Here is a 144,179-nt window from a genome sequence, read left to right as displayed (position 1 = left end):
TAACGAAGTACAAGTAGAAAAGTACTTAAAGCACTTAAGTATTTCATTTACTTAAGGACATTTTCCAGTGTATACTTTTTACTTTTACTTCACTACATTTGAGAGCAGTATCTGTACTTTCTGCTCCACTACATTTTTGAAGAGGACTGAAAAATAAAAAGTACTTTCCATTTGATTTGAGGAGTTATTTTTACTATGTTCATGGTAACATCCTGACTAAAGTTTTTTAGTTCAAGCTTTGGCTTTGAGGAAACAAAAATAAACATACAAAACTCAGAAGAAAAATTAAGAAATTGACTGATAGAGTTACTATTATCAAAATTTGAATCAATATCACCACATTTACACTTGACAAATGAGTAACACTTGTCTGAAATACTTTATATAATATATATTTTTTACCCTTAAAGTGCTTAAATACTTTTACTTGAGTTACTTTTTACCTCTGTATCAGTACTTTTACTTAAGTAACAAAATTGAGTACTTCTTCCGCCACTGGTTGTATAATCGGGTGTGTAAACCATTGAAAAAGCACTGCATAAACCACTAAGGGACATTTTCACAGTAGAAATTGTATGAAATTAAATGATTAAATTGAATTTATGGGAAAAATGGTTGTTAATTAAAAAAAATATATTATTGAGCAAATATTGTAGTACCAACAGACAACAATCAGGCCTTACTATGTTTATTTTTATATTGTTCAGTGAGTTCGGGGCACTGCTGTGGACAGCTCTAGACAAAGCATTTGACATCTCCATGGAGACAAGGAAGTAGCAGACCCTTCATCAGAAAAGTTACGTATTGTGCAGGTATCGATACTAAAAAAAATGAAATGAATCTTTCCTGAATATCTTTAGAATGATGTTGAGCTGTATCTTTCACAAGTATAAGACACATAGACTAGTATACACCCATGGACCACTATGAACCTACCTGGATAACTTTCTTTCCTCCCCCTCTCCTCATCTTCCCTCATTTCCTCTTTTTTCCTGTCCTCCTCCTCCCTCCTTTCTCTTTTTCCCCATTCTTTTACCTCCTTCCTCTCCCACTCCCTCCTACTTCTGCCACTCCTCCTCCCTTCTCTCTCTCATTTCCTCTTTCCGCTCATCTTTTCTCCTCTCTCTGCCTTTCTCCGTTCTTTTACCCTCTGTCCTCCTTGCTCTCTCTCCTCTTCCTCTTTTTCTGAGAACAAGTATAAGACACATAGACTAGTACACACCCATGGACCACTATGAACCTACTGGACACTGAGGGATTACACAGATATAAGGCCTGTTGTCAAAAGAAAGAGTGTTTTTTAATATCATTGTGGTATCAGTATCAGTATCAAATATCGAGTCTATTCCTTAGTATCAAAATGAAGTTGTATTTTCTGTTCTGATTTAAAAACAACATGTGGAGAGTCTGGTTCGGGGATTGTCGTTGTTTCAGACATATAATCTGTAATCCTGAAATCTGTGAAAAAGTCTGGAGAAAAGGAGGGAACGACACGAGACGGGGGCAGACTCGGCTCATTTCAAACTAATTAGGATAAGGTGATTAAAGAGGTGGGACCGGCTCCCATCATCTGCTAATCTGCCTGTCGGGCCCATGACCTGTTTAATTGTACTTACCTGTCTCCAACGGCACCAGGGTCAACAGTTAGGGTCATTAGAGTGAGTCTAATTAACCTTTCAAAACATTCAGGGTTTACATAACAAGGGTTTATTTTCAAATTTTATCTTTTTTATTACATTAAATACCAGAAGAGTTATCAGAACTGAACCAGAACTAAAATAGAACTGAACCAGGACTAAAATAGGACTGAAGCTGGACTAAAATAGAACTGAACCAGGACTAAAATAGGACTGAAGCTGGACTAAAATAGGACTAAAATAGGACTGATCCAGGACTAAAATGGGACTGAACCAGGACTAAAATAGGACTGAAGCTGGACTAAAATAGGACTGAAGCTGGACTAAAATAGAACTGAACCAGGACTAAAATAGGACTGAAGCTGGACTAAAATAGGACTAAAATAGGACTGATCCAGGACTAAAATGGGACTGAACCAGGACTAAAATGGGACTGAACCAGGACTAAAATAGAACTGAACCAGGACTAAAATAGGACTGAACCAGGACTAAAACAGAACTGAACCAGGACTAAAATAGGACTAAAATAGGACTGATCCAGGACTAAAATGGGACTGAACCAGGACTAAAACAGAACTGAACCAGGACTAAAATAGGACTGATCCAGGACTAAAATAGGACTGAACCAGGACTAAAATAGGACTAAAATAGGACTAAAATAGGACTAAAATAGGACTGAACCAGGAGTAAAATAGAACTGAACCAGGACTAAAACAGAACTGAACCAGGACTAAAATAGGACTAAAATAGGACTGAACCAGGACTAAAATAGGACTGAACCAGGACTAAAATAGGACTAAAATAGGACTGAACCAGGACTAAAATAGGACTGAACCAGGACTAAAATAGGACTAAAATAGGACTGAACCAGGACTAAAATAGAACTGAACCAGGACTAAAATAGGACTAAAATAGGACTGAACCAGGACTAAAATAGGACTGAACCAGGACTAAAATAGGACTGAACCAGGACTAAAATAGGACAAAAACAAATTTGATCACAACTGAACCAAGACTAAAATAGGACTGAATCAGGATTAACAAATAACTGAACTAATTTATGAAAAAAACATTGCGTGATGCAGCTTTAATTAGGCCATGGAGGACTCAACATGAATCTTGTAATAGACCTTTTGTACTTGTAAAAACGTTTGGGCAAAAGCTCCACTACCGCACATTTTTCAGATATCGATAACAGCAAGTACTCAGACCAAATCACTCTGTATTTTCTTACTCTGACACTCTCAAAATCTCATTTATTATATAGATACTTTTTACAGAGAGAGACGTTTACTACAGTTATGTTTGCTCTTGTACTGTAACAAAACTGAGTAGCCTTAGGAATGTGGTCCTTAGACATAATCTATCTCCAATCTATTGCTCCATCCTCAGACCAGGCCAGGATGATAAAACAAGTATCGGTATCAGATTAAATAAAAAATATACATAAAAATGGTATCACTACTTGTAAATCACGGTTACATATTTCATACAATAAAACAAAACCACAAAAACTCTTTTCAAAAAGCACAACCAGAGCAGTTGCCAGTTCATTCCCAGTTGTTGTGACTCAGTGTCTTAGCCAGTATTACCTAATGACTCCAGAGCTAATTGGCCAGAGAGAGGAGGGAGGTGAAGCCCTAATCTGTGGGGATGAAAGTGGACCAGGCCAGGGGCAGATGGCTGTTATGTAGGCTGAAATCGGAGTCCCTCAGACGGGTTGAGCTCCTCCGCTGTGCCCCTTAAAGCTCTGGGACTCTGGATTTAGCCACGTTTGAAGGTGCAGCCGCTGCGTGCTGGGCAGATGGGACTCTAATTGGCTGCGCTCAGAAACAGGTAGAAGAGACACAGAGATTAGGTTAGTCAGATTACCGCCCAGACTCACCCACTGTGAACACGGGGACAAAAAACAACAACAAGTTCTCCTGGAGATGTCAAGAGAGTCTGGCCTTTCCAGGATCAAGTCAATCTAGTCTCAAATTAGGGATTATGAACAGAACATTTTAATACCTACATAAAGAAGAAGACACTGCATATTTCACTTTATTTGCTAAAACTTTTTTCTCTCATTTTTCATATTATAAAAAATGAAAAAATGTAAAACAGATTCACGGACTAAAACTAGAAGCAAAACTCTAGATCTTGGGATTGTGATCTCATACCTCATTTAATTTTCAGCTTAATTTTTTAGTTTAATGTTAGACTAACAGAAATTTTAAATGAGACCTATTCTGCAAAATGGACTTTTCAGAGGTTTTAACCACATTACAGTTTTTTCCCCTCAACATTTACTCACATGAAGTTGTATTTAGAGTGATTCATGTTTGAGTAATGTTTAATTGTTTAGTTTCAAGACGACATTTTGCCGATCTACCACTGATTTCACTTCCGCCGGTACACGCCCACTGTGACGTACACACTTCATTCTCTAGTTTTAGTTTCTTAATCGGTGATACTTGTAGTAATTTTGATACAAATTAAAAAAAAAAAAAAAAAAAGGGCTGCTCACTAGTGTGATGTACAGCTATCCATAGGGAGCGCCGACAGCAAGCAGCGCTATGTTGTGACATTTTTTTGTTTTTTAGATGAGTATTATGTTTTCGAATATGCAAATTATAACATAATGATCCACGGGTGTAACTGATTATAACTATAGAGAGACACAAGCACAATAGGGCTGATATAAGATGCTAAATGCTAACTTTAATGTTGGTTCTAATGTTTTCTGACTTCATAGACTGAGAAATGTATTTACCAGCAGTGACCCAGCAGTTTATCATGTTGTTTTACTTTGCTTTTTGTTTTTACTTTTTTATTATAGTTTTGGCTACTGCTTGTACTACTGCCACAAACATAGGAGCTTTCCATGGTCACTGCAGTTTTTTGATGTTCCATCCTGAGCTCTGTAGAATTTTTGAGTATTATTACCAAAAAACCTGTCCTGCATGTTTTTGAACAGAACCCGCAGAGAAAACCTCGGGAAGAACATGCAAACTCCACATAGAAAACAGTCCAGTCCAGCCCAGGACCTTCTGCTCCATCACATCGCACTGCATGGCCAGCAGCACATGGACTGAACTTCAGGTTAGAGGACAGAAGTTTTAACCTACAATGGCACTGGCATGTACTTCACTCCTGTTTGCCTTAAAGATTAAATGTGTTATTATGCAAATGCTGATTTTAAGAACCCTAAAAAAAATCCTATATTACACAAAACTGACTCTAGCTTTAAGTCATATTATAATGTTATTAGTCTGTCTACATCTCCAAAGCTCGAAAAGCTCTGTTCCACCTTGTGATGTCATGAAGTGGTAGTTTTCAAGTTCACAGCTCCGTTTAGTTCAGTAGAGACTGAAAACTCCAGGGCTAAAAATATCCAAATGATTCTAGTGAAGTTATATGGAGTTTAAAAACACAGTGGAGCACTTCCTGTATTACCATTTGATGACATCACAAGGTGCAGGTGGAGTGTTTTCTGTTTGAGAGAAGAACTCAGCCTAAACATGCAGGGTTTGTGTGTTAAACATGTGTGAATGAAACAAAACACAAGTCCAAGTATATTTGTGATGCGAAAACAACATTATAACATAGGTCAGAAAACAACGTAATATGGGCCCATTTAAGATCTAGAAAAAACATACTGTCCCCTTTCTCTTCAGTCCTTGATTTAAATCCATAAACTGTGTGTGGTAAATATCTGTCCACAAACATATGAAGTATTACTGACCTCCTCTGCCTTTTGTGACAGATGGCTCGTGCTGCTCTATCCCATAATCCCTCATTGTTCTGAATTCTTGTATTATTTTGCTGCTCGTCATTTCAAAATCTTCCCCAAATCGGCCTCTAACCTCGGCGTGATCCTGGGCTTAGCTGTGGTCTGAGCTAATAAAAGTGGATCAGAGCGCGCGGACGTATTGTTTTTGAACCATAATCTCCTCCTTCTATTGTTCTGCATGAGCGCACAAGACGCAACTTAAACTGGGATTTAAAGCGGACCTGTTATGCAGAATTGACTTTGTAGAGCTTTTAATCATATTAGAGTCGTTTCCCTTATCATTTAAAAAGGTAAATGGTCATTTTTTATGCAGTTTTCCACTTTCAAGGCTCAAAGTGCTTTACATCAAGGAACCACTCCACTTATACATTCATGCACCAGTGTACGCACACACTCAATCGCAGCACCAACCTGTGAGTGAGTGGACCAGACCGCTTAACCAGTGATATTTATGTTGAGAGTAGGATTCAAACTGCCAAACAAAAATATACCAACTGAGCTACTTTCACCCCAGTACCTTCTCGAAGTTGTGTTTGGAGTGATTCATGTTTGAGTAATCTATAATTTCTTACTTTCAAGATTCCATTTTGCGAACTACCCCCATTTTCACCTGCACCTGTACACGCCCAATGTGACATACGCACTTTCTTCTCCAGTTTTATTTTTTAAATCAGTGATACTTGTAGGATTCGACAGCTTTGTGTCGTAATTTTGGTACAAATGAAAAATACGGGCTGCTCGCTAGTGTGGACACACATAAAAAATACACATGACGTTTATGGCGTCAGCTCCCATTGGACACTGCAGTTTTGTAACGCGGAAGTCAGCAGATTTGTTTCTTTTGTCATTTTAGATGAAAATTGTGATTTAAAATGTCGCAAAATGTGTATGTTTTGCAAATGAGAAAAACTTGTATGATGTCTTTGAGGCTGTGTTTCTGGTTTGGTTCCGGTTTGAGCTCAGTTTAGTCCTGGTGTAGACTTGGTATTGGTTCTGTTCTAGTCCTGGTCTAGTCCAGGTTTAGTTTCTGTTTAGTGAGATGTTTGTGCAAGTGTGGATGTAAACTTAGAGGTCGAGGCTAAGGCCAAATTATATTATCACACTCTACCTCTCAACAAGAAAGATCCTGGTTCAACTCATGAGCCTTTCTGTGTAGAGTTTGCATGTTCTCCCTGTGTCTTCTTTCTTTATCTTTATTTATACAGGGCAGCCATGAACAAGAGCGTCTGGGTGTCCTGTTTAAAATACAATACACACACATGAAAAGTGAGAGTCTGACTGAAGTTTGCATGTTCCCCCTGTGTCTGTGTGGAGTTTGCATGTTCTCCCTGTGTCTGTGTTAGCTTCCTCCTGTTTCCGACATCAAGCCAAAGCATGCACAACAGGTCAAGTTAAACGTAGCTCTGACCAAGACTAGCTCAAGTTCTGATGGGTCCCACTCTTCATTACAGATTTCACCCATAAACATTGAAGGATGGGTCAAATGCAGAGAATGAACTTCTGTATGAGGACAATAGAGTGTACCATAACCTTATAGCTATAAACGGGCCAGACTCATGTGTTTTAGCCGTTAACAGAAGCCTTTAGTCACACAGAGCAGCCATGTCGATTTCAAATTCACTTTAACTGATTTTGTTAACGAAGACACTCGCTTCATGACTCTATCTGAACCCCCCTCCAACACTGTTACTCTCCAGTTTGCTTCTAATCGCGATCTCAAACAAAGCACGTTTTCTCGTTGACAAGTTACGCCTCTTTTTAATTAAACTCTATGCTCCCAAATGTCATTAGAAATAATCGATAATGTCCACGGGTCTGTTAGCATGCAGCGTGAGGCTAACATCGATCGGCGCGCGCGTGTTTTTGTCCCTTTACCATGCATGACGCCACCAACACAATAAAAGACCAGTGAGATTAAGACAATTACGAGGAGGAGGAGGGAGGAGGGGGGGAGGAAGGAGGAGGGGATGGGGCTGTGGTCACCAGAAGTCCAGGAGAAAGAGGGAATGAAGAGGAGAGGAGGGAGGGGGCTGTGGTCACCAGAAGTCCAGGAGAAGGAGAGGATTAGATCAACGAGATCTGGGTCAAAGAGGTGCTGCAGCAGTTAAAGGAGGAGGGAGAAGAGAGAGAGAGAGGGGGGAGGGAGGGGGGAGAGTAGAGAAGTGGAGAGAGAGAGAGGGGAGGGAGAGAGAGAAGACAGAGAGAGGAGGGGGAAGAGAGAAGGTGGGGGAATGGAGGAGTAGAGAGAGAGAAAGGGGAGGGTGGGTAGGGAGAGGGAGTGGAGAGGGAGAAAGGAGGGAGGAGAGAGCAGGGGGGGAGTAGAGGAGTGGAAAGGTAAAAAAGGAGGGAGAGAGGGAGGAGAAACAGAGGGGAACACAGGAGAGAGAGGGAGGGGGAGTGGAGGAGTGGAAAGAGAGAAAGGGGAGAGAGGAGGAAAGAGCAGGAGAGGAGTGGAAAGGTGAAAGAGGAGAGAGAGAGGGAGGACAGAGAGAGGAACACAGGAGAAAGAGAGGGAGGGGGAGTGGAGGAGTAGAGAGAGAGAAAGAGGAGGTAGAGAGGGATGACAGAGAGGATCAAGGCGAGAGAGGAAAACAGAGGAAAGAGAGAAGGAGAGGGAGTGGAGAGGGAGAAAAGGGGGGAGAGTGGGATGACAGAGAGAGGGAAGAGAGAAGAGAGAGAGGGAGGGGGAGTGGAGAGAGAGAGAGAAAGGGGAGGAGAGAGAGGTGAGAGTTGAGAAGGGGGAGTGGAGAAGGGTAAGGGGAGGGAGAGAGGGCTGAGATGAGAAAGAGAAGAACAGAGAGGGGGTGGAGAGAAACAGGGAGGAGGAGGGGAGTGGGAGTAAGGAGAGGGAGAGAGGGATGAGAGAGAGGAGGGAGAGTGGGAGAGAGGGAGGGGAGTAGAGGAGTGGAGAGGGAGAAAGAGGAGGGAGAGAGGGATGACAGAGGAGAAAGACCTAGTTGAACATATACTTTGTTGACCGGGTAATAGATGAGACTGGTAAACATTGACTGAATTTAGAGCCAGGTGATCCACTTTAACGTCTTCTTCTGGAGTTCGCCTTTGTTTAGATCTGATATGTTCATTGTTCTGTTTTAAACCTGGGTCAGCCCGTGTTTAGACTTAGAATAGTTCGGTTATAGACCCAGTTTGGATCTGGTTTATTGCGTTGTTTATTTCTGTATTTAAATCTAGTTATCTCTCCCTTTTACCTGTGCGCTCTTTACCTGACCTGAGCAAAAGGAGGTCACAGGTCAAAGCGTGAGTCGACATGTGCCTCTGGTCTAATCCTGGATGGGTTTTCAGTGGATTGACCCAGTGTAGGAGGATCCGATTTTGGAAATCGTCTAGACCTGGCTTGGACCTGGAACAAGGCGTGAGCGAGTGGGAGATCCTGGTCTAGACTCCTTTACTCCTTTTGGTTGTGTCATGTTTTCCATTGGGACTAATAAAGACCACGTAAGAGTCTGTGGGTGATGACAAATCAGGATTGTTGCCAGAATAACTGAAATCAAAATAGCTTCATTGAGAGATTATGTTGTCATGGTACTACTGTATTTCAACCTCCATATTGATAATAAGGATAAAAACACAATTTCTTTAGACAACAGAATGTGATTTTCAACATTAAATGGCAGTACTTTGTGTTCTACTCCCATGTGGCCTTATATCTGTGTGATCCCTCAGCGCCCAGTAGGTTCCATAGTGGTCCATGGAGTATACTAGTCTATGTGGTAGTAGCAGTAGTAGCAGTAGCAGTAGTAGCAGTAGCAGTAGTCTATGTGTCTGATACTTGTTCTGATACAGTTCATGATCATTCTAAAGATATTCAGGAAAGGTTCATTTCCAATTGAAAGCTGCTCAAATGAGTATGTAGTTTTGATACTAGTTTTAGTACCGGTTAGTATCTGACTTTTGATATTTTTGGCCCCTGTCTAACTATAAATCGTATCTCTTTAAATCACAATGCATAAATCAGACTGAATGGGAAAAGCGTTTCTTGAGCAGTTATGAGTTCCAGTTAAAAATACCATGTCTCTGCCCGTTCTCTCTGTGTAATATTCTGCCCTAGGAAGTATGTTGGACCCGCCCTGTTACGGAGAAGTGCTCTGACAAACATTGATTGCGATAAAGAGAGCCCCTGTACGTGGGGCTTGGAGGGGGAGGTAGTATGTTGGATATCTGATCCTTTTTGTCTTTCAGAATGATTCTTAATCACTTCTCACCATCTCTCTCCTCTCTCTCTCCTCCTTTTCCCTGCTCTCTCTCCCACTCTCCACTCCCCCCCTCTCTCCACTCTCACCCCTCCCTCTCCCCTCTCCTCTTTTCTTTCTCTCTCCCCCCTCCTCTCACTCCTCCTCCTCTCTCTACTCTCACCCCCTCTCTCCTCTCCTCTCTGTCCCCCTCTTTCACTCACCCCTTACTCTTCCCCATCCTCTTTCCTTTCTCCCTCCCCCTTTCCTTTCTCTCCTGTCTGCCCCCTCTCTTCTCTCTCCTTTCTTCTCCCACCCCTCTCTCTGCCTTCTTTCCTCTCTCCTCTCTCTTCCCTCATCTCTACCCTTCTTTTCTCTCTCTCCTCTCTTCCCCTCTCTCTCCTCTTTCCTTTCTCCTCTCTCTTCCCCCTCTCTTTCCTCCTCTCTTCTGTCTCTTCCCCCCGTCTCTCCTCTTTCCTCTCTCTTCCCCCCTCTCTTCTCTCCTCTCTCTTCCTCCTCTCTGTCCTCTTTTCTCTCTCTCCCCCCTCTCTGTCCTCTTTCCTCTCTCCTCTCTCTTCCCCCCTCTCTTCTCTCCTCTCTCTTCCTCCTCTCTGTCCTCTTTTCTCTCTCTTCCCCCTCTCTGTCCTCTTTCCCCTCTCCTCTCTCTTCCCCCCTCTCTTCTCTCTCTTCCCTCCTCTCTCCTCTTTCTTCTCCCTCTCTGTCCTCTTTCCTCTCTCCTCTCTCTTCCCCCTCTCTTCTCTCTCTTCCCCCCTCTCTTCTCTCTCTTCCCTCCTCTCTCTTCCCCACTCTCTCTCCTCTTTCCTCTCCCTTCCCCCTTCTCTTCTCTCTCTTCCTCCCTAGCTCCTCTCTCTTCCCCACTCTCTCTCCTCTTTCCTCTCTCTTCCCTCTCTTCCCCACTGTCTCCTCTCCCTTCCCCCCTATCTCTCCTCTTTCTTCCCCCCCTCTGTTCTCTCTCTCTCTCTTCTCTCTCTTCCCCCATCTCCTCTCTCTTCCTCTCTCTCTCTCCTCTTTCCTCTCTCTTCCCCCCTCTCTTCTCTCTCTTCCCCCCTGGCTCCTCTCTCTCCCCCTCTCTCTCTCCTCTTTCCTCTCTCCTCTCTCTTCCCCCCCTCTCTCTCCTCTTTCCTCTGTCCTCTCTCTTCCCCTCTCTCTCTCCTCTTTCCTCTCTCCTCTCTCTTCCCCCCCTCTCTCTCCTCTTTCCTCTGTCCTCTCTCTTCCCCTCTCTCTCTCCTCTTTCCTCTCTCCTCTCTCTTCCCCCTCTCTCTGCCCTCATGGTCTCGTCTTCCTAATTAGCAGACATTTTTATTGATCGCCTTAAATCCTCTTGGTCTGGCAGACAGATCTTTTGGATAAACTTCTCTACCCGCTGGTGGGATCGTGCTGGGGTGTGGAGGGGGGAGAAGGGGAGGGGTGAGGAGGGGGTGAGGAGGAGGTCAGGCCCACCTGTTGACCACCACACTGCCCCCATAGACAGAATAGTCTGTGCACAGTAGCGCCCGGCAGCCTCACTGTTACAGACATTACCTCCTGCCCAGTTTTATGTCTATCAGGTTTTTGCCGAGTCACACTAAAATGATTAAATATTTAAAGATCAGTAGTAGTAGTAGTAATAATATCAGTAGTAGTAGTAGTAATATCAGTAGTAGTAGTAGTAGTAGTAGTAGTAGTAGTAGTAGTAATATCAGTAGTAGTAGTAGTAGTAGTAATATCAGTAGTAGTAGTAGTAGTAGTAGTAATATCAGTAGTAGTAGTAGTAGTAGTAGTAATATCAGTAGTAGTAGTAGTAGTAGTAGTAATATCAGTAGTAGTAGCAGCTCCATACTCTATGCTGAGAGTTTTTTGTTTAAACAGAAGGGGAAATGTGGTAACTTCTTTGACATTTAGATTTCATATGCTGTTGTCTTTGTTTTGAAATGACCTTTGTTTCATGTTTTAGAGTCTGTAGAGTGTAACTATTTTGAAACAAGCAGGTCATGTCTTCAGGCCAAGTTACAGGTTAGATCTGTGGTGAGGCAAGCCCTCTCACAGTATGTATGCATGTTTTTCAAGGTTTTTTGATCAGTAATTGCTCTTATAATTTAATAAATGTGAGACAGACAAGACATTCATACTGTGGAACATCTCCATGGAGACAAGCTCTTAGCAGACCAGAAAAGTTACTTAGTGCTCTTCTCTCTCTTCCTTTCTCCCCTATCTCTCCCCTTTCCTTTCACCTCCTCTCTTTCAGACTCATCTCCTTCCTCTCCCCTCTCCCTCCGCTCTCTCAAGCTCTCTTGTTTCTCTCTTGTTTCTCTCCTCTTTCTTCTCTTTCCCTCCTATCCTCTCCAGTCTTTTCCCCCTCTCCTCCCTCTCTCCCTTCTCCCCTTCCCTTTTCACCTCCTTCTTCACTCTCCTCTCTTCTCTTGTATCTCTCCCCTTCTCTTCTGTTTCCCCCCCAACACTCTCTCCCCTCTCCTCCCTCTTGTCCCTCTCCTCTCTCTTTCCCTCTCTCCTCTCCAGTGTCTTCCCCTCTCTCCTCCCTCTCTTTCCTATCCCCTCTCATCTCTCTCCCCCTCCCCTTTCTTCCCCTCTTCTCTCTCTCCTCCACTCTCTTTCCTTCTTCTCTCTGCCCACTTGACTTTCTCCTCCTCTTCTTTCTCTCTTCCCCTCTTCCCTCTCCTCCCTCTCACCCCTTTCCTCTCTCTTTCGCCCTTTCCTTTCCTCTGTCTTCCCCTTCTCCTCTCTCTCCCTCTCTCCCCTATCTCTCCTCCCTCTCCACTCTCCCTCAACACCCTCTCCTCCCTATTTTCTCTCCCCTTTCCTTTCTTTTCCCCCTCTCTTTTCCATTATCTTCCCTCTCACCTCTTTCTCCCTCCCTCTCCTCCCCATTCCTTCTCTCTCCTCTTTCCTCTCTCTTTCCCCCTCTCCTCTCCTTATTCTTCTCTTCTCTCTTTCTCTCTCAGAAAAGTTACACATTACACCTTTACTATACGGCCCACCCCTCCCCCTCCATTATCCCAAACTGTGCAGATGACCCCTCTTACATCACTGGTTTATCCTCTACCCTGCATGCCCCGCTCCCTCTGTACTTATGGGGGTCTGGTTTAAATCCTGGGGGTCTATAAGCTTCATAAACTGCGGAGGATGACAAATGCTAATTGGGTATTTAAGATACCACTGCACGCTAATTTTCTGCACAGATTAGCACACTCCTGAGATTAGCGTGCCCGGGGAATATTGCGTTAGCGCTAGAAATCACAAATGAGCCAAAAACAAGATGAGATTTGCAAAGTTAGCATATGTTTTGGACTAAAGCGCTCGCATGTTATTAGCTGACTTTGGTAATTACACAGGTTTAAATTAGCATATTAATAATGTGTTAAGATATTCATGACCAAAAAACATATTGTTAAAAGGATAATCTCTCAAAAAGTCAGTGTTACATTTGTCATAAGATTAGAATCATAGCCGTAACGTAATGTGCCAGATTTAAAGGGGAGCAAAAGGGTTCACGGATTTCATAATGCAAACAATATGATGTTTATTCAGACAGCTGCTCGTACTTTTCAAACTTTAATAATAATACCGTTTAAAGTTTAGTAAAGCAAGTAAAGCTGGTCCTTTCACTTCTGTGTGCAACAATTGTTTCCAGTCTCACTCGGCTTTACATAAGTGTCAGTAGTGTAAAGTGCTTTTTGCAGTTCATCTTAAATCACACATAGAGGGGATTTTTAACTTGCTGAGCAGGATCTGACAGTTCCTGTGTGAACAACATTTATGAAAATGACATAAGATAACAGCCTACTAAGAAGTGGACTAAGTGAGTGTGACATCACCCATAGCTTTCAGCTCCAGTCAAATGAAGCTCATCGAGACGAGAGCAGTTATAGGAGAACAGAGTTCCGATGACGAGTATCATAGCAACCAAAGAGCCAATCCGAAGCGGGGCTGTTGAAGGTAATGCCCCTTCCTGTACGTACCACTGGTTTAGAAGGGAGTGGGCTCTTAGCAATGTTGTCAATCAAACCTGCTGCTAACACCAGTGGGAGCGACGTTGGGGAAAGATGGTGCCTGATTTGTCTGTTATTAATTTTCATCTTTATTTAATGACACTGTTGTTAAAAATTACAGTTCTAGATGAAAAGTAATCCATTTGCAAAGCTCGGTGAGTTTTGAAATCCAGAAAAAAAAGGTTTATTGTTTGTTACAGCAGATACAGACAGGACAGGGCCCAGGCCTGCCTTGGCCACAGACTTATAGCCTCCCGGCCTCTCCCCCAGTTCCTCTCTCAGTCTAAGTCCAAGTCTCAACCACCCTGAGCATCTGAGCTCTGACTATTTTATACCAGAATGGCAATGCTAAATACATTTCAAAGCAGAGTGACTTTTTTTTCACACCCATAAGATAATGAACTTTTACACTTAGACAGGTAGAACAACTGCGAGTTTCCTGTGGGATGGAGACAGAGCTTCACACATGTTGATGTCTAGTCTGGGTCTGACACAGATCAAATGCTTTTAAAGACACAACATGAATATACTTAAATTTCTATCACAACACAATAGCGAAATAAAACCCCCAGTATCATGCAGAGTGGGTTAATACAGACAATTTAAGAACAAAATGACAAGCCTGACAACAGCAGTTACAGAGAGAGGGGCCACAGTCTTCTAATGTGAATGTGAATTGGAGCGCAGTAGCTAGCAGGTTAGCTATGCTCATTTATACACTGCCTGGCCAAAAAAAGAAGTTGCAACCAAAAAAAAAAAACACTCACACTCTAATATTTTGTTGGACTGCCTTTAAATTTGATTACTGCATGCATTCGCTGTGGCATTGTTTTGATAAACTTCTGCAATGTTTATAAAATTTATTTCCATCCAGTGTTGCATTAATTTTTCACCCAGATGTTGCATTGATGATGGTCGAGTCTGACGCTGCACAAAGCCTTCTCCAGCACATCCCAAAGATTCTCAGTGGGGTTAAGGTCTGGACTCTGTGTGTCTCTCTGTCTCTCTGTGTGTGGGACAATCCATGTGTGAAAATGATGTCTCATGCTCCTGAACCACTCTGTCACTATTTGAGCCCGATGAATCCTGGCATTGTCATCTTGGAATATGCCCGTGCCATCAGGGAAGAAAAAAATCCATTGATGGAATATCCTGGTCATTCAGTATATTCAGGTAGTTTGGGCACAGAATGTTCCTGAACTTAGACCTGACCAACTGCAGCAACCCCAGATCATAGCACTGCCCCACAGGCTTGTACAGTAGACACTAGACATGATGGGTGCATCACTTCATCTGCATCTCTACTTATCCTGATATGCCCATCACTCTGGGACAGGGTAAATCTGGACTCATCAGACCACATGACCTTCTTCCATTGCTCCACAGTCTAATCTTTATGCTCCCAAGCAAATTGACGCCTTTTTTCCAGTCAGGCTCACTGATTAGTGGTTTTCTTAAGGCTACACAGCTGTTCAGTCCCAATCCCTTGCGTTCCCTTCACCTTGTGTGTGTGGAAATGCTCTTACTTTCACTATTAAACATAGCCCTGAGTTCTAGTATTGTTTTTCTTCGATTTGATTTCACCAAACGTTTAAGTGATCACCGATCACGATCATTCAGATTTTTTTCCGGCCACATTTCTTCCTTGAAGACGATGAGTCCCCACTATCCTTCCAGTTTTTAATAATGCGTTGGACAGTTCTTAACCTAATTTTAGTAGTTTCTAAAATCTTCTCTGTTTGATACATGATTTGACCCTTCTCAAACAGACTAACATCTTTTCCATGACCACGGGATGTGTCTTTCAACATGGTTGTTTAAGAAATGAGAAGCAACTCATTGCACCAGTTGGGGTTAAATAACTTGTTGCCAGCTGAAAGATAATCACAGTAATTGCAGTAATTATCCAATAGGAGGCTTGTACCTATTTACTTTTTTTTAAAGTTAAATCCAGGTGGCGACTTTTTTTGTCCAGGCACTGTATGTGTAGTCTATGCTTCACACATACAGGGTATCTTTAACTTGAGCTGAGACTTCACACATACAGGGTATCTTTAACTTGAGCTGAGACTTCACACATACAGGGTATCTTTAACTTGAGCTGAGACTTCACACATACAGGGTATCTTTAACGTGCTGAGAAGATTCTATCAGTCTGAAAGTGACATTAGACTATATACTTCTACTTCTCAGCTTCTAAATAAAGAAGCGAATGCACCAACAAGCTCCACATTTTAGGAGCTTGTTGGTGCATTCACTTCTTTATTTAGAAGCTGATGCTTATGCCTCAATATAAAGTCATAGTAAAAGCCAAAGTTAAATCAGATAATATAAAGTCATTAAACAGATCATAAGAAAAAAAAACATACACAAAATAGACTCATGTCTGTGTGAAAGGAGTACTTTGTGGTTTGTTTTTACTTTAGAAAATTGTGACAAATGTAGTTCTTATTACGAGGTGTTTAGGCCTTGTCCTGTACTTTAGTCCTGGTTTAGACCCAAGTTAGTCTTGGTTTAGACCTGGTTCAGTCCTGGTTTAGACCTGGTTTTGACCTGGGTTAGACCTGGTGGTGCAGATTGGCAGCGTTGCTTCTGTCAGTCGGCCCCAGGACAGCTGTGGCTATAGTATTGTCTTACCACTGCAAAAAATGGAGAAAATTGACAATGCACAAAAGAAGGAAGAAAGAAAAAAGGAAAAAAAAAAACAAAAAACACCTGACTAAAGCATTGTTATTATTATCATCACCATGAGAGCAAAACTGACAGTGGTGCAAAGGTGACTTTAGTGGTTGAAGGAGGCGAGTGTGTGACAGGGAAGTGTGTGAAGGAGCACTTCAAATCAGAGGAGATGTTGAGGAGGAGCTTGTTGTTGTTCCTCTTTTGTTTGGACGTGTGAAGATTTTATTCTGGTTTCTCACTGTCCCGCTCTGAGAAGCATGACTCTGAGAAAGTGTCGAGCAAACTGTGAGGCGGCCTTATAAGGAAGAACTCAAAACACACCAATATGCTAATGATGCTAATAATGCTAATGGTGCTAATCAAGGTGATAAATGACTATGGCATTTGTGTGTGCACAATTTTACTTTCAAGCCGTGGAAAGTTTTCATTTCCTTGGTCTGGATTGTTCCACAGTATGGCATTAAGCATATCTTTTTACATGGAGATAATTCACTAAATACAATAGGCTATGAATAGGCTTAAAGCCATACTGTGGAACATTCCAGGAAAAGTATCAATATCCTCATGGGAATTAGCAGGTACAACTTTAAAGGTGGTCTACGGCAGCGTTGCATAGTCATTTTGGTACAAATTTTTTTTAAAAGGGGCTTCTCGTTAGTGTGATGTGCAGTTATCCATAGGGGGCGCTGACAGCATGCAGCGCTTTGTTGTGATGATTTTTACGGTGACCTCAGCTCCCATTGGGCACCGCAGTTTTCAACAGAAGTCAACAGACTTGTTTCTTTTATTAAGCTGTTTTAGATGAATACCATAACATAATGATCCACGTGTGTCAGAGATTATAACTATAGAGACACAAGCACAATAGATCTTATTTAAAGTTAAGATACATTTGTCCTCTGCATTTGACCCATCCTTCAGGGGTTATCTCCTTGGGAGCAGTGAGTACCACAACGCAGTCCTCTGGGACCATCTCCAGATCTTGAGCTCGTCTTGGTCAGGACTAAACCTTAGCTGGAGGGTTTTTACCTTTGGTGCATGTTTCCAGTTGATCGGGTAAACGAGAGAGTACCCAGAGGTCTTCTGCAGACGGCTGATGGCGCTGTGACAAAGGGTTGAAGAATAGGATAAATGAGGAAATACAACTTTCCCAACCTTGAAGGTAAAATTAATAAAAGGACAAAGTTGCCATATGACTGTTATGAAACAATCACTTCTGTTTAACAAAAGGGAAGAATACAGTTTACCATAACAACATCCTGGAAACACGCACTTTACCTCCAGCTCTGAGCCTCAAAGGTCATCCTGCTCTTACTGTAATAATGACGCCATAAAGTGATTGACAGCATCTTATTTGACTAAGAAATTAAAATGGCAGCTTATAGTAATGCATTTGAATATTTGAGATAATCTATAGAACAAGACCCAAGGATAAAATGTAATCCTACATCACGGTCAAACCACAGACTGTATGAAGAAGTGGACTAAGTGAGTCTGACATCACCCATAGTGTTCGGCTCCAGTCAAAAAACGCTCGTCATTATAGAGCGAATTTACAGCTGAGTTCCATATTTGGAGTTTTGACTGTGAGTGTCATAGCAACCAAAGAGCCAATCCAGAACAAGGCTGTTGAAGATAACGCCCACACCTCTGGTTCAGCTTGCAGCGAGCGCTTAACATGTTGCTAAAGCTAACGGGAGCGGCCTCGGGGAAAGAAGGTGTCTGTAATGTCCATATTTTGATTTATGGACACAATGATGAAATAAAAAAACGCAGTATCACGTAGAGCGGGTTAATACGAAAATGTTAAGACCAAAATGACGAGTCTGACAGCAGCAGTTACAGAGAGGGGGTGACGGATTTTCAATAGAATAGAGCAGGCAACGCGCCCAGGCTCACCTCTTATTAAACGCGGCGGCTAGCACATTAGCTATGTCCATTTATATTTACAGTCTATTTTTCAGACCTATGCGGTCCTTTGTCCTGCATGTTGACCGGGACAGTGTCTAACAGATTTTGGAGCAAAGATGATCCAAATTCAGTCCGATTTCCTTGTGCATGTAAACGCAGAGATGTGGTGGTGGTGGTGGTGGAGAGGCTGAGGAGGTTGATACTTCTACTGCTGCGGTGGAGATGGGACACATTAGGACAGCCTTTAAAGCAATATGCAGAAGAGAGAGTGTATTTTGAATAACTTGAGTGGGGATTAGATAAGCACTAGTATATAGGAGCAGAATGTTATGTATAGAGTCATAACATAAAGTGACCAACCAAGACCTATATAAATCCATTCATAGATTAAGATTAACTGTTTCAAATGTTTACCTGGATTAAACGCTTTGAACTTTTCACCTCTGTCACATAAACCGGTTTGATTGTTTGATACAAAAGAAGTAACACGACGAGCGTTCTCACATAAAGTGCTTTTGCCATTGTGTCATATGGCAGCACATTTCACCCACATTTCCCACTAACAGGAAGGGCATTAATTATAGTACATGCTCGTGTGCGTCTGTCTACGTTTGACCTCAGATAATTAAAAACTATTTCCAGGAAGTACTACTGTTTCTTCTTGTTTGTGCAGTGTCTGAGTGTCCAAAATTGGATAAATAAATAAACTGCAGACAGAACAATAACATCTCCATGGAGGCGAGCAGGATGCAAACCCCCCATCAGAGAATTTACATAGTGTACCTTTAAAGAATGCACATTATTTATTATTATTTATGTTATTAAAGGCCCTGTATCTGATTTATTTGAGCAAAATTTCAAAATGAGATCAAAACAAGTCCACCGTGAGCTGTCTGCATCTAATAATAATGCGTTTTAAGTCAGGAAGTGTGCGTTACCATGGTAGTTCTTGTTAGCTTTACAGTCACAGCAAACCTTTAAAAGTTGTGAAAAACACCTGTAAACTCATCATGGTGAATAATTATGCCCTGAATGTGTAAGGTAAGTGAGGAATAACATTGCAAATTGTTTAAAATGAACTAATTCTGTTCCTGTTACAGTTTTTAAGGCAGTAAAAATCAAGGACAGCGTCTTTAAAGGGCCCATATTCTCTGATCTCTGTTCTAATGTTGTTTCCTCATCACAAACAGACCTGGAGTTGTGTTTTGTTTCATTCACACATGTTTAACACACATACTATGCATATTTAGGCTGAGTTCTTCTGTCAAGCTGAAAACACTGTGTTCCACCTTGTGATGTCATCATGTTGTAATACAGGAAGTGCTCCACTGTGTTTTTAAACTCCACACACCTTCACTAGAATCATTTGGATAATTTCAAACCTGGAAATGCCAATCTCTACTGAACTAAAGGTAAAAGTTAATGACATCACAAGGTGGAACAGAGCATTTTGAGCTTTGTAGATGTAGACAGACTAATAATAAAGTGCTACAAACATGTGTGAATGAGACAAAACACAACTCCAGGTCTGTTTCTGAGGAGGGAACAACATAACACAACATATCATGGATTAAAGCTCACAAGAGTCAGTTTTACATAATATAGGACCTTTTAAATACACAGCTATACTTGCCCAGCTGATACTGAAGTCACCATGACAACAGTGTGTGTGTCATATCAGTGTTGGCTGCAACAAAACGCTCATTATCTTCAGTGATAATGAAAGTGGAAACAGTGAGATCACTGAGTGTCCCAGAGAAATGCCCCTCCCAGAGACCAGAGGACAAAGGCCACAGGGACTTTCCATCATATTCACACATCAGTGACCCCATGGGATTGAGTAGTAATAATAAAAAACATTATGGATGGTCCAATGTGGATATTTTATACATGTAGATATCTGATATTTATTGTGTTGTTGTGGCGATTAGACCTGTCACAATAACACATGCTGAAGTTTGATATATCACTGAAGTAAATATAAATGATAAACGATAATACTGAAACTCATTTATGCCACTGACACGAAACATATTTAAACAACAAAAACTATTTTAATTCTGAATGAAACACTTAAGTCATGAGTATGAATCTGTAATGAGTCATAGTCATAGTCAAGTTATTAATTCAAATTTTTACAGCAAAAAATATAATTCCATTCAACATAAACTGAATCATAAGTTGATATAATGATTAAACTCCTCCCCCTTTCACATTCTAGATTTATGTAAAGTCATTGTGAAGTTTACAAATGAACCTTTAGCTTTTGTAAAAATCATTTAAAAATGTGTTTATCTAGGATCTACAGTCAGATTGTCAACCATTTATGTAGTTCATCTAGTTCAAGAGCCATCTGGAGGAAAACCTCTGTCTGTTCGGCTTCAGTGAGCTCTGGCCCTACAGACCTGAACTCTATCTGCACATGGGCATGATTTAGTCCTGGCAGAGTCCCAGTATAGTCCTGGTTGAGTTCTGGTTTAGTCCTGGTTTAGTCCTAATTTAATCCTGGGTTTAGTCTTGGTTTAGTTCTGCTTTAGTCCTGGTTGAGTCCTGGCTGAGTGCTGGTTGAACCCTGGTCTAGTCCTGGTTCGGTCCTAGTTGAGTCCTAGTTTAGTTCTGGTTTAGTCCTACTTTAGTCATGGTTTATTCCATGGGAGGGGATCTCTCATTCACTATGGTTCTCCTCTCATTCTCTTTTTCCCACTTGGTTTTTGTGAGTTGTTCCTGCACGAGGAGGGTCTGAGGACAGGGGGCGCTCTGGGCCAGTTCTCCAGTTCTAAGAATTTTAGTTAATCTGCCTGTTTCACTGTTGATTTTCTAACTTCCTTTTGGTTAAATTGATGATCTTGTTCAGCCCGAGGAAATGCTGCTGTGACTTTGGGCTTTACAAAAACTCAGCCCTCCTACCTGTTAAGATTCTACTGTTAATAAATATGTGTGAGTTGGTTTGTGCAATTAATAAATTTTTTACCAAATCAAGATAGTTTTAAATCAGTTTGGAGCTTTTTAATGGAGAGCTCCACAGCCAGTCAGCAACAGCATGTGGTTTGGAGCAAAGTTCAGACTCAGAGGAAGCATTTTTTACATGGTTATCAACGCCATTTTGAGGGCTTTTGCTCATCCCATTAATTAAATGACAGTGGGTCATAGTATGTATGAGTAATACATATTTGCAGTCAAAATAACTTCTCTCTCAGTTCCATTGGGTAATTTTTACAGCAACGCACAGATCTTCCTGATGAAGCTGTTTTTCCAGTTCAACAACTTTAAACAAAAAATACGGCTCAATATGAGAAGAAAGAGGATTAATTTTTAATATGTGGAATTAACTGTCACTGCTCTGTTACCAGGAAGAGAACGGTGAGAACATGCAAATGAGCATGGGAAAATACCATCATCACTGACAGGGCTACCACCTCGGCCAGTGCAAATGTGCTGTGTGTGAGAGAGACGGGTGGACTAAGGGGACGATGGTGCAGATCGGCAGCTACGCTTCTGCCAGTTTGTCCCAGGGCAGCTATGGCTAAAATAGTAGTTTACCAGAGTTTAGACTTTAATGTGGAGTCAATGAATAATGACGACATTGAAAAATACAAACTCAAATATGAGTTGGCCTGGATGTGATGTGTGGGTGGTGTGTTGAGGGGAAAGCCTGACCTGCTTGGGTTTGTCAATAAAAAAAACAAAAAAAAGTGTTATTATAGAACAATGTTAAATTCAGTAGCACAAGTGAAAAGCATTATTATTATCATTGTTATTATTATTATTATTATTATTGTTGTTGTTGTTGTTGTTGTTGTTGTTGTTGTTGTTCATTCATCATTCATCATTGTTAATTCTGCTGCTACTCCTAGTGCTGCTACCCCACAGTGTCTGAGTGTCTGGTCCTCTTGCCTCTTACCTCATGGCTGCCGGGACCCCTGTTTGAAATACATGAATACATTTTCTGCTTAAATGATTTTCCTTTTTATTTTTAAATTCTTGCTTTGGACTCGGACCTAAACATCAGACTTATTATTATCATGTGTACACTGGTGTATAAATGTATAAATGTGTGAGTGGTTCGTTCATGTAAAGCACTTTGAGCCTTGAAGGTGGAAAAGCTCTGTATAAAAATGTGTCCGTTTACCTCTGACCAGCACAAATCTATGAAAACACTGTAAAAAATGCTTTGAGTTGTTTATCACGTGTGTGTCCAAATCCCATCAGATCTTTATCAGAGATAATCCAGGGCCTTAAATATGTAAAGATTACTCCTGTATTATTGTTGTCAGGGTTTAACACTGGAGCTGTTTTTGTCAGTGCTGTTTTTTTCAGAGTGGATCAGAAAATGAAACCACCTCTTTGTTTTGTTGACAAATATTTTCACTTCAAAATCAGTAAAAGTAAACAAGCTCATTGCGTAGACTAGAGGTTGAGTAAATACTGGGTCTAGTTATTATTATGTTATTATTAAAGTTGTCTATGTAGACAAAAAAAGAGAGTGACGACTAACCAGGCCAAGATATAGCTCAGATCTGTGAAGAGGCAAACCCACTCAGAAGAAGACATGCCTTAGCAATAACAACACCTGCAGTTAAATAAATGGTGAATTAATACTGTGGAAAATTTGAGGCACAGTAATATCATCTCAGAACGTAAATATGCAGGGTTTGTGTGTTAAACAAAATACAACTCCAGGTCTGTTTGGAATGAGGAAACTACATTAGAATAGATTAATATGGGCCCTTTAAAGTTGTTATTATTTTCGCTGAGTCATGATTCCAGAGAAACAGGCGTTGAACAGTTGTAGTAAAAGTCCACGTGCTCAACAAACTTTGTCTCATTTCCACGTGACTGCCTTTTTTTGAAACTCTCACAAGACATGATTTCACTTTTTGTGCAAGCTCCTGTTGTACTGCAAAGGTTTTAATCTGTGGTGAAACAAGTACTTAAATATGTTCCTTAAGTAAAAGTACAGATACAGAGGTAAAAAGTTACTTAAGTAAAAGTATCACATGAAAAAAAAGTGAAAGTATTTAAGTGCCCGTTTAAAAATTAACTTAAAAGTAAAAGTAAAAATGTGTTAAAGTCTTAAATGTAGAGATATTAATTTAAAATTATGTGTGTTTTGCTCAACAAAAACAATGTGAATCCATTTGTTTATTTTTCTTCTGAGTGTTGTGTATTTATTTTTGTTTTACTCAAAGCCGAAGCTTGAACTCGTAAAACACAGTCAGGATGTTACCACGAACATGGTAAAAATAACCCCTCAAATCAAATGAAAAGTAGTTTTTACTTTTCAGTCCTGTTCAAAAATGTAGTGGAGCAGAAAGCACAGATACTGCCCTCAAATGTAGTGAAGTAAAAGTAAAAGTAATCTCTGTAAAATTATGGCCAAACGTTGACCTTTACTTAAGTGACGTACAGATACCTAAAACTTACGTACTTTACTACTTGTACTTTTTTACCTTCCACCACTGATTTTAACCAAGCCCCGGTGTCTAAACAAACTATTGAAGCTAATGGGCTGTGCTCAATGGCTAATGCACCACTGGTACATCCGGTCCTGCTCATCGCCCATGTGCAGTTGCGCTACCCCCATCAGACTTTCAGTGACGAGAGCGAGTGGAGGGGCCATGAAGGAGTCAGGGGAATAAAACACAAATTATAAATGATAATGTTTATTCTTCCAGGAGCTTCTGAACCATGTTCTAAACCTGCGGCTCGTTCAGGACAGTTGGGCTCGTTCACATCGCTCACAGGCTCGCTCATGTCGTACCATGTGACCGCTCTAACCAATCAGAGCTTGAGTTTAGCTAGAGCGCACGTAGAGAGTAGCCGACGCTAATGATTGAAAAGAGTTTTTTAAGACAACAGACAGATTCTGAGCTGAGAAAAAGTTTATGATCTGAAAATAGATAAAAATCACCACAAAATTTGACCTTTGTGAAAGTTGTAGATGCCCTGTCTGTCACTTTCTGTCCCTGTCTGTCCCCATCAGCCCTGTTAGCTGAACACGAGCAGTTTGTGATTACATTTCACAAATCCTTTCTGGACAGGAGAGATTTTTTTCATTGTAGTACCAATGAGTGGCTTCCAACTCCAGCCTAAGCAGCAGTACCCTCTCCAGTTATTAGATCCATGGTTTTAACCTCATCTCAGTCCGGTTGTTGTGGTGAAACTTGACCTCACCATTTGCCCTGCTGGACTGGAGGAGCGTTATCAGTTAATTACTTTAGAGTTGCAGTGAACTGCATGGGCCCAGTGGCACGCACAGTTCTGTGACTCAGTCTGGAGTCACACTGAATCAGACTCGTTCTGTTTACTGAACGGGTTGGGCTTTAATTACACCATAAAACTGAGCGTACCCAAGTCAAAAGTTTCTATTGTTGTGTTTGGTAATTACATGTATCAGTATTTCACATTTTCTTTATCACATAGAACAGTTCATGACCTTTCTGATTCTCACTTTCCGTAACGGCATCTCTCTGAATGCCTTGCAGCCAGAAGGTTTTGGGTTTGGTTTACATCAGCAACAATTCATTAACTAATCGTGACTAGTTCATCTAGTTTTTCATGAGCTTAATGTCTCTGTACCATAGACTGTATATATAATGGATAGTTAAACTGCTAGCCACCATGTTCCAAATAGGAAGTGATCATGGGCACACTTCCAGCTCCATCGGCTCCAATTCAATTTCTATTAAAAATCTGTCACCCCTCTCTTGATAATCCTAATCATTATCTGGACTTTACAGACTCTAAAATACATGAAAAGAGCTTTTTAGAGCAAAGACAGAGGTATTATTAAATTAAAATGCCCCAAAAGAATGAACTATTTCTGATCAGCAGGGTGGATTCTGGCAAACTCACAAACTCACGAGAGTCCATCTTGAGAGACTCTCGCTGTAAGGTTCAGAGGGCGGGTCAGTCGCAGAGCAGTGCTGAGGTTTGGGTGGAGCCAAAGGTGAAGCACCCAAATGAACCAAAACAAACATGGCTCCAGTCAAATGAAGCTCATCGAGGCTAGAGCAGTTATAGGGGCGTATTTGGAGGCAAGTTGCATATTACACATTCCAACTGCAAGTATCATAGCAACCAAAGAGCTAATCCGGAGCGAGGCTGCTGAAAGTAAACGCTGCTACTCAAACCTGATGCTAATGCTAGTGAGAGTGACCTCGGGGAAAGAAGTCACTTGATTTGTCTGTTATTAATGTTCATATTCTGATTTACAGACACAATAGTGAAATAAAAACCTCAGGATCATGTAGAGGGGGTTGATATGAACATTTTAAGACCAAATGATGAGTCTGACAGCAGCAGTTACAGAGAGAGGGGCCACAGTTTTTCAATGTAAAGTCAACTGGAGCCAGAGTTGATGGAGCTGGAAGTGCGCACATGATCACTTACTATTTGGAACGTGGTGGCTAGCAGGTTAGCTATGTCCATTATATATACAGTCTATGGTACAAAGACAAACGCTCATAAAAAAACTTAGATGAACTAGTCACGGTTAGTTAATGAATTGTTGCTGTTGTAAACCAAACCCAAAACCTGATTTAAGTCGATGGAGTTGAAAGTGCAGCCCATGCTCACTAGACAGTCTCTGGTCAATAAGGACTATTTAGTTTGTGAAAATTGTGCAGAAGGTCAGAGCTTTGTGTATTTGTGGACTGCGGAAGAGCTTTTCCCTCAAGTGGATCTAACAAAAGTAAAATGTTTTTGTCTTGTTCAGCTGTTTGTCACTTTCAGGTTGAACCCATTGACACTGAACAATCCAGGTCAAATGCAGAGGACAACTAAAAGGTAAGTTATGTGAGAGGAGGCGGAAGCAGGCAGCAGTTGTGTATAATTACACGTAAAGAGTCTGACTCAAACATAAAACAGAAACAATTTTACTCATCAAACATTCCCATGTTGCTCAACCTGTTTTGACTCTGGGCCCCAGAGAGACGTACACTTTATATTGCTCAAGGCGTCTAGAGTCTGTTCGATCTGGCACGCCTTCAGTAAACACGGTGAAGTTTAGGTAGACTCTATGGCCCCTGCAGGTGAAGATAAAGGAGGAAAGAAGCAGAACATGCAAACTATATGTGACTTTCTTCTTGTGAGGTGAATGAGATTACCACTGTAAACCACCCCCTGCTCCCGAGACGATGTCCCAGAACATACATTTTTGTGCGAGCATGTAAAAGTTCCACTGTGCAGCTTTTTGAGTGCTTATGTCTATTGTGTGAGATGTTATTGCGATGTTCCACAGTATGGCATTAAGCTCATCTATATGATTTGTGACATTTGTGACAGTGACTGGTGTTTTAGTGTATAAATATCTACAAAAAAAAAACAAAAACAAAAAACAAACATATATGTAACATGTATTCCTACAGCTTGCCTCTCCTCAGATCTCGCATGTAACTCGGCCAGGTCCTCCTATAGAAGAATCAAAGGCGTTGCAACTTTCCAGGTAAAGCATGTCATCTCTATGGAGACAAGCAGCTGAAAAGTTACATAGGGTACCTTTAAGTTACAGAACAGAATTCCATGTATTTCAGAACAGATTTGTAGAGGCCTAAACTACAGAGTTCACATTTGTTGTTGTTGTTTTAGACCATTCAAATTGCAATGGTTTTGATTGTGATGAATCTTGCAAACATGCTCCAGTGAGTTAGTTAGAAACATGGAAGTATATTAAGATCTGAAAAGGAGCTAAAGATAAACTAAAGATGAGCTAAAGATAAACTAAAGATGGACTAAAGATGGACTAAAGTTGGACTAAAGATGGACTAAAGATGAGCTAAAGATGGACTAAAGACGGACTAAAGACGGACTAAAGCTGGACTAAAGACAGACTAAAGACGGACTAAAGATTGACTAAAGATGAGCTAAAGATGGACTAAAGACGGACTAAAGCTGGACTAAAGACAGACTAAAGACGGACTAAAGATTGACTAAAGATGAGCTAAAGATGGACTAAAGATAAACTAAAGATGGACTAAAGACGGACTAAAGATGGACTAAAGATAAACTAAAGATGGACTAAAGACGGACTAAAGATGGACTAAAGATGAGCTAAAGATGGACTAAAGACGGACTAAAGACGGACTAAAGCTGGACTAAAGACAGACTAAAGACGGACTAAAGATTGACTAAAGATGAGCTAAAGATGGACTAAAGATGGACTAAAGACGGACTAAAGATTGACTAAAGATGAGCTAAAGATGGACTAAAGATGGACTAAAGACGGACTAAAGATGGTATCACCGTGTTGTCACCTGAGCTCATTGGTGCAAAATTCCCCCTGAACAAATTTCTTCCACATTACTTCCTGGATACTGTCCTCACACCGCCCAGAGCATAGCGACAGAAATGTGCACCATGTGATCATTTCTGACCAATCAGAGTGATAGCTGGTAGAGCAGAGCTAGCATGGGCTCAGAGTGGGGCGAGGTTAAATCTTACAAAGTTAATTTTTAGGTGGTTTGAAGATTTAACATATTTAAATGTTCATGTTGTGAAAATTCAAAGAATTCTACAAAATTTTGTTAAACTCTGACTCTGTGAAAGCTGGATGCCCTGTCAGGACACGGGATAATTCTTTCTGGGACCTAGCGCCTGGGAGTTGCAGTACCTGGAGTGGCCACTAGGACAAAGGGGGAGTGTCTTATCCAGTTCTTATTATAAATCCAGGGTTAGCAGGTTGTTAATTATTTTTATATGTTTATTTAAACGGACAGAATAGAAGGAGTATTGTTCCACTTGAAATAGTAGCCAGGGAAGGAGGGAGGGCAGAAGAGAGAGAGAGGTGAGATAGACAGACAGAGACAAAGAAAAGAGAAGAAGGGAGGACTGTAGAAAGATAAAGGTAGATAGACGAAAGAGACGAGCAGATAGAAGGAGACAGAAGAGAGGTAGGGGGTAGAGAGAAAGAGTGAACAATAGAGAAGATAAACAGCAGAGAGACAAAGCGATTGATGGGAAGAGAGAAGAAGACAGAAGAGAGGAAGGAAAAAAGAGGGGAGAGAGGGAGATGCAGAGGTGACAAAGGGACGGGGATAGAGAGATAGTGAGCGAGGAAGAGAGAGATTGGAGAGAGATAGAGAGAGAAGGAAGGTAGAAAGGTAAAGTTAGATTAAAGAATAAGAGAAAGAGTCAGAAAGAGACAGAAGAGATGGAGAAAGAAAGAAGAGAGAGGATATAGATAGAAGGTAGAGAGAGACAAAAGAGAGAAGGGGAAGAGAGAAAGAGCTAGACAGAAAAAGTTGTTGAATGAGAAGAGAAAGTGACAGGAAGAGTGGACAAGAGAGATAAAAGGATAGCTAGAGAGAAAGAGAAGGGTGGATGAGAGAAAGAAAATCGTCGGGGAGGCAGAGGTAGAAAAGGAGAAGAAATAGAAGAGAGACTAGGATTGAAAGATATTGAGAGAGAAGGTAGAGAGAGAAGAGAAAGGAGAAAGAAAGAGGGAGAGAGAGAGAAAGGAAGGTGGAAGGAAAAGAGGGAAAACGAAAGAAGAGAGGTAGAGCAGGAAGGATAGATAGATAGAGAAGGTAGAGAGAGACAAAATAAGAGAAACAGAAGAAGAGAAATTAGTTACTGAATAAGGAGCAAATGAGAAGAATAGAGGATGAGAAAAATAAAAGGATAGTGACCTCAAGAAAATGGTGTAGGAGGGAAAGAAATTGGTCAGGGAGACAGAGAGAGGTAAAGAAAGAGAATGAGGGGAGGAAGAAAGAAATAGAAGAGAGAGAGAGACTAGGATTGAGAGATAATGAGAGAGAAGGTAGAGAGAGACAGAAGAGAGAGAGGGAGAGAAGAGCGAGAGGAGAGCGATGAGAGAAAGAGGCTTAGAGCTCACAGGGTCAGGAGAGCAGACAGAGCGGCTAAACTGTGTGTAAGTGTGACCTGCTCCCATTGAAAAGTATCACCTGTTTAAACTGCCCCGATCCAACACTGTAATCTAATGGAGCAGAGGAACGCTACCCTCGATACTCGATACCGATCCCGAATAATAAAAAAACACTCTTTCTTTGGACAATAGAATATGTCTTATATCTGTGTAATCCCTCAGTGTCCAGTAGGTTCACAGTGGTCCATGGGTGTATACTAGTCTATGTGTCTTATACTTGTGAAAGATACAGCTCAACATCATTCTAAAGATATTCAGGAAAGGTTCATTTCTGTCCTGTCAATGGAACTTAGTATCGATACCTGCAAAAATGAGTATCAGGTTTCGATACTATAGTGTCGATTAGTATCTGATTTTAGCCCTGGTATAAACACATTGTTAAGAAAAAAAGATGATGAAATATAGAAATTCACGATGATGATTGTGAATAACGGAGCCCTTCAGTGATGCTCCTTTTATCCCCAATCATGACACTCACCTGTTTCCAATGAACCTGTTCACCTGTGGAATGTTCCAAACAGGTGGATTTTAAGCATTCCTCAGTGTTCCCATTCTTTTGTTGCCCCTGTCCCAGCTTCATTGGAACGTGTTGCAGGCATCAAATTGAAAATGAGTGAATATTTGCATAAAAACAATAAAGTTTATCAGTTTGAACATGAAATATCATGTATTTGTAGTTTATTCCATTCAATATAGGTTGAAAAGTATTTGCAAATCATTGTACTCTGTATTTTTTTTACGTTTTACACAGTGTCCCAACTTCATTGGGTTGTATGATATGAAATAGACTTTCATTTACAAATACAAAATGTACAGTATGGACAGAATAACAGTGCAAACACATCAGTGCCAATGGTAAATGGTCATAAATTTCCTGAATCTTACTTAAGCTTAAACTCACTCAGCTCCTAAAATATCCCATAGTGCGTCTGTCTATACACCTGCCCCAGTCTGTGTGATTATGTAAACGTGTCTGGTTCATGGGACACCCCTTTAAAACCAGTCCAACCCAAAGTCCAGACTCTAAACCCTCTGACCCAGAGCCTGGACTGTCTGAAGTACACCAATTAGCCGTGTCCAGAGTATGGCAGTCCAACTCTCTCTCTCCTCTCTTTCCTTCCCTCTTTCCCCCTCTCTGTTGCTCATTCTTCCCTTCTCTCTCCCTCTCTCTTTTCGCTCTCTTCCTCTGTGTGAGTGATTGGTGGTGGTCTGGCATAGATTGGCAACCTTACTTCAATCCCCCAGGGCAGCTGTGGCACTTTTCCACCTTCAAGGCTTAAAACACTTTACACCAAGAAACCACACACACATTCACACACACATTCATACACCAGTGCACACAGACACTGGGGGCGAGGTGGGTTAAGTGTCTTGCCCAAGGACACAATGACAGTATTCATTCATCTGTGGGAGCTGGGATTGCACCGCCAACTTGTGGCTCAGTGGATCTGACCGCTCAACCTGTGATGTTTTTTTAAATTAAGCGCAGGATTCGCATCGTCCAGATCAGTGGACAAAACGCTCTACCAACTGAGCCACTGTCGTATAGAGTGAGTGAATAATGCATAAAATTGTATAGCAACTTTGTGTTTAGAAAATCTCTAGAAAACTATTGGACTTTTTTCTTGTTTTTCTTAAGTACACAAACTTCTTCAATTTTTTATTTTACGACAATTTCCATTTTTTCTCAGTGTATTTTTAATAATCATGTGTTAAGTGATCAATAATATCTTAATAAAACAAAAAAAATCCATGTATATCACATGAATGCTGCGTTGTTGCCATTTACTCCAATTGTGAACCTCACAGCCCGTCGCTGGTTGTGTTGTTGAGCAATACACTCGACCCACATTTCTTGTTATGTTGGTGCTTCAGCTTGTCCGTCTTGACCCTGTTTTGCCCCACAGGTGAGCTGACCTCTGCAGTGTCTGGATGTGTGACCGAAAGTAAATAGGTTAGTGCAGACTCAGACAGGTGTCGCAGGCCTTTCCTTCTTTTTGCCTTAACCTACATCCCTCTCTCCCTCCAGCTCTCTCCCTCCCTCTCCTTTTTCTCTCCCTCCCTCCATCCAGCCAGCTATCCAATGATGTACACTGAGAGTCAAAAGTTTGCACACCCTTTTTTCATCTGTTTCGTCTTTATTTCCACGGTTATTCACACTGTAGATTCTCACTGAAGCATCAAAACTGTGAATGACACGTGTGGACACATTTCTTGACCCTGATGCGACACAGCTGTGAAGTTAAAACCATTTCATTATGAAGCTCATTGAGAGAAGGACAAGGGTTTGAGCCCCACAAAGCAAAGAGAGGACTCTCTGAGGATCTGAAAATAAAATATGAAAAATATTTAGTTGAGTTATTTAACTTTTTGCCACATAATTCCACATACACTACCAGTCAAATTCTATATAGTCAAATATACAAAGTAAGATATATGGAATTATGTAGAAAAAAAAAAAAAAGGTAAATTCTATTAAATATTTTTCAACAAAGCAAAGGAAGGACACTTTGAGGATATGAATATAATATATATTTATAAAATATATATTTAGTTGAGTTATTTAACTTTTTGCTACATAATTCCATATACCTGTCAGTCAAACGTTTGGACACACCCTCTCATTCAATATTTTTTTTCTTTTTACATTTTTTTTACACACAGAAGACACCAAATATATGAAGCAAGATATATGGAATTACGTAGCAAAGAAAAAATATCTTAAAATAACTCTACTAAATATTTTTTGACAAAGCTAAGGGTGGTCATTTTGTGGATTTGAATCTAAAATATTAGAGTTGGGGTTTTTTTTTGTTTTTGTTTTTTTTTACTTTTTGCTACTTAATTACTTAATTCCACATTTCTTGCTTCATATATGTGATATTTGATGTCTTCTGTGAATACAAGTAATAATAAACGGGAAAAAAGTATTGAATGAGTGTGTGTCCAAACTTGACTGGTGATATAAGTATCTCCAAGAAAGAAAAAAAAAAACACAACAGTGTCGTTGTGTGTTATGTCCATGCTGGAGGATGGGGGGGGGGGGGGGGGGGGTCTTAAGGGGTTTTATGGGTAAAGATGTAGGTCAAGAAGATAGAAGCACCAGATTGCTCGTTAAGTGCCCAACCAAGCAAAAGTGTATTGGAGTGTATGTTTTCTATGTGGCATCAGGCCGGCCATCTGCCCACCCTTTATTCATTCATTTAAACACACACAAAACAGATATTAGGGTCTCAAGTGCACATCAGTGTGTTGTTGTCCTAGAAGAAGCGCTAGCCAGATAGGTTAGCGCCACGTGAGTGAAAACGAGGCCTGCGATTGGTTGAGTCGGTAAGCTATAAACGCCACGCGCTTTCGAGATAGTTCAGAAGCAAAGTGGGAGCATAGGAAGGAAAAACAAAACAGAAGAAAACTGGATGTATTTTTATGAAGGAGGAAGACAAAAGGATGAACGAGACAAACATGGAGCCTACAGCTGAATGAATGTGAACAGTAAGTAAGTGATGTTTTATCATTTTATTTGATGAAGTTTCTGGTATTTTGTTTTAAATGTAAACAAACAAATGAACACTTCTGCAGAAAATTGATTTCAAGTGAATGAGGAAGGAAGCCCAAAAGTGATAAAGATCTGTACCAGTGACTGCAAGGAGTTTAAAAATGACTGCAATATTCTTGTGTGTGTGTGTGTGTGTATATATATGTGTATATGTATGTGTATGTATATATATATATATATATATATATATATATATATATATATATATATATATATATATATATATATATATATATATTATTTATTGTGTAGGAAAAGGAGCAGGAGAGTCTGTGGATCACTGTAAAGGCAGGTGTGTTGAATGACTGGGAGAACCCCAACAAACCTTTAATGAGAAAGTCTGAGAAACACTGCACAAAAATACAACAGCAGACAATCTCAATGTACATGGTCTTCCTTCTCATTTTCAGATTTTGAGCTTTAATCAGCAAAAACCTAAGACTTGAGGGACCTAACCCTTTTCAACCAAAGTGTCTCTACCAAAGTGTCTACAAACCAAACCGAGACCCAAACACAACCAAAGTCCAGACTTCTTGATTTATCTCCTGAAATATTCCTGCAAAGATGAAGATGGAGAGCGGTGCCACAGACATCAGCAGCTGGAGCGAGATGGATTTCGCTCAGAACTGCACCTACATTGTCCCAGACCAAAACTCAGAGCCGAATTTCAGCCTCCCCAAAGCCATGACGTCCATACCCAGAAACCTCACCTTTCAGTACGGAGACGACAACGAGGTAAGAGGCAGTTTACACGTTCAAATCAAACTCAAGTTGGTAAAATTCATGTTTTTGTAATGGCATGGCTGACTTTTTCCTTACTACTACAACGCATTGGAGACGTATTGATTTTGATACTCGTTACTTAAAAAACTAAAGATAAACGCATTGAAATTTATACAAAATAATCTAAATTCAGTGAAATTTTCTATAGTAAACGTTTGCAAATCTTTGAAAGGAAAAATCGTTTACTGTTCTCCCATAATTCACATTGTTACTGCAGTCTCAGGACTTCTAGGGCAAATTTATTTAAGTAAGGAGACACTGTTGTTTTAGATCATATTGTTGACATAAAAAATGAATATGCATATGTTTGTAAATGTTCATTCAATAAAAACGTCAATAAAAAGTGGAGGTTCTACCAAATTTACAAGAAAATATGATTACCGTAATACATAGCATATGAAGTTTTTGAGAACTTTTTGGCTTAGTCTGGCTTAAAATCAATACATCAAAGTTGTATTAACCCCCAAAATTGTCTCTGCTATGATGTTTAATTGTTCAGTTGAAACCCCCACTGGCTTCTGTTTTATAAAGCTGTGACTACGATTTGTGCTTTGTGCTTTTCTTGCTAAAACTGTCTCACTAAAGTTGTATTCAGATCAGTGTGTTGGCAGTATGTTGGCAGTGAGTCACATTGCTATGCTTACTCACACATGTTTTACTCACTGTAATTCAAGTGAATATTTAAATTGCATAAGTTGCATAACTTTCTGTTGGACCATCTGCATCACTGGGGGGTGCCTCAAACAAAGGAATAGCTGACTGTTGGATTTCAGCTGCTTTGGCCCTCCTCCATTTAAGTACATTAATACAGACACACATCTGAAGGTCATTAGGGGCTGTTTTAAATCTAATAACAACTTTACGATGGCAGTTTAGTCCATTAAAATCCTTTTTGGCTACTGCAGATCAAACTAGGACATTGGTTAAAATTCCATACACAATCACAATTTCACAATCCCTATCTATAAATAATACGTATAAACAATATTTATCCCTGAATATCCAAAATCAGTTTAATTCTTTGTACATGGGGCGACAGTAGCGCTATGTAAAAATGTGACTATTTACCATTTTACCAATTATATTACTGATTTCCATATACAGTGTTCCCTGTTTAAATCATACACACACATATCACTCACATCAAGTTGTATTACTCCAAAATGATGAAAAATTGTTGCTTTAATCATATTTGAGTTAGATGCAGTTAGCTGAATTATTTTGCACACTTTTCTCTGTCTAAATCTTTGGATAAATGATATTTGTTTTTTAAATAACGTCCAAAATCAGTATATTTCTTAAGCTGATAGGAACTTGGGTAGTTGTAGTAACAAACATAGGCTTTGTTAATTTAATTCCCAGTAAGTTCCATCAGTTCTTGGAAAAAAAACATGTGTCAGTCTCAAATGAATATTTACTGGAATGATAAAAAAAATTAATTAAAATAAAATACCTCAATGACTCAATGAGCATCAATAAAAAAAGGCTTTTATATGTATTTAAGTTGCATAATCTGCGTCTTAATTTGGGTCTATGTTTAATCACTTGAATTCATTTGAAGAATCATTAGAAAAATCATTCTGCTGCTGTGTGTAACTGGATGCACGGTTAGTCATGTTAGTCATTCTCACACTGGAAGAACAATACATTTCCTCCATGTCTAAACCGAAACTGTATTGGGTTTAAATGATAGTGAAATTGAAAAGGTTTGCATTGTTTGAGAATACCTATGTAATGAGATAAAACTATAATGTACTGATATTTACAACAAGCAGGGCGGTAAATTTAAAGGACAAAAATTAAAAGACTTGATTGATGTATTAAGTAGTACTGTGTGTAAGAGCAGTTAGTGTAAAGCAATGACATTTGTTCCTTAAGCAGATATTCATATAAAACTCTACCTCCACAATATAATAGTAAAGGCTGTAGGTATTTGTTTTACATAAGAAAAAGTCTAATTGAAAATGTAGACCGATTACAACAGAGAAAATACATTTTATTTTATTACATTTTATTATATTACATGATTTATTTATTTATTTATTTTCAGCCGGATAGCAACAAGTAATGTTTCGTGCACATATTGAGCAGTTTTTAAAATGAGGAACCAGGAACGATGTCACACTCACTTGTTGTCGTCTTTGATGCTTGTGCGGTTCACTTCAGTTAAATCTTCCTCTTTTCTTTTGACGGATGACACTTTCAACTGCACTTCCTCATTTTTAGTTTGGTCGTAGTCCCTCTTTCTCTGCATCACTGACGGCAACTTGGCTTTCCTTTCTCTATTTTGTGTTTGCGATTGCAAAATGAAAATGACATCCGAAAAAAGTACTGGTTTGAATGCACAGGGCTCATTAGAGCAGCGTTGTGTTACTGTAATCTGCCGTGCATGACCACAATTTGCTTTGCTTTGTTTTCCAGTAATTTGGTTTGAATAGTTTCAATCTAAAAATGTCAATCTCTGTGAACAGAAACTGGGAATTCACTGATATATAAAGTATTACCAAGATGTCTCTCATTATTTATATGTAGGTGTGCAACAAGGTTCAATGTTAGGCCTGTTACCATTTCATATTTTCACTGAATTAAAGAGTGATTTGTTGCATTTTCTAGCATGTCCCCAAACTTGAGACTAAAGTAGATTTGGCTACATACCACATACTGCATCAAAACCAGAACTAGACCTGGACCAAAGCAGGACAAGAAGAGAACTAAACCAGGTCTACAACACAACTAAACTGGGACCAAACCAAGACAAGTGAATTTAAGTGCAAATTGTTGGCATTCTCTAGGCTAGTCAAGTCACCAAATTTAAGGTTAAGTTAGGTCAAAGTCAGGACTAAACCAAGACTAGGCCAGGATTTTTGGCTGCCCACCCCATCAAAACCAGAACTAAACTTGAATAACTAGTTCAAAAAAACACTGGGCAGGAGAAGTAGAGTACCTAGCTGGAGGATTAAAATTGAATTGTACATTACTTTAACATAATTTTCATGGCATTTCTACCTTAAAGCATGGCAAGTAAGGCAAGGGTATAGCGGGGGCAGAAGGGGCAGAAGGGGCAGAGGGGGCGTCAGGGGCACGTGGCAGATGGGGCATTAGTAACGGGTGCCAGAAGAGGGGGCCACATGGCTAGATAGGAGCATTGGGGTGGAGTTAATATGGTAAGCAAAGAGGGACATATTGTGTAAGGAGTGTGTGGGAGGATTTAGGCTTGTACCCTCAGATTAACTTTCGTCAAAGAGGCAAACAGAAGGCATCAGGTTTCAGGCAAATGATACAGTATTAGTACAGAATCTACTAGTACTACTACAAATACTGCTACAAACACTACTTCTTTCTGATTACTGATGCCATGCCAGGATAGTTTTTTTATTTCTTGTTGTGAGATACAGTACCAGTGCTAATACTTTTACTTCAATTACTATTCAGTTATGGCTTCACATACATTGAGTTTGACTTGATCGAAATGCAAAAATTGAATGGAAAGAATGAGACATCATTCTTCATTAAGATGCTTTTCTGAGATTTATAACAAATATTGTCAGTACTACGGTTAATACTACTGCAACCACTACTATTGCTACTACTATTAATACTACTAGTTGTAGTTTCATACTTTAACTTACATATTCAAATTCAAATGTGCAAAGTACTTCATTGCACTTCATTTAAAAGAGTTAACTATTACAAAAAAATGTTAAAGCTTACTATTACTACTACTACTACTACTACTGCTACTCTGTGTCATACTTCTACTTATATTTCAGTTTGATTAAGTTTGACTAGCATGTGCAGTGGGGCAGCTCCACAAAGGAACGCTCATTTACCTAGTTTTTCCTTATGCCCCCACCCGTTTACCCATTTACCCCTTTACCCCACCCTTGTACCCCCCTCCTCTCTATTAACCCCTATAATAAACCGTTTAAGCAGCATTTATTATTTACGCTCTGTCGATGAAACATAAAAAAATCTCAGGGCCCACGGCTGCTGCGCACAACGCTTCAGTTACACATAGCTTTGGTATATTTGACCCAACCTCTGTTTTTGCCCCAGCGCAGACCACATTCACTTTCACAGTCTATTGTTTCCATTCAGGTGCTGCACTTGGCTAAACACATAGTTATTACTGTTTTTATATTCTAGATTGAAATGATGACATACTCCCAGGTGGGGGGCGCGATACATTGTAGTGGATTACATTGTACTTTAAGACATTTCCAAAATGGTAAATTCACAAATGTTGAAGTTGATTATTTCAGTTAGTGACTGGACCAGTGACTCACTTTATATCAACAGAAATCCACATCTGAAACAATATACGTTTTAGCTACTCCCCATAAGTGTTGTACTGTACAGCAGGGTTTGTACACAGAGTTATTCAAAGTGCTTTACAGAATAAAAAAGACATTTAAACCACAATACAAGCAAATAAAAACATAAATAGTCATATAAATATAAAATACAGTTGAATGAAAATTACTACAATTTTAATTTCAACTCTCCCAAATGTACGGTTAGTATATTTAAATGGCAACAGCACAGTAAGAGTATTACTACTACTACTACTACTACTACTACTACTACTACTACTACTACTACTACTACTACTACTACTACTACTATTACTGCTACTAGTACTTTTACTAATGATTATATTGGAACAGAAGTAGCCTACAGAGTTATACAGATGAAAAAATAATAAAATATAAGTAGTAGTCATAGCAGTAGTATCAGCTGTATAGTAGTAGTAGTAGTAGTAGTAGTAGCAGCAGCAGTAGGAGTAGTAGTAGTAGTAGTAGTAGTAGTAACCATAATTATTGTGATATACATTGAATCCTGTCTTTTCTTGCATCTTTAAGAAACAATGTAATTTTCAGTGTATATTTCCTCAGGTTTGACTCAGACTTGTCTCACATCCTGTACATTTACGCTCAGGTGCAGTGGGCGAGTGAGTGTGACATTCAAACGGCATGACTACACTTGTATTTGAAAATTTCGTTGTACAAAAAAACAGGAAGTTTTGGGCTGTCTGTTCCTCGGAATTGTGCAGGTAGTCATTTTAAATATGAGGCAGCTGTCAGTATATCCATCCAGGCTTTATGTCACAAGATTTCATAAATACATGCTACTATCAGGTATGACTTTATTTCAACATCACGCCTCTGTCCTGTCATTCTGTGATGTGTTTATTTATTTTTTTAACTTTCATTTTTTTCCCCAAGAACTTGTCTGCCAGTGGCGTAACAGGCGTAGGTTGTGAAATGTTCCTACTTTCCATCGAAACTGCCAAACTACTACACTTGATTAATGGACCTTATCCAACCCACTATAATCTATATACTGAGACTGTAACTTACTTATATAAAATGTAGATAAACATATAAATAAAATAAAATATATAAATTACATTAAAATGAAAAAAAAAAAGTGTGTATATTATAATTGTGTATAGTTTAGCCATAGGAATGTTTTTAAAGTTGATTTTAAAATGTTAATGTTTCTCCAAGAGGCAGTTTACATTTATTTGCAGTTTGTGCACGTTTTAGGTTTTCCCGGAAGAATTTTTGCCATTCTAAACATGTTAATTGCTATGAAAACGGGCCGAACTTTTGATCATTCTAACACCCATGGATATTGGTTGCGTTTAGTTCAAATAAAGGTTCTCTTGTCTTGTCTAACCTTATATTTTTACAATCACGCTCAGTTTCACGTAGAATTATTTATATTTCCTTGTTTTTGTCGGCTCAGGTGTGCGATGGGGATAGTCTGGGAGGTCAGATGTCAGTGGAGTAGGGCAGAGAAAGTATAGATTTGGATTAGCTGTTTTTAGAAACTGGGTCAACCGCATCCTGAGTTCGTCTGGGTCAGTGGGACGATGCCAAGGAGCAAAACGTAAACATCAGATTACGCTCAGCTCCTTCATAGCTGCTTTAAATAGATGCTAGAGATACAGCAAGGGTCTGAACAGGAGGTAACTTAGATAGTACTGTGACATTTTATGAAACTACTTCTACTACCGATGATGTAGATTAGCAGTCTCGCTTCTGTCAGTCTGTCCCAGGGCAGCTATGGCTTCAGTAGTAATATATGAGTGAATGGGCGAGTTGTTCCTTGATCTAAAGTGCTCTGAGTGTCTTGATATAAAAACGTGACCACATACTCCCCTCCTCTTGTGTGTTACAGGTGACAGGTGTGTTCAGTAAAGAGTACATTCCTATGGGCACACGGTTCGGACCTCTGCAGGGGCAAATCTACACCAAAGACACTGTCCCAAAGCACGCCAACCGCAAGTACTTCTGGAGGGTACGTACAGATCACACATATTAACTCAACTTCAATCCAACATGAAAATTAGACTTACATTTACTTTTAATTAAATAAAGTACAGACATATTGCCAAAGTAGATCTTAGGGTCATTTAATTATAAAGCGTTTTTACCATCCACAAACCAGGAAGTAATGCTGGTGCACTGTTAGCATGCTAGTTGTTGTTGTTGTTGTTGTTAGCATTACCCTGAAGACAAAACTCTGAACTCTGAAAGATGTGCAAAGTTTTTGAGATGATAAAAATCAGGTCTTTTCTTTTCTGATGGAGGTAGTGAGGGGGGCATATAACCTGTTTCCATGGAGATATTATAGCTGTGCCCCGAAATGTTCCACAGTATGGCATTATGCTTCCTATAGATTTTTATCCATTATGTCAGTTTTTATTACTGAACGATACATTGAAAATCATACATTCTTACTATGAGCTGGGTCACCTCTGCACAGATCTGATTTGTAATTTGGCTTGGTAGCGTAATCTGCTTGTTTTATGTAGATAGGTTTAATGCCATACTGTGGGACATTCCTAGCAAATCAATAACCTTTCCACGGGAACAAACAGATGGTTAGTTAACTCAAACAAAAGAAAAGTTCCACAATGCCCCTTTAAAGAGTGGATTTGCATTCTGAGAGATGAGTCTACTTGGAGTTTCCTGTAGTTCCACATGATGCCAGTAAGGCTTTGCAGAAGTTTCATAACAATAAGAGCCAGTTTTTTTCCCCTCTGATTTGTATTTAAAAACCTCCATATGTTGACCTTATAACTGCATTGGCTCATGGGAAGTGGCATGCGTACACGACTTCCTTTATTGAAAAACTACAAACACGTCTGCAGTGCGTCACTGAAGAAATGGGCTGGTTCACACTGAGAAGAGGGCTTTTGCTCAAATGTTTTATTTTTTTTATTTTTGGGGAAGTGCAGATTCACTCTCACACAATCGTCACAACTTCAACAGACGGAAGCCGACGCAAACGCAACCAGGAAACATCCATTGTTCAACTGTAATATGCAGACGAGGATGTGTGACACAGATACTACTAATGCTAATTCTACTACTGCTACAGATGGTCGTCTCTGTGGTAACTGGCAGACCATCCACCAGAAAAATTCCATAGTGCACCTTTAATACTGTGTCATATTGTACAGCATAACTTGAAGTAAGATAAAAGAAAATTGTAGATCAGCTACTACTATTACTACTACTATTACTACTATTATTAATATTACTTACACTACAGTTGCAACTACTATAAGTAGTGCTATTACTACTACTTCTACAACTACTGCTATTTCTACTTCTACAACTACTACTATTGCTACTGCCACTAATACTACTATTGGTACTTGACTGACCTCCATGTTATTTACTACTACTATTAATATTACTTACCCTACAGCTGTAACTACTATAACTAGTGCTGTTACTACTACTACTATTACTAATACTAATACTAGTACTTGACTGACCTTCACATTTTTTCTGTAGCCACACGCACAAAGGAAAACTCCATTGTTTCCATGTCATTCATCTCAAGGAGAACCTGTATGACTCTAAACTGCAGTATTAATCCCACTGGAGACGAACACAATAGTTTTACTTGGAGTTTTCAGTCTGGTATGTGCTGGCCTGTGCCTATGAGGTCACTCCTGTCTGTGCCATTTTAATTACATGTGTTTCCCACTCAAGTACGTGGCAACTTTCTTCCCAATAGTTTAAAAACATGTTCCAAAGTTCCAAAGAATGGCATTAAAGGGATCTTCCGAGTCTTTCTCATGTACTAAAGTAATATTTGGTTTGCCCCAGTACAGTTGTATTGCAAAAGCAGCTGTTATGGTATCTGAAAGTTGTGAAAAGTGCCTGTAAACTCATCATGGTGAGTAATTAGGATGTTCAGAATGCATAAGGTAAGTGAGGGAAAACTATGGACCACATCAAACTGTTTAAAATGAACTAGTTCTGTTTTAACTAAAAATCAGGTACAGCGCTTTTAAATGTACGTATTTTTATTATTCAAAAGTACACTTATAAATATGCATTCTTACACTGAGCGGTCTTGCCTCTGCGCAGATCTGACCTGTCATTTGCTTTTCTTCTTGGAGTTTGAGAAGTTTAATGAACATTCTAGTCCAAGCATTAACATCTCCATGGAAACGAGCAGGTGGTGGACCCTCAAAATGATCAATATACAAAAATATACTTACAGCTGCTTCTCAAAATGTGACAGTGGTACAGTCTGTAAGCGACGCCTTCTGTGTAGAGGGTCACCAGTTCAATCCTCAGAGACTCTTAAACCCCTATTACCCAGCGATAGTAACGTGCGACATGGAAGGGCATCCTGTTTAAGTCCATATTACGTTGCGACTGGTTTGCTGTGTCAAGGATTGTAAGCAAATCTTTGGTTTCATGTGACTAAAATGTGACTAAAATGTAAAAAGCCTGTTCCCGGATTTGAAGTGTGGTGATGTAAAGGTCATTCTCTGAACTGTGTATTGTGAAGACCTCCGGGAAATACACCTCCTACAATCAAGTCTAATGCAAAATAGTAGTTTCAACTGGTCAATTGTCAAGAATTCGAAGTCAGGAGGTCTTTATATAGATATTTATGCCTTATTTTAATGTTATTTTCATGTATTAAATGCTCTGTACATGGTTTTTATCATTTTAAAAACAGAAGTAGTTTTCAAACGCAGTGGTCCAGAGTTATTCCTCACTTACCTTATGTGTTCTGGGAATCGCACTTTCTGATCTTTAGACAATTAAATGCTTAATAATTATATTCAAACAGCACACAGTAGACTTATTTTTCAAGAGCTGCTTGATACGATAGACGGAGACAACATCTGCTCAAATACGACAGTGTCATAAGGTGTCTGCTTTTATATGAAAGCTAAAATGCCACTTTAAATGTTATTCTTGTCAGATAATATCCCTCAAAATAAGAAGAAAATACATTTAAACAAATTATATAACTAAGGTCTATAAGTAAATGCATTTAAACCAAAATACTACTACTACTACTGCAACTACTACTACTACTACAGAGAGACATTGTTAATTATGCCACATAAATAATGTGTCTAAAGTGGGACTAAACCAGGACTAAGCCAGGACTAAACCAGGACTAAACTAGGACTAAACCAGGACTAAACCAGGACTAAACTAGGACTAAACCAGGACTAAACCAGAACATGTATGAACCCATTTTATAAGATTAGGATAAAGATAATCGTCCATAGTTTGTGAAAGTTAAACTGCCATGTAAAGATCATGGCTCATTAACACAGTAATATTCCTGGAAGAGGTCTAAACCTGGACTATACAAGGATTAAACCAGGACCAAACCAGGTCTGAACCAGGATGCATGTGAAAGCTGATCAGTTTCCATAGTTTATTGTTAAAATTCAACTGCCGTACACAAATGTGACGATGACTCAGTTTGGAACGTGTCCATGCTCACACACCTTTGAAATTGGACATGAGCCAAAAGCACGTCACTGCTCTACTGCCATGTAATCCAAGTGTAGTCGCACTTTCACTATTACGCCAATCACACGGTCGCTTTGAACCACAGATTACAGGAAATTCAAAGGAACCGGAAGGAAGGGAAAAATCCCACTTTGGGAATTCACTGGGTGCCCACAGAACCGCTCCAGGCTGAACTGAGCAGAACTGAAACAAAAGAGGGTTATGGGGTATTACTGTAGGTGTGAGGCTATTCAAGTTCATGGGAAAATACATGTATAAAATCACTCTTAGGGCTGTGAAGTAAATAAAAAATCAAAATGAAATCAATATGGTATAGTTTGGGTCTTTTTCACAGTAAAAATGTGTTTGTGGAGTTTCAGAGTGTACATTTGAATCATGTTAAATGGCAAGAGCAGAAAGCATTTTTGGTGATATAAAGGTGCATTGTGTAACTTTTCTGCTGTGGTCACAAAGATGTAATATTCCTGTAATTTTCCACAGTGTGGCATTAAAGTTAAATGTATCTATATCCATGGATAATACTACCATGCCAAGTTACAAATCAGATTGAACCCAGCTTACACCTAAGAACACATGTTTTTCAAGGTACTTTTGATTCAAACAAAATCAGTATTTGAATTAAGGCGAAATAAATAAGTTTAATGTCATCCTGTGGAACATTCCAGGCATAGCAATGACATCTCCATGGAGACGAGCAGCAGTTGGCTTAAGATGAGGTATATTCAAAAAGTCTGCTTATGTACATTATTATAAACAGCCATATTTATGTAATTACAATAAATAAACAAACAACAACAACAACAACAACAACAACAACAACAAATAATAATAATAATAATAATAATAATAATAATAATAATAATAATAATAATAATAATAATAATAATAATAATAATAATAATAATAATAATAATAATAACAATAATAATAATATAGTCAAAAATAAATTATTACGTCATAAAAAAAACATTTTCCAGCATATCTAAAGAGTTTGTATGATGTAATGTGATATTTGGTTGCTCAGTTGTGCTCACTTTGAGGAAGAAGGGGGAGGGGCCTACAGAGCTGTTGTAAAACTTTGGCCCGCCCCTTTTCAGACTACTCAAATACAACATGACAACACACGCTGCACCTCACAACACACTGCACTGACACAAGGATCAACAGAACAGAAGAGAAAGAGAAACAGAGAAACAGAGAGGAGTAAACCAGAGGATTGTACATGGCAGAGGTGACTACATGGACTTACAATGGATTTTAAGGACTTTAATTTTTCAAGCAAGATTTTATATTTCAAATTTTCAGTTTTTTTTATTTTTTTATGTCATTTTATAGAATACTGTTAAAAACTACATTTCTAGATATTACGTATTTTTCATAACATTGCAAGCCTGTAAAAGTAATTTATTACATTTTATTATTATTATTATTATTATTATTATTGTTAACTTGATTTTTATTATGCTTTCTGAACTTGTAGCCAACAGTGATCAGGGGGAAGAGTGGTCTGTTTTTAAAAATCATTTACTTCTCAGTTTGATATTTCTGCAATATTATGTTTATTATCTCCCATTTGAGCTAAATCTAAATCACTTTTTGGTTAATACATATATTTGTATATTCAGTAAATTCCAAAAGTGCCTTGAGAGCATTTATAGCAAAACATGTATTAATCTCCTTAGAAAAAATTTAAAATAATTTTGCACTTCTGAATTTTTTTTTCCATTTTTTTTTTCAATCAAACCATTTTATTTTATTACATATGTATTTTTGTCCTAACCTTTCCATTCCTCTGTACAGATCTACAGTGGGGGGCAGCTGCAGCACTTCATCGATGGTTACGATGTCCAGAGGAGTAACTGGATGCGTTTCGTAAATCCGGCTCGATCCGGTTCGGAGCAGAACCTCGTCGCCTGTCAAAACGGACGTGACGTGTTCTTCTACACACTGCGCCCCCTAGAACCCAACCAGGAACTGCTCGTGTGGTACAGCCCCGAGTTTTCCCAACGCCTGTGCGGAGGCCAGCAAGACCCCAAAAACAGTGAGTCCTGACCTTATCTATACATATATTCATGGGTTTCATAGCTTCTTTACATGTGACATTTTGAGGACTTTTCCCCCTTTCTAACATAATATTTGGGTTTAAATTGTTAATCGCTATGGCAACCGTCCTAATGAGCCCTTGCATCGATTGCCAATCACTGTAATTACATAGAGATGAAGTTTTCCTCTACTAATGTGTCTAAAGATTGAAACACTTCCCTCGTTTTTATACCTGTGGGTTTCAGAACTATATAAAGTTGTTGCCATAGCGATGAACATCTTCACAATCTTCAAAATTGATTCAAATAACAGGAAGTGGGCACCCCTGAATAGTTTTTTTTTTTTGTTTTAACTTCTGCTGAGACACTACAGGCAAGGTGGGTGAAGTGTCTTGCCCAACGACACAACAGCAGTATGTACAAAGTAGGAGCAGGGATCAAACCACCAACTCTTGTCTTCTTTGCAATTCTTAACTGACTATTATGGAGCTGTTTGTGAAATGAAAACGACATAAATAAATGTATTATGTTTTATATTATTTTATCTTTGATCAGTATAATTAAGGTCTGAACTTGGACTAAACCAGGACTAAAACAGGACTAAACCAGGACTAAACCAGGACTAAAACAGGACTAAACCAGGACTAAACCAGGACTAAACCAGGACTAAACCAAGTCTAAATCAGAACTATGTAGGTAGGCAGAAAATCATAGCATTGTGTTGAGATATAGTTGGAGATTCTTCAGTTGGAACAGCTCAAAAAAAAAACAAAAAAAAAAAAAAAAATCTTAAAAAAATTGTAATCTAAATGATATGAAATAAAATTAAATACAGCATAATAAAAATACATTATTGACTTTTTTTACGAGCAGCTTGGAACCAGTCTAACCTATTTATAGACTGACTCACACCTTAATGGCAGCACTGTACTTTTACTTGCATTTCCGTCTGCTTTATCTTTGTTTGAGTCACACTCCTAACAGCTGTGCTCCACCACCACCAGCTCCAACCAGGCACTAAACACATTCATAAAGAGGCCAAAGATCGCCATGCTCAAGTCATTATTTCAGTTTGATATTTTCTGAGTTAGTCGTGTGTCATGTTTGATAATGTTTATCTGTGGAATTATGAACACAGTATTTGTTCCTATGTTGTGTTATCAGCAGCCAACATGATAAAACCTATAAAACTCTTATCATGTACAGCAACTATTGTAGCTATTATATATTTAGCTAGTCAAATTAACACAACATTTAAAATCTTTTCTAACACTGTACATTTTCTAAGCTGTATACTTATAAATAATGATTTGGAGCAACAGTGGTGCAGTGGGTTAAGAGTTTGCCCGTCAACTGAAGGGTAACTGGTTCTAGCCTAACCCCATAGCCTAACCGTAGTATTATTGTGTCATTGAGCAAGACGCTTCACAGATACAGCCACTAATGCAGTCGTTAATGTAGCTAAATGTGAGCGGAAGGGCATCTGATGTAGAAATAGAAACCTTCACTATCACAACATCTGTTCTATCAATCTTTATTTGAGTTATATTTTAGGTCATATATTCAAAGTTAAAACTGAAATTAAAGTTGACAAAGCGCTATATGCTACTACTACTACTACTACTACTACTACTACTACTACTACTACTACTACTACTACTACCACAGTTCTTTCAACATTACCTGTCATTTTTTGCTCTTACTTTGACGTCTCAGTCTCACTCATCGATACTGTTTAAACTGAGGGATGGGGGAAACCTGCCGGTCAAAGTACTTCTATGACTAAGCATTTGAAGTAGTTACTGCGTTGTCATTCCCATCATTCCCATGTGACGCATTTAAAGGTCATGATTCACCAGTGAGAGGAATCTTTAGGTTTGAAGATGGCGTTACTCTGCAGGTTTTAGACTAATTAAAACACAAGTCCGGACATGTTCCAGACGCCTTTGTGTAGTTCAGAGAATCAGGAAACATGACAACAAACACTTTTACTGGAATAATAATACACATTTATTTATAGACATGCTGCAAAACAATAACGCATTTAATATGTAATTAAATGCGTAAGAAAAAAAACACACCAAATCTCTATGGGAAATTACTGAATATCACAAATGAATTATATATTTTTTTATTTTATATTTTTTATACATTTTATATATTTTTATTATTTTTGTATTTTTTTGTATTTTATGTTTTTTATTATTATTTTTAATGTATTCTTTTTTTATTTATTTTGTTAACTTAATTTTAGTTATTGTTTTTTTTTTGTTTTTTTTTTTTTTTCTGAGTGTACCTTAAAAACATACTTACTAGTCCAAATACTTCTGACTAAGCTTAAATTCCAGTTTGAGAATCCGACCTACACTTGCACATTTTAAAGCAGCACTATGTAACTTTTCAGGTAATATGTCTTCCACCTGCTTGTTTCTATGGAAATATGCAAACCATCCATCTCCATGGAGACAAGCAGGTGACGCCACCTGTACATGTAGCTATCCCACTGTCCACCACAGTGCGTTTTCAGACCCGCTGACGCACAAACAGTGAGAAAAATAAGTTACCTAGAAATACATTGAACTGAGCTTCATGAAAAAAAACCACGAAAACAGAAGTGAAATTGAGTGATGAACAACTGCTGGTATCAGAGCTAACTCCCACGCGCCTCATTACAACAATACCATATGCTTTAACTGTTACCGTAATTGAAAAATCTGATGTAATAAGATCCAAACGAAAGTAATACCGTCATTTACCATCAGAGGGAGTGTGGTCCGTAGGAGGAGGAGGCGGAGGTTTTTGAATGACAACGTGAAACTAAAAATGTCTACTCATGCTTGTCCCAGCAGAAAGTTTGAGGAGTAGTTCATCACTGTCCATATTCTGCTTAACTGATTATTTAGAGCTGCATGATGACATCGTTTTAAGTAACAACGTTGTATTAGCATTAGCATCTTAGTACATTTATAGAGATGAAATGACTAAATAAAACAAAAGTAAGTTCCAGGTTTTAGATCAATTTAAAACAGCTTTTATGTTAGTTTATGTCACTGTAGACGATATTATATTGAGAATTCTTGTTAACCTCTTTTGACGTTTGATAAGTAAAGAGTTGTACCTTGATTATAAGTCAAAATAATGTGTTAAAAAAGTGAAAAACAGAACTAGTTCAGTTTAACAGTTTGCAGAGGTCCAAAGTTATTCCTCACTGACCTTATGCATTCAGAACATCCTAATTACTCACCACAATGGGTTTATAAGCACTTTTCACAACCGAAGCGGAGTTTTGTTTTGATTGTTAAGAAAGGAATGTTGGCAAAAAATTATGCAGTTAAGCCATTTACTCAAGTTACACAATATACATTTTTAGCTTTTTACAATGTTCATTTACTTAATTTTAATGTTTTTGTTTTGCAGAATGCACTGATGAAGACATCGAACCAGAAAATACCAAACAGTACCTACCTCAAAGAGTGTGGCCCCAGGACCAAACCAAAGACCAGCTCAAGGAAGAATTCGAAGAGGAGAAAATCGACGTTGAAATCTTAGAACGGGACACTCCTCCGGACACTCCTGACGATCAAGTGATGGACTTCAGCAAAAAGGAGGAGAGAGAAGAGAGGGACGAGGAACGAGAGGTCATACCACCCCCCAAACGAGAACAACAAGACCCCGGCCATGTTTTGAATCAACAATACTTAACAGACAGCACTCCAATCCCGCCAAGAACCTTCCCCCTACATCTGCACGGACTCTACGGACACAGAGAGGGACTGGTCAATTCATATCCCATTTATCCGCAGTCAAGACCTCTGCAGCCAGCTTACCATCTACTTCCTCCATATGGCCCCCACTACCAACGCCTACTTCTACCTTCTTACTCCCCTCCTTTCCCTGGGATGCTACCTTCAAGAACCCCTCTACGATACGGCAACTATTTAGGCACAGATGGGCTACCGTACCCGCCGATTGCCACACCCAATTTGGTCACAATGCCATATTCGTCCTCGCCGCAAGGAGGGTTGAAAGAGCTGACGGCAAACGTGTCGCCCCCTAGAGGTGCACCAGCGACCCCGGAGTTGTCGCCAATCCCCAAATCAAACTCACAGCACATCCAGTCTCCAGAGCAGGCTTCCATGAATTGTGAAGAAGCGATGAATTTGAGCCTAGCGTCTGCCAAATCTAACCCAGGACCGAGGAACGGACCTGGGCATCGATCGCTGCCGTACCCTCTTAAAAAACAAAACGGGAAAATCAAATATGAATGTAACGTCTGCATGAAGACTTTCGGGCAGCTGTCCAATCTCAAGGTAAAGACGAAACTATTTTAATTGAAGTTTGTGAAATGTACTGATTATGCAAAAAAAAATCTGGTTAGTGTGTGGGTTATGTTAGCTAACAAGAGAACATTTTATTCTCAAAGTCAAATTCTTAGTAAGAAGACAAATTAATAAGGATTTGAGCAAGTTTGACCAACTGTGATCATGCTGACGTCAGTATCTGTTAGAGATGCTTTAGACCTGGGTTAGACCTGGTTTAGTCTTGGTTTACTCCTGGTTTAATCCTGATTTAATCTTGGGTTAGTCCTCGGTTAGACCTGGTTCAGTCCTGGTTTAGTCCTGGGGAAGACTTGGTTTACTGTTGGTTTCAAACAGGTTTTGTAACATCCTAATCTTCATTGGTCAGTTGCTTTAGTCCTGGTTAGACCTGGTTTAGACTTGGGTTAGTACTTGGTTTTGTCCTGGTTTCAAGCAGGTTTTGTTAAGTCCTGATCTCCATTGGTCAGTACAGTATCCATCACAGTTGCTTTAGTCCTGGTTTAGTCCTGGGTTAGACCTGGTTTAGTTCGTACAAAGACTATAAATATTGACCCTGATCACTTGTATTAGTGACAACATGTTATATTTATCTGACTACATCTCAAAATCAACATATTAACCTCAGATTTCCCCTGTTTAATCAGTTAAACACTACACGCCAGTTTCATATGTTGATGTTTGATGAAAACTACCAAAATTAAACAAATAATTTTATATTTTTCAGGTCCATCTCAGAGTGCACAGTGGGGAACGACCTTTCCAATGTAACTTATGTAAAAAGAGCTTCACTCAACTCGCCCACCTCCAAAAACATCATCTGGTCCATACAGGGGAAAAACCACATGAATGCCAGGTATGTACTGTCGGAGTAGTAGTAGTAGTAGTTGCCATACATAAGTTTTCAGATTGAGAGTTTGTAGTTGTAGTTTGGACTTATACTTAGAAGGGATGAACAGTGATGGTACACAGGACAGCGAGTACATGGTGCAGAGGAGGGAGCGAGAGTAAGTATATGGAGAAAGAGCAGAGACAGAAGAGAAAGCCAGAAGGAACACCCAAAATAACTTTATTCTTAGTCTAAGTTGAATCAGACTTACCGACTATTGACCCGCCTGTTTTCCCATAACAAAACTATAGAAGTCTTTGTTTTTTTTAGCGCGTGTGACACACATAGGTGTAAGAACAGGTACCTCCCAGTTCTATCAATAGCTCCTTAAAGCTAAACTAATACGGGCTTTGTTACAAGATGACATTGCCGTTTGAAAGTCACGAAACTACTCACTCCTATTTGTTTTGATTTGAGCTCATACAGAAAAGTATTTTGTTTGAGTGAGTGTACTTTAATTCCATGGTTCAGTATGTCATCAGTGTTTCTCAAACTGTGGTTCGCTGACTCCTTCTGGTTAATCTTGGAGAGTTTTGCAGTTTTGGGGAGTGATTTTTTACATCTTTCTTCCAACTGCTTACGCCATGGATTAGTCCTATTTAAGACCTCTTTTTTAGTCCTGTTATAGACCTGGTTTAGATCTGTTGGTATTCAGAAAGGCCTCTACTAACTTAACTAAGCTGCTCCTTGCACATTTTTGCATTCAAAGTAGTATGTAAAAGGGGCTAGCTAAATATTAATGCTAATTGCTAAATCATTGTGGAAGTTGCTAACTCTAGTTTTGTTTTGTCTGTTTCAGGTTTGCCATAAGCGTTTTAGCAGCACCAGCAACTTAAAAACCCACCTACGTCTGCATTCTGGAGAAAAACCATACCAATGCAAACTGTGCAACACCAAATTCACTCAATACATCCACCTGAAACTCCACCGACGCCTCCACAGTGGCAGAGATCGCCCTTACCGCTGCCAGATCTGCGCCATTGCATTTTTCCATCGCTTCTCCCTCAAAATCCACCAACGCAGCTGCTGTCCGGCTAGCTCAAACGCTCCGGTTAACGTTAGTGTGAAGGAGATGGTAGAACGGTTCGACGCTAGCCAGGAAGCCGACACGCTAACCGAAACAGCAACCGCGCCACAAGTGGAGGAGGCTGTGGAAAGATGGTTAGCTCGTACGCTAGAAGGGGAGGGCAAGGAAGACCAGAAAGAGGCTACGATGCTAATGAAAACGTTAGCATCTGTGCTGAATTCGCCAATGGGGCAGTCCGTTGTAGCGTCATCACACCACACACCTATAATGGGCTATCAGGAGCGGGCTAGCGTCGTGCACCTCCATAAAAGGCCAACTGTTGTAAAGACTGAAGCACAATGAAAAATGTAGCATTGCTAATGGACTTGTTGCTAGCATTTGTTGCTAACAAACTGTCGCCAAATATGAAGTGGTTTCCGATGAAGGAACACAAGTCAAGTTAACCAAAACAAGAGCGTTCCAAAGTATAGGCCATAGACTTAGCATTATTAATATAGATACACAAAAACACAACATTACAACTAGGCATCAGATTGACAACTGGTTTCAAGAACAAATTGTGATTGGCACCTGTCCATCATTCTCTATAGTCCATAGTTGATGGTCTTGGCCAATATTTTTTTTTTTTTTACTTTTAACCAAAATTGAACAACAAAAATATCCAAAACTGTGAATTGTAATGTAACTCAGGTAGTGTTTGCTTTTTGTGCTTTAATTTATTATTTTTATATTATTATTATTAATTCATCTTTTGCATTATGTAGTTTAGTTTGTTTATTATTATTTTGTTGAACTCAGGACCATCTGGTAGTGTACTGTTTGTATTTTGTCTTTATGGTGTTTGAAAAATGATATTTAAAATATACTGTATTTTATTTATTTATTAAAAAAAAAAACGAACAAAACAGAATTTCACTGCAGCATTTGCCAAATCGAATTGAGTGCGTGAATAACACGTGAATGTTTATAACGGTCACATATGGAATGAATGTAATTTATGTTTTTGGCCATTTCTACAAGTATTACATAGAATTAATGACCTTAAATGTGTTAACTTGAAATTGAATTATGGATTTTTCTCTAGATTTTCACCAATGGAACAAGTCAGATTATGAAAAAAAAATGTTGAAAGAAAACAAAACACATATTTATATTTTTTTTCAAATGAGTGAAATTCTACTCAAAATCAACCCCAAATTTTCATTCTATTTTAATTTATTTCTATTCAAAATCACAGCTCACCCACTTGATGAGATATGCACTGACAACTTCTATGTTTTCCTTTCATTTTTTACTTTGTATTTATTAAACTTTAGCTTAACCAAACTAAAGCTGCATTACATCTTTCTAGCTTCTTGTTAGCATAATTTCATATACATGCTAATAGCAACTAGCTCTCAGGAAATAATGGGAGCCATTTTGAAGACTTTTGATTTACAGTTTTGTAGATTTTTCAATGTTGTTTGTCCTTTTTTTTGTCATTGTAGTTTATTTTTTGAGATTGTTGAGATTGTTTATATGTGAGAGATATTTTCACTATACTTTTATATTTGATGTAGCATATTAATAAAGATACGGTTTCTATAATATTGGTGACTGCTTTGGTCTGATTTTTCACATCACAATATTCTCTAGGCCAATCATATTTAACCAATACTTACATGTATCTCTATGGTGGAATGTTCAGCAGTTACCATGGTGACACAATGCACACATTAGCAAACAGGGACATATTTTTTTCAAGATTGTCTCAAGAAAAAAATACAAAAATGATTCAAAGAGCACAATTATAGGAGCCTGTCATCAATCCGAGTGTTCATGATCCTGTTTAGGAGTTTCAACAAAAATGTGGGAGTGACTGTTGGCTAATGCTAGCTAGCTTGTGACTGTAATGCTATTTGAGAGGGACTTGTTTAACAACACAAATCAGCTCACCCTTTGGAGTTCCAGCTAACTCAGATTGTGTTAAAACAAAGCTCAAATTAAAATCTAACTTGAGTAACAGAGCTTCAGACAGAGCAGAGCCTACAGTTAGCATCATAGCCCCAGGAAATGTAGAGGCCATCAGCTGCAAAGTATCAATACAGATGGAGGCAGTTACAAATAATCTTTACATTCAAGACACAGCGAAGCTTTTTATTTATTTTAAAATAGATGTTTCATTAGTTACTATGAAAATAAATAAAAGAGGTTCACAATTATTATCCAAATAAATACCAACAATATTGATGTAGTGTTCAGCTTTTGATGCCCCCTAGTGGTTGATGGGGCTCTATGCGTCTGTCTCACGCTCCATCCAAAGCAAAGGGAAAGGAAAAGCTCTTGATATAGTGGTCATCTCTGGTCCTGCCCTCACCTATGGTCCTGGTTTAGTCCTGGTTGAGTCCAGGTTTAGTCCTGGTTTAGTCCTGGTTTAGATCTCTGGTCCTGCCCTCACCTATGGTCCTGGTTTAGTCCTGGTTGAGTCCAGGTTTAGTCCTGGTTTAGTCCTGGTTTAGATCTCTGGTCCTGCCCTCACCTATGGTCCTGGTTTAGTCCTGGTTGAGTCCAGGTTTAGTCCTGGTTTAGATCTCTGGTCCTGCCCTCACCTATGGTCATGAGCTTTGGGTAATGACTGAAAGGACAAAATGGTGGATACAAGCGTTTAAATGAGTTTCTTCTGCAGGGTGGCTGGGCGCTCCCTTAGAGATAGAGTGACGAGCTCAGTCACACGGGAGGAGCTTGGAGTAGAGCCGCTGCTCCTCCATGCGGAGCATCTGTTCTGGATGCATCCTGGGGAGCTATTCATGTCCCACCAGGAGGAGGCCCCAGATAAGTGGATGAATATGGATGGATGGAACATTTATAAAATTATAATTTAAAAAAACAAACAAAGCATATGTAATAATGGTGGTTTAGCAGATTTGAACCAGAATGACTTAAATTACTTTGTGACAGACACACAGCCAACCTGCAGAGCAAACAGGCATCAAAAATAAAGTTGAGAAAATTAAAAATAAAATGTCAGTGTCATAGTAAAAATGAAGTAAATCTGTTTTTGCCCTTCAGCAGGAGGGCCCTTTTTACTAAAATGTCATCCATCCATCCATTTTCTTCCGCTTATCCAGGGCTGGGTTGCGGGGGCAGCAGTCTGAGCATGGACTCCCAGACTTCCCCCACCCCAGACATGTCCTCCAGCTCCTCTGGTGGGACCCCAAGGTGTTCTCAGGCCAGCCGAGAGACATAATCTTCTAGATAAAAAAACAAACCATTTTCACCACTGTCCAATACTCCAAAAACACCATTTACTCAGCCTGGATAACATGATCAAATACTCTAATCTCTGCCTAATCTATAAAATCATTCAGTCTATCATGTCCACCACTCAGTCAGTTTATCTCCATCAGAACCACCAGCTATAGTAGAACTAGAGGAGCAGCACGAGGAGACATCATCCCCCAGCTTTTTCTGTTCGTGCTGCCTCAGGCTGGAACCTCACACCCACAACCATCATATCCGCTAACACTTACTGCACCTTTAAAATACAGTTAAAACAATGGCTAACTGCAAACCAGATCTGTGAACATTGACTTTATCTGCTGTCGCTGCCCCCTGCTGGCCTCTTGCCCTGTATCTGTGTGCGATTGTCGTGTGTGTATGTATGTGCTTTCTTTGTGAGTGGTGGTGTGTAGTTGAATGATTGTTGTGAGTCTGCCATCTTATGTAATAGTGTATATATTTCTCGACTGTTTTCTATGTATTTGTAACCCTTAAATTTTGTTTTCACCAGTCTCTGGAGGCTGTGGATATGCCGGGTTACAGTTAGATATAGTATGTGTTATCTTCTTCTTGCTGTTTCCCTTGCTACCCAAAAACAAACACGGCAGGACAGTGCACCGCTCAACTGTTTTTTTATTCAGCAACTCTCAATTTTTCCCCAACTTAACATGTGCGCGCCCTAATGCGCGTTCCTTGGTGCGCTCCCCAAAATGAGCTGTACCGAAACAAAACAATAGGAACCAAAATTATTATTAAGTAAATGTACCTTACCCAACATAAAATAATAAATAAATATGAATTATTAATAAAATAAATACAAGGCAATAAACAAAATACTAATGTCCCCAAATTAATGTTAATACATAAAATAACATACATCAAATAAATGAAAGGTTACATATTTATTGTATTGTAATTTTTACTCTTGTTTTTAGATGGACAGCATCTGCTGTCTGCTTTGGCTAATTCTGGCATATTTACAGAAATGTCGATTAATATGCACTGTCCCTGAAATAAATAAATAAATAAATAAATAATCCCTCCAGCGTGTCCTGGAGCAGCGGCTCTACTCCGAGCTCCTCCCGTGTGACCGAGCTCCTCACCCTATCCCTAAGGGTGCGCCCGGCCACTCTGCGGAGGAAGCCCATTTCAGCCGCTTGTATCCGCGATCTTGTCCTTTCGGTCATTACCCAGAGCTCATGACCATAGGTGAGGGTAGGAACGTAGATTGACCGGTAAATCGAGAGCTTCGCCTTCCGGCTCAGCTCCTTCTTCACCACAACGGACCGATACAGCGACCGCATCACTGCAGACGCTGCACCGATCTGCCTGTCAATCTCACGCTAGATCGTCCCTCACTGGTGAACAAGACCCCGAGGTCAAGAACCATGGCCTCGGATTTGGAGGAGCTGATTCTCATCCCAGCCGCTTCACACTCGACTGAAGACAAAAAGGATCCTGTGTGAAGCTGCCTATTTATAGAAATAGACGTCACGTTAGAATTTCAAACATGTGAACGTTTATATTTATATTTATAAATATTAGATATTAGAGAGTAAACTGACCTTAAAGTGCTCTAAAGAGAGTCCCCCCCCCCCCCCCCCCCCACACACACACACACCAGTGTACACAGACACAATGTCAGCATTTATCTGTGGGAGCTGGAATCACACTAGCAACCAACCTGTGTGTCAGTGGATCTGACCTCTCGGCCAATGATGTTAATGTCAAGAGCGGGATTCAAACAGTCAACCTTCAGATCAGAGGGCAACAGCTCTACCAAATAAGCCATGTTTATGTTGAGCCAAACCAAAAATAATATCAGTTTTAAAATTATCTACTTAAATATTAAAGTTAAATGAACGTAAGGCGCGGTTTATTCCACTATTAACGTTGAACCCACGCGTGACGCGCATGTTCAGACCACTGGCGCCACCTGCAGTAAAAAGTGTGTAAATACAAGCTGATAAAGGAAACACACTGTGGCTGCAGTGTGCACAGTATCCAGCAGGGGTCTCTAGTAAGTTGTTTATACTGATTGAAAAGGCCTAGCTGCAAGAACCATACCTGTTATAAATTGGGGCTCTCAAAAAAGTCGAAAATCAGATACTAATCGATACTAAAACTAGTATTGAAACTGGATACTCATTTTTGGCAAGTATCAATTCTAAAAAGTCCCATTGACAGGATAGAAATGAAACTTTCCTGAATATCTTTAGAATGATGTTGAGCTGTATCTTTCACAAGTATAAGACACATAGACTAGTATACACCCATGGAGCACTATGAACCTACTGGACACTGTAGGGATCACACAGATATAAGGACACATGGGATGAGAAAACAAAGTACTACCACAGTATATTGTCTAAAGAAAGAGTGTTTTTATCATCATCGTGGTATTGGCATCAGTATTCAGTATTGAGTCTATTTCATAGTATCAAAATTGAGTTTGAAATTTTAGTATTGTGACAGCACTAATTACAATCACTACTGCCAGCAGAAGTATGCATGTAAAATACCTCTCAGAGTAAAGTTACTAGTTATTAATGCAGTTTTAGAAGTATTTGTGCCTGATAAGACTATATGTTTGTGGCACAGACAAGAGCAGAGACACCAGTGGAGTAGGACTATTCCACAGCACAGACTTCAAATAAAACTAATCACATGGCTAGAACTGTACTAGTACTTTAAAATCTACTAAAAAATACAGTTACCTCATAAATCTACTCGAGTACAGTAATGTGAGTGTATGTAAATTTTTTACCTAATTTCCACCGCTGTCTCCGGGTTACAAAATATTGTCAACATAATGTTTTATATGGACTTACATATTTATTTGTTTTGTTTGCTTTTGTGTTTGTGTTGTATTTTAAACACCCATGAGAAAGAGAGTGGGCTCACATTGGGTTCCCCTGTATAAATAAATATAGATATAATAAATAAAAAAATAAAAAATAATAAATCTCAGAGGTGGGTAGAGTAAGTAAAAATGTACTTAAGCAAGAGAAATCACTCAAGTAAGTATTTAAGTATTTGGAAAACCAGTGGTGGAACATAACAAAGTAAAAGTAGTAAAGTACTGTGCAGATACCTAAAATTCTACTTAAGTACATTTTAAAGTGAGTACTTTTTACTTTTACTTCACTACATTTGAGAGCAATGTATTGATTCAGTTGTTTCTGTTGATCCAAATTCAGCACAAATCTTTATCAAAATAACTGTTTTCTCAAAATCTGCACGGAATACTTTACTTTTTACTCTTTAAGTACATTTTTTAGAACTTTAATACTTTTTTTTACTTTTTACTTAAGTAGATTTTTTCATGTGACACTATTACTTTTATTATTTTTTGTTGCCTCTGTATCTGTACTTTTACTTAATTAAGAAAATTGAGTGTTTCTTCCAACACTGGGGTAAAGTACTACTCAAAATGATCCAAACTAAATTATATCTGAAGGAGCTGCAAGAAACACAAATGTTCAAATCATTTCACTTCACTTTAGACTCACTCACAGTGGGAAGAGGAACCTCAACTTTAACTCGAGTAAGAGCACTGTTACACTGTACAATATACTACTTGAGTAAAAGTACTGTTACTTCACACATGCAAATATTATTCAAGTAAAAGTATGACGCTAGAAAAGTACTCTGAAAAGTTACTCAAGTACTCAAGTACTCTGAAAAGTTACTCAAGTAAATGTAACTGAGGACCCCTTGGATGTGAGTATTTAGTTACTTTCCATCCCAGTCTCTCTCTCTCTCTCTCTCTCTCTCTCTCTCTCTCTCTCTCTCTCTCTCTCTATATATATATATATATATATATATATATATATATATATATATATATATATATAAATATATATATATATATATATATATATATATACATACATACATACACACATATATACACACACACACACAAATCTAAACAGAAATGACATTGAAACCACAAATAAAAGGCCTCTTACGTTCCAAAAGCCTAAACCTAATCATTATCTAATTATGTGTTAATTATGCTGCACTTTCACTGTGTAGCACGTGAAGGGGGCGTGTCCATGAGTTTGACCCACCTGGCTCATCATTTGTCGCTGCTCCTCCGGCTCTTCTGACCAAAAACACACCGGGACAGGAGCACTGCAGCACGGCTCTCGGACCTGCGCTGTGGGGGGCTCGTGTCTATGAACCGCGGCCATGGCGAAGAAAAACAGCACCAAGAAGTCCTTCAAAAGTTTGTTTTCGAAAAGCGAAGTGAATTTGAACGAGACGGTGGCCGCGTTGGCGGAGAGCGGCACCAACAGCACCGGCCTGGACAAGAAAAGCGGGACAGAGAAGAAAAAGTTCAGATTTCCTGGTTTGAAAATTAAATCGAAAAGCACCGAGGTGTTGGAGAAGTCTGGCCCGGAGAGCGCGCAGGGTCCCAGGTATGAACAAACACTCCACCCGTAGATTCATATGCAGCTTATATCTGCCAGTGCCTCCAGATAGCGTGCTGTTAGTGTGGCAGTCCCACATTTAAACGATAAAAATGCACCAAAGTAAATCTATCTATTGCATATTTGACTTCGTTGCTTGCATAATCTTGGACATATCTTGACTTTTAAAAGCGCACTACGTAACCTTTCTAGTAATGGGTCTGTCTGCCACCTGTTTGTCTCCATGGAGATACTTCATACGCATATCAAACCGTTGACCATATATCCAGACTGGATATGTGCACGTGTAGCTGGACCTTAATTAAAGCAGCTTGAAGTAACTTTTCTGGTGAGTGGTCTTCTACCATGGAGATATGTTTGCTTTGTCTGTAATGTTCCACAGTATGGCATTAAAGTGATCAATTTTGGGTCACCTCTCCACAAACATGACCCATAACTTGCCCTGATTTGACATTCTGCCCGTCTCCATAGAGATAAATAAGTTAATGCCATACTGAGAATTTAAACATTCCAGGAAAAACAAAAAGCATCTAAACCCTTGTGTTGGTGTCATGGAAACATATAGTTTATTTAAATTCAACAAGTCTCTGAAACAGACATGACAAAATGTAACTTAGTACTGTCCACTTTCATATAATTGAGTTATTTTAGTACAAAGAGTGAGACGTGTGTTTTGGTGCCGTCTCACCCTGAGCTGCTGTGTGCTCGTCTGTGGAGCGACAGCTGCTCAGTGAAGTCTGTGCAAACACAGTGATCCAAACCAACAGCCCCGCAGCACACTCTTATTACGTGTGATGTAATGATGGTTGTATTTAAGTGGAAGAGTAAAGAGTGGCGTTGTTAAAAGTATCAATACCCAGGTACTAATCAGTACTTGATACAGAAAAAATGGGACCTTTACTGTGTAGTTTTAAAATGTCCTTGATATATATCAAAACTAGTACAACATGGAAATATTCAGTACAGTTTGGTCAATATTCTGTAATTTTTCAAACAAAAAATGCAATTTTAAATTGAAAATGTCTGTGGTCTCAAAATCAGGATTTTTGCCTTATGACACTGGTTAAGACAAACGCATATAGATACCTGTGGGGAAACAGGTTCTCTTCACCCATCTCCAGATGTTGAGCTAGTCTTGGTCAGGATGACCTTCACTGGAGGATTTGTCATGTTGTGTAGACACACACTCCACACAGAAAGGCCCCATGCTTCTCTGGAGTTGAACCCGGGACCTGTGAGTGGGTGCTACCCACCCAGACACTCTACCATCACAATAATATTCAAGCAATAGTAATGAACACTAAAGTGGAATTTGAACCTCCTGATACTGAACCAGGTCTAAACCGGTGTAAACTCCCAAAGTCCCAAAACCAGAGGGGTTTGTGCCGTTGGGCAAGACAAACTAGAGCCTGTGGGACAAACTTGGTGTTGGCCTGTGTATGTGTGTATGTATGTATGTATTTGTGCGTGTGTGTGTGTGTGTGTGTGCGTGCGTCTGCGTCTTATATAATGTGGCCCATTGTGAAAAATGAGTTGAATTATGTTGAGATTTCAGTTTTTTAAATTTGGTCTGAAAACACTTAAAACACTGAGTCATTTTAAATGAAACCAAAGTGTTTCTGTAAAAACACAATAATGAGACACATCATAAATGCATGTGCAGACTCTTTACATCTATAATAACTTTTACATCACAGTGGAGCTGATACAATCTGTCCTGTTTGCAGAATGAGTTTGTTAAAGGTGCACTGTATATTTTTCTTGTGCGGCGTCTGTCATGTTTTTACAGCTCAAAAATACTTGAAAATATTGTGAAACATTGTATTTCCATGGAGATGAGATGTTATGTTGGACCAGAAAGTGCACATACATGAACCTTAATGCAACCTGTCCAACCATGTTTACTTATAACAGCTGATTTATTCAGGACACAATGTCTCGTTTATTTACCATTCTGCCTCTCTCTGATCTGAACGGTCACTACCTGAACCCCAGCACCTGCAACCTCATGACTCAGTGCTAGTGCAGCCTCTGCAGCTCAGTGACTGAATTCTGGAGGTTCTTTCACATGAGACTTGTCCATATACTGAGAATGAGACACACCTGTATGTGTCGGGTGTGTGCAGGTGGGATTGTGATTTATGTTTTAATAATGTGATTCTGTTCAAAGTTCACATTTTAAACTCATCCAGAAGAACTGACAAAAAGACTGAAATCTGAACTGACAAACTAAAACAAGAATCACATCTCAGAATGTGTTTGTGCAGAGCTACACGGTTAGACATTTTTATTTATTCAGAATAATAAATTGACTAATTGCATTTATTCAAATTGCGAGTTCGATGGGCTATCGGCCTTAAATCTCCAGCACAGGGTGATATTTTGGTTTGGTCGACCTGCTGCCTAAAGAATACACACAAAGTTTCATTTGAACACTTTAGAGTGAAGAGATACCAAAGGTTTGTGGTAAAAGAGCTGTGGGGGACTTTTAAATTAATTTTAATTACATAATTGGTTGAAAATAATCTAAATTGGTCATGCATAACATAACATATCTGTTGATCTCTAGTGCTGACCAAGTCTAGTTCAAGATCTGGAGATGGGTCCCACTGTTCCTGACAGGTTTAACTGTAGATTGTACATATAAATGGACATAGCTAACCTGCTAGCCACCGCGTTCCAAACAGGAAGTGATCATGGGCGCTCTTCCAGCTCCAATTCACTTTCAATTGAAAAACTGTGTCCCCTGTCTCTGTAACTGCTGCTGTCAGACTCATCATTTTGGTCTTAAAATGTATTAACCCACTTTACATTACAACATTAATAACAGACAAATCAGGCGCCTTCTTTCCCCGAGGTCGCTCCTGCTAGTGTTAGTAACAGGTTTGTTTGACAGTGTTGCTAAGCGCCCACTCGCTGCTCAAGCGGTGCTGCGAGCTGGAAGGGCCGTTACCTTCAACAGTCTCACTCTGGATTGGCTCTTTGGTTGCTATGATACTCGCAGTATCAAATTCCAAATGTGGAACTCTGCTCCAAATTGGCCCCTATAACTGCAGCCTCGATGAGCTTCATTTGACTGGAGCTGAATGCTGTGGGTGATGTCAGTCTGTGGTTAATGGTTGATAGTCTATGGTTAATATGAACATTTAAGACCAAAATGACGAGCCGGAGTGGACGGAGCCGAAAGCGAGACCATGATCACTTCCTTTGTGGAACGTTCAGTTACATAGAGTTGCACAATATATCATAATAAATCAAAAGTGCAGTTTAAGTTGCAGCAATTATAACATTTCAAAGGCTGTAATTATTTATATGATCAAATTAAAATGTCCTCTGCCATCAACCAAAAATACTGTAGGAAGATCTGGTTGTACCTGTAGTTTAGAGTTCTACAAATATTTTCTGAAATGCCTGGGATTCTTGTACAAGTTTATCAGTTCATATTTGTCTTATCACTAGTGTCACAATGCTAAAATCTCAAACTCAATTTTGATACTTGATACCATAGGCCAGGCATACCCAAAGTCTGGCCCGGGGGCCAATTGCGGCCCGTGCACAAATTTCTACTGGCCCGCAGCCTCTGGAATAAAAATAATTATGTGTGGCCCATCAGCACTGTTGACCAATGTAAAATACACGTGTTCAAGCTTGCTGACTTTTATCGCCAACTGGATAAAGACAGGCTTAAAGAAATTTTAATCTTTGCTAAGAAAATGCTGAGTTTGTTTGGTTTGACATATTTGTGTGAGAAGACATTCTTGGTTATGAACTTTAACAAGAACTGTGTGAGGACAAATCTAACCGACTCTAACCTGTGTGACATTCTGCGCATCAAAACCACTTTAAGCCAGACCTGGTTTATTTACTACAGTTCAGCTCTCAGTTTCACCCTTCACATTAGTGCAAGTTATTTGTTTGTCTTCTGAGGTGAATAAATTCTAAAATCTCAGTGAATTAATTAATATTGTGATTATCAAAACCACAGTTTAAATGTTTACGTTTTTTACATTCATGTGTTTTTTGAAAGGTGAAAGCGATTTGCAATAAAAAGTAAAAAAATAATTAAATAGTTAATTTGCATTTAATATTGATGGTTCAAAGAATGATCAGGCTGAATGGTCGGCCCCCAAACATTTTTACCTCACCAAATCTGGCCCTCTTTGCAAAAAGTTTGGACACCCCTGCCATAGGCCATAGAATGTGATTTTCCATATTAAATGTTTATGTCTATTCCCATGTGTCTTATATCTGTGTAATCCCTCAGTGTCGAGTAGATTCATACTGGTCCATGGGTGTGTACTAGTCTATGTGGTTTTAGATTTAGTGTCGATTAGTATGTGATTTTCAATGTTTTTGACAACCCTACTTCTTTAAAATGTAAATTCTCTGGAGTTGTTTACAATGTTCAGCCCTACTGAAGACTGTACTTGTACTAAATCTAAAATGACGCCCAGAAATAACCCGCAATGTACCTTTTACTCTGAGTTCACGACAGGGGAAAGTGACTGTCTGGGCGTCTTATTATGTAAACATGGACTATAAGTCTTTGGGAACAGGCTTTAGATAATACTGTATACTACAAACTTTACACTCTTTTAATCTGTTTGTAGGACTTTAGGAGACGGGGATTTCACCGTCTGCTGCTTAAGTCCTTATATCTAAACATTGTTTTTGTAGAGACTCGGAAAATGTTTGATGCATACAAGTGTTGAGGGCAGCCATTTTGAGAGAGCGAAGGTGAGAGAGTGAGTGACAGAGGGTGAGAGAGAGGGGGGCAGAGGGAGATCAACAAAGAGAGAGAGAGGGGAGAGAGGGAGATCGACAGAGAGAGAGATCGACAGAGAGAGGGGAAGTGACAGGGGCAGAGGGAGATCAACAAAGAGAGAGAGGGGGGGGTAGAGAGAGATTGACAGAGAGAGAGAGAGAGAGAGCGAGATTGACAGAGAGGGAGAGATTGACACAGAGAGAGAGAGAGGGAGAGATTGACAGAGAGAGAGATTGACAGAGAGAGGGGAAGTGACAGGGCCAGAGTTAGATCAACAAAGAGAGAGGGGGGGGGGGGTAGAGAGAGATTGACAAAGAGAGGGGAAGTGACAGGGGCAGAGTTAGATCAACAAAGAGAGAGAGGGGGGGGGTAGAGGGAGATTGACAGAGAGAGAGATTGACAGAGAGAGGGGAAGTGACAGGGGCAGAGTTAGACCAACAAAGAGAGAGGGGGGGGGGGGGGGGGGTAGAGGGAGATTGACAGAGAGAGAGAGAGAGACAGATACTTTTTCCTCTGTTTTGACCCCACACAGGAAAGGTTACGCAGTGGACCTTTAAATGTATGTCTGTAACTTTGTAAAACCACACTCTGAACATTCCCAATGGAGAGAGATGAGTTTTATGCCATAGTGTGGAACATTATAGCCAGAGGAACAACATTTGCATAGAAACAAGCAGGAGGAGACCAAATGAGAGTCAAGTCTGTGGAGATGCAAGCCCGCTCAGAGTAAGGACACATGTTTTTCAGTGCAAAGTTCCATACTGTGGATTTAAGTTTGCATTGATAGCATATGGCACTTTAGCTTTTTCTTTTTTTCAGTCAGGAGCTGATATTTAAAGTTTAAACAAGAGGATCACAGAAAATACAGAAAGATGAAACAAAACAAACATGTTTCATTTAAATTTTGTATAATTTAGCGTAACACAATACAGTTTCCATAACGCAGAGTCAGGTTTGTGGAGATGCAAGCCCGAGCTCAATAAGGACGCACATAAAGGGTGCAATAAAAATAAAACAATCTTTCATTCTAGTCTGTAGTTTGGCTTTAAGTATGGATTTGCAGCCGATAATGTTTTTCTTTTTCTTTTTTTTTTTTTTTTTTAGGGGCTAAAACTGTTGTGGTCTCACCTGTTTGTTGACATTGTGTTTAAGTTACTGTTTAGATACACTTGCTCCATGTCCACACCCCATTCCTTCAAACCATCTGAGATCTTCACTGGTCGGATTATAAATAGCCTCGTTAAGCTAACTGGACCTGCCACATACTTTTAGCCTTTGTTCCATGGTAATAAATGAACAGTAGTGAGCACTGATACAACTTTGACACAGTGAATAGCCCCAGATGATGCTCGCATTCAAACATCCAGCCACATACATTTCTATGAGTCACAGGAACCTGTTGTTAGCTTTGTTGGCTAGGTGTTGGCTTACATAAACTGCAACAATGCTTTATTTCCACATACAGTTACTCCATTGTCAGAGTGCTTTGACAAAGGACACAGGTAGATTTTGAGAATGGCTCAGAGATTTGTGTTTTTGAGATCTGATGTAACAAGATTAGTTACAGCCAAATCTTTGTTATAATTTTTTGTTTTTTTTCATTCTTTTCACAGTTGGGAGTTGCGTTTGTAGATAATGTTCCATTTTTTATTCAAAGGAACCCATGCGTGACTGAGACCGTGTTTTGAAGTTTGGGCGATTTGCCAAAAAGTTCATATCACGTTTTATCTGAGCTTAGATCATGATTGAGTTTTAGCACATATCTGTGTGTACTGTGTCTTTAAAAAGGTGAAAAACAGAACTGGATCTTTTTAAACAGTTTGCAGTGGGCCAAAGTTATTCCTCACTGACCTTATGTATTCAGAGCACCCTAATGATTCTCCATGATGAGTTTATAAGCACTTTTCACTACTCTGAGACCAGACAGTGTTTCATATCTGTCAGTGATCAGCTTGGGTCTTTTTAAAGAAGGATATATATTCAAATACTGGTTTTGTTCCTTATAAATGTAATCCAAGTACATAAATCCAGATAGTACCTTAGAAAGTGTACCTGTTTAACTTGATGTAAAATGACACAGAAATAACCCGCAGTGTGTCTTTCCCCTGTCGTGAGCTCAGAGTAAAGTGTCTCTCTACCTCTCTAATTGTGTAAACATGTTACACTGGTCTTGTCACTGGGATAATGCTTCAGACAATACTGTGTACTACAGACACTACAACTGTACTACAAAATACAAATCTTACAACTGTACTATAACTGTACGATTTGAGAAAAATATTTCAGTCTGATTTTTCTGACAAGCATTGTGATTAGATTTGCGATGGGAGGGTATGTGACACACAGGGAGGGCATCTGACTCACAAGGACATTTCAGAACATGTTTATACAGATCTAAACTACAGGATTAGACTTTTTTTTTTTTTTTTGCAGAATAAGACACCACGGACACACAGGGAGGGCATCTGACACACACGGAGGAGTTTGTGGTGTAGTTGATTGAAAAACTGTACTGAGGTAAAGATAATCCAGACTTTCATTTGACCACACTTTTGAGTACATTAAACAGTGTGATTAGTTGATTTTGATCAAATCTATAGTTTTTAATATTGGATACTGACTCCTCGACCCAAGTAACAGCTGTGATTCATGGGTATATTGGAGAACTAACTCCATCTTGGGACTGTTCATACTGTATTGTAAATTTGTTGTGATTTTTAGCAGAGATGCTAACTACAATTGAATGGCAATCTGTGCACAGTAGCATGCTAGCTAGCTTACTGTGTCTCAAAGCTAACAGTCACGTTTATTAAAAGAGTAAAATATATAACAAACTACTTATTAAAATATAAATTAAAATAAAGACTATGCAATTGTTTTTAAATGTAGAATACTTCAGTGTTTTTTAAATATTTATTATGCCTCAAAATTAGCATTATTGTTAGCATTGAGACAAACATGTCTTTTTCTTTTAGTGAGACTCTGAAAAAACCTCAGAGATAAAACTGTACAGGAAGTTGTGACGCTAAAAATGATGTTGAGGGCGCTGTTGTGCACTGAGACTTTTAGGAAATAGCATAAACTGAAATTATTTGGGTCAAATCTCTGTTCCATGTTTAGGTCATCTCTCTGGTCCATGCTGTTCTGAAATGCATGGGATTTAAGTTTAGGTCTGTCTTCTCTCAACTGTGAGTGAATCATGTTTTATGTTTTTAAAAAACGTAATTGGGGCATAAAACTTTACTCCTGCATTGACACCTGCACTCACGCTCGCATTTACTCCTGCGTTTACTCCTACATTTACTCTTATATTTACTCCTGCGTTTACTCTTGTGTTTACTCTTCCGTTCACATCTGCGTTCACTCCTACATTTACTCCTGTGTTCACTCCTGTGGTCAATCCTCCATTTGCTCCTGCGTTCACTCCTGTGTTCACCCCTGCATTTACTCCTGTATTCACATCTACCTTTACACCTGCATTCACTCCTGCGTTTACTCCTGCGTTCACACCTGCGTTCACTCCTGTGTTCACACTTGCATTTACTCCTGCACTCACACCTGTGTTTAGTCCTTCATTCACACAAGTGTTTACTCCTGTGTTTACTCCTGCGCTTACTCCTGCGTTCACACCTGCATTCACACCTGCGTTTACTAGTGTGCTTACTCCTTACTCCTGTTTAGTCCTGTGTTTACTCCTGTATTTACTCTTGTGTTTACTCTTGTGTTTATTCATGCGTTCACACCTCCATTTACTCCTGCGTTCACATCTACATCTGTGTTAGTGGTGGTTCACATCTGTGTTCACACCTGCATTAACTCCTGCGTTCACTCCTGCGTTCACTCCTGCGTTCACTCCTGCGTTCACACTTGCGTTCACACCTGCGTTCACACCTGCGTTCACTCCTGCGTTCACTCCTGCGTTCACTCCTGCGTTCACACCTGCGTTCACTCCTGCGTTCACACCTGCGTTCACTCCTGCGTTCACACTTGCGTTCACTCCTGCGTTTACTCCTGTATTCACATCTTCGTACACAGCTGTGCAGGTGAGACTGGAACACTGTGGTGCCATGTGTCGGTGCACTTCCTGTTTCTCCTCAAACACGACACAAAGCCTCTATTGTGTTTGATTATTTACAAGTGCTGACAGCTCATCAAACTATTGCATTTACACTGAGGAGCCGCTGATATAACAACACGATCATGACGACTGATCGTTCCATGTATAAAACTAATCATTTCAGCTCTGGAATTACCGATCTCTACTGAACTAAAGGTAAAAGGAGCTGAACTTGAAAACTACCACTTCATGACATCACAAGGTGGAACAGAGCATTTTGAGCTTTAGAGATGTAACAGACTAATAATAAAGTGTTACTCAAACATGTGTGAATGAAACAAAATGCAACTCCAAGTTTGTTTTTGAGGAGGGAACAACATTATAACATGACTTAAAGCTCACAAGAGTCAGGTTTGAGCTTTGAACCAGTTTAGCTCATTACTGATGCATTTTAACTAGTTCACAATGATAAGACTATTTATTTAACATAGATTGGACAAACCTGCTTTCAGTACTAGATACTAGTACTACTACTACTATTGCTGCTGCTGCCGCTGCAGTAGTACTACCACTCCTGCATTAGTCTTACATATATAGCACTTGTCCAGTACCACGGATCCCTCACACGCCACTTTTACACACGGAAAGGCCCAAGAACAGTACACACAGGTCTGAGCCGGGATTGAACGGACAACCTTTGCGCAAGCACTTTACTACTATAATTGGTTCTATTACTACTGCATCTAATTATAATGCACTTTATTGTCCGATAACCAGGAAGTGGTCGGTTAGGTGGCTGGTTTACTCTTTTTTCTTATATCCTTTAATACATTCCCATACTACTGAGCAAATAGTATGACTAAAATAAGAACATTTTAATTCAAAATTGAAAATTATGATTGATCAGTATGAGGAACCCTCCACACTGCCATTACAGAGAGTGTTGAATAAATGTACTTAAAGGTCCTATATCGCACAAACCTGACTCTTGTGAGATTTAAGTCATGTTCTAATGCTGTTATCTCCTCAAAAACAGACCTGGAGTTGTGTTTTGTTTCATTCACACATGTTTGAGTAACACTTTATTAGTCTGTCTACATCTCCAAAGCTCAAAATGCTCTGTTCCACCTTGTGATGTCATGAAGTGGTAGTTTTCAAGTTAATAGCTCCTTTTTACCTTTAGTTCATTAGAGTTTTGAAATTTCAGAGCTGAAATGATACAAGTGAAGGTGTATGGAGTTTAAAAACACAGTGGAGCACTTCCTGTATTACCACATGACATCATAAGGTGGAATGGAGTGTTTTGAGTTTGAGGGAAGAATGCAACTCCAGGTCTGTTTGTGATGAGGACACTACATTATAACATAGATCAGAGAATAACGTAATTTGAGCCCTTTAACTTTATAAATCCGGTCCATTCCTATTGTCAGTTCTGATGTATTTTTGAACTCGTGCCCTGTTGAAAGTTAATTTACCTTTCGTTTCTAACTCTCCTCCCTTCATCGTTGATCCTCTCTGGTCTCTGTTGATCCGGTTCAGTCCCATTCACAAACTCTGATTCACCAGCTCTGAGCCGCTCTGTTTATGTAACGGGTGGACTCAGTGTTTGCTATGTATGAACCAGATCATCATAAATAAATGTTTTATTTTATTTATAAAAGTCTTTCTAGGCTCTGCAGCACTAGGCCTGAAAGATAAAATTTGCAGTTTCGAAATTGAATGGCACACACTCAGATTTACTTAGAATCAACAAATAAACAAAAATGCTTGCAAATATATGGTTAAGAAATATGTGAACATTCAATAAATAATAATTAAACAGGTCTTTTGTGTCCCTGTGTGTGTTTGTATCTGGAGACGTGTAGTTTTGAGCAGAAAGCTGTTTGCTTTGGTGGAGCAAAGTCCTGTTCGGATCCTCGACGGTGTCTGACTGGAGTTCAAAGTTTAAAAGTTTATAGTTTGTGTAGCGGTCCCACCGCAGGGTCCCACCGCAGGGTCCCACCCCAGGGTCCCACCCCAGGGTCCTACCTAAACACATGCGTTTGTAACAGTTCCTTGTGCTCTATATAAACACATATGAAGTTGAAGGCGGTGATATATTTTGTGAGCAGTATTTTGGGTTTCATTTCATTTCAGTAACCCAAGTAAATGTCATTGTTTTGCCTGAAATGTTCCACAGTATGGCATTAAGCGCATCCATCTCCATGAACACCAGTACGTTCCCAGACCAAGTTACAACTCGGACCTGCATTTTTTGCAATGAAAAAACACATCTGTGATTGAATTGATGTAAGTTTTATAAGTTTAATGCCAGAGTGTGGAACATTCCAGGCAACGCAATCTCCAAGTGACCCCGACCACTCGCCTTAAAAGTTCACCTTAAGAGTTCCCTTTTTTATATGTTGCTGCACCAAACCAACAAATATAAGCAAAAAGGTGAACAGATGGAACTATATAGACCAGGGGTCACCAACCCTGTGCCCGCGGGCGCCATGTCGCCCCCAAGCCCCACGTGAGTCGCCCACAGACCGGCTCTAAAAATAGCACATCTCACTAATGAGCTGCATCTAAAATTTAATTTTATTCTGTTGCTAATTTTTATTTTTTTTATCACCCTTGCATTTATATAGATTTAAAAATGACAATATCTTAAACATATGTTCATTATAAGTGAAGTTTAGATAAGTTAAGGTGAACTTTGACCTACTCACTTCAAAGGTCAGTATTGTGCGCGTGACAAAACCAGTGCTCCGCTCGTGAGCGCTGTGAGGATGTGCTGAATGTTTCTTACTCCAAAACATGGTAGAAAATAAAGAGATCACTTTCACAACGATTTAAGACTGTAAAAGAAACCTGCGCTGATCTCATCTGTGGAGCGACTGTGGTGACGGCAAAGCGGCACAATGTGGAGGGACACGTCACTACGTCTCACAAAACTCCACACTAACTACCCACGGGGACGCGCACTCCCCACGGGGACGCGCACTCCCCACGGGGACGCACACTATGGGCAGAACAAGCCCAGAGCTAAACGCAGCTTTGGGTAAACAACAGGCTTTTTTCACGACACCGGTGAAAAAGTCACACAACGCAACCGAGATTTATTTAAAAATATGTAAGCTTATTTTTCTTTAACATTACATAATTGATAACTTTATGAAACATGGTGCAATGTATATTATTTATGTTTTGTTAAAAAGGTTTGTCAGTGGATAGTGAAAATGGGACACTTTTCCTATGAGATGTAGTGATGTAAGTGTCATCTGGAAATTTAACAATTACTAAGATTAGTAAAGTTAAAGTGCTGAATACTGATATCTGTTTCCCTCCTTGCTCATTGTTGATAATTATTTTGAGAAATCATTAATGTGATCAGTGTCTTTTAACGTGATCAGTGTGTTCACATAGATGATTATCATTTATCATTATTAATAATGTATAACTAAAGGCAAACTGAGAAAATTTGTTATTTCAGAAGAGCGTCTCAAACTGGTAGCCCTTCGTATGACTCAGTGCCCATAAAGTAGCTCTCAGGTTAAAAAAGGTTGGTGACCCCTGATATAGACCATGATCCTTTGCTCTGCTTCAGTGCAGACTACATGAAGACATAACTGTTAAGTACTTTTAAATCTTATATCTTTGGATTATAACGGAACCATTGACTGTATAAAGAAGTGGACTAAGTGAGTGTGACATCACCCACAGTGTTCGCCTCCAAATGAAGCTCATCGAGGCTAGAGCAGATATAGAAGCCAATTTGGAGCCAAGTTACGTTACTGGAATTCCGACCACTAGTATTATAGCATCCAAAGAGCCAAGGTAATGCTCCTTCCCACGCACCCTGCTGGTTTAGCAGGGAGTGGGCACTTAACAACACTGTCAATCAAACCTGTTCCTAGCTCTGGCGAGAGCGACCTCGGGGAAAGAAGGCGCCTGATTTGTCTGTTATTAAAGTTCATATCTTAATTATGGACACAATAATGAAATAAAAACACCAGGATCATGTAGGTTAATACGAACGTTTTAAGACCAAAATGTAGAGAGAGGGTCCACAGTTTTCCAATAGAAAGTGAATTGGAGCCAGAGTCAGTGGCGCTGGAAAAGCAGCCCAGCCTCACTTCCTGTTTGGAACGTGGCGGCTAACAGGTTAGCTATGTCCATTTATATATACAGTCTATGGACAGAACCAAAGTCTCAAGACATTTTAAAAGGAAAAAGTAGCATATTCACAATCTGGTTTGCCTCGACAAAATATTGGAATAAACTAGGAATGGGGGGGGGGGGAACCATAAAACACTTTTTACTTGAGGGTTTTAAATCAGCTCTTTTTGCAGTATTTAATTCTAAACAACATCCCCAAAATTCTACTTTTGCATTTTTTTAAAAGCAAAAAAAATAGCTATTTTCCCCATAGCAAATCTGTATTAGCGGTTTTCAGATCCTAGAGTGTGATTATGTCATACTCTCAGACGGGGAAGAGTTTTTCCTATTGATTTACTTTGTAATTTGTGAATTTACCTCTTAGATATTCCATAGCAAATATTGAACTTGATCATTTCTATAAGTCACTAGACCCAAGAAGTCACTGTGTTACAACGTTCTGCATTTTAACAATATTCATTTAGCTGCCTCCCTGTGTTAAATATGATTGGTCTGCTGAATGTTGTGATGTCGTCTGAAACCATGCAGTATGACTAACTTGACCTTTGCCTCTCCTCTTCAGTGTTGAGAAACCTGGAACAAGTGGCGAATCTTCGACTGATAACGTCTCCACGGACACGGACCGCTCCTCGCTGTACGCAACGGCCCCGAGATCAAAGGTCAGCCCCGCCCCTCGCACCTCCTTCACAAAAACACTCAACACACTTACATGCACTTATAGGGCTGTAGATTTTAAGTGTGCAGATTTTAATTACGTGTTTTACGATGAAAATGTGACTAAATACTTTATTATTGTATTCATTTTAAAGCGCCAATGTTACACTGTTCTAATGTCGTTTCCTCATCGCAGAGATCAGAGAACAAACATACCTGGAGTTGTTTTGTTTCATTTACACATGTTTCACACATGTTTAACACATGTGGTAATACAGGAAGTGCTCCACTGCAATGGGTTTGATTGACAGCATTGCTAAGCGCCCGCTCCCTGCTAAACCAGTGGTGCGGTCAGGAAGGGGCGTTCCCTTCAACAGCCTGACTCCAAATTGGCTCTTCAATCGCTATGATATTTGTCACATTCCCTTGGTTCACGTCTTTATACAGTCTATGGTTGAAACGGAGCATTTTGAGCTTTGGCCTCTTCCCGTGTGAACTTCCCACGTGAACTTGATCAAATTCACATGGGAAGAGGCCAAGGAGAACAAACTGGCCTTCCTAGATTATGCAGTAACTATAGGAGAGGACCAGCGACTCCAGGTAGAAATCTTCAGGAAGCCCACACACACTGACCAACACCTGCCGTTTGATTCACACCATCCACTGCAGCACAAACTCGGAATACACTACAACACAGAGGTCAAGTGGCGCCTTCAAACACAGAGGGAAAATTAAAGGAGGAGCAACATGTGGAGAAAGCCCTCTCTGCTTGTGGATATCCACAATGGGCCTTCAGTAGATCTAAGATAAAAAACAGGACAACAGGGAAACTGAACCTAGAAGGAAAGGTGGAACTATTCCTTACACAGCGGGTGTGTCTGAAAAACTTCAGAAAAATTTCAGACAGTATGAGATTCCTGTCTTTTTCAAACCTGCAAACACTTTAAGACAAAAAACTGGTTCACCCAAAGGACAAAACCCCAAGCCATAAACAAAGTAATATAGTCTACTCCATTCAGTGTAGTGGAGAGTGCAGTGAGCGTTACACTGGAGAATGTAAACAGCCACTCCATAAGAGAATGTAACAACACCATCGTGAGAGTTCCTCTGGACCCCAGTCCGCCGTGCATCTCCATCTCAAAGACACTAACCACTCTTTTGAAGATAGTGAGAGGGGAGATAAAGAAGCTATTTTTGTTAGGAAAGAGAATCCTTAAACAGGAATGGGGGCCTGAGACATAATCTCTCCCCCATCTATAACTCCATCCTCAGACCCAGAACAATAGCAGGGTCGTTAAGGGCTGAATAGGGTAGTTTCAGCTGAAACCGGAGACAATAGATGTTTACAGTTTCAGTGTGGTTAGCCCCTCCCCTCAGATAGATATAAGGCAGTGTCCACCAGTAATCTGACCAGAACAGAAGAAGCAGCTTGAATGAGCAGCGAAACGTCTTCATTCTTGCGATTTGTCCAGTTGACAGATTTAAACTTCGTCTTTTGATATGGATCAGACCTGGATGTCTGAGGGTTTACACAGACATAGACAGACTAATAATAAAGTGTTAAAAAAACACAACTCCAGGTCTGTTTTTAAGGAGGGAACCGCATTATAACATGGTTTAAACCTCACAAGAGTCAGTTCTGCGTAATATAGGAGCTTTTTAAAATAACTATGTTTAAGAAAGTAGTCCTAAGTCGTAAAAAGTAATGTCCTCTTCACACTTACCCTCCACATGTTTCTGGCTCCTGTTGTTTCAGATCACCTTAACTACTGTAACCATCTCTGAGTTATTTTTAGGGTCCACCAAGTCTTTAAGACTATTGGTTCAACATGCTGGGACTTTTTGAGCTGTTAACAATCTTTTAACAAATCTGGAAAATATAAGTCTGTTTGAATTCAAAAAATAAACTTAATAGTAAAGGGCAGCAGTGGCTCAGTTGGTGGAGCATTTGTCGAATGATCTGAAGGTCGGTGCTTCAAATCGTGTCTGTGTGCACTGGTGTGTGAATGGGTGAATGGGTGAGTGGTTCCTTGATGTAAAGCGCTTTGAAGGTGGACAAGCTCTAACATTTCTTGTGCTTGTCTCCATGGAGATGTTATTGCTTTGCCCTGAATGTTCCACAGTATGGCATTAAACTTAGATGAGCAAGTGATGCGACCAGGCCAAGTTGCAGGTCATATCTGTGGAAAGGCAAGCAGTAAGGCAGTTCGGAGCAATAACGCTGTAATTGATCAACTCTAACTATATATCTAATGCTACAGTGTTGAACATTCACAGTAAAGGAATGACATTTGTATGGAGACAAGCCAGTGGTGTACCCTTCACCTGAAAAGTTACACAATGCACCTTTAAATCACAAACTTAAGTTCACTCAAAATGCTCTGTTTCACCTTGTGATGTCATGAAGTGGTAGATTTCAGCTCCTTTTACCTTTAGTTCAGTAGAGATTGGATATTCAAGGACTGAAATGATCCAAATGATTCTAGTGAAGGTGTGTGGAGTTTAAAAACACAGTGGAGCACTTCTTGTATCACCACATGACATCACAAGGTGGAACAGAGTGTTTTCAGTTTGAGAGAAGAACTCAGCCTGAATATGCAGGGTTTGTGTGTTAAACATGTGTGAATGAAACAAAACACAACTCCAGGTCTGTTTGTGATGAGGAAACATTATAAATGGTGTTTTATGGGCCCTCTAAAGTCTCATTATTGTGATGCAGCACACAGGTTTACACTATGTAACTTTTCTGATGGAGGATCCACCACCTTCTTGTCTCCATGGAGATTGTATTGCTTTGCCTGGAATGTTCCACAGTATCCACTGTACGGCATCAAATTTTCTATGAGAGGTGACTCCGCTCAGATATTTCTGAGCTGTGAAAACACCTTTCATTGATTTTAAATGAAAGGTGTTTAATGTTAAATAAGCTTAGCACCGTACAGTGGAACATTCCGCGCAAAGCAATAACATCTCCATGGTAATAGAACCCCCACCAGAAAAGTTACATAGTGTACCTTTAAAGATGAACCGCAACATTGAAATTGAAATGAAGATTTATTTTAATTCTGACAAAACAAACTATGATTTTTAATTATTTAATTAGAGTATTACAACCACAATGAGCCAAACCATGATCCTCTGTCGCTCTTTTGTTAAATACAAACTTCCTTTTCAAAATGAAGGGCGTTAATTGCTTCATTCTCAAACTTAACGACTATAATTACATGTAATACATCAAACTGCACTGTGCCAACGAGCCAGCCAGGAGATCTGCTGCAGCGCCCCCAAATGGGCAGGAATAACACTGAATGTAAAAACTAAACAAGTATTTATTTTGTGTTGTAGAACAAAATGAAGTTATCACAGTTATGTAAAATTGGGCGTTCAGATAAAACAAAACTGAATCAAACAGAAAGACGTTTAAAATACAGTTTATAAAAGCCATAGACAACAACTCTACAGTGAAACACTGAACCCAGGACTGAACCCAGGACTGAACCCAGGACTGAACCCAGGACTGAACCCAGGACTGAACCCAGGACTGAACCCAGGACTGAACCCAGGACTGAACCCAGGACTGAACCCAGGACTGAACCCAGGACTGAACCCAGGACTGAACCCAGGACTGAACCCGAACTGTAAAAGACCCTCGGGTGTTGCTGTGTGAACTGCTTGTGTCTGGTATTTCTCTACTCTGCATGTTAAACATTCAGTATGTAAATTTCTCGTTGAGGGTCCACCACCTGCTTGTCTCCATGGAGATGTTATTGCTATGCCTGAAATGTCCCACAGTATGGCATTAAACTGATCGGTCTTTATGAGCAGTAAATAAATCTTCTCTATCTTTATTCAATTATTATATTGAAAAACATCCTGACTGAGCAAGCTCTTCTGTCCACAGATCTAACCTGTAAATTCACTTGGTGTTGTTACCTGCTTGTCTCCATGGTGATAGATAAGTTCCACGCTATACTGTGGAATATTCTAGGCAAAGCATTTGACATCTCCATGGAGACAAGCAGGTGGCAGACCCTTCACAATACAAGTTACACAATACACCTTTAAATATTAACAATGGTAATAATTTCTATAAAACAGTTATTTGATCAGACCAGTGTTGTCACGATACTTGGTAAAAGCTAAAAGTTTCAAACAGTTACCAACCTTCAACCTGCCAAAAATGAGTATCTAGTTTCAGTACCTGTTTTAATGTCAATTAGCATCTGACTTGATTCTTTTAACAGCCCTGGTTCATTTGTTGATGACCCCACAGAGACTTTAAACATGGACCTTGTCTGGACTTGTGTCTCTGAACGTTTTAGACATAAATATATTATGAGACATTTTTGAGACACGTTTTGGCTTCACTGCTATGACTCCTGCAGGCTTTCTCACATATTTGCACATCATTAGAAAAGTTCACTCAGTTGCCGTGTGTTGTACCTCTGTATCTTTGGAACAGTTAATTACATGAATATGGTTGCATAATTAAAGAGGGAGTATTTTACTTCTCTAGCTTATTAAAGAGGGGTATTTTATTTATAAGGGGTATTAAAGGGGTGGTATTTTACTTCTATGGGGGAGCAAAAGATGTTTTAATTTAATTAAGTTTAAATCTGTCAACTGGACAAATCGTTGTAGGAGTGAAGACGTTTGGCTGCTCATTCAAGCTGCTTCTTCAGTTCTGGTCAGATTGCTGCTGGACACTGTCTTATATCTATCTGAAGGGAGGAGCTAACAACACTGAAACTGTGAACAGCTATTGTCTCCAGTTTCAGCCTTAACAACCCTATTCAACAGTTAATGGCCCTCCTGTTGTTCTTTTTGTTTGCTTTGGGTCTGAGGATGGAACCATAGATCTGTGAGAGATTATGTCTCAGGCCCCATTCTTGTTCAAGGAAGGATAGTTTTTCCTAACAAAAATAGCTTATTTAACTCCTTTCTCAAACTTTCTCTCTGGCTAAGATCTGTACCTCACTATCTTCAAAGAAGTGGTTAGTGTCTTTGAGATGGAGATGTACAGTGGACTGGGGTCCAGAGGAACTCTCCCACCGGTGTTGGTACATCCTCTTATGGAGTGTACATGTTTTTCTATATTTATGGACAATTGTCATGTGGGCGCATGGGTGACATAGGCTTGTGGGTGGAGCCTTGTACAAAATCTTACAGCTAACTGTAAGGAGAGTTTGATTAGGGCCTGGGAGAGATCGCTAGATTACTCAAACATGCCTGGGTGACATCTAAAACCTCTTCAGACATGTTTTTGATGAGGGAACCTTTAAACATACCGGTAATCAAATAAAAAAATATTATTTGGGTGATCAGTTATCTGCAAATCTCAAAATATACAATGTTATTCGGTGTAAAAGCTGCTGACCCTGTAGTTTAGACCTCTACAAATGTGTTCTGAAATGAATGTGATTTTTGTATTGGTTTCAGTCTCATTCAGCTTTGTTAGATATTGTAGATATTCGTGTTCATAGTGGGTGTGTTGTCTTGCCCAAGGACACAACAATAGAATGATTCCCAACCTGAAACTCTAGCCCGGAACCATATATTTTAGGCCTATTATGTTGTCATTTGATACCCAGCGATACAGTACCGATATATAACGACATACAAGTCAATGCATTGTTCAGAGCTTTAGTTGAGATCTGTCTGAGACGTGAGTCATGTTGTCTCCAGAAGATGGCGCTATAGTTTCACGAGTCAACATTGAGGTTATGAGCATGTGACCTGTTGCACAAGGTTCTCTGTCCTAAACTATGGCACAAACTGAGATGTTATCTGGCCTCTGTTTACAGTAAAAACATGTTGCCTCTTTGGGTTCAAAATGGCCTAAATCTAAAGATAACCTTCAAAATGAACGCTCAAAATTATAATCTGTATTTGGACAAAGTCATGAATGATGCTGTGGAAAATACAAGTATTTTTCATATTTCTAAACTGGAAAAAACTGTATAATTAAAAAGCAGACATTACAAAACATTTCAAAAACAAGATTAGATTAGATCAGAGTCGATGTGCAAATTACTGAAACATGTATTCTATAAAAAATATATTAAGACATTTAAAGAATTATGTGATTGGCTAATCCTTCTGTCAATCAAATCAATCGGTGAAATACATGGCCACTTCATATTAAAACAAACTCAGTGGTTTTATGAGTAATTTCTGAACCAGTGTGTGAAATACTGAGCTATTAAACTGAGCTGTGCTGGAAGAAGTACTTCATTTTGTTAAGTAAAAGTACAACTACTGAGCAAAAAAATACTCAAGTAAAAGTATCACATGAAAAAAATCTACTTCAGTAAAACTACTTATTAAAGTACCTGTTTAAAAAGCACTTTAAGAGTATGAAGTAAAGGTTTTTCTGCAGATTTTGAGGTCCTATGAAGCTTCAAATGTCATGATTTTGATAAAAATTTGAGGTGAAACTATTAAATCAATCATATTTTTTCAGCTGTTTTTTATTTGTAAACTTTTCCCAATTATGAAAAAAATACATTTACTTGCCACGATGATAGTAAAAAAACACTCTTTCTTTAGACAATATACTGTGATTTTCAGCATTAAATGTCCGTACTTTCTTTTCTATTCCCATGTGTCTTATATCTGTGTAATCCCTCAGTGTCCAGTAGGTTCATACTGGTCCATGGTGTATACTAGTCTATGTGTCTTATACTTGTGAAAGATACAGCTCAACATCATTATAAAAATATTCAAGAAAGGTTCATTTCTGTCCTGCTAATGGGACTTTAGTATTGATACCTGCTCAAAATAGTATCTAGTTTTGATACTAGTTTTAGTATTGATTAGTATCTGATTTTCAGTATTTTTGACAACCCTACTCTGAACTATAAAACTACAATAGAAATAATCATTTGACTGGCCGACTACTGCCCTCCATTGGAATCAAAAAGCATAAACTATGAAACATCTCTGGTTTGTAGCACTTGGGAGGGGGCCGGGCTCTTTTGACAAATCTGACTGTTTTAAACATTAATGCTGATCTGAGTTTTGGTGTGTTTGGTATGAGAGCTATTCCAGTGACCCCACCTTTCCTCTGAGCTACAGTGACAGCTCTGCCTTTGTCCTGTGTTATCAGGGACATAACAGAGACTTGACTCAAACTCAAACGAACAAAGCTTCTGTATCAGGCTTTAATCAGAGCATCTGAGCCTGCTTCAATCCACATCATTGAGATTTTTGTTGCAAGTCATTTCTGGGAACTTTTGTGCAAACCTAGGTAAATTTGTACCTGGGATCCAGAACACACACTTCTCCAGTACTTTAAGAAGATGTGAGTCTGGTCACCGGAGAATCTCCCCGTTTTCAAATGGCTGTGACTGACAGGTGGATTAGCCAATCAGGGACACACAGAAAAAAATAAAGGGGGAAAAAAAAATCACATTAGCTGCTTTCTTGTCAAAAACGTCAAAATCAAAGTGTGCAGTAGCCACTTGAGGCAGCACATTTTCAAGTAGTTAATGACATCACGCAAAACTGCTGATTACCGCCAGGCTTCAGGGGCAGAGTTTGAAGTGTGGATACCTGTTAGAAGAATCACACTGTTACCTATACCTCCAGAGCCTTCCCCTTCTCTGCACTCACCTTTAATCGTCCAGACCCTGCCCCTCCTTCCCCCTCACTCTCCTCTTTTACTCCTCCAGTTATTGCCCAGTTCAGCAGCTGTACTTGAAATTTGGTTGTTTGTGGGGTTTTGGTGTTTAGCCCCACTTTAACCTCAGTGCACAAGATATACTTAAAGTATTTAGTGTTGATATTATTATAAGATGCCCATAATGCGATACAAATTTTGTTGTTCTGTTGCCAACCCTCCATCGAATATCAGCTTCCAAATATCGGTTCAGTCGATATCATGGTTGGACATATACACTGATGTAATAAGATTATTTACAGGTCGTGTTTGGCTCAGGAAGTCTCATAATATTTGAACTTTTATTTATACAGTCGTTTTGTCAGAAATAATTAACAGACGCATGACGCATTTTATTTCATTTCTGTTTTGAGGAAATAAAGGCACGGCGATAAGCTGATATCAGCAGCTACTTAAAACTGTGATTTCAAAATTAGGGATCCATTTTGATACTAATGATGATAAAAAACACGCTCTTTATGAAATGTAATACTTAACGCAAATTAAAAGTAGCTTCTAATAACAGTGATAATAGTGACCTGAATTGTTTTAGAATAGGCTTGGACCAGCTTCGCCCCTTTTAGTGTGTACTTTTCAGTATCTAACCCTCCTCAAATATTCAGTACATGCTCCAGTATTGATCAGTATGTGGGTATTTTAGTTTGACATTTCTAGTGTACCATCTTACTACTGATTAATACCAATAACATTAGCTTATCTTTAATTTCCTTGTTTAACTCAAGCATAAAACCCGCTCAGTCTAAACGCAAATGTCCCCTGCTGTTAATCAAACATAACCTGTACAAGTGGAATGTTTTTTCACTTTTTAAATGATTCACAAACTTTCAGAGGCTTGTGTGAGAGAAGGAGGCCCAGACTTTCAGAACAAGGATAATTTTGTTTACAGCTGTCATAACCCTAACTGGGATATTTGTCATACCTTACATTTTAGCAGCATCTAACCAACACAATAGAAGTATAGAAGGCGTGAATGGCATGTGTCTGGCAAGAGGAAGAAAAATATTGATTTTAAACTGTGAAATAGTCTTAAAGGGACAGTATCTGATTTTCTTCCCCATGTTTTTGAGCCAATTGCGTCTTACCCCAGTACAGATCTATTGTATAAGCAGCCCATGAGGTCAAAATAAGTCTGCTGTGTGCTGTCCTGTGCTGTGTGGCTATTCCAGCTCCCACAGATGAATGCTGTTGTGTCCTTGGGCAAGACACTTAACCCACTTCACCCCCAGTGTCTGTGTACACTGGTGTATGAATGTGTGTGTGAATGGGTGAGTGGTTCCTTGACGTAAAGTGCTTTGAAAGACTTGAAGGTGGAAAAGCGCTATATAAAAATGTGACTACCATTTACCAAAAAACACCTATAAACTCATCCTGGTGATTACTTAAAAATGAATGCAGTGCTCCAAAGTTATTCCTTACTTACCTTATGCAAACTGTTTAAAATGAACTAGTTCTGTTTTTCATGTTTTTCAGATGGTAAAAATCGGGTGTAGCGCCTTTAATTTCAGTTTAAAAGATCCAATATGTATTAAGTATGTTTCTTCTCAGGGGAAGGACCTGAGTCTGTCGGAGCAGGACTTGAGTTCGAAGCCCAAACGTTTCAACACGTTTTCTTTGGGTCTAAGAAGGAAGAAGAAGAGAGAGGAGAATGTTCTGTCCACGAGCACTTACGGCATCGACCGCTCGGGAATCGAACTACAGCGGGAGGTACAGATATGTGAGGTCATGGTGGGGTGTGGGGTCACGGGGTCATGGCATCTGCTTCAATCAATGAGAAGCATGGCGTACTTAAAGGAGTCACTAGTGCTTTTTTTAAAATGGTAAGAGCCTAAACCCACCTGCAGATGGACACATACAGGTGTGTCTCATTCTCAGTTTATGGACAGGCCTCATATGAAAGAACCTCAGAATTCACTCACTGAGCTACAGAGGCTGCACTAGCATTGAGTCTTCATTGGCTGCTGGGGTTTTGGTTTAGATCAGAGCGAGTCCCTTTAGGTTTAAACCAACTGGATTTCAGCATTGAAACTGGCAACTCAAATGTGACACTCATGTGAGACTCATTCTGCTTTCTGACTGGCAATGTTAGAATTTTTCAGTTATAAGTAAAAGCTATATTATAGGGACTAAGTAAAAGCTATATGTTTACCATGTATCTGGGGGTCACATACAGGTCAAGTTGATGATATTTAAAATGAAAATATAAATGATAATAAGTCTCTTTTTCAGAATAAACTACTGTACCATGGCTCTAGTATTTTTCTAACTACTTGTGTTCATTTTTTGTTACAGACTCCCTCTGATCTCAGCCAAATGCCTCTGGCCCAAACTGACACTAAAACTATGAGCAAGTCCCAACCAGAACTGGACACCAGCGAGATCTTCGACATTCCTTCCCCTCCTCGCGTCACTATCAACAAATCAGACTTCCCAATTTCCAGCCAATCAGAAGTCTCTGCCACTATCCATGCTCAATCGATCACAACTCAGCAAACCAACATCCAAAATAATGTTCAAAATACAACTCAGAAAGCTCCCATAGCCACCATCGCTGAGTTGGCACTAGATGACGAAGTGAATGCAGCTACTGAGGAAGTGACCCCAAAGCTATCGTCTTACAAACAAGCCGCTGTAGCCCAGAGCAAAGTAGAAAAGGTGTTATCAAATATCGCTGCAACCAGGTCTAACAATGCTGCGTTTGATGCTAGCAACATCCAAGTGTCTGATACCAAAGCAGAGATGCCAATTAGTCAACCAGCGCTAACAGAAAAACAACCAGAAATCAATTCAACTGCATCTGGATCCAAAATGGCTGCCAGTGGTACAGATGCAAATGTTAAAATTGACACAGGAACTGACCCCAAAATGGTCGCAACACTGGAAGAACCTACAATAAATAGCAGTTCTGCGATAAACCCCAAGATGGCGACCACTGTTACTGATAAACAGCTTAAAATTGACACAGCGACTGCAGTTGGACCCAAAATGACCACCGCTTTGGAAGATAAACAAAGTACAAGCAGTAATTCGGCAATAAACATCGAAATGTTGACCACGAATTTGGAGAAGCCAGTTGAATCGTCTGGTGCTATTAGCGACACAATGACAGATATACAGCTTAAAATTGACTCCACTACTGCAATTGGACCCAAAATGGCAGCCGCGCTGGAAGATAAACAAAGTACAAGCAGTAATTCAGCAATAAATTTTAAAACGGCAGCCCCAAATTTGGATAAGCAAACTGAATCATCTAACGCAATTAGCAATACAGCTAGCGCTAGCAAAACCGCCGACTTTGACACCAAAATTGACACGGAAATTACAGATACACTTACAATTTCGAGCATTGACAACTCTAGCTTTGTTTCAGTTGCTACAAGTCTGAAATCTCCCCAAAAAGAGGACAAAAGAAAAACCAAAACTAGTCTGTCCAACATGCCTGACCAAGATAAAATGTACAGAACATTGTACGATTCGCTTTTTCCTGAAAATTTCACCCAAGAAGTCGCCTCGTCACTTTTAAATCAACCGACGAAACTGGCAACCGAGTATACAAGCACCGAAACAGTTGTGGTTAAGAGATATGAAGAAATCGAAAAAATTAGCCCTCCCTTGTCAACTTCATCCCCAGAGAAAATTGACGATAGTTTGAGTTCGTTTAGCAGCGCGAGTGACAGCATTACAACTAAAACTGAGCCAAAATCACCAACCAAAACAGTCTACATTCGTACTACCTACGAGTCGACTTCAAATGATCCCAAACGGTCGATGCAAGATACCAAATTTGCTTACTCAGAGTTTAATACACAAACTAGCTTTACCAAAGATACGAAAACACATTCCTCTTTGGTTGAGAAGTCCCCTCCTCTGTTCAGCTATGCAACCTCCCAAGAGACCAGTGCTCAAGTTTCAGCCGACTCTAAAAGAAAAGTACTTTTAGTCAAGGAGATAGTTGCAAATGAGGTCGCTAGCAGTAGTAGAGACTCAGACCGTCCTACTGCTACCATGGAAAAAACATCAACAGTCATGAGCTTGGATCTGAGAAGCGACGAAACTGAAATCTCGTCCATCACCTCTGGACAGACCGAACTGCATGATGGGATATGTAGTCCTGCCTATTTGAGTGTTGGATCTGATGATGGCAGCACAATGGAGATTTTTTATAGCGCAGAAGAAGACAACGCGGACGATTTGTTTACTGCGGATGACAGAGAAGCGACTGTTATCGATACTGCGAGGGATGCAAGCGCTTTGGAGGATCTGATCACAAATAGAACTCTGATTTTGAAAGAAGATGGTATAAATCAGCCTGAAAATGCATTTGAAATTGATTTGCAGAGAGCTGAGCAAGTTGAAGCGCTAGATGGAAGTGGTTTGTTGGCTGGATCGCAAGTGATGAAAGCCAAGAATGAAAAAGAGGAGGAGATTGTTGCCACACCGGTCGACCAGCTCAAGGAATTTATAGCTGTTCCACCCTTTAACGAGGAGAATGGGCCGAAGGAGGGAGCAGGGATATCCCAAATTCAGTTAAAAGATGCCAGTTTAGTGCAAGATTTCAATAATTCTCAAAATTTGCTTACCGACGATGTCAAAATTTCAAAATCTGTAAATTTTGAAAATTCAAGTGATATTGACAAGGTGCAGTTCACACCCAAGTTTGCAGAAGAGGCCGAACGGGTTTTAGCCACAATCGAAACATGTGAAAATGATAAAGAGCGAATGCTAGCTGACAGCGCTAAAGAGATATCGAATGCCAGAGGAAACAATAGCTCTGCGGTGAGCAATGCAGAGGTGGATATAGTTACAGAAGGAGCTGGGAGGAGCACACAGGAGCAGGTGGCAGTCGCAAAGCAAGAGATTCTACAAGTGAAAGAGGAGGGAGAACAGGAACCAGAACAGGGACTAAACCAGGACCAGGGTCTGGATCAAGGACAGGACAAGAATCAGCCAGATCGGAGCGAGGGGTAAGTGGATTTTTTTTCTTTTTACTTTTTAGCTTATTTTAACAACTGCTAGAGGTAATGCTTTCACTGTTTAGATGTACCTAGCTTATAATATGAATTTTGTTTTATATTTTACAGTGCAATTTTTTAATCAAGCTTCAAACGATTTAGATTTATTGGCAAACATTTTAAATAGAATCTGACATCTCAAATACGGTAGCACTGTTTTGTTCTGTTATTGAGAAAACTATGCTGAAGCTACACTTTTATAACGAGTAATGCAGTTATATTTGAGACCTGGTTAAAGTTTAAGTTCAGTTCACATTATAAACACGACAAGGAGCTTCATTTGAAAGAAGCATTGAGATATGAACTGCTAAACTAATCCAAGAACCACATGTGCTCCAGAACATGTTTGTAGAGGTCTAAACATTCACTTTATATTTAGATGTGGGTCCAATAAACCAAATCAAATCTGAAGTGGAATCTGCTTTTCAGTTGTGTTTACATTAGGAGCTGTGCCTCACTGTTGGCGACCTAAAATATGTTAATCTATATAAACACGCTGTTCCGTTTTAAGACAATAGCAATTACTCCAACAAACAATGAGACTTAAATGCACAGTTTGATTAGCTTTAAAGTGTACGTATGTACTTTTTACGCTAGTTACTCCATCTGAATATGCCAAAATTAGCATGATAGCATTGATATTTTGATACTTGTGGACACTGATATGACAGCTTGCAATTTGAGTTCTTGTCGTGTAATATTATGCTATATACAACTATAGCATATTTTTTCCCTTCCTAAACAGTTTGTGTAGTTTTTTGACTTTTTTTGTTTAAAATTAGCATGCAGCTATATTATGCATGCTAATTTTAATCTGATTATTTCAAAACTCTGGTCACCCTAATGATGTTGTTACAAATAACTGGGACGCCCCTGGGACGCCCCCGGGACGCCCCTGGGTTGGGTTAGTTGGTATTAATAAAATAGTGAAACTAGCTCGTAATTAAGATTATGTGATTTACTTGTGGGTCAGTGTTTAATCTGAGGGATTTATGTCAGTGCATTTTTTTGTGTTCTGGTCATTTTCAAGCACAAACTCTGCATATTTAGGCTGAGCTCTTCTCTCAAACAGAAAATACTCTGTTCCACCTTGTGATGTCATGTGGTAATACAGGAAGTGCTCCACTGTGTTTTTAGACTTCATACACCTTCACCAGAATCATTTGGATGATTTCAGCCCTGGAATAGCCAATCTCTACAGAATTAAAGGTAAAAGGAGCTGTTAACTTGAAAACTACCACTTCATGATATCACAAGGTGGAACAGAGCATTTTGAGTATATTTTTCTGTATTTTGGATAAATAAATGACTATATATTAGAGATAGACTGATGTATCGATTGGCAGATATTTGAACTTTTTGGCCTTCAGCCTTAAATCTGCAGCAGAGGCACATTATATTTTGTTTTGGGTTCATTTGCTGCCTAGAACATACAGACAAAGCTTTATATTAACACTTTAAAACAAAGGGAAAACAGCCGAACCTGTAACTACACAGCGCTCTTATGGCCTTGTAGTAAATCATTAAATTGAAATTACACATCGGTCTAAAAATATCAACAGAGCTCATTGGCATCTGGTGCTTTGGATTTTAAACAATCGATATCGGCATCCACCTTGAAAAAAACCCCATATGATGGTCGATCACTACAATATATCTCCCCATTTTTGACCAATTTGAAACCTGCCAAAGCTAAATAGGAACACCTGGGATGTTTCTTGTATAAAACTGGGACAAATCAATGTTTTTGAATAAATCCGCTGGGACAGGGGAGACGGGGCTCAAAGCTGGGGCTGTCCCGGGTCCATAGGGACATCTGGTCACCCTAAACATTGTAATAATTCAAGCTATTGATAATTTTGTGTTTGTATTTTGAATGTACCGGTACTAGAGTAACACTATTTGAAAATATAATTTGTTTTAACTACCTGTATCGTATAACGGAGCTCATGACTTACTGGGTGTGAGGCTGTTTGTCAAAGTGTGCACTCTCACTGTTTTTGTAAGAAGAAGCCTTTAACTGTGTCATGAAATACTTGTTGGAATGGAGCGTACTCTGAGGGAAAGGGACCTGCACATATCTTTTACCTGTTTGTTGAGAGACCTGTCATAAAATAAGAGGAGTTTGTTGAGCTAAAAATAAAAAAAGGCTGAGTTCTTCTCTCAAATAGAAAACTCACTGTTCTACCTTGTGATGTCATGTGGTAATACAGGAAGTGCTCCACTGTGTTTTTAAACTCCACACACCTTCACTTGAATCATTTGGATCATTTCGGCACTAGGTTGCCAATCTCTACTGAACTAAAGGTAAAAGGAGCTGTTAACTTGAGAACTACCACTTCATGACATCACAAGATGGAACAGAGCATTTTGAGGTTTAGAGATACAGACAGACTAATTATAAAGAGTTACTCAAACAAGTGTGAATGAAACAAAACACAGCTCTATGTCTGTTTTTGAGGAGGTAACAACATTATGACATGACTTAAAATTCACTAGAGCACAAGAGTTCTTTTTTTGTTGTTGTTTTTTTTTTTTGTATGTAATGTAGGACCTTTAATTAATCAAAACAAATTACAAAAGAAGTGAATAAATAAACGCCCTTAGCTGTTTGTGGGCGGAGTTTAGATATGAAATTTCCGTAACACTGAAAATACCAAAGTATCAGAGGTCAGTCCACTTTATGTGCCACCATTTTGGTTTCTTCAAGTTCTGTCACATTCATCAGTGTCATCAGCAGAGTGAAGAAACTTTTTTTTTTTTTTTTTTTTGTGATTACACTGCCAGAATTCAGACCTGGACACACAGTTAGGATTACGAAATCAACAGCATTTTAGTTTCTTAAAAATGATGAAATGCATTTTTACTTCAAAATTATGAAAAATACAATTAGAAGTATTATAAATCAAAAAATAAATAAAATAATCGAATCAAAAGACAAGATTTTTAAAACTTCATATCTCCAAAGCATTTTTACACTGCATTGTTTTGACTTTCTTTACTAATCACTGAAAGTGTCTGTGCTCATTGTGTTAGTTTTATTCCACTAGAGGGCAGTGAAAACACGTGAAATAAGCAAAGCATTATTTGTTCAATTTGCATTATAACTACATTTTTATAGTTTGAGTGAGTCATGCAGGTCTGAGTCATCTTTATTATTTTGTGTTTGAGACACTGTTGCTGTTTCAATGAGACAGTTTCTAGTAACTATTTTTAGGTCAATGTTCCACTTTAATTAAAATGAAAACTTTTTGTCATTTGATTTTGTTTTTGTGCTGAAAAACACAGAAAAACATGCTTTGTTATTGTGAGCGGATTCATGTCTCTACAAACCTGATTCTTATTTGACCTGAAGGAGAGCCTCTTTCAGGTTGTTTCCATTGAAATTTTGTTCCTTTGACTGTAATCTTCCACAGTATGGCATAAAAATCATTTATCTCTATGGAGAATGTTCTGAAGTGTAGTTTTAACTTCTTGTTTCTATGGAATCATGCAGGTGCCACCTCCAGAAAGTGACACACTGTGTTTATAAGTTTTAGTTCTAAGTATGAACCAGGAACAAAAGCATAATGTCTTTAGAGATTGATCAGTACGGATTTTTTCATGGCCGATACCAATTGTTTAGAATCCAGAGCAAGCGAAGGCCAATAAGAACTGAAAATATTTATTTAGTTTAAACTGACTACAAACTCAAGTCAAATCAAATTTATTTCTAAAACACATCTAAAAACACCCACAGCCGCTCAAAGTGCTGTACAAAGGAGATATAAAGTGCAATCTTGTAAAACAAAACAGTGTTGGCTTCAGGCTCTGTTCACTTTCCCATTAAAGACATTTTAATTCTTGGCTCCTATGTTGAACTTGTCAGTCATACATGTGAAACATGCTTTAGTGCCATGTCTAGAGGTTTGGAGAGGGAGTTGAAACCAGAAAAACACGCATGTAACGTGTGCTTTAAGGTAATGTCAAACACGTGAAATGGACCGTGGTAAAACTACAGTAGCTCAAACGCACACCTGAACCATTAAAACGACATGTAAACAGGGCTTGTAAGCCATTTAAAGGTCCACTGTGGAACATTTCTAGTTTGTCTGTCACTCGCTTGTCTCTATGTAGTAGGGTTGTCAAAAGTTTCGGAAATCGGATTATAATTGATACTAAAACTAGTAAAGACACTAGATACTCATTTTTGGCAGGTATCGATACTAAAAAAGTCCCATTGACAGAACAGAAATGAACCTTTCCTGAATATCTTTAGAATGATGAGCTGTGTAAGAACAAGTATAAGACACATAGACTAGTATACACCCATGGACCACTATGAACCTACTGGACACTGAGGGATTACACAGATATAAGGCCACATGGGAATAGAAAACAAATCTCATTCTATTGTTTTTATTATCATCGTGGTATCGGAATCGGTTTCAGGTATATTCTTCAGTATCGGAATAGTTTGAAATCTTAGTATCGTGACAACACTAAAGCCAGAACGACATAGACCCCTGGGAGAAGATCGACAGTTGTTTCTGTAGCTACATAGAGATGCTATCGCTAATCCTTATTTACATATTTTTAAGATTGTTACTGTGCACTTTTGCTTTTGTCGTGTTTTTTCTATGTTTTTGTTGCAAAGATAAAGCTGTCAAACATCAAGGTTTGATTGTGTTTATGTTTTAGTAGTCTGTGGTAATGACAGAGCAGGAGGTTATAAATCAACATCTCACTTTAGCTTCTGTCACACGAGTTGGAGCACAGAATATTTACTGAATACTCTGAACCGAGTCTAAACCAGGGGCTGGACCGAGGACTGGACCGAGGACTGGACCGAGGACTGGACCGAGGACTGGACCGAGGACTGGACCGAGGACTGGACCGAGGACTGGACCGAGGACTGGACCGAGGACTGGACCGAGGACTGGACCGAGGACTGGACCGAGGACTGGACCGGGACTATGTCAGGACTATGCCAGGTCTATACAAGTAGGATTAAGAAGAATAGTTTTTTTGTCTGTAAAATGTGGTACTTTTTCATAGACTGGAGACTGGAGAGACCCGGCGTGTTCTCTGTTCATGTAAATTCGTGTCAGATTAACGTTTCAGAACAAATTCTCCTCTAACCCATGTTCCTGCCCGTATCTCTGCCACACCTTAAATGTACAGAAAAGTGCTCAGTGTACCGGAGACACTCCCAGCTTACTCCCCATCTATTTATTCTATAGGGCATATGTCCTCGTGTCCTTCGGCGAGACACCAGCTACATCTGTTCAGATATATGTGACTGTGAGGCTTGTTGTGACTAGAAGGGCATCCAGCAGGCTGAGTAATTAGATTAAAAAATAAAATAAACATTATTATATTAAAATTCAAATTCATTAAAATAAAGACAACCCAATTATTTCTATGAATACTTCAGTTTGTGGTGGAGTTTTAGTATTTAATTTGCCTCAAAATTAGCGTTAGCATTAACTTTAGCATTGAGACACAATTAATTTTGTGTATTGTTTAACATGTTGTCAGTGACATCCACCTGCAGCTCCCTGTCCACTGTCTGACCTTAACCTCTGACCTTTAACCCCTAACACACCTGCAGCTCCCTGTCCACTGTCTGACCTTAACCTCTGACCTTTAACCCCTAACACACCTGCAGCTCCCTGTGCACTGCCTGATCTTTATTCATTTTAGCGTGACTCGGTAAAAACCTCAGAGATAAAACTGGAGAGGAAGTAATGACGCTAACACTGAGGCTGCTGGGCGCTGTTGTGCACAGAGCCTATTTCTGTCATTGTGTCCTTGGCAGCACACTTCACCTATCTTACCTCATATGAAAGTGGCGAGTGTTGGTCGGAGTGTTGGTCGGAGGAGTTGCTGGTGCAGATTGGCAGCCCCACTTTCATAAGTCTGTCTCAGGGCAGCTGAGGCTACAATAGTAACTTACCACAGTATGACTGAAGAATGACACAGTGCAGCGCCTTGAGATCATTTGTGGAGCCTATAAAGAGCATTACAAGTGAAGGCATTATTATCATGTGATGTGTGAGACTGCAGCAGTGCCATTTTAATTACAAACTGTACCTATAAAGAAGACAGTTAGTGGAATAAAACTATTATTTACATTTGTTGATTGTAAACCACAATATTGATCTAAAATAGATACAGGTCCATTGATTTCCTGTTAAAAATGCAGAAGGCTTGACCTCCCTAACAGCAGCATGTCATCAAAGTGAACAGGGAGGTGGAGAAACACTCGAGGCTCAAACACAGGTCACGGCTCATAAAAGTCAATTTTACATAATTATATATTCTTACAAATGTCTTCACCTGAACATCCAGAGCGGCCTCTTTAAGCATGTGTGTGTGTGTCTCTCGACCGCTCCCTTCCACAGAACATTGTTTGAATAGTTTGAACTAAACCATAATTACTTTCTTCAGTGTCTTATTGTGTTGTTCTAAGTAACTCATAAAAGACGAGAGCCAATTATCTCAATTTACAGATTAGTGCAACTGAAAGAACATAAACTGATACTAAGAGAGTGTGACACTCTATTCAACTTGTATATATTAGTGTAGTCCCTGGTTTAGTCATTTAGGTCTGGCTTTGTCCTGGTATACTGCTGGTTTAGTCCTGTTTTAGTCCTGGCACAGTCCTGGTTCAATCCTGTTTTAGGCCTGTTTTTGATGGTTTTCACACGTTAGTGGCTCTGTGGAGCACCCCCAGTGGCTCTAGGTTTAGTTCTGTTTGCTTTACTTTTGGGTCAGTCTTGTTCATACACTGTGCGTCATTCACCCCAAACACCATGAGCCACGTGTGAGACCACAGCTGATCAAAGAACTTATCTCCATAACTACAAGCGTCAAGAGACAGAGCCCCGTGAGCACACACTTCCCCTGTATGCCGCGGTCTTTTCATTCCCCTGTGATTTAGTAACAGGTGAAAGGAAAGACATGGTGAGGGCTGTATGCGGGTGAGGCGTTGAGGAGAAGCAGAAAAAGCTTTTTGGAATGATACACAGATGGACCCAGGCTCACCTGCGCAAACAGACGGAGGAGAGGAGTCTTCTGGAGACTGATATTATGTATATACTGTACGTGAACCGAGCACTTTTTGCCCAATTACAAGCACTTTTACTGTCACAATGGACTGCATAGGGCGGCCCGAGGTCGGCTGTGTTCACATTGTACTCTCCCCGATCCAGAGTGCAGGTGGAACCACTCCGAGACCTCCTATTTCGCTCTTGGAGCGGCTGTTTACTACCGTTCTGTAGGTAGGTTCACACCGGCCCAAGCACGGCTCTCAAAGCAAATGCTCTTTTACTTCAGCCTAACTAGAGGCATTGTGAAAAGGACCTTAGTCCTTATTTGGACCCTAATTTAGCCCTGGTTGTGCCCTGGTTTAATCCTGGTTTAGTCCTTATTTAATCCTTGTTTAGTCCGTGTTAGGGGGTGTACTTAAGTCCTCTACAGAGGCTACTACAATTTAACTGTTAATTTCTGAGGTTAGTTTATATATATATATATATATATATATATATATATATATATATATATATATATATATATATATATATATATATATATATAAAATAACTAAATAATATAATATAAGCTCAACTTGGTCTGAAATATCACATTCAGACACTCAGATTCACTTTTTCTTCAGATGGAGATGATCTGTTTACTCATAATGCTTGTGTTTATTTGCATATGCCCTGTTCCGTCTAGACCTAAAGGGACCTGATCCTCCCTGTGCCCTGCAGCTCCGCTCTGTGTGAATCGCTCACTGAGAATCACATTTCAATAGTGTACTTTTAGATTTCATTTTGTTACGATGATATATTTGACTGAAAAGCCAAGAAATATGGTTCAAATCCCACTTCAGCCACTACCCTGTTGATGTGTTAACATTTAGTTACTGTTAGTGACTAGTTAACAATGCATTTTTAATCTGTCATTAAGTCATCGAGGACATTGAGATTTTACAGAAAAAAAACTCGTTCTTGTAGTTTTGACTTCTACAAACATGTTTTGAAATGCATGGGATTCTTGTGTTAGTGTATCAGTTCATCTTTTCTCAGATGTTAATGCTCTTGGAGTTGTTCATGATCAGAACAAAATCCTACTCTATAAATCAATACGGCAAATCAAATCACTATCACTGTGTTTCAGACAACACCACAACATTGGCCAATCATATTTAATATAGAAGGAAAGCAGCTAAAATGAATATAGTTAAAATGAAGATCCTTGTTGTACAGTGTGTTCTTGTGTATAGTCAGTAATAAAAATGATCAGCTTCAGCAAATGGAAACACAATGTAATCAATAGGGAAAAGTTTAACACACAAACCCTACAGATTTAGGCTTAGAGTTCTTTCCTCAAACATCACAAGGTGGGACAGAGAATTTTGAGCTTTGGAGATGTAGACAGACTAATAATAAAGGGTTATTCAGGGTTATTGTGTGAATGTTTTGAGGAGGTAACAGCATTATAACATGACTTAAAGCTCACATGAGTTTTTGTAATATAGGTTCTTTAAATATTTGTTCTATTTTCCAGGTTGCTTGGCTCCTCCCACAGCTCAGTTTTTGAACAGAAGTTTTTGAATACTTCTGCAGTGGATTCATCCCACAACATGAGTTCGGGCTATAGCATCTTGAGCACCACGCTATCCGTCAAAACCAGCCCCTCTCCCTCAAACGACGACCCCAAATTCAGGTTCAGAAAAGTCTCTCTAGTGTCCGAAGATGAGAACGAAACCAACCAAGAAGCTCAGGGCTTGGACAGAACTACCACCACTACTACTACTACTACAGTAACATCAAATGGAGTAGATTTAGATACAGATTACAAATGGAGGAACAGATATACTTTGAATGCATCTGAGTACACACTAAAGTCTACTACTCCTACTACTTTTGCTGCTACTAATACTGATACTGCTGCTTCTTTCCCTGAGAGTATAGCTTACAGCAAAAGTATTTCCTCCCAAACTGCTAGCAACTTTAGCCAAGTGTTGGTTGACAGGTCAGATGAGACAGACACAGGAAGTGGGCGTGGCTTTGGTGAAGAGGGGGCGGGCTCTAGTGTGGCACCTGCGTTGGAGCGGAGAGAGGGAGAGGCAGAGGGATCAGATGCTGCTCGCTACTCAACACAGACAGAAAAGGAGAACGACGAGATCTATAGTGGAGTTTTTCAAGCGACTCTTGTGGATTTGGATCCCGATTCTCCAGTTTCGGCACAAGCAAGGCCACTTCTGACGCCACCCGGCTCCCCAGAGGAATTGGAAGAATCGCCAAGCCAGTTTGAAATGGACAGTTTGGTGGATACGCTGAAAAATATGGGTCCTTCGATGAGAATGAGGAGTCTATCAGCCAGAGGAGCCCAGTCAAGCCTCCTCTCCTCCTCTCTGTCTCTGCCTCCCATAGTCGAAGATGCCCCCAGCCCCATCACAGCCAATGCAATGATCCTTAATAATAATAAAACAGAAGTGGATGGAGTGAATGGGAACTTGTACACGCTGCCACCAGACCTCGGGCTGAAGAAAAGCAGTTTAAGAGATACGAGATCCCCACTGGAGCTCCTGAAACTGCAGGCCAAACAGGTGAGGTGTCGTTAAGCATTTAGGAGCATTTAAGTGTAGAGATTATACTGCCGTTTGCTTCTGTTACTATTCCTGGGTTTCAGCTTTCTGTTATATCTTTCAATTGGAGAAAAAAAAAATCTAAAAATGTTGCATATAATATTTGTTTTAAATTGTTAATCACTATGGCAACGGTGCTAGTTTTGTGGATTCTGAAACTTATGGACAGTAAAACCAAGCAATTGTTCAAGATGTTGGCTAACTTTTTGCCTTTTTTTTCTTGAAAGAATAACTTATATCTGGTGGATTTTATTTATTTTTATTTATTTTGAGTTGTCATTTCAATTCTGGAATGTTGTTTTAAATAGTATTGCTCCAAAAATGCAAGAGTTAACTCGAGACTGGAAAATAGTTCTAGTTTTGGGAAAATACATAAATTAATAAACAAAATTGTATTTAATAAAAAAAAAAAAGGTATGAGATTTTTATGTAAAATTGTATTGTAAGTTTGAACCAGTGAGTTTTGAATTGAGTAAAAACATCTTAAGCACATGTGAGATATAATGAACATTGTCAACATTACATATGCAAACTTGTTTATTGGGGGTGGAGTTTGTTTTTTTGTACTGCCCTCTTTATAATTACACTTTGAAGATCATGTTTAATCCAGAACATGACCACCATCAAAACATGACCACAAGCCAAACATGACCACAGGCAAAACAGTTTCTCAAACACTTCAAAGATAAATGTGTTTCATGTTTCAGATTAAAGGACCTGCATTGTCCTCCTTCAAAAGTATGAAAATGAGCCCTTTGTCTAAAGCGGTTTAAATGTTCTGATGTCCCTCTCAGTTCATGAAGCCAGTGCCCCTGTATCAGTCACACAAGTTATTTTTGAAAGAAAAATATGAAATATCCAAAAGCCAAATATTTATCCAACCACACCACGAGATCTGCTGATTAAAGATGCACTATGTAATTTTTCTGTTTGTCTTTATGGATATGCCATTGCTCTTTACCTGGGATGTTCCACAGTATGGCATTAAACTTATTTACCTTGCATTAATTCAAGTCCACAAGCCTTAATTGATGAAATAAAAAAAATGTAAAAACACATTGAATACATGCTTTCTTGGAGTGGGCGCCTCTCCACAGATCTAACCTTGACCTCATGGTGTCACCTGCTTGTCTCCATGGAGATAGACCGGTTTAATGCCCTACTGTGGAACATTTCAGGCAATTCAATAACATCCTTGGGAATGTGCAGGTTGCGAACCATCCACTAGAAAAGTTCCATAGTGCAACTTTAACTATTTATCTAAACTAATATCTAACTGTGATTTTTCTGTCTTGCGATTACAATTTCTGTTTTATTAATAAGATTCTGTTCAAAGTTCACTTTTTAAACTCGACCAGAAAAATTGAGAAAAAGTCTGAAATCTGAACTGACAAATTAACACAAGAATCACATTTTAGCACATGTTTGTATAGATCTAAACTACAGAGTTCGACGTTTATATGCAGAATAAGACCCCATGGAGACACAGGGAGGGCATCTGACTCACAGGGAGGGCATCTGACTCACAGGGAGGGCATCTGACACACAGGGAGGGCATCTGACGCACAGGGACCTTTCAGAACATGCTTGTGCAGAGTGTACAGATGTAAACTACAGGTTTAGCAACTTTTTTCAGAATAAGTTTGCTAATTTTGTCCATTTTGAGGAGGATGGTTCGCTATTTCAATAATTTCAGATCAAAATTAGACCAGAAAATGCACTCAACTATAACAGAATGTGACACAAACTCACACAGAGCTGTCACGTCTGGCACTTTGCATTTGGGACATGTGGAAAGTTCATATTTACAGCCAGGTCTATTTTCACATTATATTGTAAGATTTATACAGTGGGTTATAGAGAGCTGGGTTGGCAGAGACTCAAAGGACAAATGGTGTTACATAATGGGGTAATCCGAGCTTCTTTGCTTGCCTTGGTTTTGGTTGTTGTTTGACTTTTTCTACTAGGCCAACAGAAAAAAGTAAGAACATCAAATAACAAATTAAACCAGGAAATATTTAAACATCAGTGTGGGGGAGCTAGTTTAGGGTTAACTTTGTTCAATGCAGACCATCTCCTCCTCTTCACCACCATGCTTTACTTTCTTTGCAGTTGGAGATGCTGAGGAGGCTGAGGTAGAAACTGAGGGCAGAAGCGGGGAGGGGGAGGGGGGGTTTCTTCATGAATGTGAAGAAATCAAAATCATGATCTGGCTTTTGTGTTATGATTCTTTTTGATTTTAGGATGGCTCTAGACCTCTGCGCGCCTCAGCTGCAAACAGCATCGTGATGAAGTCTTCCTCAGAGTCTTCCTCAGATGACCTCCCCTCCCCCCACCTCCTCAACGGCTCCAACAGCTCCACCGGCTCCCGACTCGACAATAGCATCATCTTCTCCAGTTTTCGCTCCTCCTCCGTCGACCAAAACTCCGAAAACGGGACCAAATCGCACCGTTCCCTTTTCCGGGCCTCCTCTCTCCCTGATATTGGACATTCGAACGATCGCATTAGCTTACCACCGAGAGACAACAGTGAAAACGATTCAGCTACATCACGTTTTGAGCGTTTTTCATTCCTGCTAAACTCCTCATCCTCTTCCGGGTCGCTGACGGGAGCAGAGGACTACACTGCCAGAATTAGCCGCGCACCTTCGCTCTCCATCAGCTCGCCCCCTTCTGGCAACAGTCCCACAATGCTGCTGAGTCCAACTGGGTCCCTGGAGCTAAACCGACCATTCTCATCCTTGGGAGACTCATCGTTCGGAGTGGGAGCGCCACTGCTGCAGAGGAGCTTCAGCGGGGACAGTGGGGTGGGGCTCCAGCAGGGGGCGCCCATGTTCAGCAATTTCCACGCCTCAACGCACTTCCCGAACCAAGAGCCAGAGCCTGAAAGAAACCTGCTGTCCAAGTATAGAGCCTTCCCCGATGCTTACGTGAGTACTTATGACTTATTTAATCCACACGATCAACTACTGCTGTGTTTCAGACGACATCAGCACCTTCTAGATACGATTTATATGGGTCAAATGCAGATTTATGTTGTAATACTGAGAGTTCTTGGGTCTAGTCCATAATAGAAATGATCAGATTCAAACATTTGTGGGTTTACTTTTTGGATATTTCATGGCAAAGAACAACATAATCAATAGTAAAAAAAACAGAGGAGCAGTGGCTATACTCAAAGCTCCGAGCAGAGAAACCGGTGAATCTAAATGGTGGCTATATGGTGGTGTATATATGTATGTTGTATATATAAATGGACATAGCTAACCTCCTAGCCACTGTGTTCCAAATAGGAAGTGATCATGGGCGCACTTCCAGCTCCATTAACTCTGGCTCCAATTAACTTTCTATTGAAAATTTGGCTCTTTGGTTGCTATGCTTGTGGTTGGAATTCCTACTTACTCGGCTCCAAATCGGCCCCTATACCTGCTCTAGCCTCGATGAGCTTCATTTGGAGCAAAACGCTGTGGGTGACGTCACACTCACTTAGTCCATTTCTTTATGCGGTCTGTGGTTTGTGTAGGTCTCATTGTGTAAACTAGCTTGTTAAATGCTTATTATCTTTTTGAAGCAAAGAAGTTTGCAACTCTTTTTAGCTTTACAGAAATCCCGATCTGATGTGCTGCCGCTCAACCGTCTCACACGTGGGCGGGGCTGTGCGTGCTGGACTAGAATAACATGTGCTCCTCTCATTTACATTGTATCTATAATGTGAGAATGAATGTTTTTGGATCACGTTTCAGCTCAAGTCACGTTTTAGACCTTTATACGAACGCCTATAGGGGAGAGAGAGATCGGAGTGGAGGAGAGGGGGAGGAGGAAAGAGGGAAGCAAATTGGAGTGAGAGTTGAAAAGAGAGCGAGAGAGTGGGGGGGGCAAATGTGAGAGGGGGAGAGGTAAAAGAGGAACTGATTTGAACAGGGGAGGAGGGTGTAGGAGAAGTGGTAAAGGAGAGAGGGGAGAGAGGAGCAGATTGGAGAGGAGGATGGAGAGTAGAGGGGGATTGAGAAGTGGGGCAAATTAGAGGAGAGAGGAGCAGATTGTAGGAGAGAGAGGAGAGAAAGGGGATGAGAGGAAGAAGAGCAGAGAGCGGAGGGTCGAGACAGTGTGGAGGAGGTGACGAAGGAGAGGGAGGAGGAGTACTTCGTTGTTGTTCATTTGTCTGTTTGACATGTGCAGAGTCAGCATCTGTTCTGTCTCAGTGCCATGGCTGAGGGCGCATTCACTCAGAAGAGAGAGAGAACAGAAAGATAGCTGGAAAAAGAGCAAAAGAGAGACAGAGGGAAGGAGAACGGGGAGATGGAGAGAGGAGCAAAGTGAAAAGGAGGAGAGAGGGAGGATGGAGAGAAGAGAGTGTAGAGGGGTTACAGAAGGAGAGAGGGAAGAGGGGAGTAGAGAGAAAGATGAGGGGAAAGACAGAAAGAGGATACAAGGGAGAAGGAGAAAGGGGGAGAGAGAAGAGGGACAAGTTGGGCTGTTGGTTCACTTGTTTCGGCGGCTGTCCTGTACCAGTGCCATCACATTCATTCAGGAGAGAGAGAGGAGTAGAGTAGAGTAGAGTGGAGGAAGGAGAGGGGGAGGATGGAAACAGAGGAGCTGAGCAGGGAAGAGAGAAGAAGAGGGGAGAGAGGAGAAAGAAAGGAAGATATGTGTTGTTAGTTCACTTGTCTCAGCAGCTGCCTGTCCCTGTGCCATCACATTCATTTAGGACAGAGAGAGAGAGAAGAAAAGGGGAAGGAAAGAGGGGAGAGAGGAGAAAGAGAGGAAGATATGTGTTGTTAATCCACTTGTCTCAGCAGCTGCCTGGCCTGTGCCGTGGCTGAGGGCGCATTCGTTCAGAAACATGTTTAATCAGGACAAGTTGAGACAGATGCAGAAGTGTGAGCAAGAAACTATAGATTCAACCAAACAAGGATCACATGACTCTAATGACTCCAGGCACTGGTAATGGTTTCTCTAAATGTTTATGTTTATGTTAAACTAACTTACGGAATATTAAAGGTCCTATATTACACAACATTGACTCATGTTAGCAATATTATAATGCTGTTACCTTCTCAAAAACATGCCTGGAGTTGTGTTTTGCTTCATTCACACATGTTTGAGTAACACTTTATTAGTCTGTCTACATCTCCAAAGCGCAAAATGCTCTGTTCCACCTTGTGATGTCATGAAGTGGTAGTTTTCAAGTTCACAGCTCCTTATACCTCCAGGGCTGAAGTGATCCAAATGATTCTAGTGAAGGTGTGTGGAGTTTAAAAACACAGTGAAGCACTTCCCGTATTACCACATGACATCACAAGGTGGAAGAGTGTTTTCTGTTTGAGAGAGCTCCAGGTATGTTTGTGATGAGGAAACAACTGTGTAACATATCAGAAAACAGCATAATATGGGCCCTTTAAATTCTTTCTTGATCATACAGAAAAGGCATTATTCCTGGGTCTCCTCTCCACAGACCTGACCTATAACTTGGCCTGAATGCACCACCTTTGTCCATCTATGGAAATAAGTTTAAAGCAATACTGTGAAAATTCCAGATACAGCAAATAACATCTCCATGGAGACGAGCAGGTGACAGACCCTCGACCCTTTCACAGATATAATAAACTTGCCACTACATCAAATAGATTTCTGTGGCGATTTCCTATCAGGATTTTCATTATATGTCTACGGACGAGCTTATTAGCGCGTCATGATGGACGGGTGAAAGTTACGTCGGAGAAGATCCTCCTGCTCCTGACCCCTATGCGTACAGCGTCTAAAAATCTGTGTCTTTACACAGAACTGTAAACTGTCATCTGTGACGCGTGAGCGGGGTTGTTTTTAACATTGTGCCATGAGTGTGACGCTTACTTTGAGCAACGAAAAATAAGAAAATATAATTGTATTTTAATATTTCAAGATCACAATAATCTTCCAATTTAAACTACAATAAAAAGAACTAACACAAATAAAATACATTTCAATTAAATACTTGAAATGTATTTTCCCAAGCCACGCAGAGCCGCAGTATAAGGATGAAAGAGCCGCATGCGGCTCCGGAGCTGCGGGTTGCCGACCCCTGTTCGATGCTATTCTCAGTATTTTCAAATCTCAAAAGGCACAGGCCAAAGTCAAAAAGTGTTTTTGACTCTGTCGTGAGCCTATACCTTCCATGTTTTGTTCTCCTGGGTCTGTATTGGTCCAATATTTAAGCCTGGCTAACCTGTTGATACTGTGTAGCCACCTAGTATGACGAGGTAGGGCATCTTTGTTAGTACAGATCATTTTATACGAAGGTGGAACTCCTTCAAATAACAGAGGCGATTATGAACACCTCATTAGAGTTTAAGAATGCAGTTACTGAAGTGAGAGGTCACTGTGGTTAAAACCAGTTCATTTGAGATCAAGTCATTCTCAATATTTAAAATAGAAAAAAAAATCTGTATGGGGCATTGCATGTAAAAAAGTTTGGATTTAAAGGTGCACTACGTTACTTTTCTCCTCCTCTCCATGGACAGTCAAATGAAGCTCATCGAGGCTAGCAGTTACAGGGGCCAATTTGGAGCCCAGTTTCATATATGGTTGCTCTGATACTCATGGTCGGAGTTCCCAAAGACACAATCTGTGGAGAGGCTGTTGAAGAGAAAGGCCCTCCCCGCCCGCACTGCAGCAGGGAACAGCACATAGCAACAGGTTTGATTGACAGCGTTGCTAACACTAGCAGGAGCAACCTCGGGGAAAGAAGGCAACTGTTCTTAATGTTCATATTTTGATTTATGGACACAACAGTGAAATAAAAACGCCAGAATCATGTAGAGTGTGTTAACATGAACATTTTAAGGCTGAAATGACAAGCCTGGCCCCGCTTTCTGTAACTGCTGCTGTCAGAGTCGATGAAGCCACATCGCGCCCATGATCACTTCCTAATTGGAACGCGCCGGCTAGCAAGTTAGCTATGTTCATTTATATATATACAGTCAACAGAGGGCACGAGCCTATATAACTCTTTGGGAAATTTACTATCATCGAATGAAATATCCAAACTTCAGATCCACAAATGCTGAACCTTCTCATTATTAGTTTGGGATCGGCTCCACAAGCTTGTCATATTAACCTATTGGCTTAAAGGTTTTTTTTTTCACTTTTATGAAGATATTGTGAAAAAAAACAAAAAGACAACCCTTTTGTTTATTTAAACTGACAGAAGACGCTGAAATTTGTGCCAGTTTTTTATAGAGATGTTAACCTAAACAGGTCCGTACATCTGCAGTCTGACAGTTACATGGCAAACTCCACCTGAGAATTTTGACCTCTGACCTCCAGCTCAGGTTTAAACTAGAGAAATTCACAATGTTTTCACAAACCCAACCTATACCTGGCTATCTTCTAAACAAATCTATGATGTACCTAAAATGGCACCTGCTTGTTGGGTTTCTTCCGTGTTGTCATGCGTTGTTGACTTTTGACGGCATCTCTTCACTCTCTTAAAATGTTTTATCAAATATGAAACCTCCACAGACAATAGTGTCTGTTTTAAATGGGACCTGTACTCATCGTTTTTGTGCTTTTGCTTGTTTAAGAGGCTTTAATCTTTTAAGCCTGTGGTAACTGCAGGTTTTCCACTGATACTGAGTAAACAAACTAGACACAAGCCAATAGAAACATTCTTTACAAAAGCACAATTGTGTAACTTTCTATAGAAATGAAAAGTTAAAACCATATTTCAGAACATCCCCCATAGATACTGTGGTTTGATACTGTGGAATTTTATAACCAGGAACAATATTTCCATCGAAACAAGCAAGTGGAGTTAACCAATCACAGTGAAGCAGCAGCAGTTTTAGTTCCCTTTTACCATCAGATAAAAACATATTGCATGAATCGTGATCATACCGAAAGGTCTAAAAATAGTGATACTGCCCACGTCTTGTTGAAGTCATACACTGTATATATAAATGGACATAGCTAACCTGCTAGCCGCTGCGTTCCAAACAGGAAGTGATCATGGGCGCACTTCTGGCTTCATTGACTGTGGCCCCGCTCTCTGGAACTGCTGCTGTCAAACTCGTCATTTTGGACTTAAAATGTCAATATTAACCCGCTGTACATGATCCTGGTGTTTGTGTTTCACTACTGTGTTCATAACTCAAGATATAACAACAACAGCCAAATCAGGCACCTTCTTTCTCTGAGGTCATTCCTGCTAGTGTTAGCGAGTGGTTTGATTGACATGGGCTAAGTGCCCATCCATGCTAAACCAGCGGTGTCGATGGGGCGGGATGTTGCCTTCAACAGCCTTGCTCCGTATTGGCTCCTTAGTTGCCTATGGTTCAAATGTGCAAATTTCCACTCGAGACCTTGCAACAAAACCAAAATTTTTCTTGTTGTATCATCAGTCATAGTAATTAAAAAAACAAAACACATTTCTGTGTCAAAAACGTGAAATGTTCCATTTGACAGATATCATTTTTACTGATATTAAATGAAACTTTTCTAATTGTTATTTTTATATTTGTTCTCTATTTCTAAACCCTCAAAGTCGTGTTACAGCTTCATGTATTATTCATTCAGTATCCACTTGAAGCCACAGCTGCCTCGGGGTAAACGATTAGCACGTTCACTTCAGTAATGGATTTGTACCTGTTTAGTAGAGCACTCTAAAGCTCAGTTTGGTTTATTACTTTACAATAAAACCAGCTGTTGTATCATCGTCATAATATTGATCCAGCTCTGAGCCAAATAAAGTGATTTCTCTCATTATAAAAGTTGAACTGAGCCAAACGAGCGCTAATGATATGCAAATTTTAGTGTCAAAGATGTCAACAAATCTCTTTGAAGTTACACGAGAACAGAGTAATGAGGTGTCTGGTTTGTGGTAATCCTGAATGAGCCGTGTTCCACAGTCAGAGTGGATCTGCTGAAAGTCTATACTCGTTCAATGTTCACCTGTCTTCACCTGTCTGATTTCACCTGTCTGATTTCACCTGTCTGATCCTATAGAACAGGCTCTGCCCATAAAACATGTCTGTAGATGTTTTCGCTCGTCTCCTACAAAACCATTCGACTGTTAAACTCATAATTTTCTGTAATAAGTTGTGTAGACATTACATCATCTAAAGAGCCCATAGTTTAAAGGTGCACTGTGTAACCTTTCTTCTAAAGGGGTCCACCTCTGCACGTGTGAGGTACCACGTCACCCACATGATTCCATAGAAAAAGAACGTAAACCATACTTTGGAACATTCTCCATCGACATGGATAAGGTTAATGCCATACTGTGGAAAAATACATCTGTCTGTAAGTTTGTAGAGTGATCAAATCGAGTTGTATGCAAATATTTCCCCTCCCACCTGCACGCACACACAGCACATGTACTGACATGAGATTCACATGTTCTGTTCTATGGGCTCATGTTACTGCCTCAGTTAATGACCACAAACCAGCACACACCAAACCTCTGTGTACAAGGCCACACAAACCAACACAACTCAGTACAGCCCAGTACAACTGTACGCAACTCCAGGCAGCTCCACAACTCCACACAGCCCAAAAAACCCCAGTAGAACTCCATAGAACGACAGGACTACACTCACACTGTTCTCTCTGTAGCTGTTGTACAGTTGGTCCTTATGTAACAGATAACACTTTGTCCTTGGTTCATCTTCAGTGTTTTTCTTAACCCCCCACCTCATGTACACAGCCTACATATATTTTGCACATCTGTATGCTTGTGCCTTATTTGACTGTCTTTAAGTGTCTCTTGCCCCTGTCTGGGAGTGTGACATTATGACATCATCACATTCAACCTTAAAACCACCAACACAACTCAACACAACTCAACACAACTCAACACAACACAACTCAACACAACTCAACACAACTCAACACAACTCAACACAACTCAACACAACTCAACACAACTCAACACAACACAACTCAACACAACTCAACACAAGTCATGTTTGAACAAAATCAGGAACTTGCTTCGGTGATACTGTGCAACTTAAAACAACTGTAGCATCTCCATGGAGACACGCATGGAGATGAGAGCACCTTTAAAAGTCCTGTACTCGATTTATTTCCTGTGTATTTGAGGAAAATGTGTCTTAGTACAGATACATTGTACTGTCTGCATCTAATTATAAATGAAGTGTGGGTTAGAATTTAAAAGGAAGTGTGGGTTAGCGCGCTACTTGTTATCTCTACCGTGAGGACAAAACTCTGCTCCGGTCTCTGAGAGTAGTGAAAAGTGCTTATAAATTCATCATGGTGAATAATTAGGATGCTCTGAATGCATAGGTAAAGTGAGGAATAACTCCAAAATGTTTAAGATGAACTAGGTCTGGTTTTCACATTTTTAAAACGGTAAAAAATCAGGTACAGCGCCTCGTCAGATTAGATTACTGTTGGTAGCATTAGCAGATTAACACTATGTACACAGAAAGGGCCATATTTTGTGTGAAAGTGAACTTGTATTTAGTCGCGACTTGCTCTGCGGTTTTGAGGGAGTCGTTCAGGTTTTTGCTTGCAGCGGCTGTATACTTTACTTGGCTTCACAAGCTCAACCTCATTATTTTAGTATTTCTAATATTTGTTTAACTGTTAATCCCCACACCCTTCGGAGATATCTGACTGTCTACTGTGGTTCAGACACGCCTCGCGCTGACATTCTGTGATTAAACGAGCTGACAGCTGGATCATTGAGGTGATGTGGATCCACTGACTTGAGGCATGTTTGTGTCTTGTTTTTGAAATGTTACGAGACAGAATCACTTTTTATCAATTGTGGGAATGAAGTGGCACTTTTGCCGTGAGGATGATTTGATGTGAAGTGGTTTATTCCTTTTATTTATCAAATTTATGTGCCTTAAGCCTACACAGTTTATCACTATCAAAACAAAAGTGCAATTTGAGTTGGCACAATTCTCAAAATTCCAACGCTGCCTTTATTTAGATAATTTAAGAATTTATTTAGAATGTCCTCTGCAAAATATACTGTCTTTATCATAGACTGTATATATTAAATGAACATAGCTAACCTGCTAGCCACGTGTTCCGAACAGGAAGTGAGCATGTGCACACTTCTGGCTCCAATTCACTTTCTATTGAAAAACTGTGGCCCCTCTCTCTGTAACTGCTGCTGTCAGACTTGTCATTTTGTTCTTAAAATGTTCGTATTAACCCGCTCTACATGATCCTGGTGTTTTTATCTCACGATTGTGTTTATAACTCAAGACATGATCATTAATAAGAGACAAATGAGGCGCCTTCTTTCCCTGAGGTCGCTCCCGCTAGCCTTAGTAACAAGTTTGATAACCACTAAACCAGCGGCTGCCAAACCAGCGATTGAATCTTTGGTTGCCATGGTACTCGCGGTCAAATCCCAAATTTGGAACTTAGCTCCAAATTGGCCCCTATAACTGCTCTAACCTCGATGAGCTTCATTTGGAGTCGAACGCTGTGGATGACGTCACACTCAGTTACTCTACCTCTCTATATAGTCTATGGTCTTTATAGAAAAACTTGTTCTAATCATAGACTCAGCCTAAATACACATCAGAAACAGTGTAATACGAGCTCTTTAAGGGTGTGGATTCCATGTTGTTGCTTTAAGTGTTTTTTAAGTGACTGTCACATAAATAATGGGAACACCTTTATTACCCTTAGAGTCTCATATCTCCATAGTGTGAGTATATATATCCTCTGTGTGTTCTCCCATAGTGCAGTCTCATAGTGTGCAGGTGAATGTGGGAGTGGACTGAGCAGTGTAACCATAGACACTTGTGATCAAACTGGTTCATGGTCAGATGGGTCACATTTCAGTCTGAACAACACCACAGCCACCTGAGACCTGAGTCCTGCCTGTGTGAAGGGGAACGCAGGGCCCTAGACTGCTTTAAAACTACAGGACAGCATTGTTTTCTACGCTTTCAGCGCAATATTTACAGCTGTGTGTGGGTCAGATGCACAATATAAAGATGCAGCATTTGGAGTTGTGTTTAGTTTAATTCACACATGTTTAACACACAAACCCTGCATATTTAGGCTCAGTTCTTCTCTCAAACAGAAAACACTTGCCATGAATTGGTAATACAGAAAGTGCTCCACTGTGTTTTTATACTCACCCACATTCACCTTCACTAGAATCATTTGGAGAATTTCAGCTCTGAAATTGCCAATCTCTACTGAACTAAACAGAGCTGTGAACTTGAAAACTACCACCTCATGACATCACAAGGTGGAACAGAGCACTGTGAGCTTTGTAGATGTGTAATAGACTCATAATAAAGTGTTAAACATGTGTGAATGAAACAAAACACAACTCCAGGTCTGTTTTTGAGGAGCTAACAACATTAGAACATGGTTTAAAGCTTCAAAAGCCATGTTTGCATAATATATTTACATGCCTTTCATTTACAAGTCAAACTGTGTCAAAAACTTAACAGATAAGATAATACTGAAACAAGAAGAATCTTTTTGTGCATTTGTGCAAAATGTAAAAAGTAAAAAAAAAAAGATATACTTTTTTTGTATTATGGTTGTCGTTTTGTTATCTCTTAGTTTGTTTAGTGTCATGTGCCTTATGTTCCTCACTCTGTGTACAAACACAGCTCTAGTGACAGGGACAGAGATCAGTGATGTTAACAGGACCTCTCACTCCTCTGACTCCTCTGACTGATGTCACTTTAGGCCGACGTAATCCGTCTGTCACTAAACATCTTTGTTCCTTAAGCTCCGCCCCTGTCACAAAAACACGCCTGGAATGTGTGCTATGTTTGTAATGATGCAGATGACATATTTGCATATTAGAACAAGATTACTTTAGATCTACAAAATACCAACTCAACGCAGTGAACGTGAGCTAAACTAAAACAGTATTACACACCTTAAAACACATTTAAGGTTTATTATTTTTTAAGTTTATATTAAAAAATGTACTTTCCCCATCCGAGTGTGACCATTTTTTTAGGTTTAAAATTTTACTTCCTGGTTTGAAATCATGACATCACACCAGGGAATTACGTAACTGTTATCTAGCAACCGTGCTGTACACCACAGTCTGTATACAGAGGTGGACTAAGTGAGTGTGCCGTCACCCACAGCGCTCGGCTCAAAGGAAGCAGCAGTTATAGGGGCCAATTTGGAGCCGAGTTCCATATTTGGAATTTGACAGTCAGTATCATAGCAACCAAAGAGCCAATCAGGAGCGAGCCTGATGAAGGTAACACCCCTTACCTCGTCCTGCTAGTTTAACAGGGAGCAGGTGCTTGGTGTTGCTGTCAATCAAACCTGCTGCTAACACTAGCGGGAGCAACCTCAGGGAAAGAAGACGCCTGATTTGTCTGTTATTAATGTTCATACCTTGATTTACAGACACAATAGTGAAATAAAAAAAACAGGATCATGTGGAGCGGGTTAATATGAACATACAAACAGGAGTTTGTATTTTTGGTATTAAACTGCAAAAAGTTGGATTGAAAATGATTCACAAGTTGAATCTGTTTTTATATAATCTTTCCTAGTACTTTTTTCTGCATAAATAGTATATGGACCACACCTTGTCCTGTGTATCTAAATAGTTGTTTGACATTTTAGTGGCGATCACAATAATTTGCATATTAATTATACATTACATATTAATTATATACTAACTACACATTACATTGGCTCATTTCCTTTTGGCTTATACACCTGTTCTTATATAACTGTTAATAATCTGTAGTTAAAATGACTTAAACTTGGCTTGATCCAGTGACGGAGGACTTCTGACTTCTGAACTGAGCTAATGTCTCTGTCTATGGAGCTCAACAGAGACGCCCACTCTGCGGAACCACAACAAAATTCCCCATTCATTTTTCTCATTGACTTTCAGAAATAAAATAACATTCCAGTGACAACAAGACATGTAATTTTATTTCAAATCTGTTTCTGAAACTTTATAAACCACAAAGTTATGAAAGCATTTTGCAGAATCTTGTGTTTTTAAAGTGCTTTTTGGACTTAAAACAGCTGTGTTATGAATATTATTTAGCCCGTAGCTGGCTAGCCTCAGTGATCTTTGAACTCTTTGGATTTTTAGAAAAGACTATGGGGGAAAAAAATATGGAAATTACTTCACTGTTGAGCTGTGTTGTGCAGAAGAGGGACAGTGGTCCAGAGGAGGGACAGCAAAATCCCAAGTAACAGTACACTGCAAAGTTATATTTTAAATGTATTCTATATCTTTTATCCTAATTTAAGTAAATTCATTATGACATTTAAGAACTCACTATGTCCAAATCTATATTAAAATCACTTTATTGAGCCTGTAGTCATCTAGACATGTGCTGCCCATCGATTGGTTGAACAAAAAGGGGGCGTGGCAAAAGCTCTCAAAACTATTCTGTATCTCTATGTCTGTGTCCCAATTCGCCAAACTGGCCTTAGAATCACCATTGGAAGTGTGCATTGAAGGGCAGTTACGTAATTTCCGGCGCGACAAGGGCTGTCCCATTTCAACGCACCCTACTGAATGCGCCCGACAAACCTGCCCTTCCCTTTCCACCGTTTCCATGGAGATCGGACGTAACCAAGAGAAACAAAGTCAGAGTTTAATGAGTTGCACACAGGTAATGTGAACAATGACGCAATGGACTCTCAGGAAAGGACAGAATAGAGTCCTGAGACGTGCACAAAATCTTCATGTGTTTCGGTACATTCCATAGGTCTGCACCCCCTCGTGGGCACATGTCATTTACCTTCGTGTTAGTAAATCAAGATACTAGCTTGATGTAGCGCTGCACTGCTAGAAAATACCTCACAATAATAAGATGGAAAGAACTGGCACAGCATAGAAAGGAAACAGTGCCCTCTACTGTTATTAAAGTGGTGTAGCCACTGGCCAAAATACCGAATTGTTAAACTGCAATATCCCACTTTATGTACAACTAATCAGTGTTCTCTGGTTTATAGACTATGAATGTCAAAATTATATTGTTACCTCTGTTATTATGTTTTCACAAGGTATATTTTGTTAAAGTTATGAAGTAGCTACAATTGGGGAAAAAATAAAATAAATCACCTTTAACGTTATAATTGCCTATTGATATTCAATCTAAAAAAAAAAAGAAACTGCTGTGACGACGACATTTTGACTTTTCTTCTATTAAATAAACATTAAAAATAACGTACGTAATGTACATATCGTACGCTCAAAGACAGCGGTGGAAGTGCGGTCCGTGGTGTGGGCCTGTCCCACTTCAGCAAGATGGAGGCTACACTGAGGAGGGCAGATTCTCGACCGGAACCTTCAAACTACACTTTGAAGAGTACTTCGAAGGGACCCTTCAGAGGGTGCATTTGGCGAATTGAGACAAGGCCAACATATGACCCCAACTGCACTCACAAGACTACACCTGCAGGGGGAGCTCATGCAAAAACTAGTATTTATGCAGAAAAGATACTAGGAAACGGTGTATTTATATAAAAACAGATTAAATTTGTGAATCATTTTTAATCTGACTTTTTACAGATAAAACCAAAAATGCCAGTTCTTGATCTCCCTCACTCCTCGTGTCTGCTGTTTCCTATAGAAATCCTCATCATTGAAATAGAATCAACTAATTAGCATGGCATGGCATTAGCAATTAATTGACTCATTTTTAATTGGTGGGATAAAACTGTTGTAAATATAAAGTTTTACATCAATCAAGAAGCAATTTGTGAAGAAAAGGTTTTGTGAAATGGTTGAATAGGACTAAACCAAGGACTAAACCGGGTCTAAACCAGGGACTAAACTGTGGCTAAACCAGGACAAAACCTTGAAAAGTACAACCTTGGCAAAGGTCACATTTTTCAGTTGTTTTTTTTTTTTTTTTTTTTTTTTTTTTAAACAATTCAACTTGCAACATACGAAAAAAACAAAACCTAAGGACTAAAACCGAGCTTAAAATGGGACTGTACCGGAACTGGACTCTGGACTGGACTGGGACTGGACCAGACCTAAATGTGTAAAGTAGAACATTTGATCATGCGTGTAAACTGATTACACTGTTTGACCTGAAATGGCTAATTGTCAATATATATTTTGTCTTCACAGCTCACAAAGGAGAAGGAACATGGGAAGCTCAACCCTCGGCCTGGAAAGGTAAAACTGTTGTCTTATTTTAAAAGTCTATTATGATGCAAATAAAAATAACTGTCTGTCCGGAGCTCTTACTGCGGTCCACCCTCCCCTCTGAGCCTGTGTCCAGAGCCTTCACCTGCAGAGACACATACAAGCGTGTCTCATTCTCAGTTTTTGGACACAGGCATCATGTGAAAGAACCTCCAGGACTCACTCACTGAGCTGCAGAGGCTGCACTAGCACTGAGTCATGAATAAATCAGCATCATAATTGTTATCAGTAAGAGATATGAAATCGTGAAGGAAGAGATTGCAGACCAAGTAGAGAGTTGAAAGAAGTTTATCTGATCAGATGAATGAAGTTACAGACAGCAGGCACATGCGTTATGTTTCAGAGGAGTTTTCCAGTACTTAAAGCCTTTTCAAGGTACTATCTATAGAAGGCAGGTCTTATAAGGACTTAACTAATTTTACTTACTATCCGTACAAGGTCACAAAGAGATGTATGGTTAGCTGTTTACAGAGAGGTAGAATGCGTCACTAAGAGACGCCTGCAGTCACTAAAAAGATGTATTGCTAGACCTCTTGTCAACCTGAAGAGGAATACCAGTATCCAGTGACTGAAGCGACTGGTTCTAGTGGAGACATCCTAAAATAAATTTTGTGTCACATTCCTACAGAGAAACAAGTTCACCTTTATGCTAAGACACAAAATAATCAACACAAGGTTTAAAAGTAAAATCATGCTTTCAATATATATTTAATGTGAACATGTTTACCACATATCTGGGAGCACAGTTAGGCCAAGTTTATACAATTTTAAATCACAATCTTTCAAGTGGTTCTTTAACTTTATTTTATCTTTTACAAAGTTTACAAAGCCTCACTCCTGCAGTATATGACTTTAAGTGTAGGATTACCTCGTTCAGTGTCACTGTGACTAAAGCTTGAACCATGAGGTGGGACCGGATCAGCCACATCACCAAAAGCCTCTGGAATCCACTGAAACGTCCCTACACAAACAGAAGCTCACTGACAGAAGTCTGTAGCTCATCTGTCCCACACACTCGGAGGAGAATGCAGCACACTGGAGTTATGTCCCTGACCATAGACAAAACATGAGAAAGATGCAGAGGACAGAGGTCGGACATGTAGTCGTAATGTTTTCAAGTTTCACATCCACAGTTTGTGGGAGTTCAGAATTTTTTAAATTTGTAAAAAGCTGTAAATAATACTATTGCTCTTAACGCCACATGCCTGATATTTCATTTAGAACTAGTTTATACAGACTTTTTCCTTTCATGGTTTGAAAATGTGATTTAATGGCTCTGTGCCTGATTTTTAAAGTTCACTGCGATAAGTTTATAAGCTTCTCACAAGACCAAAGCAATGTTCTGATGCCAATGCTAACAACTAAGATGCTAACAACGCACTGGTTATTACATGCAACACACAGTAATTTCTCCTCGACTCTAAGAGCTGCTTTACAATATATCTGTGTATTACATGACAAAAATCAAGTGTAAGCCAGGATTGAGACCAGGACCGAGACTGGGGTCTAAACCCAGGACAAAATCCAGAACTAAACCAGGACCAAACCCAGGACTAAACCTCCAACTAAACCGGGACATAATAAAACTCTGGATTTATTTAAATTCTGTCTAAATTTAAATTCTGTCAAAATGTACTCTAACTCCCCCCTGTCCTCTCTGTTGACTCCAGTCATGTTGTTTCCTCTCTGTTGGTTGAGTTGTTTCTTCTCTGTGTTGGTTGAGTTTCCTCTGTGTTGGTTGAGTTGTTTCTTCTCTGTTGGCTCCAGTGCAGTTGTTTCCTCTCTATTTGATCCAGTTGGCTTATTTCAATAATAGAGTTAAAATGCCAAACCTGCCGTGGCCTGTATCTGCACAAAGAGTTTCAGACTCTGGAGGTTTCAGAGGAGGAGCTGACATTTATCTGCCCCTGGGGACCTCACATGGGTCCATCAAAGTCTCTCTGCACCATTTTTGCTGTATTAAAAATGTGAAAAACAGAAGTAGTTAATTTTAAACAGTTTGTAGAGGTCCAAAGTTACTGTATGCATTCTGAGCATCCTAATGATTCACAGTGATGAGTTTATAAGCTATTTTCTGTCATTATTCTCATGTTTTAAGTGTTTAACTTGCTCTGGCCATTAGCATTAGCTACCAGCACCAACAGTGACAGTCTTTGTATTTTCCCGAATGAGGATCCGTAGATGCAATCTGGTTCCTGATTGGTGATTTGGTCTGAGTACTCACCCATACCGATACCTGAATAACATGTGTTATCGGGGCTTAATTTGCTTCAGTTTCAGTAATCTGCCATCACTTCACTCCCAGTTATACACGCCTACCTAGCATCAAAACTTTTTTATTTGTTAACAGAAGCAAAATTAGCTTAACCATCTTTCATTACTGCACTCCTTGGCGAACCTCCCATGAACACATTATCATAGATTGTTCATATAAATGGGCAAGGCTAACCTGCTAGCTGCCGTGTTCTACATAGGAAGTGATCATGGGCGCCCTTTTGGCTCCATCGACTCTAATTCACTTTACATCGGAAAACTCTGGCCCCTCTATGTAACTGCTACTGTCAGACTCGTCATTTTGGTCTTATTTAACCTGCTCTTCATGATCCTGGAGTTTTTATTTCTCTATTGTGTCTGTAAATCAAGATATGAACATTAATAACAGACAAATCAGCTGACTTCTTTCCCCGAGGTCGCTCTCACTAGCGATAGCAACAGGTTTTACTGACAGCATTACCTTCAACATCCTCTGTTCAGATTGGCTCTTTGGTTTCATTGATACTCGCCGACGGAATTCCAAATATGGAGCCTGTCTCCAAATTGGCCCCTATAACTGCTAGCCTCAATGAGCTTTTAGATTTCATTGGTGTGCTCTATGTTTTCGATTAGTATGAGCAGTTATTAATGTTTTTTATGATGTTTTGTTTTCTAGATGTATTTGTTTGACCGTCCTGGCATGTGTGGGCAGAGGATTGAAATACGCAGTGATGTCGTCGACGCCACATCCTGGGAGCTGGAAGAAACCATCTCCATCAGAGTCATACGAGGAGGGTGAGTGTGGCCCAACAGTGAACAAGGACAGTTAAGGCTCTACACCTGATTTTTACTGCCTTAAAAACATGCAAACAGAACTAGTTCATTTTAAACCGTTTGCAATGGTCCAAAGTTATTCCTCACTTACCTTATGCATTCAAAGCATCTAACTAACAACAACTAGCAAGCTAAAGCACACTTCCTGATTCTCGGAAAAATAAAACTCTTTATAATTTAATGCGGACAGAACACAGCACATTTATTATTTATTTTGACCTCAAGAGCTGCCTATAAAACATATCTGTACTGGGATAGTACTTTTAAAAGTTACTGCATTACCTTGTTAAAAATGTGTTACTTTTTACTATAGATGACCCATTTCTGCTGTGTTTAACCATTTTAAAGGTCTTCTATTGCACAAACTGACTCTTGTGAGCTTCAAACCATGTTATAATGCTGGTACCTCCTCAAAAACAGACCTGGAGTTGTGTTTTGTTTCATTCACACATGATTGAGTAACACTTTATTATTAGTCTGTCTATATCTCCAAAGCTCAAAATGCTCTGTTCCACCTCGTCAAGTGGTAGTAGCTATTTTTAATTCAATTCAATTCATTTTATTTTTGTAACGTCCAAAATCACAACAACAGTTGTCTCGAAGGGCGTTCATGTTTTGGTTGATGGGGGAAACCGGAGTACCCGGAGGAAACCCATCCAGGCACAGGGAGAAACATGAAAAACTCCACACAGAAAGGCCTGGCGACCCGGGGATCGAACCAAACCCTCTTGCTGTGAGGCATGAGTGTTGCCACTCAGCCACCGTGCCGCCAACACACAAAAACAAAACAACATTTTTAGCCTCAATTGAACTACTTTGCTCTACAATACACTAGAATAACCTTAAATTGTTATTTAAAAAATATAATAATAATAATAATAATAATTTTACCTTTTCTTCAGTTGAGAGAGCCACACAAAGTCTACAATATCTTCAGGTCTGAAAAATCATCCGAATGTCTTTATTGAAGATGTATGGACTTTAAAACCACAGTGGAACACTTCCTGTATTACCACTTGATGACATCACAAGGTGGAACAGAGTGTTTTCTGTTCTTTAAAATGCTGAAGGCTCCTTTTACTGAGGCAAAAAATTTGATATTTTCTATAGCAAAATATCAAGTTCACAATTTGTTAACATGAGAGGTAAGAAATAATGATTTTACCAAACAAAATTGAATCTTGTGTTTTTATTTAACTCTTAAATTCCACCGATATATTTGCATATGGGTTTCACACAGGTATTACAACAATGCTTTGCTTCTGTTTGCTCCTGTTTAAAGTCATGTTTTGTTTGTGTTTGTTCCTCATGCCGTCTCCTCCCACTCAAACCAGTTCTTGTTCTACCACTCACCCGGCGTCTTCACAAATCTACTCTCTAATCAAAGCCTCATCAGTGCATCCAATCTGTCAAAACCAAACTCTACTGATCGGTGACGTTGTATACAAATGCCTCGAATAGCCCACATGTCCAGAGACCAGTACACACACCGGAGAGAGAGAGATAAAGAGAGAGAGGAATGTTTAAACCTCAGAACTACAGCACCTGTTTAGAGCTGTCACTTTCTACATAAATATCTCTCATAATTAAAGACTGCTCATGTTCCGGATGCTCTGTCAAAACAAAACTCTATTGACTAAAACGAAAATTAAAAACAAAATTAAAATGAATGAAATGAACATGACGCTCTCCAGACTTTGAGAGGTAGACAAGGGGATCTGAGGAGGCCTTCATTTTGTACATGAAGTCTCCAATGAGCCGTTTGTCTCCAACTCAGACTCAACTCAGTCATTTCATTCATTCTAACAATTTTCAGATGTTATTTTGGTGCCTGGATCTTTATTATATTGCAATTTAATGTATTTATTAGTACAATTTACATTCCCAAAGATGTCCGTAAATGTCTGTGTAATCCAGCAGTCGTCCAGGTCTGATCCATAATAAAAGAAAAATTCATCCTGTCACTGGACAAAGTTTTTTAGAGTGAAGACGCTTGGCTGCTCATCAAGTCCAGAGTTTAGGGACATTTACAAAAACAGTAAAATAAACAACAATTTTTCATCTGCCACATTTCTCCCTGGACAGATGTGAGTCCCATTAAAACATAATGCATCAGTATAAAACTGTACAGATTATACAATAAAAGACATTATCAAAAAATGTTGATTATTTTCAAACAAATCTATCCATCTATCCGTCCATCCATCTATCCAACTATTTATCATCTATCCATCCATCTGTCCTATGTATCATCCATCCATCCATCCATCCATGACAGTGAGTAACACAGCTCTCCAGTCCCTCGAACTTAACGCCCCCCAGAGAAAGGGAGCTGCCTTGACAGAGAGAGAAAGGGGGCAAAACTTCCCAAATTCTCAATTGAAATGAGTAGGATTCTCACTAAATACGTGCCACCACAAAAAAGTGAGGTTTAGTTGCATTTAGAGACAAAAGTTGGTGCCTAAATAAATAAATGGTATTTCATTTAATAATGCATTTTCATAGAAATCTCTGATCATTTTTATTTTATTTTATTTATCAAAAACAAAAAAATCTTAAACAGACCCGTCCCTAAATGACCACTAGCACCTTTATAATTCAAGGATTAGTCCATTTCGATCATGTTTGGTTGTTTTGTATGTTTGAAGGTTAAAATGCAGATATACTTTTTACATTATGGTATTAGCCTAGTAATACTGAAAATGCATTTATCAATTATGCGCATTAAAATGATTGTGGACTTTTTATGTAGCATTTTTCTCGTATAAAATGAACTCCTGATTTCACGCGTGTATCTGAGAGCACTGCCCCCTTGTGTTGACAGATGGGTACTGTATGAAAAGCCTGATTTTAAAGGAGAGAAGATCGCGCTGGACGAGGGAGAGGTCGAGTTGACAAATCCTTTTGGCCCAGTGGAGGAGCAGATGCCACAGGTGAACGGAGGACAGGTGAACGGAGGACAGGTGAACGGGGGACACACAAATGAAACAAATGGAGAACAGGAAACGAGTGATTCACTGACAGAGGAGAAGCCCGTGCGGAGGTGTGTCATCGGGTCCATTCGGCGAGTGGTCAGAGTAAGTGCATTGAATATTTACTATTACATTAAATTTTTTATTTTATTTTTTATTACTTTCTACATTTTATATACAAATAAAAAAAGACATTGACTGAGAAGTAGTGTATTAAAATGCCACCTGCTTGTCTCCATGGAAATAGATGAGTTTAATGCCATAACATGAAACATACCAGCCAAAGCAGTGACATGGTTTTGTTCAGTTTAACATTTTCTGTGTCAGTATTTTGTACAAAAAAACTCTAAACATCCCATTTGTGATCAGACGACTGGTTTTAGTGTTCATGACAACAGTTTGGTAAACAACCAGTTAAAAATGCTACACTTTTAAAATACCTGTTGTTTTGGACCTTCAGGACTACAGTGTTCCAGAGATTAGCCTGTTCCCAGAGGAGAACGCAGAGGGGAAGAAGGTAGTTTTCAGAGACACTTCAGAAGATGCTCGGATCTTTGGTTTCCCCATCAAAGCAAACTCGGTCATCATCAACGCTGGCCTGTGAGTCACCCATCTCTCTATCTATATCTATGTCATAGGCGCCTAAATTACTAACACAAAACTCATGTTTTTATTCAAGATAAATGTGTTGGGTTTTTTTAGTATTCTATATGTTTATTTTTGTTTGTATATTTAAACTGTGTTAAACTATGTTTAACTTTGCTACCTCCTGGCCCGGTCTCTCCTGAAAATACGTATTTAATATCAATCAGATTCTCAGGGCTAAATAAAGGTAAATATTTTTGTAGTGTTTATGATGATGTTCTCTGTCTCCCCCTGCAGGTGGCTGGTGTACGCTGAACCGTTCTTCCAGGGCATTCCTCGGGTCCTGGAGGTCGGAGGTTACTCAAACCCTGAGGCCTGGGGAGTGAAGCAGCCATACGTCGCCTCTCTGCACCCGCTCAAGATTGTAAGAGCTGGTTTATTTCATAGTTTGATCTGTTCAAAATAGTGTTCAGTCCTCTGACGGCGGAAAAGTTAAACTGAGCAGAAAGTCACAGGATGAACTCAGGCTTTCTGTGTGGAGTTTGCGTGTTCTCCCTGCGTCTGTGTGGAGTTTGCGTGTTCTCCCTGCGTCTGTGTGGAGTTTGCGTGTTCTCCCTGCGTCTGTGTGGAGTTTGCATGTTCTCCCTATGTCTGTGTGGGCTTCCTCCCATTTCCTCCATTAGCTTAGCAATGCTGTCAATCAATGCTAGCAGGACCTCAGGGAAAGAAGGCGCCTGATTTGTCATTATTAATGTTTATATCTTGATTTTCAAACAGAGTAGTGAAATAAAACCACCAGGATCATGTAGAGCGGGTTAATACAAACATTTTAAGACCAAAATGATGAGTCTGACAGCAGCAGTTAGAGAGAGAGAGGGGCCGCAGTTTTTCAGTGAAACGTGAATTGGATGGAGCTGAAGTGCACCCATGCTCACTTCCTATTTGGTTAACTGTGTGTATTTATATATACAGTCTATGGTTTAATCCAGTAGAAATGAATTACCCTCATGAGGGATTAATAACTAACCCTGGACTCTAGTGCAGAAAAGAGTCCTGTAGGCAGCAGGCTTTTCTGTTGTTCCCTCAAACAGCCTCTTTGTAAAACATCACCCCCTAGTGTCAAAACTTTGGTAGAACATATTCTACCAAAGCCTCTCTCAGCACAAGCAGCAAAACTTTTCTCATTTAAACCCTGTGGTGGAAGGTAACGAAGTGCAAGTATTAAAATACTGTATTTAAGTAGTATTTTTAGGTATCTGTAGTTTACTTAGGTACATTTTACAGTGGCTTTTACATTTACTTCACTACATTTGAGAGCAGTATCTGTACTTACTACTCCACAGCAGAACTGAAAAGTAAAGTAGTACTTTTCATATGATTTGAGGGGTTATTTTTACTGTGTTTGTGGTAACATCCTGACTAAAGATTTATGAGTTCAAGCTTCAGCTTTGAGCAAAATAAATACACAAAATTCATAAGAAAATTAAGAAATTGATTCATACCATTGCTGTGACCAAAATATGGATCATTTTAAATCAATATTACTACATTTACACTTTAACAAATGAACAACACTTGTGTGAAATACTTTATTTTTTACTGTTAAGTAAAAGTATTTAAGTACCTGTTTAAAATGTACTTTAAGTAGATTTTTTTCATGCAATACTTTTACTTGAGTAACTTTTTACCTCTACAAACAGAATGGAGTGCTTCTTCCACTGTTTACAACCTCTTATTAAAGTCTTTTATGATGTTGTTTATAAACTGGACTAATTGGAGCAGTTATTTCAAACCTGACAGATCCGTTCTAATGATAAAACTTGTGTGAATTACAGGGAGAGCCCCGGGTAGAAAACATGGGAGAACCAAAGGTGAGTCAAAACCTTCTGATTCAATCTATAAGCGTCTGTCTGTATGTAACACTGCCCCCTGCCTGTGTGTGTGTGCATGTGCAGATGGTCGTCTATGAGAAGCCATATTTCTGTGGTAAATCCAGAACCATCACTACAAACGCCCGGGACTTCATCACGAGGATGGAGCGAGGACAGCAGGCATTCATGCACAACGTGGGGTCACTCAAGGTCATGGGAGGGATGTGAGTGCTGTTTATACCTGGAGATTATCTGTTAAAGGGACCTGGGGCCAAAGGGCACAGGGTTTAGTTTAGATTAAATTTGTTTATTTTCTTAGTGGATGAATACTGCTTAAATTTTCTGACAGTTCTTTAATGAGACAAACTCTGACCCTTATTTACACTATGGTTGCTAGGTAACAGTTATGGGATTACCTCAATGTGTGTAACATTAACCAGGACGTATAATTATAAATTTCATTATAATGGTCAAACTTGGGAAAACTTAATTTTTAAGACTTCCAAATAAATAAATAAATACCCTAGATATAGTTTCTAGTTGTAAAAATCCATCCCACCGACTATCCTTCCGAGTACCACCAGGTCTAAACCAGGTCTATAACGGGACTATACCAGGTCTAAACCATAGACTGTATAAAGAAATGGACTAATTGAGTGTGATGTCACCCACGGCTTTCAGCTCCAGTGAAATGAAGCTCATTGAGGCTAGAGCAGTTATAGAGGCCAATTTGGAGCCAAATTCCATATTTGGAAGTCGACCATGAGTATCATAGCAACCAAAGAGCCAATCTGGAGCGAGGCTGTTGAATGTCACGACCCTTCTTGCCACTTCATCACTGGTTTAGCAGGAAGTGAGCGCTTAGCAACGCTGTTAATCAAACCTGTTGCCAAAGCTAGAGGGAGCAAGCTTGGGGAAAGAAGGCGCCTGATTTGTCTGTTATTAATGTTGATATTTTGATTTACAAACACAATAGCAAAATAAAAATATGAAGATCATGTAGAGCAGGTTACTATGAATATTTTAAGACCTAAGACCATTTTAAGTTCCATTTCAGTTTTTAATAGAAAGTGAAATGGAACCAGACTCGATGGATCCAGAAGCCTGCAGATGATCACCTCCTATGTGGAATACAGTGGTTAGCAGTTTAGCTATATCCTTTTATATATACAGTCTATGATCTAAACTAGGGCTAAACCAGGTCTACAGAAGTCCTAAACAAGACTCTGTGATATTAACTCCTCTCTCTCTCTCAGCTGGGTGGGCTTTGAGAAGGAGGGCTTCCGTGGACACCAGTATCTCCTGGAGGAGGGGGACTATCAGGACTGGAGGATTTGGGGCGGCTGTGACTCTGAGCTTAGGTCCGTGCGTGTCATCCGAGCGGTGAGTACAGACAGTACAGAGGAATGTCAGCTGTTCCTATAGGAGTTAAAACACTTATATTTAACTTCTCCCCTCCCTCTCTCTCTGTTTCACCTGCAGGACCTGACTGACCCTGTGCTGGTGATGTTCGAGCAGCCGGAGGAGGAGCAAGAGGAGCAGGCAGAAAATACATTTGAAGTGACGGAGGCCATTGCTGATGTAGAACTGTTTGGGTTTAAGACCTCCACCCGATCCATCCACGTCCTCAGCGGAGCGTGAGTCATAATAATACAGCAACTTTACAGCAACACCATCCACATTTCATAAACAAACTGTTTCCAACATGCTGAGCCTTGAAGGTGCAAAAACACTACATAAAAATGTATATAAACATGACATAGAGCCAGATTTAAGTTGTATCTCTATTGAGGCGGAGAAAATCCTGACATTGATGCTGTGGTCTCATTCACAGTTTTGCAGCAGAAATAACACACACAGTTTCCAACAGTAAATCAGACGCAGCACATTCACAGACGGTACAAGTTGTTTTCACAGTTTACACACTTTTTCTTTAGTTTTGCCCCAGGATTGATACATCTGGACCAGTATTTCTTCAACTATGTTTTAAATTAAGATTTGCGGTTTTTTTTAACATAATTCTGCAGGGTAAAATAGTCACTTACAACGTCTGCTCACTGACCCGAAGGCTGGTGGAACAAACTCGCAAAAAAACACAGCCTCCTTTCCATCAGTGTGACTTAAAGAAGCCAAAATGTTTGACTTTATTTTCATAATCGCACAAATGCAGTAAGATGCATTTGACTTGGCATAGATCTGTGGGTAGTAAAAGCAGTACTAGTACTTCATAGTACTCCAATAATGTTTTTTTTTTTTTTTTCTCTATCTCCCCTCAGGTGGGTGGCGTATTCTCATGTGGACTACTCAGGACACCAGTACATTTTGGAGAAAGGCTTCTACAATAACTCTGCAGACTGGGGCTCTGTGGCTAATCGCATCTGCTCCATCCAACCCATCCTCTCTGTGAGTGTCCTACACACGTGAACTTTATTCAGTCTACAAAGACATTATGTAATATCAATGTCCTGATGTTTGGGTTTAGGTTCCAAAAGACAACACAACCAACAGGAATCAAGTATGTACAGTAGGACATTTTACTAAATCCTCTTCTCCTCTGCTCCTTTTCTCTACATCCTCTGTTCCACCTGACCCTCTCCTCTGTTCCACTGCTCCTTTCCTCTCATCCTTTCCCCTTCTCCTCTGCTCCTCCTCCCCTCTCCTCTGCTCCTCTGCTTAAATCAAATTTAAGCTTTTCTTCTTCTACAGATATTATTGTACTCCGAGCCAGATTTCCAAGGCCAGTGCTTGGCCATTGACCGCAACAAGGAGGCGCTATCGGACAAACTACTCCCTAAGTCCTGCAGAGTGGCGGGTGGCAGGTGAGGAAGAAATTATGAGCTTTATGTTGAAAAATTCAGTCAGTCCTGGTTTAGTCTTTGGTGGAATTTGGTTTAGAATTGTCACTTTTTTCTAATCTCTCTTTTCTTTTAAAATTTACATTTGGAAGTTAAATGTTGTAATGTTTAATGTTATAATTTGTATCGGATAAGAATAAACATATGTCATATTGTGAATTTAAATCATCTGTTTTAACAATCCCACCTGCCCCTGTGTGTCCAGAGCCTTCAACCTGCAAATAGCATCAAAAACGTATAACAGTCGATTGCTAAAATATATCCCCCTCTATACTTTTGGCAGGTTTCAAGTTGGTCATTTCTTTAATAAAACTGAGACAAATCAATATTTTTGGATACATCCACTGGGACAGGGGAGACAGGGCTCTAAACTGGGACTGTCCCGGGACGTCTGGTCACCCTAAACATTGTAATAATAATAATATTATTAATTCTAGCATTGATAATTTTGTATCTGTATTTTGCATTTTGTACACAGCTCTTGTATGGCTTGTGGTGAAACAGGGCTGTGGATGAGTTTGTGGCAAATTTAAATGACATAACTGGAGGAAAATAATCCAAATCTGCCCTACACATCAGACCTAAAATATCGACAGAGATTACCGGTCATTGGGTTCGGTATCGGCCATGGAAAAACTCTATTGTTCGATGTATTCAGTTACTTCCCAACACTGCAACATGACAGTAGCTGAGTTGGGAGAGTGTTTGTCCACTGATCCAAAGGTTGGCGGTTCAATTCCAGTTGTGTCCTTGGGCAAGACACTTAACCCACCTCTCCCCCAGTGTCTATAAACTCTGGTGTGTGAAGGTGAGAGGTTTCTTGATGTAAAGCGCTTTGAGCCTTGAAGGTGGAAACTATATAAAAAGCCGATTTACATACGGTTCTGTTTCTGTGTCAAGTGTTTGTTTTACACAGGCACAAAATGGCCAGACTTTTTAAATGGTAAAACTATAATCCTAAAGTGAGTTCTCTGTGTTGTGATTTCAGCTGGGTGCTGTATGAGAATAAAGATTTCCAAGGAAATATGTACGTGTTGTCAGAGGGAGATTATCCGAACCTGACGAGTATGGGATGCCCTCCTAGCTGCTACCTGCGCTCGCTCAAGGTCGTGCCAATGGTCAGTATTTACAACATTATAAATATGACAAACATTTTGGTCCATTCTGGTATTTTTTAACTCACATTTATAGTTTTGTTTTTGAAAAGGAAAATGTTCTGTTTATTTTAAACACATTCAAGAGGGAGGATTAATATTTGACTGAAGATGAGCCAGTTCTTCATTAAAACTCAGACATAAGAATTATCTCGTGGCAAAAAGCATATCTAGCAAATTAAACCTTGTGATCTTAGTAATTCACTAGTGAGGACCACACCAGTCTTTCAATTTTCATTATTTTTATTTTAGTAATCTTTACATTGGGAGAGAAAAAAAAGTGCCCCCCTCTTTGCTCACATTTTCTCAGGGAGCGGCCCCACATTAAACGGCCTGTACTAAATAAAAGTTCATTGTGTTGTCTTTTTCTCAGATGCTATCGATCCCGTCCATCTCACTGTTCGGTCTGGAGTGTCTGGAGGGCAGAGAGATCACCACGGAAACAGAGATCTTCAGCTTAGTGGAAGAAGGCTACAACAACCACGTCCTGTCTCTGCGCATCAACAGCGGCTGGTGAGGAGTGAAACTCCCATCTCTGCTGTAACCATAGACTGTTTATATAAATGGACATGGCTAACCTGTTAGCCGAAATGTTCCAAATAGGAAGTGAGAATTGACGCGCTTCTGGCTCCATCGAGTCTGCTTCACTTCACGTGGCATTAAATTCATGAGCTGCTTATTTGATATATCTTTGCAAATTGCATTGACAGAAATTGGGTACATGGCATTTAACTGAACATGTCATATAACCTCCCTTTTTATGTACAAAACGCCAAGAGTGGGTGCACAGAAACAATACACAGTCAGTATTGTTTAAAATTCCAATATTGTCAATTCACCTACATTTTAGAAACCGCAGAAATGATACAAGTAACTTTTTTAAACATGTTATTAATGAATACGTAATGCTGTATTGTTTTGCAGTTGGGTGATATGTGAGCACAGTAACTACAGGGGGCGCCAGTTCCTCTTGGAGCCAATAGAAATCACAAACTGGCCTAAGTTCAGCTCCATGCAAACCATCGGCTCCATGTATCCAGTGAGACAGGTCAGTTTAAACTCCTACACACCAAAACCTGAGGAGCAAAAACCCCAAAGAAACAAAGGAACACAGTAGTTTCAGATGGTACAATCTGATGTCCCTCTCACTCAGGGACAGGACTGTGTAGGTGAGGCAGGTTAAGTGTCTTGCTCAGGGACCCAACAACAGTATGCACTGGCGGGAGCAGTATCCACTGGACTGTATTGTCATAAAAAATATCCAAAAGTAAAACTAATTGGTTGAAAATAATTTATAGTAACAACAAGGTCCATTTCCCATTGTATTATATCTCCAATGAGACCACTCTGGCAGGGTGCCTCACAGCAAGAAGGTTTTGACTCCTGGGCGTTTGTGTGTTCTCAGTGAGTCTGGGTGGGCACTCCGGTTTCCTCCATAAACCCAAAACACACACAACAGGTCAAATCCTCCAGCTGAGGTCCTGACCAAGACTATCTCAAGACCTACTTCTGGAGACAGGTCTCACTGCTCCTGACATTTAAGAGTGGGACAAATGCAGGTTTAACCCAAATTCAGAGGGCACATTTCTCTACGGGGACAGTAAAGCATACCTTAACCTTTAAATCTTCTAATAGCAGAGGTGGGTCTCAAGTCTTTGGCCTCACATCTATGTAGTAGTTCCCGTAAAGTCATACCTTTAAGTGAGGGAGCTTCTAATCCAATTTAATGTGACAGCCCCAGTATTTATAGCACATCTGACAACATGATATCAGTTACTGTAAAGTAAAGCATCAAGTTGTCTCAAGGCTCAAGTCAAGTCCTGAGTCATTATCCTTCAAGTCCAAGTCCAGTCCCAAGTCCATTTTATCTAGTCACCAACATAGTGACTCCAGTCTGACATCCAGCATTAGAATATAGTTGGTGAATATAACCCTCTTTCTCATATATTTGTACAGAAGCGCAACCTGTTCCGTGTGAAGAGCCGGGAGCGAGGGCATTACCTTTCCGTGCAGGGGGGAGTGGAGGAGATGAAGTCTGGAAGGATCGTGGTGACGCCGGAGGTGGAGCCCATGAGCGACATCTGGTACTACGAGGCTGGACTCATCAAGAACAAGGTACTGCAAAGAATATAGGGGAAAATACTGTGTAGTAGCAGTATTAGTTAAAGTAGTTTCAGTACAAAAAGTAGTAGTAAGCAATATGACTTATTTTAATAATGTTAAAATAAGTGATATTGCTTACTAAGACTGTATAAAGAAGAGGATTAAGTGAGTGTGAAGTCACCCACAGCGTTCGGCTCCATGTAGCTCGTTGAGGCTGGAGCAGTTATGGGGCAAATTCTGAGTGTGAGTATCATAGCAACCATGATCACGTCCTCTTTAGAACATGGCGGCTAGCAGGTTAGCTATGTCCATTTATATATACAGTCTATGGTTGCCACAAACCTGACTCTTATTTGTCCTGGAGGAGGCCTCTTCCTGCTCTTTCCATGGAAATGTTCCTTTGGCTGTAAGATTTCACAGTATGGCATAAAACATGGAGAATGTTCCAAAGTATTATTTTAATTTCCTATTTCTATGGAATCGTGCAGGTGATGTGACACCTCCAGAAGGTTCCATATTGTTCCTTTAAATAGGTCCTGAGTTGTAAACTGAAACTGCCCTCCTTTGTTTACATGCTGGCCTCGTTGTTCTGCCTTTGCGATCTGCCTGACTCAGTGGCTGCTCTGGGATACTTTTAGCTTCATTTTTAACTTTACATAAGTCAAATACAAAATTGTGACATAATTATATTGTATTTCCCCTTGTTAATCCCCCTGTGTGTTCCCATCTCCTTCGCCTGCAGCTCTCCCCCATCATGAGCCTCCAGGTGATGGGGACAGTGGAGCCTGGAGCTAAGGTGGTTCTGTGGAGCGAGAACAGGCAGCCCATCCAGACCTGGACGGCCCAGATGAGAGGCCTGGTGTCCAGCCTCACGTTCTCCGGCATGGTCCTGGACATCAAAGGTATTGGAGATAATCTCATATTTACAGAGTTTATATGGAGAAGACTCATTATGTAAAGGTCCTATATCACACAGCACTGACGCTTGTGAGCTTGACATGTTATAATGCTGTTACCTCCTCAAAAACAGACCTGGAGTTGTGATTTGTTTGATTCACACATGTTTGAGTAACTCTTTATTATTAGTCTGTCTACATCTCCAAAGCTCAAAATGTTCTGTTCTATGTCATGAAGTGGTAGTTTTCAAGCTAACAGCCGCTTTTACATTTAGTTCAATAGAGATCGGCAATTCCAGGTCTGAAATCATCCAAATGATTTTATTGAAGGTGTATGGAGTTTAAAACACACTGAAGCACTTCATTACTGCAGGACATCACAAGGTGGAACAGAGTGTTTTCAGTTTGAGAGAAGAACTCAACCTAAATATGCAGAGTTTGTGTGTTAAACATGTGTGGATGAAACAAAACACAACTCCAGGTCTGTTTGATCGAACTGAGTATCATTCACTAGTTCAAAATTTACCTTAAATCTGCCCTGTTGTGCTTGTGTCTCTATGGTTCTCATCTCTGACACTCATGGATCATTATGTTATAATTTACACATTTTAAATCACAATATTCATCTAAAACGACATAAAATAAAAGAAACAAATAGACTGACTTCTGCGTTAGAAAATTGCGGTGCCCAGTGGGAGCTGACGTCGTTGTAAACGTCATCACAACAAAGCGCCGCATGGTGTAGGCGCCCCCTATGGACAGCTGCACATCACAATAGCGAGTAGGTCATTTTGTTCCATTTGTACCAAAATGACGTCCCAGTGGGCTTGTATGTCACAGTGGGCGTGTACCAGTGGAGGTGAAAACGGGGATAGAGAGACTCGATGGCATCTTGAAAATAAGAGATTAAAGATTACTCAAACATGAATCACTCCAAATACAACTTGGAGTAACTCTTCCTGTATATTCTTGTTTTGCAGGAGGTAAAACATACGATAAAGACCATGTAGTGATTATGCCTGAAGACGAGGACCGCCCCAGTCAGCAGTGGGACATCGAGCTGCTCTAGTTCTGTCTTTAATATGTCCATTTACACGCCTCCTACCACACACCTACTACTGTGTTATATGAACATAATATATAAATAGTTTATTTGCAAAGACAGAAGTGGCATTCAAAGCACAAAGTGAGGTTTATATTACCTCCTTGCATAGCACTCTCTTCAAACCTCAAATGTACCTTAAGCCATTACAATTATGTTTAAGAATTGATTTTTAAAATATTAGGGCTGCAGTGATTAATCAGCTAATACAGACTCTAAAACACATTTTTATCTTGATACTTTCCAGTGTCATCATGTTGGGGGTGTTTTGCATGTATGTCTGTGGCGGAATGTTCAGCAGTTACCATGGTAACACAATGCACACATTAGCAAATACAGCCCTGTTGTAGTTGTAGCCAAGTCAGTTCTTAATGGTGAGGCTGTGTTAAAACAAACCTCAGATTAAAGTGTAACAAAGCCTCAGACAGAGCAGTGCCTACAGTTAGCATCATGCCCACAGACATTGTTGATGACATCAGCTGAAAAATATCAATAACACACTTTAGTCGTAAATGATTTTATCTATAAGCCTTCAGTCTGCATATGTCAATATCTCAACCTTCATTTGAGATATATATTTAAAACAATCTCACTGTACAATATAATATATATACACAACTATATAAAAACAAACTGATATCTGAATGTCTTTATAAATATGCCACCCATGTTTCAGGGAATTTGTTGCCACTCCCTCCTCTGTACCATATTCTCACCGTCCCTCCTCTGTACCATATCCTCACCGTTCCTCCTCTGTACCATATCCTCACCGTTCCTCCTCTGTACCATATCCTCACCGTTCCTCCTCTGTACCATATCCTCACTGTTCCTCCTCTGTACCATATCCTCACTGTTCCTCCTCTGTACCATATCCTCACTGTTCCTCCTCTGTACCATATCCTCACTGTTCCTCCTCTGTACCATATCCTCACCGTTCCTCCTCTGTACCATATCCTCACCGTTCCTCCTCTGTACCATATCCTCACCGTTCCTCCTCTGTACCATATCCTCACCGTTCCTCCTCTGTACCATATCCTCACTGTACCTCCTCTGTACCATATCCTCACTGTTCCTCCTCTGTACCATATCCTCACCGTTCCTCCTCTGTACCATATACTTGTGCCTTTAGCCTTAGGCCTGTCTTAGCTGTGATCCACCACCATTATAAACACTGTATTTTATATTTTTTAATTTTATGAAGTTGTTTTGTGTATTTTTCTCTGAGTGCCTTTATCTTTATCTGAGAATTACAGGTAAATTGTCTTGTATTTTATGAATTATGTGTTAAAGCTTCACTATGGAACTTTTCTAGTGCCTGATCTGGTTTTGTCCAAGGATATGGTATCGTGTTGCCTGGAATGTCCTACAGTATGGCTTTACACACGTTTATTCAACTAGAGGTGTTTTCATTGCTCAAAAATAGATTGAAAACATGACTGGGCTCGCCTCTCCACAGATCTGACCTGTAACACGGCCCAATTTCATGACCTGCTCGTCTCCATGGAGATAGACAAGTTCAATGCCATACTGTGTAACATCCCAGGCATAGCAATAATAATAATAATAACGTCTCTATGGAGATCAACAGGTGATATAGACCCTTTACCACCCACCAGAAAAGTTCCGTAGTGTGCCTTTTAAGTATTGAGACTTGTATCCTCCATAGTTTAGCTCTGGGCAGATGCAAACCAACGCACTTGTAGCTGATGCGTGTTCTGTTTACAAAGGAGAGACCAGAGCTTCACGGGTTTTTAAGATGCTTTTGTTGTGAAAATAGTCCAAGTCTTGGCCAAATGCCTGTGTGTGTTTCATTGTGCAGTGAAGCGACAGGGATTTAAGTCCAAAAACATGTTACTCAAGTGTTCCTCTAATGACTCTATATGTTAATATGTTTTATACAGAGATGTGTTCAAATGTTTATGAAGGGAGAGGTTTGAAAATTATAAATAAAAATAAAGTTAAAGCTAATGTTTAATGTTGTGTCCTTTTTCACTGTCCATCCTCTGTACCACAGTCTCCTCTGTACCCCTGTCTATCCTCTGTACCACTGTCTCCTCTGTACCACTGTCCATCCTCTGTACCACTGTCCATCCTCTGTCCCACTGTCTCCTCTGTACCTCTGTCCATCCTCTGTCCCACTGTCTCCTCTGTACCTCTGTCCATCCTCTGTCCCACTGTCTCCTCTGTATCTCTGTCCATTCTCTGTACCTCTGTCCCACTGTCCATCCTCGTACCACTGTCCATCCTCTGTCCCACTGTCTAGTACAGTTGAAACCAGATGTTCACATACACTATAAAAATACATGCTTTTTTACTCACTGTCTGACGTTAAATCAGACTAAACATTTCCTGTTTTAGGTTTATTGATATTGCCAAAAACAATTATATTTGCTAAATTCTAGAATAATGAGAGAAGGATTTTTTAGTTCTGTGGCAAAGTCAGAAGTTTACGTACAGTAAGATTACTAGGACTTTAAACAATTTGTGAAGACCCAGATGATGATGTCACGTCTTTGGAAGCTTCTGATTGGTTTATTGACAACACTTATTTAAAGAAACACCTGAAACACACTGCTACTTTGTGTAACATCATGGGAAAGTCAAAAGAAATCAGACAAGATATCAAGAAGAGAACTGTGGACTTGCCCAAGTCTGGTTCTTCCTTGTGTACAATTTTCAGATGCCTCAAGGTGTTTATCTGTTCAAACAATTATACACAAGTATAAACGCCATGGGAATGTGCCAGCGATGAACGTGCTTTGGTCCAAAATGTGCAGATCAACCCAAGAACAAAAGCAAAAGACCTTGTGAAGATGCTGCTGAAGCTGGTAAGAGTGTGTCATTATCCACAGAGAAACGAGTACTGTGCAGACATGGGCTGAAAGGACACTCTGCAGGAAGAAGACATTACTCCAGAAGAAACATAAAAAAGACAGTATGCAAATGCACACAGGGATAAAGACCTTCATTTTTGGAGACATGTCCTGTGGTCTGATGAAACTAAAATTTGAACTGTTTGGCCATAATGAGCAGTGTTACGTTTGGAGGAAAAAGGAGGAATCTTGCAAGCCTGAGAACACCATCCCAACTGTGAAAAATGGGGGTGGCAGCATCACGTTGAGGGGTTGTTTTGCTGCAGGAGGGACTGGTGAACTTCACAAAATAGATGGCATCATGAGGAAAGAATATTATGTGGAAATACTGAAGCAACATCTCAAGACATCAGCCAGGAAGTTAGATTGGGGCAAATGGGTCTTCCACATGACAATGACCTGAAGCATACTGCTGAACTGGTTACAAAGTGGCTTAAGGATAACAAAATCAAAGTTGTGAGGTGGCAAACACTAAACTTAACGAAGTAATGAAAAAAAAATAAAAAAAATCATTCTCTCGTTATTATGGAAAATAGCAAGTAGAAATAATGTTGGCAATCCTAATTGACCTAAAATAAGAAAAGGTTGAAAGTCTGATTTCATGTCAAACAGTGTCAGAAAGTGTGTATGTAGTGTATGTAAACGTCTGGTTTCAACTGTAAATTACCTAAACTAAACATTAAACAAGGTTTAAAATGGGCTGAAGCATCTCATCCCCCCCAACACACCAAAGAACACTCTTTACATTAGTTCTACTCACTGCAAATGTTTATTTTTTTATTTTTACAATATTTTATTTCTCAATCTTGTCTAGGATTATGTTTCAGTTTAAGAGCAGGTGTTTTGGTTATGGTTGGGGCTTTTAGAAACCAGGCCTCAGCTGAACTAAACTTGACTTGGGGGAGTGATGTGCCGTAGTGTGGCATTAATCTTATTTATAATTATGGGGACATTAAGGTGATGCCACCAGGCGGAGTTACAGATCAGATCTACATGGAGGCTGCTCCTTCTCTGTTTGTGTGAACAGGTCAGTTCTGTTTTGTTTGTTGTAAAAACATGCTTCATGCTTCCTCCCCACGACGGCTTCATTTCACACAGATTAAGGTTAAACAAGTTCAAGGAACGAGGAAGAAATTAAAGTGACAAAATATCTTTACACACGTTATGATAAATTATTAAAACAGTAGACATTTGAATTAGTACAGTAATAGTATTCTACATGTTTGTCTATGGTGGAATGTTTAGCACACATTAGCAAACAATGACAAAAGTTTTCAAATTGTCTCAACACTCAAGAAAAAATCCAAAAGTAATTTATCAAGCCCATTTTCAATCCGAGCGTTCATGGTCCTGTTCAGAAGTTTGATTTTGAACAAAACGGTGAGATTGAAACTGAAAAACTATTGGCTAATGCTAACTAGCTGTAATGTTATTTGAGAGGGGCTTGTTTAACAGCACAAATCAGCTCACCTGTTGTAGTTCCAGCTAAGTCAGTTCTTTATGGTCAGATTCTGTTAAAATAAACCTCAGATTAAAGTCTAACAAAGCCTCAAACCTCAAAATGCTCAGTTCCACCTTGTGAGGTCATAAAGTGGTATTTTTCACGTTAACATCTCCTTTTATATTTAGTTGAGTAGAGACTGGCAACTCCAGGCCAGAAATCATCCAAATGATTCTAGTGAAGGTGTATGGAGTTTAAAAACACAGTGGAGCACTTCCTGTATTACCACATGATGACATCACAAGGTGGAACAGAGTGTTTCCTGTCTGAGAGAAGAACTCAGCCTAAATATGCAGTGCAAATGAAACAAAACACAACTCCAGGTAACAGAGATCAGAGAATAGTATAATATAGGCCCTTTTAATGGTTTAATCCCACACTGCAGAGCTTTCCAGGCAAAACAATCACATCTCCATGGAGACGGGTGCACCCCAGTGTCCTGTTTTCTTGCTGTTTCTTTGGCTTAAGTTTCGGGTCATTATGTATTGACTATTGTCTCTGTTCTAAAGGTTTTGTGGGACCCGCCTCTTCACTCAAGTTTAATCTAAAATACTTGAAATACTGAACACACTCCAACAGACACCAGCCTTATCTGCTTTTCTTTTATCTACACTGGCCACTCCTTACTAATATTACTACTACTACAAGATACTTCAAGTCTTTTCAGTATTTTATCAGTGTAACGTGACTAGTTTATCACCAAAATTCTTTGTCTAAACCTGATTATCCACATTCCAGTTGTGTAAGAAACAGTATTTTAAATGTGTGCTGGCAGGACTGTGTTATGGGGGAATGAAGTAACATAGGGGAGATCCTGGAGAGCTCTGATTGGCCCGAAGGAGTGACTGACAGGCGAGTCCATGCAGGTGTGGGCGGGTCTTAGATAGTGAGGAGATTAGAGGGTTGTGCAAACTTCACTGGACTGTTGACTGCTGCAGAGCAACACAGAATACAGGTATGAAAAGGACTTCATATTTAGACTACAAACTTATTAAAAATACTGAATTTAAGTACTTAGATAGTACTTTTAAATGGTTTGGAGTGGAAATCTTACTTTATTCTATGATAAAAAGCTGTGAATATGTTGGAGGTGGGGTGTAGTAGTAGTAGTGGTAGTAGTAATAGTGGTAGTAGTAATAGTGGTGGTGATGGTAGTAGTAGTCATAGTAGTAGTAGTAGTAGTAGTAGTAGTAGTAGTAGTATTAGTGGCGGTGCCACAAAGAGTATCTATGATAACAGTAACTATCTTTTCTGCCATAGTGGTAGTTTTGGTGGTTTTAGTAGTAGTAACAACAGTAGTAGTGGTGGTGGTAGTGGTAATAGTAGTTTTAGTAGTAGTGCTAAAAAAGTAATTATGATAGCAGTTTCTATGGTTTCTGGCATAGTAGTAGTAGTAGTAGCAGCCAAATTCACTAACTAGTCCTTTCATATTTACATGTGTCTCATATTTCACTGTGTGCTGATGCAGGGGGAACAAACCCAGAGCCATGGACCCGGAGTACTTCAGATCAGTGAGTACTATTCCTCACACTCCCTGGTATTTAAAACACTACTTCATTCACATATTTCTTTAGCTCTTATCATAAGTTATCTGTTGACTTATGGGTGGGAGAGGCCGCCTCTCCCTGTGGCGGCGGTGGGGGCGGGGCCAGAGCATCTTGGACAAACACGGCTTAATTAGAGTCAAGACACTGGTTACGTCACATTTAGAGTGAAGTAAACAAGCATGTTTGACCTGTGTAAATATATTCATCTCTTTGGACAATCGCATGTAGACATTTTTATTACTATGACTCGAGTGGACTTTAGTTATAGTGGTTCTTTTTAGCTAAAGTTATTATAGTAGTTCTTCAGTTGTATAATCATTCAGAGCTTCTTCTCACTGTAAAGGCATTTTGTGCGTCGTCTCGAGTCGAGCTGTGCATGGATTTCAGAGCAAAGAGATGATGAGATGATGCAATATGACTGAAGTGTTTTGCCCAAGGGCACTGCTCTCTTAAAGAGATCAAACTATCAACCGTTCTTGTACATTATTAAGTCACTCCTCGGTCGATGGTGGTAAGATACTATCATACACACAGCTGTCCTGGGTCAAAAACGATTGTTTTTGCCCCTGCTGTGGATTTGTGGATATGAAGAAACCTGAATGAATCTTATTGTGAGACAAGGCTTTTAATGTGTTTCCTCTGGGTCTTAAAGCCTGACAGCTCCTCTCTGCTCCTCTCTGCTCTCTCTTCTCTCCTCCTCCTCTCTCCTTCTCTCTCATCCTTCTCTTCTCTCCTCCTCCTCTTTCCTTCTCCTTCTCTCTCGTCCTTCTCTTCTCTCCTCCTCCTCTCTCCTTCTCCTTCTCTCTCCTCCTACTCCTCTCTTCTCTCCTCCTCTTTCCTTCTCCTTCTCTCTCCTCCTACTCCTCTCCTCTCTTCTCTTCTCTCCTCCTTCTCTCTCCTCTTCTCTCTCCTCCTCCTCTCTCTTCCTACTCCTCTTCTCCTCTCTGCACTCCTCTGTCAGAATGAATGAGTGAATATTTGTCATTTTTCACATTCTCGTGGCCGATGATAAAATCTTAACCCTGCAGTAGTTTTATCTGTCGTCATCTCAAAGTCCAAGATCTCGTCTCCATCTCGTTTCATCCGACCAGGACATCAGACCAAAACAAGTTCTGAGTTTGATTGACAGCATTGCTAAGCACCTGCTCCCTGCTAAACCAGTGGTGTGGGCGGGACAGAGCTTTACTTTTAACAGCCTCGCTCCGGACTGGCTCTTTGGTTGCTAGGATACTCTCATGCGTATTTCAAAATATAGACCTTGGCTCCAAATTGACCCCAGTAACTGCTCGCCTCGATGAGCTTCATTTGGAGCCCAGCACTACGGGCGACCTCACACTCATTTAGTCCACGTCTTTATACAGTCTATTGTTTAACCTGAGCAGATGAGAACTGACCTGGTTTATGGTTAATATCTCTATTTACTGGGCCTATCCACATGAAACAAGAACTGTCCCAAAGTTCAAAGTCTTTGTCAGTTTATAAAAACAAAACTCAAATTATTTTTTACAACAGCATCTCAAATTGGAGCAAAGTATCAATTGGAGCAGTATGCAACATCTCTGGAGGTCCACCTGCTCTGTCTGGAATGTCCCGTAGTTCTTGTCTCGGGACATGTAAATAGTGTGTGTTTGTGTCTCGGGACATGTAAATAGTGTGTGTTCTAGTCTCGGGACATGTGAATAGTGTGTGTTCTAGTCTTGGGACATATGAATAGTGTGTGTTCATGTCTCGGGACATGTAAATAGTGTGTGTTTGTGTCTCAGGACATGTAAAAAGTGTGTGTTTGTGTCTCGGGACATGTGAATAGTGTGTGTTCTAGTCTCGGGACATGTGAATAGCGTGTGTTCTTGTCTCGGGACATGTAAATAGTGTGTGTTCGTGTCTCGGGACATGTGAATAGTGTGTGTTCTTGTCTCAGGACATGTGCTGGGGGACTCTGGGAACAGTCCGACCTCACTCCAACTTCCACCCGGACAGAGACGTGTGGGAGCTGCAGACGGCTCTGGAGAAGAAGGGTCAGTAAAACTATATGTACTTTGACACATACACACCAGGCAAAAGGTTTTTTTTATACACACACAGAAGACATCAAATATATGAAGCAGGATCTATGGAATTATGCAATGAAGAAGTGAAATAATATTATCAGACAAAGCATAGGGTGGGTTTACATGTTTCACTAACTTTGTTCTGCATTTGAGGTTTGAAGTTTGCTTAGAAAATGACTGTTCTCACCTACCCCATGTCTCCGCCCACTGATCTGTACTTACTTCAAAACTTCAGACTCCAGGTCATACATGTAGGGTTCAAAAATGGCCAATGAATGAGCCACAGTGAGACTTTAAAAGCAACTATCACCATGGAGACGAGCAGGTAACACCCCCAGGGGAAGTTACAGCAGGAAGTGTGGCTGCAGTAATAATACATGTTTTTCAAGGACTTATGAGCAATATGAATATCTGAAACTGAATAAATGCAAGATACAAGTGTTTAATGCCATACTGTGGAATGTTTTAGGCAAAGCATCTGGATGTCGACAGACAAATGGCTAATCCCCACAGAAAAGTTACATAGTGTGTCTTTAATAAAACATCATGACTAAAATTTGAAAAAGGTTTTTTCAAACTTTTGTCAGACCTTTTGTATAATAATACACATTTATTACATGCTTTATGTTATTTTTGCGTTATGTTTTTTAGATTGTGGGACAATTGTGAGAATTTTAACCAATCGAAACAACGCTCAGAGACAAGTCCTGGTCAAGACTTTTGAAGAACTCACACAAAAGGTACAAATATATTTAAATATAGATATATATATATATTGTATGAGTAGCTCTTGAAGTCAACATAAGTCTGCTGTGTACTGTCTGTATCTAAATACAAATTATGTTATTGTCTGCAAACCAGGAGGTGCACATTAGCATGCTAATTATTGTTAATATGGTGGTTGTTGTTAGCATGCTAATCGTGTAGCATTGTAGCATTACCAGCAAACAGCAAAACTTCGCTCTGGTTTTGGAAAGTTGTGGAAAGTGCTTATAAACTCATCATGGTAAATAATTAGGATGCTCTGAATGCATAAGTTCAGTAAGGAGTAACTTTGGACCACTGCAAACTGTTTTAAAATGAACTAGTTACTGTTTTTCATGTTTTAAGATGCTAAAAATTAGGTCATTTTAAACAAACATTAAAATGAGCCTTTTGTGTAATATTTAAGACTGTAAATATTCTCTATTATAGCCTGGCTCTTAATCGCAGCAGTGTGGCTCTGTGTATTTGCTGAGTAAATATATTTGAAACAGGTTTCAAACTCCACACCTTTGTTTGGATGACTTTTCACATTAGATCATATGTTTAATTGAGGAACAAAGTTTGTTTTGGATGTAATTCACATTTAGATTAAGTTGTTTAAAGAGCTCATATTACTCTACTGTCTGATCTATGTTATAATGTTGTTTCCTCACCACAAACAGACCTGGACTTGTGCTTTGTTTCATTCACATGTTTCACAAACTCTGCATATTTAGGCTTTTTCTGAGTTTTTCTGTCAAACTGTCCCACATGGTGATGTCACGTGGTAATACAGGAAGTGCCCCGCTGTGTTTTTAAAGTCCATTCACCTTCACTAGAATCCTTTGCCAATCTCTCCTGAAAAACTACTGCTTCATGACATCACAAGGTGGAACAAGGCATTTTGTGTTTTGGTTAGTAAGAGACTAATAATAAAGTGTTACTCAAACATGTGTGAATGAAACAAAACACATCTCCAGGTCTGTTTTTGAGGAGGGAACAGCAGAAGTATAAACAAGACCCACATTGTTTGTTTAAAAACTTACCCATCTTGCATATTTATTTACAGGTGCTCATCTTTCCGCAGATCTGACCCATAACTTCATCTGCTTGTCTCCTTGGACATTCATAGTTACGTAGAAATTTGTATAAAAAAGTTGAGAAGAGAAGTGCAAAAATACAGGAAGTAGCGCTGAGTTGTAAAGCAGAATCTTTCTACTTAAGTCATCAACGCCCAAAACTCCAACTAAAACACAGAGACACTTTTTGCACAAGGAAGACATTTTTCTGACAGTTAGAATCTAGAAAAAGCGAGTCTAGATCTTCAGTAAAGGCTAATCATGTTGACTGTTGAAATGATTTGTTGAGTCATAGTTGCATTTGCATTTGACCCAGTTTTGTTGTCTGTGTTTCAGGATCTGGGGTCAGAGGTGAAGAGGGCTCTGTCTGGGGAGGTGGAGGCTCTGATGCTGGAGCTGCTGATGCCTCCTCTGCACTTTGAGGCCTACAGGCTGCAGATGGCCATGGCGGTGAGAGCACAGCAGTGTTTTATTTCTGATTGTGAAGGACTGTGGCAGTACAGTGGCTGACCTCTTACGCCTCACATTTTGCATGTTCTCTCTGTGCCTGTGTGGAATTTGCATATACTTCCTGTGTCTGTGTGTGGAGTTTGCATGTTCTCTCTGTGCTTGTGAGGAGTTTGTGTGTTCCCCCTGTGTCTGTGTAGAGTTTGCATGTTCTCCCTTTGTCTGTGTGTGGAGTTTGCATGTTCTCCCTGTGTCTGTTTGGCATCTGTATGTTCTCCCTGTGTGCTTAAATTAACCTCCTGAGACCCGAGCTCTTGCATGAGATACTTTATTAATTTCTCTTTGTTATTTGGGCTGACTGAGACCTGATGAGTCTAAATACAAAGAATTATCTTTTTACATTATGTAGTTTCTGAGAAAAAATTCTGTAGATCAAATGTCCTCATATGTGGACATTTTACTCATTTTGATAAAACATTTGAATAATGATTTGCAAAACCTATTTATTAAGACCCTGAAAACAGCAACATTTGTCCTGAATGTAAAAACAAAATGAGAAACAACAATTGTGCCTTTTGGAACAATGTGTCTCATGTGAAGAGCTGCTGACAGGAGCAGGAAAAAAAATAAAAAAAATAAAAATATTCTAAACATTCTAAACTGTTAAAAAATGAATATATATAATATATTTGCATTGTTGTTGTTCTTGTTGCTGTTATTCTTCTTCTAAAAATTTGCATTGTGGCCTAGACAGGCCAAAATGTGTTGTCCACATATGAGGACACCAGGTCTCAGGAGGTTAATGGCGCCCCCCAGTGGCACCTGTATTCTTTGCGGTCTCCCATCTAAGTACTGACCAGCCCTGACTCTGATTATATTCTGAGGTCAGATGAGATCAGGAAGCTCTTCATATTAGTTTGCATATTATCTTACATCCTGTGCAGTGTTAGTTGCGGTGGTGCGTTCACGGTCATATGTCAGAGTGGTAAATCTAATGTAACCGTGTTTGTTTGCAGGGAGTGGGCACAGATGAAGAAACTCTCCTGGAAATCCTCTGCACCAGGACCGGCTCTGAGCTCAAAGAGATCGACGAGGTCTACAAAAAAAGTCCGTCACAACAAAATGATTAGTTAATTTATTTAAAGCTGCACTATGGAAATTAGTTTTAAAAAAGCCATGTACTTGCCTCTATGGATATGTTATCGCTTTGCCTGGAATGTTGCACCAGGCAGCATTAAACTTATCGATCCTGTATTGATTCAATTACCTTAAAAACATGCATTCTTACTGTAAGTGGGCTCGCCTTTCAGCAGATCTGGAAATCATTCAAGGCAAAGCAATAATTTATCTGTGGAGAGGAAGACAGACTATGGACCTGTTATTATTATAAACCAATATATTTAGTGTTCATGTGGGGTTTTTTTAGTGTTCAAGAAGGACCTGGAGAAGGAGCTCAGATCTGAGACCAGTGGAGACTTTGCGAAGCTGGTCGTGGCTTTGTTAAATGTAATGTAGAGTTTTAATTATGATTTAAAATGTCTATGACCAATTTTTATGCTTTTCTAATCATTACTAAAATAAGGGGAAAAAGAAGTGGGGCTGAGTTCAGAATTGATCTCCCTATGTCTCCAACACACGCACAAGGAGAGGATTTTTCAGTTTAAACCTTGATTTAACAAAAGAAACATACATATAACTATATTGTATTTTTGACAGGCCATAGACTGTATATAAAAATGGTGGATAACAGGTTAGCTATGTCCATGTTCCAAATAAGAAGTGATCATGGGCGCACTTCGGACTCCATCGACTCTGGCTCCAATTCACTTTTTATTGAAAAACTGTGGCCCCTCTCTCTGTAAATGCTGTCATCAGACCTGTCATTTTGGTCTTAAAATGTTCATATTAACTTTACATGATCCTTATTTCGCTACTGTGCCTGAAAATCAAGATGTGAACATTAATAACAGACAAATCAGGCGCCTTCTTTCCCCGAGGTCGCTCCTTCTAGCGTTAGCAACAGGTTTGATTGACAGCGTTGCTAAGTGACTGGAAGCGGAAGGAAATTTAAAAAGTAACTAAAAATAAAAAGACTAGATTTTTTTTGTACAATCTTAAATATGTTGATATTAACCATGTTTTAGTGAAATGAGTTAAATCCTCATGAGCATTTTAAACATAGACTAAATATTTTATGTTTAAACTGTGTCTGAGTTTGACTGTGGTTCTTTTCACAGAAACGTGATGTGGCTGGACTGGTTTATAAGGACGTGGAGGTAACGACAAACACAACAGAATCACACAGAGATCAGTTGGATCAGTTCAAATATGCTCCGTCATTACAAAACAAAGACTGCAGGACGGTGAAGCAAGAGTCTGTTTTTATGATTAATTTATAGTTCTAATTGATACTTTGCAGCCGATGTCATCAACATTCCCTGGAGTTGTGATGCTAACTGTAGGGACTGCTCTGTCTGAGGCTGTGTTAGACTTTAATCTGAGTTTTACTTTAACATAATCTGATCATAAATGACTGACTGAGCTGGAAACACAACAGGTGATCTGATTTGTGCTGTTAAACAAGTCCCTCTCAAGTAACATTACAGTCACAAGCTAGCTAGCATTAGCCGACAGTTTTGCCAGGCTTTCTTAAAATCTTAAACTCTTTTGGCTGCGTTTGCTAATATTTGAATAGTGTCACCATGGAAACTGCTGAACATTCCACCATAGACATACATGTAGAACGCTCCCAGCAAGATGTCACTGCAAAGTATCAATAAGGCGAGACTCTGCAAGTTATTAGTAAGAAGTCTTAAATTTAGGTATAGCTTTGTTACTTTACTCAAATGTGTGTTGTCATGTCATGTTTTCTTGTCTGGTGTTTGTGTTACTTCCTCCTATGATAGAAAAATGTATTTTTTAGAAAACAGACTAAAGTAAAGTGTACTTTAACCTTAATTTTAAGATAAAATGTCCCAGAAAAAAGACTCAAAGACCTGGTTTAAATCAGTTTGTATGACACAGATATGACACAGATATGGTCATTCCCTCAAACTCAAATAAATAATGAAATACTCAAAACTCTTCATAAACTTCTTGTTTTCTCTCAGACTCTGGTGGCGACTCTCAACGGGAAGAAGTGTGACGCGACTCCATGGATCGACATCCTGACCTCCAGGGACCCTGAGCACCTCCAAAAGGGTACGACCTTTGTTTCAAGAGCAACCACCTCTATTTCTGTAATGACCACCTCAGGAAGGGGGCAGTGAGTCTGATTACATGTCAAACTTTCTGTGTTTTCACCTTATTCCAGATGTTGCCATGGGCGCTGTCGTCGTTATTCGGGTTGTATTATTTTTCATGGGGCCGATCTTAGCAAATAAGTTCTGTAGGGACAGAGCCGTTTTAAACCCTCCCAGAGAATCAGGACAGTGTTGACTTATTGTTGCAGCTAAACACTGAACGTTTGAGACAAATCAACTCTACTTTATATAATATTTTAGCCGCAAATTCTCCATTGAGGAAAAAGGATGGGGGGGCTGAAAAAGGTCAATGAACCAGTATTGTCCAAACTATGGTCCAGGAGCAGAAGACAGTACTTTTGTAACATGAAATTCAAGTTATTCTACAATCAATACTCCAATAACATCATTGTGATACAGACCTATTAAAATATAAATGATTTAATCCTGAGATGGTCGACATTTTAAATAACGATGCCTTTTTTGAGAACTGGACAGCGAGGGGTCACACTATAGAATATTTAATTACATTTATTATAACATTTATGACGAACAGGAGAAACGTTTTCATGTTGGAGTGTGAGATTTGGGGATCATCATCTGCCTTCTGGGTGAGGGGACAAAGCCCTACATGACTTTTTTTTCTTAGATTTAGATAAATATAATAACCAAGACAATAGATAGATTAAACAGATTATTGATATGTTTTAAATGTGTTGCTCTGGTTCCTTCAGTTCTGGATGAGGTGGAGTTTCAGACCGGCCTGTTTCTGGATGAAGCTTTTGACAAACTCTTCAGTGGAGACCTCAGGCTCGGACTCAAAGTGCTGGGTGAGTACCATACTGTCACAGTTCTGCCTGTTTCTTATTTATCCCCAGTCCAGCTTTGTTTCCTAGCCTGTTTTCCCCACACCTGCCGTTCATTAATAATCAGCGGGGTAGCCTATATGTTCTCCCTCTGTTCAGTTTGTGTTTCTGGATTGTCATTTGTTCTTTTCATTGGTTCATCTAGAAAACATGCACGCTCTGTATTTCTAATAAACCTGTTGTATTCACCGAGACAAGGAGTTTGGCTGTGTTTTTTGTGTTGCGCGTGAGTCCAATTTTCTACCTGCACGACACTTACACTGTTTATGTAAATGGACATTGTTAACCTGCTAGCAGACGCATTCCAAGTAGGAAGTGATAATGGGTGCGTTTCCGGCTCCATCAACTCTGGCTTCAGTTCACTTTCTATTGAAAAACTATGGCCCCTCTCTCTGTAACTGCTGCTGTCAGACTCGTCATTTTGTTCTTAAAATGTTTGTATTAATCCGCTCTACATGAACCTGTTTATATTTCACTATTGCATCCATAAATTAAGATATGAACATGTTTGATTGACAGCATTATTAAGCACCTACCCCCTGCCAAACTAGTGGGCAGGAAGGGGCATTATGTTCAATAGCCTTGCTCCTGATTGGTCCTTTGGTTGCTATGATACACTCAGTCGAAATTCCAAATGTGGAACTCGACTCCAAATTTGCCCTTATAACTGCGAACCTCGATGAGCTTCATTTGACTGGAGCTGAACACTGTGGGTGACGACACATTCACTTAGTTCACTTCATTATACAGTCTGTGTCTGAAACACAGCAATAAGATAGATTTATAGAAAGACTCAAGTCTCAAATGTGATTGTGTTTTCTGTTTCAGTTCAGTGCATCCAGAACCCAGACCTCTACCTCGCCAAAAGAATTAACATCATGAAGGTAAGATCCCATCAGCCCTTGCGGTCCCCAGGGGCCAGCCGAACCAGCCTAACAATAACCTAAAGTTCACAAGAGTCAGTGTTGTGTGGTATAGGACCTTTAATGTTCTATACTGGTACATTAATGTTGTATTGGTTCTTTAGGCCCCACAGACTCAGAGGGTGATGGTGTCTCACTGTGAACAAGACCTCCTCTGCATCAGAGCAGCGTTTCTCAAACTCACAGGGAAGTCACTCTACTCCACACTACAGGTATAAATACATATACTACAAATACTACTACTACTACTACTTCTACTACTACTACCAATGCTACAACTACTACTATTACTACTACTACTGCTACTCCTGCTACTAGTTGGGTCAAAGCGGACAAATTTGCAGAAGACAAATTTCCCCACAGAGACATTAAAGTTTGCATATTGTCTTGTAACCTTTAACAGAATCAGTTTTTCTCTCATTGTCACAAAATCCACAAACATGAAGTAACTTTTTGGTGGAACATGAAACAATGAGTAAATATTTAAACTCTGATCAAATGCACTGTGTACACTAAAGTTGTCAGCTAAAAACTGCCTCTGACTCTGGATGAAAACAACATGTTGAAATATGAACATCTTTTATCATTTTATTGTTTTGTTTTTGAACAGAGACATTTTAAAGGGGACCTCCTCACTGCTCTACTCAACATCTGTCGATCTGAAGACTGAAACTGCTCAGAAAACCAACAATGGTTATGTTTGAATGACTTTATTTAAGAGTAAAACTGGTTTATATTTGAATAAACAAACGTGAACAAACAAGCCTCACATCACTCCTCTTCTTCCCTCCATCCAGACACATGGACAGATAAAATGGGCCATGATGTACTACAGTATGTTCTGCCCCAGGTAAAGCTGAGTATGACGGGACGCCATTTACTGCCACCCAAAAGATTTTAAAATCCTGGCACAAACAGAAATAACAAGTAACTTCTTGAACATTATACTGAATATACTGTAGTTACTGTA

The 144,179-nt window shown here is 39.6% G+C and overlaps 4 protein-coding genes across 5 annotated transcripts; all 4 read left to right on the top strand.

Annotated features, from left to right (window-relative positions):
• Window positions 1-33,189: 33,189 nt before the first annotated feature.
• prdm1b (PR domain containing 1b, with ZNF domain) lies at window positions 33,190-53,039 on the top strand. Of its 2 annotated transcripts, XM_033975882.2 has the most exons (6): window positions 33,190-33,375; window positions 39,610-39,729; window positions 45,039-45,279; window positions 48,698-49,590; window positions 50,324-50,452; window positions 51,285-52,152. In XM_033975882.2, the coding sequence occupies exons 1-6, from the start codon at window positions 33,205-33,207 to the stop codon at window positions 51,852-51,854; spliced, it is 2,124 nt and encodes a 707-aa protein (XP_033831773.1). In that variant the 5' UTR covers window positions 33,190-33,204; the 3' UTR covers window positions 51,855-52,152. The 2 variants fall into 2 exon arrangements, with proteins under 2 accessions (XP_033831773.1, XP_033831774.1); XM_033975883.2 differs by lacking the exons at window positions 33,190-33,375; window positions 39,610-39,729 and adding an exon at window positions 44,383-44,469 and having other exon boundaries at window positions 51,285-53,039.
• A 5,844-nt stretch (window positions 53,040-58,883) lies between these two features.
• On the top strand, window positions 58,884-84,870 carry LOC129456681 (autotransporter adhesin BpaC-like). The gene is made up of 5 exons (XM_055225499.1): window positions 58,884-59,197; window positions 72,755-72,851; window positions 82,073-82,231; window positions 82,817-84,821; window positions 84,863-84,870. The coding sequence occupies exons 1-5, from the start codon at window positions 58,968-58,970 to the stop codon at window positions 84,868-84,870; spliced, it is 2,499 nt and encodes an 832-aa protein (XP_055081474.1). The 5' UTR covers window positions 58,884-58,967.
• crybg2 (crystallin beta-gamma domain containing 2) lies at window positions 84,830-129,905 on the top strand. Its single transcript, XM_055225357.1, has 21 exons — window positions 84,830-85,488; window positions 94,093-95,137; window positions 97,420-98,106; window positions 111,237-111,284; window positions 114,244-114,362; window positions 117,226-117,478; window positions 117,834-117,973; window positions 118,256-118,382; window positions 119,794-119,829; window positions 119,914-120,053; window positions 121,086-121,212; window positions 121,312-121,466; window positions 122,106-122,232; window positions 122,312-122,344; window positions 122,536-122,648; window positions 123,673-123,802; window positions 124,212-124,351; window positions 124,763-124,886; window positions 125,795-125,953; window positions 126,684-126,843; window positions 127,818-129,905. Exons 1-21 carry the CDS (start codon window positions 84,920-84,922, stop codon window positions 127,904-127,906), a joined length of 4,521 nt encoding a protein of 1,506 aa, XP_055081332.1. The 5' UTR covers window positions 84,830-84,919; the 3' UTR covers window positions 127,907-129,905.
• A 3,315-nt stretch (window positions 129,906-133,220) lies between these two features.
• On the top strand, window positions 133,221-143,968 carry anxa14 (annexin A14). Its single transcript, XM_033975885.2, has 13 exons — window positions 133,221-133,268; window positions 133,782-133,824; window positions 135,779-135,875; window positions 136,560-136,648; window positions 138,068-138,181; window positions 139,195-139,285; window positions 139,605-139,684; window positions 140,416-140,454; window positions 141,289-141,379; window positions 142,155-142,250; window positions 143,115-143,170; window positions 143,314-143,421; window positions 143,820-143,968. The coding sequence occupies exons 2-13, from the start codon at window positions 133,801-133,803 to the stop codon at window positions 143,877-143,879; spliced, it is 945 nt and encodes a 314-aa protein (XP_033831776.1). The 5' UTR covers window positions 133,221-133,268; window positions 133,782-133,800; the 3' UTR covers window positions 143,880-143,968.
• The last annotated feature ends 211 nt before the right edge of the window (window positions 143,969-144,179 follow it).

Source organism: Periophthalmus magnuspinnatus, chromosome 11 (assembly GCF_009829125.3).
Source record: "Periophthalmus magnuspinnatus isolate fPerMag1 chromosome 11, fPerMag1.2.pri, whole genome shotgun sequence".
Classification (NCBI taxonomy): domain Eukaryota; kingdom Metazoa; phylum Chordata; class Actinopteri; order Gobiiformes; family Gobiidae; genus Periophthalmus; species Periophthalmus magnuspinnatus.
This window is presented reverse-complemented; position numbering and strand designations above follow the sequence as displayed.

Coding starts and splice junctions, on each gene's coding strand:
- prdm1b (XM_033975882.2), top strand. CDS start 33,205: ATGAAGATGGAGAGCGGTGCCACAGACATCAGCAGCTGGAGCGAGATG. Junction 45,280..48,697: donor CCAGCAAGACCCCAAAAACA/GTGAGTCCTGAC, acceptor TTTGTTTTGCAG/AATGCACTGATGAAGACATC. Junction 49,591..50,323: donor GGCAGCTGTCCAATCTCAAG/GTAAAGACGAAA, acceptor TATATTTTTCAG/GTCCATCTCAGAGTGCACAG.
- LOC129456681 (XM_055225499.1), top strand. CDS start 58,968: ATGGCGAAGAAAAACAGCACCAAGAAGTCCTTCAAAAGTTTGTTTTCG. Junction 59,198..72,754: donor GAGAGCGCGCAGGGTCCCAG/GTATGAACAAAC, acceptor TCTCCTCTTCAG/TGTTGAGAAACCTGGAACAA. Junction 72,852..82,072: donor CAACGGCCCCGAGATCAAAG/GTCAGCCCCGCC, acceptor GTTTCTTCTCAG/GGGAAGGACCTGAGTCTGTC.
- crybg2 (XM_055225357.1), top strand. CDS start 84,920: ATGAAAGCCAAGAATGAAAAAGAGGAGGAGATTGTTGCCACACCGGTC. Junction 121,213..121,311: donor CCGTGCGTGTCATCCGAGCG/GTGAGTACAGAC, acceptor TTTCACCTGCAG/GACCTGACTGACCCTGTGCT. Junction 122,649..123,672: donor TGCAGAGTGGCGGGTGGCAG/GTGAGGAAGAAA, acceptor TTGTGATTTCAG/CTGGGTGCTGTATGAGAATA.
- anxa14 (XM_033975885.2), top strand. CDS start 133,801: ATGGACCCGGAGTACTTCAGATCA. Junction 136,649..138,067: donor TTGAAGAACTCACACAAAAG/GTACAAATATAT, acceptor TCTGTGTTTCAG/GATCTGGGGTCAGAGGTGAA. Junction 143,171..143,313: donor AAAGAATTAACATCATGAAG/GTAAGATCCCAT, acceptor TTGGTTCTTTAG/GCCCCACAGACTCAGAGGGT.